The following is a 144,179-nucleotide window of genomic DNA, read 5'->3' as shown; positions in this document are numbered from 1 at the left end:
AGTTCTAATTAGCTTGGATCAAGATACTTTATTGGTTGTATATAGTTTTAGGTACTTTTCTTTCAATTTTATTTTATTTCTCTCTAGTAAGGGTATATCCAAAGTCACTGTGGAGTTTCCTTAGGGGATTCTACCATCCAATGAAATTCGGTTGTCACACTCAGGCGCCAGTCACGAGTGATCAATGGCCGCTAATTAGTGTGTCCTCTCTTTTGGAAACTTTACACATGCTCGGCACTCTGGACACTGGGCAGTTCCTAAGGGGTTTTCAGTTACAAGTGCTGATTACGGGCTCTTCGCTTTCCCTTCCCTTGTTTTTGTTTTTTTTTTATTTTCTCTTTTTTTTTGTTTTGGGATTCCCGCTGCGGCCGCAGGTCATTTATTATGTTTGCTGTTGTTGGGCGAGACTTGAATTTCAATCATGAGCGGCCTTCGATTAGAAATTGCGATAATGCCCAATGGCGACAAAGTTTCCGAGGCGCCCAAGGGGTGCCCCTACTCATCCCGATCTTGGTCACAATCCCTCCATATCCTCATCCATGGGCGCCTGTCTGCAGTTTGTCAGTGCGACGGCAGCCACAGGGCTTATCTGCACTCGGCTGCCACTAAATTATGTTTTATCTGCATCTGTGGGTCATCGTGTTACTCCCTGCCACAAATGTGCATATCGTACACATGGCGGGGTATATGCATATCCCACTGTTGCGGTCACTTTGATGGATGGTCTCGGAGCGCTAATGAGCAGCAATTAATAAAGCCATGGACTTTGTTGACCGCAACAATATTCCGGCACAAGAGCGTGGGCTCCTTCGCAAGAGAATAGAGACATTCGGGGGTCGGTGTCCAGCTGATTAATGCCCCGATGCCACGATAATGAGATTTTGACTTAGGTTCGTTGGGCCTTGGTACCGGAATATGTTTTAATGCCCAAATGATTGATGCCAACTGGCGGGGACAAAACCGCTTAAGGCACTGCCAAAAAATGTACATTTTGGGAGAAACATAAATGACAGCTTTATGAAGGCTTAACTCTGGGTAACTAAAAAAGGCTTGCTTAATTAATTTGGTATTTATTTTTATTAAAGGCAAGACTAGAATTGTAATTTATTGCTGCTGACAAATAAGTAGAGCTGAGTATTTATTTAATTAAAGGTTTTACATATGTCTCTCAGGGTTAGTAACGATGTACTTGAGAACCTATAGGAGTTAAGCACCAAATGCAGATATATTTAAACATTTTAAATTATTAATCCTCTACTTTAGCTACCCTTATCGATCTTTTAAAATTATTTCTTAATTTAAAACACAACTTTCCTTATCCTTATCCCTTCTTTTCTTTCGCTTTTATTTCCAGAAAAACGCCCTTGGCCAGGACAGCTGCAACGATTACCACGAAAATGAAAAGGGGAAAATAAATATGTCTAAGTTATGTAAATGAAATGCGCTTTTGCAATTGCACAAACCACCCTCTACACTGCGCAAAAATTACGTATACGTACTGTTTGCCGCAGTAGTTTGGAACGCGAGGCGCGTGCAAAAATAATTTATGGCGGCCATCAACAACCCTTAGAGCCGAAATGATAGATGGCGTGCCAGGATGTCTGCCGAAACTGAGCCCAAGTCAGAGTCAGTGCCAAAGTCGAAGGCAAGTTAACCCAAAACCCAGAATATGCTGCGGGAGCCATATTTTTCGCACTCACTGTCACCCAGCCAGCCAGCCAGCGAGTCTTTCGACTGGAGAGTGTCGAGCACTTTTCGAATTGAAATGTCGTTTTGGCTGGCGCTAGAATTTTTCATTGCCAATTGCCGCCAGAGGAGGAGAGGAGCAGAGGGTATGAAGGGAGCTTAGCCAAAGGCGGTCTTGCCAAGAGCTGCCATATTTCTCGAGGGCCCAGCACAAATGTCACATCAATCTTATGTCCAGCGTTGCGTAAGAAGTAGAGAAAATATTCATTTTGTTTTTCCCCCTCGGTTCAGAAAATGAAATCAAGTCTCTGCGTTGGCTCCTTGCAGAAATGATTAATGGCCTGGCGTGTTCTGCGAATTTTAAATGCAAGACAGCATTGGGTATTAAAAGGAGCAAAAGGGGAGGTTTATACTCGAAAGTATTTTCACTGAGAGCCAACTTGGCCAAGGGTCTTCCTTTGAAGTCAATGAATTTTGCCATAAAAACTGTAATTGTGGCTAAATGTTTGATTATAAGGCATAATAAAATACATTCTAAATGTTTAATAAAACATGTTTTAAAATTTCTTTGGAAGTTGTGTTGGTTCTTTTAGTATGTGTCTAATATATGTGTATTAAAATTTTTCATAAAAATATTATCGGAAATGTACAGAATTTAGTTTTCAGTAGTTAGTTTTAGTAAAGGCAGCATTCTTCTTGCTCTTTCTTATCAAAATTATAATAGAAATTAAACAAAGATCTCTTCTTTTTTAATACTTAAACAATGTTAGAATGCAACCAACACAAGAACTACAAGGACACGGATAGAACAAGTTATAAATCTTTGCCATAAGATATAAGATAAAAGACATTCAATATTGGCATAAAATCTGAAAACTTAATAAAACTAAATGTGGAATTATAAGGCATTATAAAATGTATGCTAAGTGCGTAATGAAATGTGTTTTAAATTCATTGGCCGATTCTATTCATTCTCTTAAGTTGGCACTACTATAAAAATCTGTAGAATATTTACAAGTATTTATAAAAATATACTAAGAAATATACAGGAAACATTTTGCATATAGTGAAAGCAGAGAAAACCTCTATCTTTCTTATCCATAATATTATACAAACTAAAACGGCTTTTGCTATTCTTAAATACTTGAATAATATTAAATAAAAATCCAAATTAAACCTACCCAAGGACATGACAGGAACCACTTATAAACCCCTGCCATAAGACAATTAAGTGGAAACCTTCGACATCCTTTGCACCAAACACAAGTTATCAAGTCATCAAGTGAGGTTAACTCCCCCCTCAGAGACCGTGCCACACTTGACTAGACTAGACGCCCCTCCTACACCCCACTCCCCCCCTTGTGAACTCCCTGCCCCAAAACCCCCAACCTTCACCACTAAACATGGCCACGACGTCATTTGCGCTGCTTAAAAGTTGATTCGAAAAGTTTCGCACCGCAAAGGAAGGTTAGAGGGGAAAGGTGAGCCAGAGGAGAAGCAGAAGCAAGTTGCAAGGACCGGAAGTGAGAAACGGGGCTCTGCCACACACACACACACTCTCACACAATTAAGCATAATCACCTACACACACAATTAAGCAGACTCCGCACACATGGACACGCACCCATACCATAACACGGTTGCATCGCCGTCGTCGCCATACAATTTCCGCAAGTCGTAAAAGTCGGTAATTTATACCTTTTGCCCCATATGCTACGGCATGGTAATTTGTTAAGTAGAGTTAAAATAATTGCTCGTATTTATAATTTACACATTTTGCCTTGGAAATTTATCGTCGCGCTGAAAGTGCGCTAGATAGCTCACACACACTCGGCCCCAAAGGAGGACTCTTTGGTTGGAAAACACCAGGGTTTTCCAGGTCGACGGCCGCAGGCCGACTTGCCTCTGCAATTTTTCGGTGTATTTTCCACTTTTGCGCTGCGCACAAATTTATGGCCACAAGTTCCCCAGCTAAACTGAATGAATGAGTAAGTGAGCTCCAGCTTCAGCTCCTGCTCCTTGCTCCTGCTCCTGCTCCTGGCGATGCTGCTGCAGGTCCTCTCCCGGCAAAAGTTGAAAGTTTTAGCCGCTATTAATTTCCCACAGCCACCCCGTTCTTTGGTAGGGTCCACGAAGGGAATATGAATTGCAGCTGAAGAGATTTACGAACGAACTGGGGTCCAGTGCTAAAGCAAAACAATTTGATTCGAATTGATACATGCTTCGCAGGAGCCTTGAGAAGGATATAGGTGAGGCTTTAAGGGCTAAAAATAAAATATATAACAAGAAATATACAGTAAATACTTATTAGAGTTAATAGTAATTACTAAATTGTGTGGAAACCCCTTTCCTGTTGCTTAATTAAATTGTAAACCCAAGAGAAGACTCTAGTAGAAGTCCCTGACTAAGAGCTACTCGATAATTAATATATTTCTCTCAACTCTAGACTTCCTCTTGAAATAACAAACATTTTAATAAGGTTCAAGGTAAAGTATGTCAACTTTAAGATATTTTATTGGAATTATTTTCATCCTTATCCTATCCTTTATTTATTCCTATACTTTATTTTCACATATAAAACTTCTTATTTTATTTCCAAATCCATCTGATTTAAAACCTATTATCCATAGTTTAAAACCCCCAACTAGCTTTAGTTCACTGCCTGTAAAATATTATCCGATAATTTATTAAATACCCGAAAGATCTGGGGAAATATTAAGAGACAAAGTAACATTTTATATGAACCCATGCCTTGGTAACATTCATTTTCCGTCCAAATTACCAAGTAACTCCATTTTGCACCGAAATTTCGAAAACCATAAAACATTGTGAACGATAAATTTCATTTTAATGGCTCGAGAATTGTTGGGGAACGGCGCTCTGCCTGTTACTTTGTGTGCTGGATACATTTTATAAAACATTTATTTGCTTGATTCCTAGCCTCATTTCCGCCAGACATTTCGCACCCGCCTCAGCCCCAACCCGAAATTCAGTAGAAAAGACATATATTTTGTCTGCACTCTCCGCTCTTCCTTTCGGGCCATAATGAGGCCATAAAAAGGGTTAAATAAAATGTGCAGCAATTGCTTTGCTAAAGCCAACGAGGCTTCATTTTCCCTCCCCCCGAACAAGGTTCCGACCACTGACAGCGAAAATTTGCCCGATTTTCGCGCCGTTGCTTAAGAATTATCGACGTCTTTTTTATTTGGTCGAGGAATGTCAGAGGAGGCGTTGGCGTCCGGGTTTCGGGTCGGAAAAGCAGAAATTACAGCTTGTAGCTACAAATTGCTTCCGTTGCAGGCACTTCGGGGCTCTTTTGGATCGTTCGACACAGGGAAAGCCATGGAAAGCGGGGAAAAGCGGGAGTGCAACCAAAAATAGACACATCAATAAAATTTATTAGTTTGCATGTGCAAGTGCAGCTGGCGGTGGTCGGGATTTTCCATTTCCCGCCGGACCAAGGTCTAATTCACCGCCCCACCAACCTCCTCTCAGAATGCATCGAGCCCCATTAGAACGGATGTAAATTGCTGCTAATTTGCTTTGTACACTAAGATTAATGTAATCTGAAATGAGAGTCAGTTCTGGGGGGAAACCCTGAAAAATAAGATGAATGCTTTTCGGGGATTTTTCGAATGTTTAGCAGGGAAAGCGAACTTTAGCTGTTCTTGGGATCAGCTTATGAACTTTAAAAACTAATCAATTGAACTAGGGAAAACTGGAAGAGTATGGAAATATTATAAAATATAGCTGTTGCTGCACTTTTAAACGCTTATTGAAAGACTTCAATTAATATTATATGACATGTAAGGCACAGACATGAAATATCTCTAAATTAATTCCACTAAATCCCCCCCTGCATATTCAAATTGAAATGTAAATCTAACACATTGTTTCCGCTTCCCTCAATTTTGCCGAGTTTCTTTACCGAAAGGTCTTTGATCTTGCCGCTCGCCTTTCACACATTTATGGGTTTATGATGCGCCCCATATGCACGACAAATGCACCGAAATGAAACGCTCGGCCCGGCCTGCATTCCATTTGAATTTTGTGGCCAGAACCACCGCCCCGAAAGCCGCCACCAACCCACCCACCCACACCACTCGTTACCTTCGGCCGTCTCGCTTTTACGATGCCTCAAATAGTGTGATAATTAGGTGAACAGACGTCGGTCGGTGCAACATCAAAGGGAACACCACTGCCACTTGCCACGCCCCTCCTCCTTACCGACTAACAGTGCCACATATGTGGGCGTGTTGCTGTCGGGATGCCGCCCCCAGGAACTGTGCGATGACGAATTTCCCAGAACTGTTTGTTGTGTCAGTTAACAATTGCTGGGCATTCCACGGAACTGGATTTAACATTTTCCAGTCCAGATATTTGACTAGGCGTCGACATTTGGGATGTTTATCTGCCTATATCTTGGTTATTTATTTAAACACTGCCACAAAAATAACTTTGAATCGGAGATTACAATTGCATTTAAGTTTAGGAGGCAGGTAAAAAACCAACAATTTTTTGCTTCTTGAGTATAAGTATTCGTTGTATTACTCTCAGTCTAGCTCAGCCTCATTACCCATAGTTATAGCCGGGGTCAAAGTTTATTGCAATTCCCAAATCACAATCCATAAGAGTAAACAATGTGAGACTTCCCACCTGCAGATGGCAAATAAATAATATCAGTAGGTCCCCTCAACAACTCGTTTGATGCCCCTTGCTGATCTGCGGACAGATGTTGCACCATCTCTGCTTATATAGTATTTTATAGTATAGTGTGCATTTGTGACTCCCCAGCTGGTTGCATGCGGCGGCATGTTGCTGATTAGCATCGCCATCGCCATCGCAAACTCGTGTCAGGTCCACAGATAAAAGATATATTCACTCCATTGAAAACCGGCGTTGGTGCCACAAATCATTGCCAAACATGATTTCTTATTATGGGCGCTAAGGTGTGGCTGGAATTCATGTTTGCCTTCTAGTTAAGAACTGCTATTGCTGAATTTAAATGCATGTAATTTAATTATAATTAATTAGGGACTTATAAATGTGGACAGTTTGATTTATTTCCCGGCCAAAGTTGCAATCTTCCGGGGATATTACTTAAAGTAACTTGTTTAACTAGCTTAAGTTCTTCCCATGAAAAATATTCATTATATTAAAAGATTTGTAAGTATTTTTTCTGTGTTAAATATAAAATATATAGAAATGAGCTTTGTGTGGAAATTATCAAACAATCTGTATACAATTTAAAGGTAATTGGGAAGTTATTGAAGCAATACGGTTGTGAATATATATTTATTTATATATTTTTCCACAACTCTTAAAACTTTTCATATCTCTTTTTCGTGTCTCACTTGTTTCAAGTGGCATCGCTCACATTTTTTCCCCCCAAATCCATTTAGAAAACAGTCTCAATCAATAAATGTTTCGAGCTAATCTGATCCCAGCGATGATGCATATCTCACCGCAAACAGACATATAGACACGCACTTAAGTAAATATATCAATTTTGTTTGATAATCCCAATGTGAAAGCTTCCTGCTGAGATCTCTCCCTCTGCCCCCTCCCTGTATTTATCTCAATCCCTTCCCACACGGAGGGGCGCTCATTAGCTGCTGCATTCGAAGATGCTGAACAAGCCACTTAATTTAAATTTAAATGTTTATTTCTCGCTATGCGTGTGTGTTGTGTGCGGCAAAGTATTTTGTCTTCGTTGCATTTTGTGTTTACACCCCTCTCCTCGACCCCGTATCACTCTTTTAGTACACTGAGAAATAGTTTTGTGTGCTTTGTTTAATTATAAGCAGGAGTTAAAGAGATGGAAAAATGTATTAAATACTTTTTTCACATCTTTTATACTTCTGTATGTCTTGAATCTATTGAGGAATAGCTAGGAAAGGAGTAGAATTAACTAACAACAGATAATATTGATATTTCTATATGGTATTGGTATTCTAATGCTGCAATATACATAGAATAATTCTATATTTTATGTATTATTTTGGAATATAATTGAAAAACGATATGTCAGAATATAATTGGAAAAAGATACAAATAATTTAATTTCCATTTTCGGATATATAACGTACGAACGTCAAATGGGATGTATTTTTCATAGTTAAGAATACGATATATCAAGCTTGATTGATTATATTGAAAGGGATATCCTATTTGCCTCTGTATTATGTCGAACTCCATTCAAACCCCTTAATGGACATCCCTTATTATACCCTATAAATATTTCCTGCATGGATATCTCCTCATTCAATATTAAATAATATATATTATATCAAAGAGATGTAGAAAATCGAATTCATTTTGATATAATTTCATGTTGCATGACTTTGATTATAGATCTAAATACTAACAACTAAATTATAATGTTCCTCAGGTATCAATTTTCTTTTTCAGTGCACTTGCTCTCTGTCTGTGTGTCGCATCTTGGCAAGATTTATTTTCGGTATTCCATGGGCGACTAAAATGCGCTGTCAGCGCAGCAGTTGCTGCCATACGTCGCCTTCCCCATATCCCACCATCGTGGCGGTGGCTACGGCTACATTAACCGATGGTGGTCCGGAATGGTGGTGGTGGTGGTGGCTCCTCCACCGAGGAGGGGACCCACAGAGCGATCTCTCGTTCCCCCCCATTGCACTTGACACCCGAAATTGATGCGCAACTGCACCCAAGCCGGGCCACATTAATTAGGCAAAATATTGACACGCTGATGGCTGGTGTTGCCCATTGATTTATGCGGGTTTTTTGGTGTGTGCGGGTTTTATTGGGATATTTTTAGGGGTATTAGTTTGGTGTATGGAATGGGATTAGGTCTGCATTTCTACTTGTGCATTTTGTGTGATTGGGTTCTGGAGCAGGCTGCGCATTCTGGTCTTTCCAGGCTTTTTGGTAGGCACTCTGACAGTTAAGGTGGAAGAGCATTTCTTGGTCGGCTTCTTCGAGGATTTAATGCCACAATGCAGTGGTAGTAGTCGGAATATGAGCCGCAGGAAGGGTCCCATACGAGGATGGCCTAGAATTCAGGAAGTTCTTCGGTTGAGGCTACATGAAACTGTTCAGTGTGCTATCCCCATAGAGTAATAAGCTACCAGAGATTGTGTCCCTACGAGCTTTTTACTCTATGCCATTACCACGGGAGCTTACCACGGTTCTTGGAGCTATTCTTGACACCCTTTTTGGCCTCATAGAGCTCCCAATCTTTGTCCAAGAGCTCTGGACCGTGGCCACCGTTTGGATTCTGTGACATACGACCCTCCACTGGCGACATGATCACCTGCATACTACCCCTTGGTGCCACATCGGAAACCTCTGGGATTCTCAATTTGGTCTTGGTTGGATTACTTGGTTTGGCTTGGTCTTCGAAAAACACACCATTGTTGGCAAAACGCACACAAGTCTCAGTGGAATTCTTGAGCAGGAGCCACGACTGCTGAATGATGTTGCCTTCCTCGATCAGCTTTTCGTAGCCTTGAAGGATGCGACGCACATCCACGTTGATGAGCTCTTCGGGAACATCTGGCAAATCGGTAAATTTCTGAGAAAATATCAATATGTAGACAATTTTTGTGTAACACTGAATTAGCTTAATCAATTCTCATGATAAGAGCGAAGAATTTACAATTTTAGCAGTATTATGTTCAGTCTATGCATCAATCAAGATATGTTCCTTCTGTAGTTACCTGCGAGCTCTGGCGTAGATCCTCGAATCTCTGGATTAGCTGTTTGATATTGGGATTGCTCTGGGAACTCCTGGCTTCACCCTCGTTCACTTCCGTCAATGGTGAGGTTCCATCAGCCGTCGGCTCATGACCCACCATGTTGACGGAGCTGATTCCGGTTAGCATTTTGGCCGTTTGTTCCATAAAGATCGCCTGTCGCTCTCGCATTAAGAGCAGGTGTGTTTTGAGCTCATCCAGGTATGCCAGCTGGCGGTGAGTGGGCGTTATATGTGAAGTTCGCTTCTTGGTGCTCTCCATTGCACTTGATTTGCCACCTTCCAGGGCCTTTGACATGATGCCGCCTTTGATGGTAAATTTTGTGGTCCCAGCTTCAGAGGGTTTTTTGGGCTATGGGTTTAACTTGTGTGTGTACAAAATGAGCTTGATATAGAAGCTTGAATGGAGTTTGACTACCTAATCAATGTCTACTACTCCTATTTTGCATAAGTTGGTAATAATAAATATAAGGTATAACAAAGTATATAGGTAAGTAAATCCTTTAAACCCTATTTCATCGACTGTCATAGAAGAGTGGAGCTATATGTCTGTGTCCTTAACATCGTTACTGGCTTTAGGCCATAGACTTGCCTTGCCTTTCTTTTTGGCCACCGCTTAGACATGGCCTATTACTCGTTATTTTTATGAGCCCCAAATTGAGATATCGCCTGCAATTCTGGCCCAAACTAACTAAGTTGTAAGTGCCCCAGCTGCCCCCGTGCTCTGCAAAACCGATCCCTCTCGCGGACTTTAATCTGTCTGCGGTCGAACAATGGCCACTGGGGCAAGGATTGTGCCCCGATACGCCTATATACCTATCTTCGGTTTAGCCTCTTACTCGACTCCGATACCTGGGATGCTGCAGGTGGTGGTGCTAGTGGTGGGTGGGGAGCAGGGTGGCACTGGGGTGGGCCTTGGAATTTCACAGGGGGGTTGGGGGGAAAACGTGCCGCTGCCAACGGCTGACGCCTACAATGAAGAAAAGGGGGCGTGACAGCCACTCTGTGAGACTCCCAGGCCGCTGTTGATTTCACCTGGAGGTGAGTTGCAGCGCCTCCCCAGCCTGCAATTGTTGTTTTTCATATTTTAATGCCTTTTTGAGTTGGTGGGCGTGGCACGACACGATTCTTCTGGCCGATAAGCTGTTATTTTTATGGTCTCCCGCCGAATCAGATCGACTTGAAGTTGAAGTTGAAGCTGGAGTTGAAGTTGGAGTGGTGCAGAATGTGCGGTGTGGGCTGGCTGCCGACTTAAAGAAGTTAAAATTATTACACCGCAATTGTCTTGATCGTTGATTTATGTGCGCTTTTGTTGTCGGCTCTTTTGCTTGTTTTTTCCCCCCTCTTGTATAGTTTTTTCTGTTTCGAAGTCTTCGAAGTTGGCCAACAGGCAAATTTGTGTGGCTTTTGATATTTATTAGCCATGGCCCGGGCATTGGCATCAATTGTGTATGCAATATGGGAAGTTGATTATGCCTTTCATTAGCCACCGTATTTTTCCCTATTCTGCACGGAGTGGCGACAATTGCCGTGGAATCAAGTTTCTTCTTTGGATCAGTGGAATGGGAATGGAATCTGCTAAGATTCGAAAATTAATGTTCAGAAACCGCTGAGGATTGAAAATCGAGAAGTATGCAACATTAGGATTTTTGGGTCTCAATTAAATTCCTTTTTTAAGTATTCTTGCAAACTAAAAACCATTTTGTAGCTTACTTTAAGTTATCATAATGAAATATATACACAAATAAAAGGAAGTCCTGTTATCGGACTTTGTGTATTTAAATACTTATAAGAACTACCTAAATCTATCAAATGATAAGTAATGCCAATTGTATTGTTGCAGGGTATTATAATTTTAGTCAGAACCTTGTAACAATGTGAAGGAGTCATTTCCGACCCTATAAATCATATATTCTTGATCAGCATCATTAGCCGAGTTGAGCCATCTCAGACAAAAAACATTTTTCAAAATTTTGGAAAATTTTATAAAGGGTTAAATCGTTAAAATTTTCAAAAAATGACAAAAATTGCAATATTTTAATTTTTAAATTGGGTAAAGAGATTTTTTAACATAATAAAAACAAACATAGGAAAGCTTTCCGAATCGAAATTAATGCATTTTTGGCTAAGTTATGACTTTTTTAAAATTTGATTTATTGATAAAATTGTCATATAAAATATAGATAAATATCAACTCAAAGAATGGTATTATAACTTTAGTCAGAAGATTGTAGAACTGCGAAGGACTCATTTCCGAGTAAATTGAGTGTGCAGTTTTACTGTCCTACTAAAACTAGCATAGGACAGGTTTCCGAATTAAAATTAAAAATAGATTTTTCGTAAAAAAATTTAATGAGTTATGTTTATAATTGATTTAAGGAAATAATTACTCAGACTTTTTTCAAGGGTAACCTACATGTTACATACATATTTTCACTCTTGATAAACCTGTACAGACTACCAAAACTTTTTATGTGATTGCTTTGATTGGTAGTCTACTTTATGCATATTTTATTGTAATTAAAAATTCCTTTTCCTTGTCATTACTTCCCACTAGCCTTTTGTAATTGAGTTCTTATTTGGATTGCCTTGCATCCTGTTTATGGTCTTGCTGGTGTCATAACCGCCCTGGCAATCCCATCGTCTCCTTCCGACCAGGCCAATCCCAATAGCCCGCCAACTTCCATTGTATGGCTCTCTGACACGATTAAAGCCAACCGCAGCCGGAGCCGCCTCCAATTGCCTGCAAACTTAATGATTTCATCTTTCATTGAATTCAAATTTGTTTTCCCCAACGACCCCCGCGATGTCCAAGTGCGATTTGCAGCTGTGCAGAGTGCACGACGATCGGTGTCCGGAGTTCGTGGTCCGTGGTCCGGACTGCTGACTGTGGGCGTGCCCCCATCATACGCCCCTGGAGTTACTGTCGTGGTCGTCGCTGGCCGAGCCTCGAAAAATAACGAATTTATTATTTATTTCACCTGACAGCACGAGCAACAGACTCTATAAATTTCCCTAGCCACTCCACTGCTCTCCGACTCATATTTATGGCCCCATCTGTATCTTTCTGGCGATGCGCATATGAAAACGAAATTATTGATAAGGCAGTCGCATGAGTATATACATATGTATGTATACTCATACTCAAACTCATGCTCATACTCATATTCAGACTCATACTCATACTCATACTCCCATATGGCATGGTATTCCCTTATTTTCAGCTCTGATTGAAATACCGCTTTCGTCTGGAGTGCAACAGCTTCATTTCGACAGGTAAGGAAAACGGGGAAAAACAAAAAGGTAAGTGGAAATAAGCTGCGGCAGCAACAAAGTTTATTGGCAACACACACACACACATACACACAAGGAGGTAGGAAGAAATAAAACCTTAACCCAATATCCTGCTTATGGTCATAATTTTTATGCTGCTTCCAGCGAGTGGAATCCGAAGCCCGGCGACCGCCTGGGCTCAGCTTATTGCAGTTGCTTCAGGTCCGGGCCTGGACCTGAGACCTCAACCTGGGACCTGGACCTGGACTTGGGCTTCTCCTCCAGTCCGCCACTTGCAGCGTATTTCATTATGAATTGCTCTTAACGATGTTCCATTTTTCATGTGCGCATTCATAAACCTTTTTCTTATTTTCGACTTGAAGCGGATTGTTGTTTGCATCTTGCCGTTGCCGCTTTGGCCGCGGCTGCTGTGCGGCGGCCAGGAGAAGAGCAGATCCTGTCTGGCGGTTTGGTAACAGCCCAGCTCTTCCCCCCTCCCCTCCCCTCTCTCCGTACGTGGTTCCCCGGAAAGCGAGTTAATGAATAATTGCACCGAGGTGTTGTAAGGAGAACGTTGGGTCTGCACAGTGGTGCACAATAATGGAGAATGATTTCGAAAAGTCAACATCGGAACTAGATTTGATTATATATGGAAACTTGGTATCGAACATAATATATTTTATACAGCGTTGGCGTTTATTGAAAATAATGAGAACTTTAATGTAGTTTCTTCTCATATTTCATATAACAAAAGAGCATTTTATTAAATTTCTTGAAGACACACTTAATTTTTCCACCTTTAGCCTTGAATTTAAATCAAACTGAACGTTTTATTTACTTAAGATTCAATTTTTTAGCTAAAACTGAATTTTAATTAGGTTTTTTCTATTTATTTATGTAACTTTGATCAATTCTTCACCATTGGAACGTATGAAGTTACAGTATTCGGAAAATGATCACCAATTCGAAAGAATTTTAAAATAGAACTCACTCAGTCTTCCGTTTCACATTTTTTGTTTTGAAAATTAAGTTTCTTCTTAAAATTTGCTATTTGGTGTCCAAGGGTTTCAGGCTTTGAACACCTAAAAAAATCCTTAAACTTTATATTCAGAAAATAATTGAATACAAATTCGTCATCCTAATTATTAGATTGATTGTAGGGAGGTCCTATTTATCATTTATCCTAAGAAATGTATTAAAAAAATTAATTATTATTGATCATAAAAATGATCTAGATTTTATATTCCAAGAATTTTTGTTTTCAAAGCTTTGTTTTCTATCAAATATTTTGTTGTTTCGAAATAGATTTCAAATTTTAAAATCGATCTTCCACAAGTAAAACCCTTTTCGATGCAATATTAGGGTCTCGTGGGATCGGTGCGGACTGCTGTCAAAGGCACAGCGGGCAGTCGTAAAATCGCGGCAGATACAATTGAAAAACGAGCAAAAAAGGGAGTCGAAGGGGTTTGGGGAAAGGATTCGTGAGTAAAGGAGTGCGGCGGCAAACACTCCACACTTGTCAGCGGCGGACTTAGCCACGGCTGTGCCCGAACCCCCTTCGCCTCGGCAGCGCTACGCCCCTGCCTAGCGCTTATGCTCACAAATCATAAATTGCCGCCTTAAAATTTATCTTCAATTTTCGAGACCCCATGTGGTGCTTAGCGAATGGTGTTTTGAAATTTATTGCTGCATTTGCAATAAATATTGTCAGTTGAGTTGGGCTCACAAGCGAGAGAGCGGGATGGCCGTAATGGCGGCGTTTGCTTGCTTTTTGCATGATTGCCGCTGTAACGCCTCTGCCCACACCGGGGGCCCCCCCTTTTGCAACTCCGTCCCTGGAAGCCTTCGTCCTTCCTGCCGCTCCTGCCCCCTTTGGATTGTTTATTGTTTTCGTGCATATTAATGTACGTTGATTGCGGGCCCTGGTTAGCTGAGGCATCAAGACCGCGGGGAGGAGTCCCCCCTTTGGCAGTTAGCAGCTGCCGTGCTGGGTCCTTCCTTCTACCGACCCCCCTTTCAGACGCCGCCACTGGAGCCCCAGCACGATTGTTAATTTACAGCGCGAGAAATTGATTGCCATTTTGTTAAGATAGTGTGTGCGAAGAGGGAAAGTGTCCGTCCTGCGAGGGGTGTGGAGGGGTGCTTCGTGGCATTTGCTGGTTAATTGTGGTGGTTCCCTGTGATCTAACCAATTATTTATGGCCTCGATACTCGTGATGGGGCTAATTGGGCGGGACCTTTAATGAAATCATCAGCATTGAAAAGATTTGGTAACACGGATAGCAGATGTCCTTATGTCCTGGTGACTAATAAGATGGCAAGCTGTCGTTATTATTAAAGTTTCTAGGGAAAGTAAGATTGGTTTCCTTAAAAATAATATATAATATATATGTTACTAGTATTTTGTATTAAAAAATTACTTTCTATGTCATATTTGCGGGTCAAAATGAAGTTGTATTGCATATCTTCTTTGCTCTTCAATCCTGAGTTATTAAGCTGCATAGTTATGTCTGTTATGACTTGTAAAATTTAATAAATATAGTAAAATTAATTATTCTCCTAGATAAATCGTATCTTTGCTCTTTTGTACTGCTCTTTCATTTAGCTACCAGTAAATAGAAGTAAGCCCGGAAAAGCCCAAAACGACTCGTTGGACGTCAGACGGCATTGACAGAGCCATCAATCAATTCACACACAGCCCAGCCAGACACGGACACTCGAAATGTAAACCTCGTAACTCTGGGGCTGCCTATCGAATCCGAAAAGAATGGAATAACTTTCACCCTGCCGCCCCGAACTTCCTGTCGCCACAATTTGTTTGGACTGCTGTCAGGCGACGATGACTCTTCCGATTTGCCCCGCAGTTGCACTTATCTCCTATCTCCTATTTTGCCTTGTAAAAGGCGACACGGGACAATACAGACACTGGAAGAAATTAATCTAAAACTATCGGAAAATTAGAAAATTAATTCGTAAGCAATTTACAGAAAATGGTTTTAAAATGAATTCATTTTGATGTGATTTTTTGATCTGTACTTTTGTTTAACATTTGTTAAAGAACTTTTGAGCTTGTTTAAAAAGTTCTTAAATTGGAATAGAATGATATTCAATGAAATCATTACCATGATCATATATAAAGGATGCAATATAAGTTTGACAAGCATTTTCGTTATGTTTCTTTTAATTGAAAAAAATCATTTTTAAAAGATCTCCAAAGAGTGTTTCCATTGTTTAAAATCCTGTTTCTTCGTAGGTAATTCCCAGTAAAGTTCTGATGGTATATACAAACATTTTAAGCATAACCCATTATCCTTTCTTCTTAAGCTAAAAATGCAAAATTCATATCTTTTCTTTGTATCTTTAGAGACGAATGGTCTGCAAATTTCTTCCAGCGCACCTACAGACAGCTCCGTACATAAAAACCCATCGATTCGAGCATGTGACAGGCATCGGGCAGAGCTCATCAATCTCCTGTCGGACCAAACAAAATATGCAATATATTCACATTGCGGTAGGGAGCAACTCGGCACGAAAGGCGAGCATCGATAACAGGGTCCGTGGGCAGGAGTGAGATATACACACAAAAATTAGAGCCCCATCGGAACCCTTCTTGTGTTTTGCGGCCTAACCGCATTCAGTAAATATTGTACGGGGCAAAACAAAACCGAAAACAAAAAATTAGAGAATATGTGTTGACAGCAGTCATCAATCAAGTGACACAACTTTTGACATGTCAAATGAACGAGCGAGCGCATAAATTACGACGACGGGCGGCAACATTAAGCGACCAACTCTGAGATATATCACAGTTAGTGTTGGGAAACCTCCGGTAGCAGGCCAAAAAATTGGAAAATCAATTTCCCAAGGAGAGCCGGGGGAGGTGCGGCATGTTGAGTGTCATTACACTTATCGATAAGATTGATAAGAGTAAACGCTTTTGCGTGTTTCGCTGCCTTTTCTGAGTCATGCGCTGCACAGAAGCGCCTCACCGCGCCACACTTAATCACTCTGCAACTGACTCTGGGATATTCGAGTACTCAGATACAGATACTCTATGGATACACACTCACACCTCTCCATCCGCGGGCCATCAGTCTCGGCTCAGACAATCTGTCAAACAGTCACGCTGACAGGCATTTCCACTTAAAACAATGCCAAACAGCAACAGCTGCGGAAAAACTCCTCATTTCACTCTCCGCATGGTGCTGTAATTTATCCCAATTCGGCCTTTTTTTCGGATGTGGGAAAGTTGTTGAGCCGGCAAAATACTATAGTCAAGATTTCGCCTATCAGTCGAAAGAGTGCTTAACTTGCTTTCAAGCTTGACTTTATTTATTTACTTGAATGCCCGGCAATAATTTAATTCAAATTGATTTAAGCTCACATATGTTTTAGTCTGAATTCAGTTGGAAATACTACTCAAGGACCTAGTATAATTATTATAAGAACTATAACGGAAAATAAATTGTATTCTATAAAAGATTATTCAAGAATTCCATTATCCAAATTCGTGGAGAATCGGTGGGATGACTGTTGATGTTGATTAAGATATTGCAAATCTTTTCTGAATGAAATTTTTTATTTTCCTATATAGCATTTAGATAAATACAATGCAAATTGTGTTGCACCAATTATCTCAATCAAAAACCCATTCACTGCGGTCCATTTTGTACCCAAAAACAATCATCAGACCCAGCAGCTATAGGAAAACAAAAACGAAAAAACCGCCCGCAATAAAATCGAAACTTGGCAACAGTTTGGAGTTTGTTTTTCACTTTTCGCATTGTTTCCGACGTGACAGATTTTACTTTTTGGCAGAGCGTTAATGTCACTGGGTGTGTGCACCGCTGGCAGTGACAAATCCTTTACCGTTATTTGCGCATGTAGACACTTTGACAGGCGCCGACACATGCGAATACGAGTCTCTCCACGTACGCAGTCGGGCAAAGCCCCTATCATATTTCTTTCGGTCTCAGTGGATTCTCTTTGTTGATGTCGCTTCCTGTCTCTGCCCAGCTTGCGGCAAAGTTTTTAATAAATTTGCGTCGCCGTCTCTCGCGTATTTTGTTTTTGCACGGCTCAGTTTGGTTTCGGTTTTGGTAGGGGTTTTGTTTTGCGGGTGAGCGAAATCCACCGAAAACATTTATTTCAATTTTCCCCTCATGTCGGACAGGCAGCAGCGCAACATGAGAAAGGAAAATTGCTGCTGCCAGAGTACTTTACAAATTTGTTTCCGTCTCAAGCGAGGCGACAGGCGAGGAGCGTTGACAGCTGTCAGTGGAGCTGGCTCTTGAGCCGGAGCCAAAAAAATTATTGACAGTTATCGTATGTCACATGCAAATCAAGTCGGATGTAGTGCAGCCATATTTACATTCGGTTTTTGCTTCATTTTAAAATGCGAAGTCACTTTCAGGTTCATTTAGCACCTTAAAGTGTTGATTTGCACCTATTTTGAATCTTTTAAAACAAATCATTTGTACAAAATCATTAAAATTGCAAAATTAATGTAGGTAGTTTCAACATTTTTTAAGTTAACAAGCTTTTTTAGTTCCTAAGATGTCTGGTTTTATTTAATATCCTTATTGTTGTTGCGGGTTTAATAATATAATTTATATTACAATTCAGACCTTATATTGTAGAGGAGCCTTACATAAGAAATTAGAAGTGCAACATAGGCAAGAGCTTAGAAACATTACTTAAATTTAGCTTAATTTCATATTACTGAAATATAAACTCAGGGATCTATTTGTATTTATTGGAATAGCAAAAGCTTTTAAGAGCTATTTATGTTAATGAAAAAAATAGTTAAAATTTAGAATATCAAGAACCCCTTTCCTCCTGTTATTTTATGATTAAATTCATTACAATCTAAAATGAATTATTAAGAAAAGATCCCAAAGAACATTAATAATGTTCTAGATTTACAAAAGTCAAGAGCATAAACAGCCCCATAAATTTAAATAAAATGACAAAACGTTCGAAAGACAAAAGAGTGTTTGCCAAAAATAAAAAAAGCACAAGCGAAAGGAACTCACAAAAAATCCTTGGCAATTAAGAACTGTCAGCGGTCTTTTGTACACACAACATTCTTCGAATTGCTTGCAAATTCCCCAGCACTCATTTGATTTACGATTTACTGCACCGTGTTGAAAGTAATTTGGCGCTCGATTTTCCTCAACACTTTCCCCGACCGCTTTTCCGCTCTCTCTCTCTCTCTTAGTTGCTGAGCGTTTTGCTACCGAATTTCCCTGCCGTTCGTCACAGTCTTTTGGCCCCGACTGTTCGTTCGCCGGCCGTTTGTTGCCTGTCTGTGGCCTGACATGTTGGCATCTCTTTGTAATTGATTAGCCAGCGGGGTTATTCACTGACACTGCATGTCGAATTCAATGAGAACGGCTCCTCCACCCCTCTCCTCTCGAGGGGAGATCAGGCGGTTTCACGAGTGTTTTCGGGGCGTGTGTCCGCCGGTGATTGATGGCACTGATCTCCCCAAATCAATTGATCAAGCAACACCTTCTATGAACTCGATGAGGTCACGACCGATGTGAAGTGAAGGAGTGAAGGAGGAGGTTTATAGGAAATCTTTTGAAGTTAAAGCAGGACTTGCAAAGAGGTGATTAGTGTTTAAATCATACGAAGAAGGGATCAAATCTTCATACTATCAATGAAGTTAACAATGATTTTATAACATTGTCAAGATCTTTCCTCACCATTAGTAGTATTACTTTGTTGCTTAGTTTTCTAAAGCAAATTTATTCTGATTAACTTGGTACACTATTTCTGTACCCCATGAATATTTACCTTCCGATCTTAACTTGATCAAATAATTGAATAATTTCATAGTTTTTATTGGATTTATGTGCAAGTTCGCCCCCATCCGTTGGCCTTATCTCTGCCAATGTTGATGTTAGATTGCCGTATTCCGCTCACAAAGTGATCGATGAGGGGCCATAAAGCTGTCACAGTGTAATTCCAGTAGGCGCCAATGTGGAGAATGGGCGATTGCACTTAGCTAAAGGGGCAGTATTCTATAAATCCTATTTTATTATGCTTATCTTGTGGATATATTGTGATAGGTAAGCGGCGAGTAAGCAGCCTGGTGATTTACTATGCCTGCTGCCCCTGCCATCAATCAAGACCGGAAACGTCAGATCGTCGCCTTAAATTATGATCTCTCGCAGCCCCTCTTGTGTGCCTTCTGTGCCCCCAGGAACGATCAATAATTCGCCGCTTATCGAGATTGCAATTTATAATACAAAATGGCAGACGAAAGCCGGTCGAGAAAAAAGGGTTCATAATTAATATTTAAAAGCCGCTCCGCTCCAGAGCCCGGCCCCGGGTCCATCTGGCGAACTCTCCTCCTGTTGCTTCGTCGGCGATTCGAATCAGAAAACATTAGCACGTCACATCACACAGCGTGCAAAAATTATTATTCATTGAATTTGTGATAAATGTGACAGGCCCAACAGCACTCCGAGGGGTCTCAACAATGCCGACCCGCCTGCATTTCCAGGCCAAGACCAGGCCAGGCCAGGACCAGGACCCGGACCAGGACCGGACCGAACCAGGCCGCATCGAAGCTGTCAAAAATTTGTTGCAAAAAGATATTATCTGATATGGATGGTCAGGACCAGCAATGTCTCCCCTATGCATGCTGCTGTGTAGGTATCAGAGATGATGGTTTGGCCTTTTATAGAAAAAAATGAAAGGAAAATGAAGCATTTTATTTATACAATTTTATATGGATAAAAAACTCTATACAACATAAATATCAGGCCAATTTTTTTCTTGATTTCACCCGACTAAATGCAATGAATTTAAAATATATGGTTTAAAAATATATTTAAGTAAAATAAATTTCAGAAATACACTCTATAAGCCCAGAAAAAGAAACAAATTTTAGAGGAAACATTATTCTTTTAAATTAATGATACCAATCCCCAATTATCTATACTCTATTTAATACAGTAATGTCTGTAGCTCTTTAACTAATATCACATATAATTTCTTTTACAGTTCTTTAGTTAAATATTTTCGTGTGAGTTAAATAATATCATCATCACTGGCCAGAGTGTGTGTCTGGGCTCATCAATAATGAGCAGACAAGGATGTGGCTCCACTCAACGGCATCGCTGCTGATGATGGTGCTGACCATGATCGATGATTGACCTGTTTTTGTTTTGCCCATCTTTAGAGTGACGATTGCCAGCAAGTCTCTCTGCCTCTGACCACACCCATTGACAGGCTTGTGCAATGTGCAATTATTTGCGGAGAATGGCCACAGCAGCAGCAACAAGGGCAGTACTCAAATGGAATTGCCCCAGTGATTGATGTGCTCAATAAATTGCACGATGAGCATCAACTGTTGCATCAATCTGGCGCACTGGGCATATGGCATGTGATGGAGCCAATGAAGGTGACAAGAAATGGGATATGGTTTAGAGTATGCATTTTCGAATTTCAAAGAATTTTACTTGATGGAATATAAAAGAAATATAAGAGGGAATATAATATAGAAGAGGTAATAAATTAAATATATATAAATCTAAATGTTTGCATAACAATTAAAGCTTTTCTTAGTGTCTTTTCGATTCACAATTGCTTATTTAAAATTTTACAAATTTGTTAAATATAATACCTAGCCATGCAACAAGTTTCTTCGTAAATCAAAGGACCAAAACAATATACATACATTTTAATATACATACATATGTTGATACCATTATTATTTTCTTCAACTTGTCAATGTTTCAGTTAACGTTCTTTTCCAATATTTAAGCAGTGTTCTTTAAGTCAAATAAATTATCCCATAGTCTATAAAAGAGTAATTACAGAATAATCTCGTTTCAGTTAAATGCAATGTATATAGTGCATTAAGTATTTTGTTATGTTATAAATACAATTTATTTTCCAGTATAATTTACTCATTTTGTGGGTGTATTTCTTCAACTTATATATTCAATACAGATCTCAATGATTTCTTAAATTATTCACTTATTCATGTGCATCGCATATACTGTGTGGATATCTTAATCACCAAACGGAATGTCTTTCAGCGAGTGAATCATTGGCGTTGGCCCACACAGAAGACTCATTCACCCTGCTCGCCGGCGATCTTTTGGGTAACGTTTTAATTATGGTTTTTAATTTCACGGCCCATATGGCGGGCCGTCAGGTGATTTCCCCTGAAATACGCGCAGAGCCCACATCTATCAAAGAGCACTGAGCGGTGAAATATATTTCACTCTATTCCTGTGCTTTTCGTCTTTCAGAACGAAATTAAGTGTTAATCTCATTTGATTTGTCATTTTCACATGACGTGATTTGGCGGCCTTCGCGTTCCTGCGCAGTTGAAACGGATCGCTCTGGGCCGTGATGTATGGGAAACAAATGTTTCTCTGACACATTTATTTGTTTAATGAGACGTTGAATAATTAGTTGGCTATGCGCAAGAAATGGCGAAGCTTGAAATTTATACCCCTCTCAGAGGCGGACACACCCCCGCATCTATGGGCGAATGGTCGAGGCAATTTATAAATTATGATTGACGACTCTGTGTGCGTATTTGTGTGACCCATCGCAGTTAGCCTCTTCCTGCCCCGACCACGACCACGATCCCGATACCCCATAACCCTCTCTCCTCCTGGCTCATATTGCGAGGCTATTCTGACATTTTTCTATATGGTTTTTCTGCCCTGGCCTCGGTCATTATGGCTGACAGCGCGCCTTCAAAATGATGAGTTTAGATTGATGGCCGCCCATCACTCAGCGAGATGGCAGCCACATCGAGCGAAGGCGAAAAGTTGGGGGGACAGTGCGAATTTGGGATACTCTCACTCAAGGATTCGGGGAACTAAGAAAGGAAATAAATCTTGTACCTTTAGCGGGAAAATATTAAGAACAATTAGGTCTATGGAATAAGAAGAAATTCATAATACATACAAGCCTAAGGATTTCATATCAATTAAATAGTTTTTAGATGCTTAAATCTTTTGTAGTATATACAATATCCAATTATTTACATTAGCTAAGCCTGAAACAACATTTTTGAGGCTCAAATTCCCATTAAGTTTTACCTTTGTACATATCTTCTTACTACTCAAATGGAAACATTGAGTTTTTGTACTTAATTATATGACAGAAAGTTACTGCAAACTATAATATATACATAAATGCTTTTAAGATATATCCAAATATCAACATGTCTACTTAATTTAATCCTTAGTTTCCCTAAATCTAGGGTAAAAGACTATCCAAAATCAGAAAGATTCTCCCTGTGGAAGTGCTTCCCTTCCTCGCCTGTTGACATGTCACTAATTTCGAAATCGCTAAGCTGGTTTTTGTGGAAACTTGATTTTCGCTGTGTGCTCCCCATTTCCAAGCCCCACAGATGATTGATGTGTTTGGCATATGAAAAACCGAGCAGAGAAACAAAAAACCCTTATGCGAAACATATTCTGTGTCAGTTTGTGTGCCAGAGAGGCAAATGTATTAATCATCCATGGCGAGTCGAGGTGATAAATTAGGTTTAAAGACGATTGGAAGATGTCTGCCGAGTAATTAGTGAACTGAGCCGGGGTCTCAGCGGGTCTCTTCCGATCCAAAAGATGCCTAGGAGGCGGAGGCCTAAGAGAGCAATAATGATGTGCATGACAGAAGAAATGCAAGAGACCGAAATTAAATATGATAAAAGACCCACACAGTCTGCTGCCATAATTAAGTATGACATGCAAAAGTATGAATTATCACTGAAATGTCAAAATGTCACAGCTGCCATCAGGCAGGAGGCCCCGGGAGATGGAGATGGCGATGGCGATGGCGATGGCGATGGAGAATCTGGCGGAAGGCATAAATAAGAGCCAGAGAGGGGAACAAGGGGCTGACAGCAAACGCCGCGTGTGGGATTAACCGACTTGAAAATTTATGATATGAAAAATTACTTTAGCTCAACGCACTCTCTCACAGGCACACTCAAGTTGCCAGAGATGCAGGGATATATGTATAAATACAAATACACAAAGCGAGAGAGAGATGTTTAATGTTTATTTTGTATTTTATTCGTCGTCTCCCATTGAGCACCGAGAAATTTGTGGCCCGAACAAATTTCCCAAAGTCTGTGTTGAAAAATTAACGTGCACAACTGTCATTGCAGTGACAGAGATGCGAAGTGAATGGGTTCATATTCGGATGCGGATGCCCGGACCGGGATCCGGGCCAGGCGTGAGGGTTGCTGTTGTGAAAGCTCTTGATAAATGATTTTGAAATGTGACAAAATGCTTACGAGCGGGATTAACGGAGACGAGACGAGGCGACGATGGCCCCAAGGATTGTTTGCCATGGCTGCAGGAAAGAGTTATTTGCCCAACGGACCAGCAGAGTTTGCTTTGTGCCATCGAAATCAGAAGGGATTATAGAGATTTGCTCAAATGAAGTTGTTACAATGCTGAATGCTGGCCACAAGTGGAGAGAGCAGGGCACTAAGGACCACAAGAAATCAACATCAAATAAGATTAGACTTGTTTTGCTAGAGTTTTGTGGCTATATAATATTTTACTAGAGTTTTTCTAAGGAGATTTTATTGGAATAGGGGTAATTGTTTACTTGATTATTATTTTCCACTAGCACTCTGTTGATGGGTGATCTCCTATCCATCCATCTTGTGGCTTTCTGACAGCGGCGGCGACACAAACCTCAGAGTGAAATGCAAAGCAAGAGACCCTCCAAAGATCCCCCTCGAGATCGATCGAGGTGATCGCATCGGGGCCAAGACACCATCACACAAGCACCATCATCACTCAAGTGGCGCGACAGCGTCCATGGCCGGGTCAATTCGCTGTGACAGCTCTCTTGATTTATGCGCCAGACACTTGAGTATCCCTTCAGATAGTCGTCGAATTCCCCGCCGTGGCGCACACTATTTATCATATAATTAACCGAATCGATAATGTTATTACACTGTCTATAAATCGGACACTGGCAGAGATCGGGGCTCCGTTGATAAATTGTTTAGAGTGTGTGGCAGGTGTATCGACATTGGCTCCAAGGAAGTGGCAAGTACTTGAGGAGCAGTCGATAAAACATAACATTCTAGGGTAGCAGATCAGATGAGGGGAAAGGTCTTAACAATAGAAACAGTGGAATAAATTAACATGTTTTTAATGAGTAATAAGTAAAAGGTTCTAGGCTATACATTCTATTAACTTATAATCTTTTGGATATCTTCTAATTTTCTGTATTTAATTTAAAGAGAGAAACTGTATCACTTGACACCTAGTTTAGACTTCAACCTGCTTCTTCTGGCATTTCTCTACTTCGGTACTGGGTATCCCTCTGTCGGTATTATCGTTTCGATCCTGCTTTCTTTGTTTTGGGGGCGATTAAGCGAAAGCGCCACTCCCTAACCTCCCTGCACTGTCCACCTTCCGTTCCGGGCACCCCATATAAATCAATTAATTTAAACTGTCAGGCAGCTGTCAAATTGTGTTGCTACCGGGAGCGTTTTTCGTTTCGCTTTCGACTCGCTTGGCATCGCTCCGGCTTTGGTTTCGCCAGGGGTCTGGGCTTGTTTTGTTTCGCCTGGGCTCAGGTTCGGTCTCGGACTTGGGGTTCTCGAGGTGCGGGAGGAGCCAGCGAGTGGAGTGGAGAGCGAGACTTTGGGTACGGCGACATGTCGAGATTTACTGAGTGATTGACGACTTCATGTGTCATTAAATACCGTTAGCAGACGCTTGTGCATGGCGCACACTGGACCCGAGTTTTATAATATATTTTATTTTACTTTTTGCCACATCACTTTGCTCGTGTTTAGTGAAAGTCGCTGCAGTGCCTTACACACTCGCCATTGTCTCTGTCAGCGAGTGTTTACTGTGTGTGATTAGCCGCAATTAGACATCCCGCCAAGGGGGTGTAAGCAATTACGAATTAGTTAGAGGCTTGGCTCTCAGTTTAGATGAAAGGAAATCAAGCTGGGAAGTTATGTCCCTAATTGATTTGGAACCTAGCCCTGACTAAGACTGATTTTATAGATAAATATATGCATAAGTATATTTATACACTCTTTAGAAAAACTATCCATTTGATGCAACTTTGACAAAAAAACTAAAATCGGTTGGTACATCCATAAAATATATAGAAAACATGAGTTACTTAAATACTTGAATAGTTTTCTCATGCCAAAAGTTCGAATTTTTGCTATAGGTCTTTTACTTCGATCACTTGCCCTATTTCTTTTGAAAATATATATAAGTTGGGAGTTATATACTACTTTTTATAAAAAACAATATTTCAACAATATATATTTCGACAATATTTAATACCATATTTTTATAACATTAAATTATAACATGAAATTATAATTTCAGTCAGAAGCTTTCAGAGCAGTGAAGGAGTCATTTCCGACCCTATAAATCATATATATTCTTGATCAGCAACAACAGCTGAATCAATCTAGGCATGTCTGGCAAAAATTAATTTCTTTCAAAATTTTGCAAATTGTGTAAGGGGTTACATCGTTAAAATTGTCAAAATTTGATAAAAATTTTAATATTTAAAATGTTCACACTCAATATGCAGATATGTTAACAATATAAAAACTAGCACAGAAAAGCTATCTGATTTGAAATTACTGCAGTTTTGGCGTAGTTATGATATTTGAACAACTTTGATTTACCCAAAAAATGAGCATATAAAAATATCGATTTAGTATACCTAGAATATACATATTTTAGGATTTCTTTCAGGAATACAGAAGCAAAAGGCAAATGTTAGCTAAATGTCATTCGATTGCGAATCAAAATTTATAAAAAAACAATACAAATTTGACTGAATATTTTTCCTACGTTTTCAAAATGTTCAAATACTAGTATCTCAAATGGAAAGATTTCCAAATTGGGATAATGCATTTTTGATTGCATATTAAATCTCACGATCTTATGGCTAAGTGCAAGAGTATTCACACTTCTGCTTCTCGAATGCAGCTTCTTTTCTGATAAATACATTTATTTTATGTTAACTATTAATTTTAAATTTAATTCTTTCAATCTTGAAAATTTCATTAAAATCTCTCTTAAACATATTTAATACCCTAACCATTTGAGTAATATTAGCGACTTTTTTTAAAACCAAATTATTTAGACAGCAACTCATCGTATAAGCTTAGCTGAAATCATCACAAAAATAGCGAATCAAATGTTCAATTCAGATATGTCTGCACTTATACTTGAACTCGTCCCTGCCCCCACACTCCTATCCGGCAATCCTGCAGTCCTTTGGCAATCCCCGACGAAACTGGCAATGTTAACTGGCACTCAACTAGCAGCTTATTAGCAAACTTTCCCATTGGATTATATAGTTGAATATTATAATAATCGAGTTAGGTCCCGTGTAAGTGGGTGCTCCGTGCTCCGTGCCCCATGCCCCGCGCAGCCTTTGGGGGCATGGCTGGCAGTCAGCTTTCATGCACAATTTCCGTTTTCATGGCTCCGGGCATGAAAATAAGCCCACAGTTTACGAGACGGCGGGCACGAGGATGGCAACAAAAAGTGGGCAACTTTTTAGAGCGACGAGGAAATACTTTGCTAAATTGCCAGGGCAGAAGCAGCCCCTCCGATGGCCTCCTCCGGTGGCCTTCGTGAAGCCTGCCCGTGTGGAATGGCTACAAAAACCAATAACAGGACGTAATACACTCATGTGTGTGCTGTAAAGTGGGGGCTTGGCGGTGGCGAGGAGGGATCTCCAACTTTTACAAATCGTTAGCATTTCGCACGTTTATTGAGTTGTTTTTGTATGTAAATTGGTTGCATAACTTTTGCTATGGAAAGTGTCGAGTGGCCGGAATGGCAACACAAACGCAAACCTAACCCTTTTTGTGTTCCCGCACTATTCTACACTGGATTATTGTCTGTAGATTTTCCTGATACCCGAATGAACATTCCCATTCCCATTCCCAGGCCAGCCTGAATGTCCTCGTGTGCATAAACTTTGATTCCACTTTGAGAGTGCGCCCGAGCATTCTAAGCACGTTAAAATGTTTCAGTAGGGTATTTCTATGGGAAAATACCCTATAACTATATATACTTTATGATATTAAGTATATGCTTATAGAGTAGATCCTCTGGAAATTGCCATATTTACAGGATTTGATCAAGCAACTAAAGTTTAATAAGAAAGGAGGCTAACTTGGGGAAGCTAAAGCTTATATATTCTTGCAATTTTCAATTGGATCTTGGCAACGTATTTGATCGTTATAGATCATAGCCAATTATGCCAATACTGCATTATTTTCAATTCGGAAAACTTAAAATTTAATCTTATATTCTGGAAATAAGGAAAATATATGGAGAAGAAAAGTATGCTATCATATGATATGTGGAGAAAAATTTGGCTAAATATCATATAGAAAAATAATATAATAATATAAATATCATATAGAAAATATCGTTGTTGTTTTACACCGGAATTAGTTATATTAAAATGTAGGGAAAATATTGTCTATCATACATATAATGTATTTTGTTTTAAATAGTCTCTTTATACAACATTTTGCATAATTCCATAACATCTATCTGAATATAGATTATAGATTAGATCGCTGAAGTATCAATCTATCCATTACGAATCAATGCAGTATCAATAGACCGATACTGTCTAGAGTCCCCGTTTGATATCTAAAGTATAAACCTCAAAGAGTTATTACAATATCACAATCTAACACTATTTAATTCATTAAAAATCCGATTTTTCTCAAATTTTCTCAAGACAATATACCCTAAATAATCTGAAACTACTGAGCATGCAAAGTTTAAACTATTTGCGTATCTCAAGCGGAAGCTTTTCCCAGCTAAAAGATGAAGCGGGGCGAGGTCGCTTTGTCTGTGGTCGGCGGGTTGTTTTTGGCTCTATTTGGTTGCTGGTCTTAGTCTGGTCTGGTGGTGCATATTTGTAGTTTGCGGTTTTTAGCTGCAAATATTATAGCAAATTGAACTGTAAATAGTTTTTATTGCCCTTTAGCGGCATAGCAGGAGTCGCATAGAGTCGAGAGTCTGGCCGAGAATATGCCGGGACGAAGTGATGGCATAACTCTGCTTTTGTTTCTCAACTATTTCTGCAGAAATGCCATCCAAGAGAAAGAGATTCCCGAAATGAAGTCATTGGTATGCACAGAGATTAACTTAAGGAATGAGACAAAAGCCAACGGACCTAATAAGTGACCTTGTAAATACGGGAAATATTATTGAATGATTTCAATCAGGTCTTTTTTTAGCTTATTTAAATCGGATATTGTGCTTCAAATAGTATTAAATTGAACGAACTTGTAAAAGTGTCTCTCAATTCCAGCTAATTCGAATTTTAGAACAATTCCTGATTAATATTAAATTAATTTCAACATATTTCTTGGATATTTCTGAATTACCCAGCAAGAACAGATAATTCTAGACTCAATGTTATACTCATATATTAATTGAAATATCAAGAATTACAAGAGCTAAAGATGCTCCTTTGTGTACCAACGATTTTTTCCTAATTTTTATAACCTTATCCCCAAAATTCTATATTATTCATATGCCCATCATCACTCTGTAAGCAGTAGTTTTTCCCAAAAAATATATACAAAAAATATACATATATATGTATGTTTTTGTAACAAATCACCGCCATTGTTTCAATTATGGAAATTAGGCAGCGTGAATTCACTTAAGTCGAGGCACACCCCACCGCCGAATAGCCACCTTTGACACTGCCCCAAAGAATCAAACAACAACTGACGACGACGACGCCCCTTCATCGGATGATTAATGGTTGGCAAATTAATATGAAATTCCGCAGCTCGACTCTATAGAGACGACGTCGTCATCCTCGCGGAACACGAAACTAATAATTTGTGTGCCGTAATTTGCATAGATATATCATTATTATTATATTTCTTTCCTTTATTTCGAACACGCCTCGCATTTTCATCAATCAATCGCCATGGCGGCGTGCAGGACAGGCCGGGGCGGGGCGGGGGAAATGACATGACATGAAAAATATGGTTGCCAGTCGATGGAAAAATTATAATTTATAAAAATTTTAAGAGCACTGCAACGTGCGCCACACGCCATCAATCAAAAAAATCTCGGTGGACATTGCAGACGAACGGAGGGCGGAGTATATTTGGCATCCATTTCTTGCCATTTTACTATGGGATAAATAATAAATTTTTTGGAAATATATACATTGTTTTAAAATATTTAAATAGATAAAAATATATTATAAAATTCAAATGATTCAGGAAGATGATTAGGTACTTTTTTGTACCATTAGATTAATTTTTGAACCTTCATTTAAGCATAATATTTCAAAATAAGTCAAACAAAATATTCCTTTGAGCCTTTCTAATTAAATCTATGATTTTTTCTACCCTTCTTTAAAGGATAATAAATAAAATACTAGCAAATGTTTTATTAGAACCTTTATATATTTATAGTTCTGAAGTGAGAAGAGTAACAAACTTCTTAAGTAAGAAAAGTAATAAACCTCGAAAAAGGTTTTGTAAATTATATAAAGCTTAAAAGAATATATTAAGCATCTTAGTCATCGATTCATATCCCCAAAAATAAACCAAATTGTGAATTTTGGTATCATAAGCTACTTCTGTCCAACAGTTATAAATGGTTCGAATTATGGAGCCGACAATGAGATGAAGACCATGACTAGGCTGCATCGACTTTTGACGGCAAATGGTGTTTGCCACGCCATATTGGGCCATTGTCGGGTCTGTCTGGGCGGATGTTGAAAAATGTGAAAATTGTGAAAAATACTATAACAATTCATAATAACGAATAGCTCTGGCGGAAATGAGGGGAATAAAGTGTATTAGATTTGTTACAGTCTTAGACGGTCAGCGGACTCCCAGCGGCATCAATTTGTTCGCTCTGAAGCTGAGATTAATGATGTTGTCCTAGCCGAGATGGGTCGCATTAAATGCCACCTAATTAATGATCAAACTGTTGCCAGATATGACACGCCCCCCTCAGAAGTTGTGTGTGTGCCCACATTTCGCACGACTTGAGACAGGGAATGAGTGACATAGTCACTCCATACGAATGATGATTGCCCCGCTCGGTTCCACTTTCCTTCCTTCCGGATTCTGTGTATGTGTCTCATGATTAATGAGCTTATTATGTACTTTGCCGCTGGCCCAATCTCTCTACTCTATTCTCAGGTCTCAGTTGCTGCGTCAAGTCAGAATTTCTTTTCTTCTTGGCACAGGCCTCATTATTCTTCATTGTTCATTTGCTGTAGTGTGCCAGTAAGATTTATTACAAAAAACCCACTGGGCAGAGGGTGAAGTTCTTAGAAAGAGTATTTGAGAAATGCTGAGATAAGCCTGTAGAACTCTATTTACATTGTATATTTTAATATTTGGAATCTATTTGGCTTAGCAATTGAAAACTGCAAGGAAACACAAGCTTAACTCTTCCGAAGGTATTAAATACTTTCTTTCCACCAATTTGTACTTGCTTACATCAAAATCTTTAATACTATTTTTAATCAATTTCAAAATGTATGTATTTCAATCTCTTGGGATATTGATTAAGGCGTTTATCTGCCACATTTTGCAGTGCCACAAGCAGAGGCAACATCTACAGTAACAGCAGCATCAGCGAATGCCGCGTTGACAGCTGTCAACGTGTCGTATGATTAATGCTGGCCAAATGCGGCTGCATTTTTGTATGCGATTCGCTCTGCAAATGAAATGATAAATTAGGTGTGTAAAAATTGCACTCTGCTCGTTACCTCGGCAGCTGAAACGATTTTCAACTTAATAACGAAATGAAAACAGACCAGAGCCAGAGACGGGCCAGAAGTGCCGCAATTAAATTGCCTTTCACCGGCAGAATGCCATTCAGGAAACTTTGCCACATATCCGTTGCTTCACTCTGCACTTGGAGTTGCACAAAAGGCAGGCAGGCACTCGCAGTCGCAGTCGGAGTTGTGGCAGTGGCAGTGGCGCGCCTTTGTTGACACCTTTTGCCAACACAACCTCCGGCGCTGTCGTGGCGTGTGTGAAGTGGCATGTCCACATCCGTTTCACCTCGCATTTGATTGATTGAAACTGCAGTTGCAAGGTGCTGGCACCGAAGGCGTCGACAGCCCGCCTCTGGCACTGAGAGAGGGGGTGGTGGTGCAAGTGCAGTTGGAGCTGGGTGCATGGGGAGTCGAGGGGGTCGAGCACTGTGTAAAGTGCTCAAATCAACGCTAATAAGGGGTGACCTTTGCCCTGCTGTCACTCCAAGTGCAACTCGATGGAATTCGCGGGAAGTTGAAATACCCAGAAATGGGTGAAGTGGGAATCGTTTAGGGGGAATAGATTATTATATTGCAGGAAATTGAAGGTGTTTTAATACATTTTTAAAAGCACTGGCACCAAGTAATAAAACAAAAACGATATGCTTAAAATATTCCTTGAAAAAAGGACTCTTTACATAGAGTATTACTTGCTTTGGTAAAATAATTGTTTATTAAGTAATTGGGCATTTTCCAAGTTGAACTACTAAACAAAAGACATACGAGATGATGCAGAAGTCAATAGACTTTTAAAAACCCTGAAGAGCTTTTGGGAATTAGGTTACAAAATATTCGCTCACTGAATTTGGTATCTCAAAAATAGTATAGCTTACTTATAGAACATTCTTAAGGGTTTCAAGAGCCCCGGTGTTTTCTGGATCGCCAAAGTTAAAGCAGTTTAAGTTTATATTTATTATTGCTCTTCAAATCTAAAATTTAACATTGTTGATAGTTATATCTGCTATACAAAGTACAAAGTACAAAGATTTTATTTTTTAGTGTCAACTTAGTATATGATGCAACCTTGATGTTCCAAAGAAAAATTGTAACATTTACAAACATTTAAAAGGGTTTTCGAAATAATTTAAGTCCAAACTTATTTACTGGCTCCCAGTTATTCACATATTTTAAGCTTACAAATATCATTCCTAGCTTTTTGAGTGACTCCATGTGGAGGGGAACTAAAATCACAGCTAAATTTGCAATAAGCTAAGAACCACAACCAATCCTTAATCAAACATTTCTGCATTGTCACTTGCAGGCCATTTCTCTCTTCTGCCTGATTGGGCACAGATTTGACATTTTGAGGTCTGCATTGCTAATGCGTACAAATTGCCCATTTACATCTTGGATGAGATGCGAAATCCACCCCATCGTAGTTCCGTTTTGGCACCAAATGTTCCTCAGTTCAAGTCAATTTCCTGCTGCGACTTGAAATGCCAAACTAATAACATGTCGAGCCGGGGCTTGACTTTCCGAGCAAACATTATAAATGCAACCATAAATGCGTCAGAAGGCCCGGGAATCGGATCGGAGAAGGGATTGCCGGCACAGAGTCGCGAAATATGGCCAAAGGCTGCTAGCGGCAACAACATAATAAATTAATTATATGCAACATCAGCAACAGTGTGTGTGCCTACCCGTTTCCTTGACTGATGTGTGGCATAAAGTCGTGAGCGTGAGCGTCTATTAGCAGTCAACGTTGACGACGTACAACAGAACCGGCAACGGCAACGATCTCCAGATTCTGCCCCTTCTGATGCCTTCCACCTCTGCCACCTCTGCCACTTGACAAGGCGCACACGAGCGCGAACAAACAAGGGGCGTGGCACATTGAGGGGGCAATGGCAGTGCAGATAGTTTAGCATGTGTGGCATCGCGGAAAGGCGAGCCACGTCAAGACAAGTTGAGAGTGAAGTAGAGTCGAGTCGAGTCGAGTTGAGCTCTGAGGAGGGGGCCAGGGGCCAAATGCCAGGAGGGAGCTCGGCAGATAGGGACCGGAGCCAGTCAAACGGGCAATCCATCCATCAGCCGCTGGCAGACAGCAATTGCAAGCTACAAGTTGTGCGGCTATGAGGCACGTTTGATGTTGCTACACTAACCACAGATGGGAAGTTGTGACTGCAAGATGCAGCTGAGAGGATACTCGAGTCCATCTGGGATGTGTAAAACGAAGCATTTAGAGGTTTAAACTTTAAATATAATTACAACTTATTGTCTGTCTAAGATACTTTCTATAAGGTTTACAAATTGCCATATTTCTCCATAACTTACAGACCTCCAAAAATCCTTGACAAGTCTATGGTCTTCTTTTGCAACTTAACTAATCTTTAATCTCTAGTTGTAGAGCATCCCATGATCAGTTTTCTTGTACTAAACCCACCATAATAATTCCTGCATTGTTGCTGCAAAGACGTTGCCACAAATGTTGCTGACGTTGCTGACTGGCCAAGTTGAGAAGGCGCTTGCACCGGAGGGGGAGGGCTGGTAAAAATCGGGGGATGAGGAGGAGGAGCGGCGAAGAGAGTTCTGATTGGAAAATCAAGTGTGTGCATCGCTGGCCGGGCATGTTTGCCTGCTTTTAATGGCCCCCACTGACAGGGACGGCAGCTCCGCTAATTGCGAATGCTTGACGCATGTTGCAGCCACTCGTGGCCAGACATGGGCGGTAGCAGCGGCAGCGGCGGTGGCAGGAGTCAGGCCTTCACTTGGACAGCTCCACTTCGCTGCGCTCCTCACTCTGGACCGTGCTGCGTGATTTTTAATTAGTTTTCTTAGAAATTAAATTGTTAATTTGATCGACGCACTTTCTGCGCGGGGCAAGTATCTCCTTCGCTGAGCTGCTAAGTGGCCTGTTGCTTTGACTTCATTATGATTGTTGCTGTGTGTTTGCAGCTCGTGTGTTTTTAGCCCAGCTCTTTTGTCTGCTCATTAATGCCAATTCTGGCGCGCCAGAGTTGACGCCTGCCAGTGGATACTCGCCCTCGCCCTCGGAGGAGGTACTGGGGGTATTCCCCCCTCAGGTCGGTCCATCTGCCGCGTTTTGGTCACGGCCATCAGCCAAGACAAGTTGCACTCGTGACTGAGTGCGCGAGTGTCGGTTGTTTATGGGTCTTGCCGGGAATGAGCTGTCCGGCATTTGGCAGGCGAACATACTCTGCAGTTGCGGGAATTCTGGCAGGAACGTAAGAAATTGCTCGTTGACATGCAACTAGTAAGAAATCAGCCAAGAGCGTATTGATGGATGAATCATTAGGTTCCATCAGGAATGATGGATGCCCAACTGCACGGCATAAAAAAAAAGCTAATATGCAACGAGATTGAAAGAACTACTTTGAAGACTCGCAGCCTAATGGGTTGGATTTAGCTTAACTAAATCGAAATCTTGGAATACACTTGACAGAAAAAATAACTAATATGCGCCTAACATTGTTGTTATAAAACATGTATTAGAACTATTAATATATGCAAGTTTTTTAAATATATTATTTAAGTTTTATTTTAAACCGAATTTGAAACTTACAGCACTTAACATTTTCTTAATTTAAAGCATTATGGTTTAATTTTAAAATGTGGAAAATGATGACTATCAATCAAAATTCAATATAAGGTCGGATGCGTTTTATGTCTGTTTAATAGACTAATCCAACCAGTTTTGCAACGATTAAACAAATTTCCTTTTCTTTTCCGATAGTATTATTCATTTTATGGAATATATGGTTACGAAGTATAAGTTCACGAAAAAATTTAACAAAAATAAATTCCAATATATGTACTTATTTCATTACAAAAACTTTATTATTCAATATTTTAAAGTACTCTTTTTTTTATCAAAGTTCCAGCACAATTTTGTATGCATACAAACTCTTGCCCATACCAAGTCATAATTAACAATTGTTTTAGTAATTAAAAATAACTCCTTATGTTTGAAAAATAGTTTTGACTTATCTTTCTTCAATTATTAAGACTTCAAATAATTTGTATATGATTAAAAACTAGTCTTTCACTGCATATTTTCCCATTAAACTCGATAGCTTTTTTTGTAGAGAGCTGAACATCATGTTAATTCATGAGTATCTTATAATGCAACTTATATGTATTTCAGCTCTAATCACTTGGTATAGCATAGAGTAGTTTTGATAATGACCTTTTTCTCATTTCACATATTCAAGTTTTCACGAAATCCCTTATCATATAAACCTAGTATCCCTTAGTCTAGACCAAGTTAGTTGTCTCGTAACCTTTTTTCTGCAAACCACGCTCCCAATCAACCCTTCCATCCTGAAGCCTGCCAAGTGAGTGTTGCCCACAACCACACAACTTTCGCCTGCAATCAGTCAATCAATCAATCAATCAGCTCTCAACTGACAATTGCAAAGCTCTCCTGCCGCGGCAACGGCTGCACTGTCGTTGTCGTGTCACGCCCTTTCGGTGGTGCAACGCGGTTGCATGTGCATGTGCATGTGCCTGCGCCACTCAGCGGCAATTAAGGCCGAAATAAAATAATACACCGAAAATGCCAATTAACCTTTGAATGCCATGCATGACCACGTAGCCTGTGCCCGTCAGCAAGGAGTCCATGGAGGGCTCTCAAGGGGGGCACTCTGTGTGTGTTCGGGAGGGGGATTCCAAGGGGGGGCGCGCCAAAAGATAAAATAATTACCCAGACGCATAACTCGAAAGTAAAATATAAAATTTAATTTATGCATGCACACAGCGGCAAAGTAAAAGGAGCGAGCACTCGGCCCCAGAACCACATCCAGAGCCAGTGCTGTTTATCTCACGCGGATCGCAGTTTGCAGATACATCCATCTCCATCTCTCCCCCCAAGTCCCTGGGTGCACCCCGTGCACTTCGATGGCGGAGCCCTAAATATGAAATAATTTATGATGCGACATTTTCATCAGCAATTCGTTAAAATTCATGCATGCATGCATTTTTTAGCAGCTCACCCCTTTCGGTGCCGTATTTATAAATTTATTAAGCCGCCCATTTGCAACTCGCTCCGCTCCGCTCCTTGGCCCTGAAGGTTGGTCCGCAGACAAAGCCGGGCGACGACAACACGAATCGCATGTAAAATTCTTATTTTAATCGATGCAAATATGCAACAGCAACAGCAGCGGCAGCGGATGGAGATGGCGATGGTGGTGCATGCTACATGGCAGGACCGCTGCTGGGGGGTGGCATGTGTGGTGCGTTGGGAGCTGGCACCGAAAAGGGAGAAGAAACGCGGCCATCGCGATAATAAATCAATTTTCACAATAAACAGTTGTGTGCCCTGGCGGCAATGCGATGACTGACGGTACAGTGGAACCAGGGAAAGAGAAACTCTAAAAAATAATCAAGGTCTTTATGGAGTTATACTTCAGATGTAGTATTTTTTGAGCTGACTATTATGTAATAATACATATGTAGTACAAACTAAATTTCATAGAAAAATGGTAAAATTATATTCTTGGAAAATCCTTGACTCATATAAGAAATGTGACACTTTCTTATAAAAACAAAAAAGCTTGGAATTAACTATGCAACCAATGTAAATATCTTTTAATCTTTTTATTCTGCACTATTCCATTATTTTATAGTAAAATATTTTATAGTGGAATATTCTTAAAATGTACCAGACAAGTAAAAGTTATATAATAAAAATCCACAATATCCTCAAGGTCCTAAAATGTTTTCAAGAATCTGACTAAATTGTTATAATATGTAACAGAATGTACATTTAATACAAGAATGAGTAAATTATATATTTTAAAATTCCTTTACCCATTTAAGAAATTAAACATTTTCTCTTAGAAACAAATAAGTTTGGAATTAACTATGCAACCTATATAAATATATTTTAATAAATATTCTGCACTATGCCACTATTTTTTTGATATTCTTAAAATGTACCAGACAAGTAAAAGTTCTATAAAAAAAAAGTCCACAATATTCTCAAGGTTCTAAAATATTTTCAAGAACTAAAAATCTTGGAATTAAATTTTGAAAATTGTATTGGCTTTTAAAATATATTCAGCACTATGCACAAATTATTCTGAGGTTAAATAAAAAATGTTCAGCATTGAATTATGCATTAAAAAACTCATAATATAATAGATTTACTTGCAAAAATGTTCCACTAATATTTCCATATTAAAATTTAATAATGATGGTTTTAAACAAGTATTAAACCACTGTGCCAACGCAACTTGTTTGGTGCGAGGGGCTTTTCGCACCACTTCATGTCTTGGCAGCGACATAATAAATTAACTGCACTGCAATTATTTTCACATTTTCGCAAAGTGAATAAAAATTATAAAATTATGTGGAAGGCGATGAGTGAGTGATACGAGGGGCAAGTGTGTCGGATTCGTTGGTTGCGAAAGTGAGAGCTTATGCAAGGGATTAGCCATGGGGGCCGAACAGCTGACGTCTGTGGCCCGACCTCTCACCTCTCTCCGAACCCCACCCTGATTCCCTGATTCCCCTGATTCCCTTATTCCCAGCACCTCGAACGTGAGCTTTCCCCCGTCGCAGAAAACCAGTCTGGCCTGCAGTTAATCAAAATATCAAATTAACTGTCGTGTCTGTGGCAAATAAATCAAAATAAAAGCTGGGGCCCCAGCTCTCAAGCCCGAATGAGCTGAATAGGGCTGGGCAAAGCCCACTTCCTCCTCCTCCTCGATCAAGTCACTGATGACGCTCCCCATGAAAATTTCATATGCAGAGACTGCCTGATGAGTGAGCTGAATTTATTATAGGCCCGATGTACGGGCGATGTACGCGATTTTATGAATGGCCGGAGAGTGGGGTCCCCGGAGGAGGAGAGGGCGGGAGGGCGAGAGGGCGAGTGTGTGTCGTCAACGCCTTTGGCGGCGATTATTCAATGTCAAAACTTAATGTCCCCAAATTGCAGTTGTTGTCAGCGGTCAGCCGTGAAATTGAATGCATGTCGCCGGGCTCTGTGTGAGGGGGGATGTGAAGGGGTGGCATCTGCGGCAGCTGTTGCATAGTTTTAGGCGTGACACATATCAGCTCCTCCTCGACACAAGTCGCCCAATCCTGCGCTTATCCCCAAAATGCAGCCGCCATCTCGGCCAAGGAGAAAAAATTATACACACGGAATTAAGCTGGTCGAATTTGATATACTCTAACAGGTGATGCTTACTACTTTGTAAATTAAAATATTAAACATTCAAATTAAATTGTATCATTCGCTTTAGTGGGTTTACTTGAGGGACCAAACATACGATATTGATTTTATTATATATATCCTAATAATATTTTCGAACCCAATTTATTCAACTATCTCTTAAGACAGCTTTTAAAATCTGTTTGTCCTTTCTTATTTGTTTTTTTCTTTTTAATCCTCTAGAAATGGTGCCCCACAAAAACGGTCTTTAAAAACGTATCACCTCTTATCAGAACATTTTATATTATTATTAACTAATCCATCTTTAAAACCTTTTTTCAAACCGTTCTAAAAAAGCCAGAAATATATGGATTAAATAACTTAGTTGTTCTGTTAGAGCTCATATTTGTATTCAATATCATATTCATGTATTAAATATATCTACAAAATATTATATTATTTTACGGATTATAAAGTAGCTTTTTGATGGCATTTTAATTGGCTTTAAAGGTAAATTCATTTCCGGATTCAATTTTGTAAAACTTTTTAGCAATACCAAAAACCCTTAAAAGCGTTAATAAAAAAGAAACACTAACGTGAATACAGCACATTTTACCAAGTCCTTAAATTTTACTTATAAATAAATACCTTTTAAATATTCATCGAACCATATTTTTGACTTTAAAACATATATTTTTATTCCAAGATCTATGTTTGTCTCAAAAAGTGGTAACCAAGGTTTATTCCTGTAGATTGGACTCACATCTAACACCATATTTAAGGTTTAAAACCACATCAAATAACCTATCCAGACCTCATACCATATTCACTATGCTTTATTTGCCATTGCAGGGTATCGCTTTAAGCCCCAATCGGACCGAATTCGAAACCAACTTAACTCCTTTGCCAGCAGCTGCCATGGGCCATGTCCAGTTGACCAGTAAGTAGGAGCAGGAGGAGAAGGGGAAAGTCGGAGAGAAGCTTGTTACCATAAAATTGGTGTAAACGAATTGCAGTCATCGTCATCGTCGTCGTCGTCGCTCTGTCGGCATTGCAAAAGTCCAATCGTTTGGGCCAACTCGAGGCGAGGGGTGCGTCATTGTGAAATGTCTGTAATTTGGACAATTTGATGAATGGTTATTTGCCACGAGATGGCAAAGTGGTCATTATTCTTTATCTCCTCTCCACTCGTTCCTCGAGCTCTCCTCTCTGCCGCATATTTCGGGTTCATTTCTTTTTTTTTGGTGCAACGTTTTACTTACTTTTTCATTGCACATTTTGGTGCAGCATTTTATCCGCAGTGGATTTCAGCGGATTGTTTATATGAAGAGTTTGGTAAGTTATCATTCGGTCACTTTGGACTTGGCCTTGTCTGATTTTTTTATTACACTCTTGCACACTTCTTAAAGAAATGTTTTAAATGAAGTCATTTTACTATCCTTATGGAAGTACTATTAATTTTGATGCTTTAGTTATGCTTTAATAAGAAACTATCTCAAATACATATTTAAAACCCCATATTTCTTGTTTAAGATCTTAAGTATCTTATATTAAATGCTGACTTTTTACTGGGTATTCCAAGCAGCGACCACCTCCTCACTTGTACAATTTAATGACTCTCTTTATGGTCGAATAAATAGCAATTGCTCAGCCCGCTGTTTGTTACCAAATTCAATAAATTCCAAAGGCGTTCACCTGGCGGTCAGTGATCGTTAATATTATCATTAGCCCCCTCTCAACCCATATAATAAGACAGAGGCAGAGATGATCCCGAGAGGAAGTGGTACTCATGACCCGTTATCATTTTGGGGCAAAAGCAAATTGCAGTCCACAGAAAGCATCTCCGCTGGCCAGTTGGATGAGTAAGTGTGTGTGTGTGTGTGGTCTTGGTCAGCTGGAAGCCATCTGTTACCCAACCCCCTTTTGGACCACAAGACTACAGACCGATGCGGCACCCTCGACGGCCCGAGAACGCCCCTGGGCTGGCCAGAGAATGCGTTCCACATGGCGGCAGGCCTAATTACATTTCTCGGCAAATGGCAAATGGAGAATGGCGTGATTGCACACGCAAATGCGCACCGTTGTTTATATGCGTAGCAAATAGATTTATGCGCTCGTATTTTACACGCTTAATTCCTTAAAGCAAAACCCCCATAGCAGCCAAGGCAGGAAACGCAGCTGAAGCACTTGCTATCCTACACAGAACGAAATTAAAATGATTTAAGGGGATTTATAGGGATTTATTAATTGGTTGTTGATTGCATCAGTGAAGAGTAATTTAATAAGATCTGTACAAGCTACACTTCAGGGTACTTATTGTAATGCAACAACATCGGGGAAAGGAAGTTATATATGCACATCATATATCTCAAAGTGCAACCCAACTTATTGCAATTCTTATAAAATGGTACATTTGTATAGTTATTTCTGTATGATATTTACTTCAAAAATATATTATATAGCTTTGAAGGAACAAACTAATGACCCTATTTTAAAGGAAATAAATGAAAATTGTCTAGAGACGAAAAGATTTCACAGTATAATAACAGTATAATCAAAATATTGTATATATTTATTTATCTTTATATACCTTAAAAAATATCAGCAGATACTTGATTTGTGTTTAATCATGTATTAATATATTATCATAATTTCTTATATTTAAATTATTTTCAGTGTTCAGACCCCCTTGCTTTTGAGGATAATAATTCTCTTCTCTTTAGCCTTTCTGCTGTTGCTTATCCTCGAGCTCCAGGCCCTTCCTGTGTGAGTCTGCCCAGGGTTTCCGTTCCCCCTTCTTTGCTAAGGGTCTACGTGAGAGCCGCGACCAACGACCAACTCGTGCAAGATCTTAAATTACCAAATGAGTTATGCACTCGCAAATATTTAGCAAATGTCGAAGGAAATACAGAAGGCGAGACCGAACAGACTTTTTCTTCAGAAAATTAAAAAAAAAATGTATTCTTATCATTAAGAAGTTCAACATAATTCGTTTCCCGAGTTCTTCCTTTAAAACTGATTTAGTTGAGAGCGAAATCCAATAAAAAAAAGATATCTGATGAGTGTAAATTTCCACCTGTTACGGCAGTTCATTTTCACGAAAACTTTCTTGCAATTACTGACACGAAGGCATCTTAATCCACCTCAACCGTCATCCCTTAGCTAAAAACTCCCCTATATAGTATGTAGAGTGTCCTCGACATTTGCTTTCCTGTTTAATTTTACAGTCCTCTCATTAATCAAAAGTTGCCTTCTTTGCATGGGCTCCGCTTCATCCACTCAGCCCCCTTAACTTTCCCGGGTGGAAAATTCCCGGCCGTTATAAATGGGCTACGAAATGGCCTAGGCATACCGCTCCTCTTCGCCCAGGCCGCGTAATTTATTTGTAAATATTAACACATAAATCGCTTCCGGCGAACGTTTCGCCGATGTTGTTCTGGGGATTGTGTGGAGCTCTCGGGCATTTATCAATATTTTATTGGCCCCATAAGCTTATTAATTGTCCGGGTTACCTTTCTGTGGGGGATTTAATTAGCCGGCAGTGGCATTGTAATTGCATTACCAGTACTCTGTCCACCGGCGATTCATCCAATTCATCTCCGGGACAACACTGGTGGGCGAGACATATCGCACCATATGCGAGATTGAGTGCTTCATGAGTGAGCCTGGTAACACTGGCCGCAAGACAAATGGAATGACAACGCGATGCCGGGGAACGCAGTGGAATGAAACGGAAGGACCAGAGGGAATTGAATGCACTGACGGCTGCTCTTGACAAGTGCACACGAATGAGTTTCAAGAACTGGAGTCATCCGGACAGATTCCGGGAATCCAGGGATAAGGAAGTTTTAACAGAAAAGAAGTGAATTATGGATACTCTAATTATAGATATAGATTATAATAGTTCTTAAAGGATATGTCAAACAACAAATACATTTTTTTGTAGCTTTCTTAGTCTGTTACTTTTATATTTTAATCTAATATTTGTACCTTTAAAGATCAAATTAATTCCCATTTTAGCTAACCATCAACGCAATGATACACCCACATTTGACTTGGTTACTAGTTCAACTAGGAGATAGTTACCCTCGAAGAAGTAAGGGTAATGTTAGGGTATCCATGACATCCTTCTTCCGGACCAACTGAGTGACAGCTGCTTGCCAGTTGGACATTATGTGTGGCTGCAGCCCGGCCCTCTAGGCCACCCTGCCACCTCCGTTTGTCCCCCGGACACATGAAGATGACACGAGTCGCCCCGCCCCCCGGGTCCAAACTCCAAAACTCTGATGATGGCCCGGCCCGCAAGCAACTCATGCTGAAAAATCCTGTTGACGAGGATAAAATGCAAAAACAGTCCCGGGCAGGATGAGACTGGCATCGGAGTTAAGCGAAGTGTAGACACACTGTCGGGCTTTGCATCCAAGGACAGGACTTGGCCCGGGATAAGTTTATTGTTGTATGTGCCACACGAATTGTTTTCTGGTCAAATCTGTCACTCGGCCTGTCCAACTGTCACTGGCCGAAAAGGAGGCAGGAAGCCGACATGGGGGCTGGGGGAAAGGACATGACATCGTTGCAAATGCCAGGACCAGTTGAACTTTAATCCCCCGTCTCAGAATTCTGAAGTAGATTGATCATTGTGTCGTGCTGATTGTGCAGAATGTGTCATAAACTAAGAGTGCCAGGGTTTAAAATTTGGGGGCTAGACCCCAGCTCACCTGACTTACGACTAACTGGGGTCACCGTTTGCTAGCAAATAAATCTAATTTTCTCCCTGCTCGTTTACGAGGGAAACTCCACTCCACTCCAAGATTGGGCTGAGAAAATAGACCCCCGCGGATTGTGCTTATGGCCGATTACACACAAAGACATTTCGCCGACAGCTCGCTGGACTAGCTGCTGCCTGTGGGGCCTCATGCTGATTTCAATTTCTCGCAACGCAACATGAAACGCTACAAAATAATAACGATGCCGATTGGCCGGGCATTTGCTTTCAGGCCTTGCGCATTTCTTGACTTCTCAATGATAGAGCATACAGCATTTGTCGGCTTCCCTTTCTTCAGGGGATTTCTTTATTATTGTGCGTCGATCCGGCGATTCGTGGCTCTCAGGCACTCCACTCGGCGATCCATCGAGGCGACCGCATGTGGTCACAACTCGAAGTCCAAAAAATAAGAAAGAAATAATCGAAACGGGCCTGGGCCTGGGAGAGGTTTCTCTCGATCCGTCGATCCGTTCGATATTCATTCATGAAAAGCCTCGACTAATTCAAGATGAAATGTGTGAACAACAACGTAGGAAGGCAGCCCGGGCTACCCGGAGCCCGCCTAATGATTAATGTATGAACGGTCTTTGGGAGTCGAGGAATCGAGCCTCTTCACGGCGGAAATTCAGTAGCCTCGCCGCACCGTCGATCGCACTGAGTGTCATTAAGGTTGACTGGAGCTCAGCTGGAAGCAAGTCCCTGCTCCGGACTCCTAACTAGTCGAAACCGACGACTGTGGGGAAAATGTCAATTCGCTTTTGGCGCAAAATGCGATTTGGAGTAACTCAATACCGGCCCAGTTTGCCAGCCAGCAGTAATTGCCATCCAAGTGAGTTCATTTGAGCGTTCATGCATCATGCATGGGTACTGAATACACTGGGTACTCGATACTCGATACTCGAATACTCGTGGATCATGAGTCGTACCTCTAAATAAACCCAATTTGTTGCGCGCGTGAGCGTTTGACGGCCTGCGATCGGTCGTTGTGCCTCTTCCATCGCAGTTTTTTCTGTGATTTCATATTGTCTTGGCTTTCCGGTCGCCCCAACATGTCAATCATGCTCTGTGGCATATCAAACGCATTTTCCATTGTCTGCCCTGGATATTCTCTGTCTGTCTTCGTTTTTTATTCGCGATAATTTATTGTGATCGCTTTGCTCTGCAGCTTTGGCTGATGGTTTTATAATGGGATTTCGTCTCCAGCCTCTGGCTGGAGTCTTTGAGATGATTAAGTTGATGACGAGGCAAGGTGCTGGACTGGGAAGGCCGTAAAGTGTGACGAAATGGTCATGATTAGGAGTGATTATAATTATGTATTTAGTTTCTAAAGAGATGAAATTCTTGTGAGCTAAATTTAGTAGTTATTTTCTCTATTTTGGGTATTTATATGTGTACAAGTTTGATATCTATTAAGGGAGATATGAAAGGTTCCCTATATGCTACCAAGAAAGGAAGAAATATATACGATAAATATTAATCTAGTTTACAAAGAGTGCTGCAACAGCAACTTAGTTTCACTCTAATCAATTTCTGTTTAGACAATAAAAAATTGAAAGAGGGAAAAAGCTCCTAAAGGGAAGGTGGATTGGAAAATGTCCTCGCATAATGCCACAGCTTCGTTAAACGATTGTCGGGTTCCGAAACGAATAACCCCAATGAGAAGGTCCACAGGCACTTGTTTTATAGCTGGCTATATTTTTGCATGTTGTGGGTGGGGAAGGGGTGGAATGGTTGTGCCGCCTGAGAGCGACAAAAAGACGTTAATCACGGTGAGTTATGTGACATTCTTATATCTCTGCGCCACCAAAGTGTCACGTACGCATTTGTTCCAGGCCAACCACTTTGCTGGTGTGTATGTGTGTGTGTGTGTGTAGTGTGGTGTGGTGTGGTGTGGGTGGGTGGCATATCCCCACACGGTTCGAAATGGGTGGTGATCGGGGGGCAGGAACTGTTGCTGTCAGTTTGCCATTGTTATTGCTGCTGTTGCTGCTGCTGCTGCTGATATTTGCTGCAATTTTGCAGTTTTCTTTTCCCAAACCTTCTGCCTGTTGTCTTTTCAGTCAGTCTGCTTGGGTTTTTATCGCCGGGATACCACCGAACAGGAACCGAACTGAACTTCACTTCTGTCAGATTCTCCAGCTGCACCATATGCAGCACTTTTCACCTAAAGGGGTTTTTATACCCCTTGAAAAGATATAAAACAAGGGTGGATTGGTTTGGACCTGAGAAGGTTTCCTGACTTTGGGGAACTTTTAAACAAACAAGACTCCCACAAAACCACCTAAAAGTGAGAGCACTTCCTTAAAAGTATAAGGTATCAGCTTAGTCGTTTCCTCGCATTTACTCAGCTTTTCCTTGATTTTTTTTCTCACTCATTCTACAAAAGAGAAAACCCTAGACAAAAGGGATTTTTCTTATTTAGCTCTTACCATGTGTGTGTATGTCCATGTCTGTTGTTTTTGTTTGTCATTTCTTTTGTTCTTTCCCTACTCTCTGGCATTGTCAACACTCACTCACTCTCTCCTCCTTGTTTGCGGCTGTTTTGGGTGCAAATTGCACTTTTGTTGGAACAAATGCGATGGAAACAATGCCGCCGCCAGCAGCAACACGGTAGCGGGTTCTGAAAGATAGACATTGGCAGTGGTTATGGGGGGGGGGGAGGAAAACCTTCCTTTTCATTTCGCTTAACTTTTCACTTTTTCAACTCATCTCGGGCCATGGAAGTTTTCCCGTTCTGTGGAACGGTCTGGGTTGTTGTCTGATTGTCTGCCTGCCGCTGACAGTTTGACTTATGCGACTTATGCAATCTTGGAATTACTCCTTTAGCAGATATGCTGCAAATGCAATGGGTAAATTTTCATTCTCTTCCACCGATGAGAATGTCGGATGGAAAGTGATCGGAAATGAATGGTATTTAAGATTGGGAAAATAATATAAACATATGGAAGTCAAGGTTTTAAAAGGGTTTAAGATAGTTGGTACTGTTTACGCGAATTGGTAATATAAGAAAGCATTCAAGGAACTTCAGAAAGAAGAATAGTATAAACCGTTAATAGGGGAAAACTACACACATTTGTACAAAAAGAAGACCCCTTTGATTTCTCCAATATGCCGCACTTTTCATATTTTGAGTAATTTTGACAAATTGTGGCTCATCAGCCGCAGAAAGCAAATTGTCCCAAATGGCTTGGATACATTCCAGGGGCGCCAGGGGAAAAACAGAAAGCCAGTGAAAAGTGAATTAATTACGCGTTTCAATCATTTTGAAATGTATCTTTCCCTGGCCCAAATCGTTCTCGGTCGGATCATTTGTCAAAAGGCAACAGCTCAGCAGCAGTTCCAGGTCCAGAAGTTGGCCAAGAGGTCGAAGAGGCGTCGGGGGAAGGGATGTGAGGAAGGGCAAATCGAAACCCATCAATTCGAAGGCGGCGGCAGGAGCAATAATCAAAAGTTGTAATTATGTATTATTTATTTTTTATTTATTGTGCATTATTCACAGCGAGAGCGGCCCAAACTGATTTATTGTTGATAAATTTATGAAAATATTTCCTTGCCGGCCGGCAGGCCCTTTCCAGGCAGTCAGAACTTGGCGGTGCCCGGCCTGAATGGCTGGAACTCATCAATATCATTAATCATAAAATTAAGTATCATTTATATTAATTTATTATTGTGCCACAGAAATTTCAGCAGAGCATTCGTTGCTCTCCCTCTCTCGCTTCCCCTTTCACCGCTTCTGGCCCCAAAACTGATTTATCATATAATGCTTATCATCATCATTATATTTATCATGATGATGTTGTGCTCATTTTCGTCAGTCTCACGTCGCTGCACCCCCCTGCCAGTTTGGCTCACTCCGTCTCTGTCTCATTCACAGCCCATCATTAATCAGCCGCTACTCCCCTGGAATCGTTTCTCATCGTTACTCGCTGGCTCCTCTTCCTCTTCCACTCGTCCTCGCCGCTCGCCGCTCGTCGTCCGTCATTAGCAGCTCTCGCTGTCCCTGTCTCGCCCCTTTCGTGCCCAGCTCGGAGCGGTGTAATTAATTATGGTCTTTTGTATTCCACCGACAATTTTCAGTGCTTTATGGCTCTCGCTATCCTCTCTTTGTGCTTATGAAATATCGTGTATAAATTGGAAGCACTTAATCATTTCGATTTACATTTTAATTAAAATATTATATATCAAAATGAGTCCCCCGATGATGATGATGGGGTCCCCGGGTAGGGGGCAGCGCTTAACCCGAAACATGTGTCGATGGTTGAGGTGAGCCACAACTGGTATATGTACATACATATATGGGTCTGGGGCAATTAAATGGTTAAGGCTTAAGCAACATCAACTTGCACAATCCCAAAAAGCAGTCAATTAAGGATTCTGAACCCTCTACTCGCTCCCTTTCTATGGGCATCCTGGCAGGGCGACATTTTAATCTACAGCATTGGGTGTCAAAGGGTATTTCAATGAAAAATAATAATGGAATCCTTTGACCCGCTCAACCAGAAAAGGACTTGGCAGCATGTAACAGCCGGGCCAGAAGTCAGCCAGGAGTCATTACCGAACAAACAACGAATGGAGTGGAAGCAGAATCAGAACAGGACCCAATCTCACAAACGGATGAAACGAAGAAAAAAATTAAAACCCAATGCAATGCTGAAGCCAAAACAAATCGAAGAGACGCAGGCAGATCCTTGGCCAATTCACAATTTAACAGACTAATAAATATTTTGCTTTCGCCTTCCGGTGCAGCGAGCTCTGCGCCATGCTCCTGCTGCTAAAGGACACGAATGGGCGCTGCCTGGGAAAATAGAGCAATTCCTTTTGGCATCAGAAAAGTGCAAGGGAAGAGGCAACACCAGAGAAGTGGAGCCGAGCGTCGTGGGGAAATATATAAATCAAAGGTTGCACTAAACTTTAGCCTGCTCGATGTCGTTGCCAGGATAACAACAAGAACGATGACTATTGCAGCATATATACAGCTATAGGTTTTTAGAGATGACAACGTGAGTTTGGTAGATATTTTAAAGGGAAGTTAGTTGAAGAAAATATGTTAAAGCTGCGGAATTTTGAATTGTTTAGTATCCTTGCTTTACAAACTATCATTTTTACGTTACAAATACTGCTGTAATAAGGTTTGGAACAGTAACAAAAATACTAATGGTATTATCTGCTTAGGAGACACAACATTTTCCCCCAGTGCACGACTGAGGAATGAAAGTTGTCTGGACTCGTGACACGCTGACATCGCCAGTGGGATCAGCAGTGGGAAGAAGTCCTTCTGACTCCCCCTTTGCCCGCTTGATAACTTGATAGGTGCAGGCTTGCATTGTTGTTCCTGCTGCTGCTGCTCCTGTTGTTGTGCTGCTGCCAACAAGGACACTTCGGTGTTGGCCTCAAGCAGCCGAGGCTAAAAGGAGCCAGGGGGATGGTGGAAGGTGGAGCGGACCCGATACCGACCGGGACTTCGGGATCCGCACATGGCTTGCAACTGCCGGGCTGTCGGATATGCACTGACATAAATTGCTTCAGCTGACAACGCCAGAGGACGAGGAGGGGCGGCAGGATGGATACTGCAATGCCCAGGACCTTGCCCCATGATTACTGCCTCTGTCTCTGTCTCTGTCGCTGCCTGGGTCCCAGCGCTGGCAATAACTTTTCTGTGTCCGGGGTCCCGTCTGCTGCTTTGGGGTAAAATTAATATTAAAATGGAAGCTTCGCCTTCGCCCAATGTCCGACGCATTGCAATGCTAGCAAAGGACCTTTGCCTCGTTCTCCCTTTAACAAGTTTACACTTGAAGATTTTCTTGTAATAGATATTAGGAAATTTCCACAAACTTTCTATTAATGCGAGAGAGTAGTGGGTTTTGTTGTAGGTAAATAAGTAAGTTACTAACAATAATAGTTTATTTATAATGGAGATAATTTTATATACTTGGTATCCTTTTTCAAAGTGCACTCCTCCTGCATCACTCTCTCTCCTGTGTTCCCCCAACTCTCTTAGCTGCTGATGGGGGCACTGCCAGGGCAAAGGACATTTCCAATTTATTTACGCTCAGAGGCACTTTGTCTGCTCCGCTCTGCCTTGGCCAAGCTCAACGAGACTGCTCCTTGTCCTGGCAGCTCCTCCCCGTTCGCTCCCTATCCTTTCCCCCACTGCATATGACAGTATTTGTGTATCCTGTCAGGGGGAAAGGGAAAGGGGATGGGGATGGGGTGGGGTACAAGGACAGGAACTAGCCGAGAGTGAGAGTGAGACGGACAGCAGCATCAGAGGTCGAATCCTTTGCCCCTTTGCCAATCTGCTTTTTATTTTTGACAGCAAAATGTTCCTTCTGGTCGTGTTAGCGTGAAAAGTGTTGAAAGGTGTGAAAATGAAAATTTACTACTTGGCCGCCAAGATTTATGCTGGCCAATGTTTTTCGCAGAGATAGAGAGAGACTAGGAGTCACGGAAGGACTCTCCCCGACTGGGATGACAGCAAGGACTGATCTAATAAAGTGGAACTGTTGCAGAGTTAAAAGTGTCCTAGACTTGTGTATAAATCGTATTCATTTACTCCCAAATAAATCCTTTTCAATTCCTTCACACATTTCATCATGAATACTGTGATCTAAGTGTAAGCTATACTTTTCCTTCAAAGCGTTGCAATGCTCTAATATCAATTTCCGCCTTTTGCATTTGAATCCATGCAAATGTCCTGCCTTATCGATTGCCAACAAACCTGATCAAATACTTTACGTTCATCTGTCTGTCTCTCTGTCCGTCGATTGGCATTTGGCATCCCGTCATGACACATCCCAACAGTGGCAGCAACAAATCTTGTGTCAAGCATCCCGACACGCACTTGATAAATTATTATCTGCAGTCCGGGTGATGAAAGGCAATGAAGCCGAGGAGAACTCACATCGGTGCACTTTGTGCCCTGCACTTTGCACTTCGGCACAATTTATATTTAAAAGGCAGGGGGTAAAGGATGTTGCACTGACAGAAACAAGAGCTCGACAAATTGGATATAAAATTTAAGAATTAGTTGAAAATGCTAGCTTTAAAACAGACAGTAAGACATGAAGGGCTAAGGCTAAAGAGGAACTTATTAAATGTTTCAAATAAATACTTTTTCATCTTCTAAATATAATTATTATTATCAATATATATAGATCCTATCATATAAATTCTTTCAGTGCCTTGGCCAATCTCGTTGAAGCGCCGGAAAACTGTCCGGCAGTTCTTGAGACTCGACGCGTAAGTGGAGCGGTAAACAAGTGACCCGGCCACGCCCACCATCCGCCCATATGGATGGATGCCCCAAGGGCGGTGGGGGGAAGAAGAGAGAGAGAGAGAGAGGAGTGGAGGAACCGGAAACCAGTAGAAGTCGAAGGCCAGGAAAGGAGCTGCTGGCTGCAGTCGCTCAGCGGGCGGGCGCCATTTACCAAGTGTCAAAAGCAAAGCCAAAGCTATTGTCGACATGACTTTGGACAACAACAACAACAGCAACAGCAACAGGAATGCTGGCCAACCGAAAAAGTGAAATGCTTTGTTGGCAATTGCCGAGGAGTTTCCCCCAGAAGTCGGATAACTTGCAGCTCTGCCAGTTCCATGGAGTAGGAGAGCAGCATGTGTCAACTTCTTTTCAGATGGCAAAGGGATTTTCCTCTCCACTCCCGGGCAAGACGACGAAGGCGAAAGGCAGAAGGCGGTGGAAAAGTGGGTGACAAGTAACCGGAAAATGTATTTTATTGTTTGCATCCGGACATTTCGTTTTTCCGACCTCTGCCCTCTGCCGAGCTTCTTCCCTGACCGGTCACTCGGACCCGTTGCTTCTTCTGGCACTAAATTTGTCGAGTAATTGATGATATTGCACTTTTCCCCCAAACACAGACCCGAAGTGGGCGGGGCATACAACTGCAGATGCTCTAAGAGTTGTGGGCGTTATTGTGGTAATGTCCTGGCGGCAGAGAGTGGCAGTGTAATGGATGGAGATATATATATATATACATATATATATTCCCAGGACTAGAGAATGAGAAAAACTGTCATTGACAACGAGGGAAGAGGCGAAATAGAACCAAGTGTTATGTTTCCGGATACCACAATGAGCTGGAGTTGGATTTACTTGGATGGTTTCAAAGAGTATCTAACAAATTCTTATAAAGTTATGGAAAGAGATGAGATCGAAGAATAATCCAGGTTAGGTGTAAGTTAACAAAGAACCCTTTTAATTTATTGAAGATCATCCCAATTCCAATTTATTCGTGATAGACAGTTCCTATACATACTTTTCATTGATATTATTGTTTCATATTAATATTCCCCAGAGAATTGAAGCCACAATTGTACTTTGAGCAATAAACCTGCATATATTTCTATATAAATTCATTATCATTATGATAAACTGAATCCCAAAAACAATCACAATCATTTCCCTGGTATCAATATCATTATTCAAGCATCTTTCAATACTTAAACTATGTTTTCCAGTTCGACTTGAACTTAAAATAAGATCCTGTTAAGGATTAGCGGAAGTCTCCGTTTCAGAATGGATCAGCTCTATAACCTGTCCTCCTTCCCTAACCACCTTGCCACCCATCTGGGCCGAGTTGATAGATTGTCTAAATGTGCTGCGTATGAATGAATGAATGAATGAATAAGCGAGTGCGAGTGCGAGTGCGCCCCGGACCGCCAGCTGATGGCCCCCTCGAAAAACGCCCGTTGGGTCCGGGTCCGGGTCCGGGTCCGCCTGATGCTTCCCGAGATTGATGGCCAAAATGGCTGTTGAAACAACGACGAGTCGAGATGAGACGAGATGTGGCAGGAGGAGGCAGGAGGGCAGCAGCGACTGCCGCTCAATGAAGAAAAATAATCACCAACATCATTTATTTTCCGTTTTGCCTGCCGACGTCGTACAGCACACATCAATCTTTCGCAACAGCAACAGCCAACTATCGACCATGACCAGGCCTGGACTCTGGCTGAAGCTGAAGCTGGAGCTGACACGGGAATGGGACTTGGGAATGGGAATGGGTGACTTTGCCGTGATGTATACTTTTGTGAGCCTGACAGCTTCTGACGTGGATGTGGACGTGGACGAGAAGCCAACGCTTCAGCTTGATGGCTGATGTTTGATGCTAGGAGCTCAGAGCTGAAGCTTGGAGCTTGGGGCGGCTTTTGACGTTTGCCTGCAATTAACGATGCCATCCCACTCGGTCGCAGTGTTGAAAAATGACTGCAGCTGCAGGTGAAAATGGCACGGCCGAGTGTTGGTTAATGACATGACAACGGCTCCAAGTCAGCCACCGCCTCCCCGCATTTAAATCATTAATTCCAATGACGAGAACGAGGACCCCACACACACACGCATCGCCCATCACTCAGGCTCGGCGAGATGTCAAGGATAGACGGGCAGCCGGAGGATGTCTCTGCATGGAAGTGCCCTAGGGCAGAGAGTAGTCATCATCAGAGTGGCTGTGGGAGACTAGGAGTTGGAGTTGGAGTTGGAGTCCGTAGTCTTGTCCTCGTTTGCTGAGACTAATTTGTGGCATTCTAGCAAGACGCCTACTATATGAGCTTGAACACTGAGAGAAGTATGGATATAGGTTTCATATATATAATAGGAGAAATAGTTGATAAGTTTATAATAAATATAAAATGTATAGAAATTCCTACTGAATATCTTTTAATATTTCTTTGTGGCATAAATGTAATAATTTTCCCTCACTGCAGACTTTTTGTATCCTTGCTGTTGCCTCGTTATGTGACTGGTGACTTGGTTTTGTTGCAAGTCACTTGAAAAGTCATTAATCATTTTGGGGATTTCGCTTTTTGCACCATTTGGGGCGTAGTTGTGCGCCGAGCTGTCGGAGTCGCTAGATTTCGACTCGGAGTGCTGCAGAGATCCATCAAGCGCCAAAATGCCAGCCATTGCCACCCAGCAAACAGGCAGGCCAGGCCAGGCCAGGAAAGGCGGCCAACAACCAACAGGCAACAGCTAACAGCCAACATCAATGTCAACGTCAGGCGGAGCAGGACGCGGATGTGAGCGCGGACAAGGCGACGGCAGCGACGTCTGACAGGCGGAAGAAAAGAGCCACCTCAACCCAACCCAACCCCAACCCACACCACCCCCTTTCAAGGATAGTGGGCACGGAGCAGCAGTCAGTCAGTGAACGAAAGTGCTTTGTGATTAGGAGCCCGAGCATATGCTTTTTAATTTGCATGTCAGCCAGCGGTTGCCACTTGCCATTTGCCCCCCTTTGACGTTCCCACGAGTTTTGCTTAGATAAGTCTAGTGTGCCTTGAGCAGAGATGCGGCTAAAAACTGAATAGTGCAGGATAATGAACTGAAAACGTAACTCAATAAGTGAGATTTCAACAGCTGACATTTTTCGGAGGATAAGTAATTCCCATCACAATTATTAGAGGGAAGAAAATATAAATTATAATTGTATTGTAGTTAAAAAATAAAAGATCGAATCAAATCATAACTACGCTTAAATTATTTGAATTCCTTGAATCAATGTTAATTTATTTTTAAGAAGTAAGAAAACTAAAGTGTCCGAAGTTGCTGGCAATATATTCCAAGGAACATGTTGAGCAACATGTTGCTAAGGTTCTGAATAAGCAACGAATTATTTGGAATTTATATAAAACAATAATATATTTAATATATATACAAAAAATATAAATAATAATATATTAAAATAATATATATAAAAATAATTTAAATAATGTAAAGTCTGGAGAGTTCCAAAATATTAATGTAATATAAATATAAATATACTAGCAAAATAAATAAGATTGGGAAGATGTGCATAAAAATAATATTAAAAAGTAAAATATTAAAGGGTTTTCATATGTTTCAATTTAAATTTATTTAATAAATAATAATAAAAATAAAGAAAATAAATTTCACCCACTAGGACTTTCAGTTGACAAATGTGGAACGTAAGCCGGGATCACCTTTTCTTTTGCTTAGATCTAATTTGCAGTCCACACATGTGGATCGTATTACATTGCGCTTTCAAATACAAATAGCGGAGACTCAAACCATAATAGCGAATCGCAACAAATATAAAGGAGGTGTGGCAGAAGAAAAGCCAAGAAAATGCTCTTCACTTAATAATACTACACAACAATAAAATGAAGAGAGAAATGAAAGAGATCGTCACTCACCCAGTTTTTTTTTTGGTGGAAGTTGATATTTTAAAAAGGCATATCCTCTGTCTTGCTGAAACTCTCGATTTACAATAATTTTCACACAAGTATTCACAAGAAAACAATTGCAAAAAACAATCACAAATAAATTCACAAAAAAAAAAAACACAGAAAGAAAAATAAAAAAAGGACTTTTTCCTCACTCACTCTTTTTATCCCCCGCGAGTATTTTTCCGGCTTGCGATTTTCCCGATTTACATCGGTTTCGATGTTTTTCACGGCGAATATCGCTCACGATCTCGATATTCCTGTCTTTTCCCCTTTTTCCGCACTGCTTTGTTCTTTTTCGTTCTTCGTTCTCACCCGCGCGTCCCGCGGCTGAAAATTGCGAATTGGAGTCTTGTCTCTTCTTTTTTTGCCCGCTGCAGCCGCTGCAATTGCTGGCGATCGTTGGCGTTGTGCATGTTTTCAAGGATATTACTATAAGCACTAATTAATCACTTGTGCCACACTATAAGTCGCAGACTTGCTAATATTGTTTAATTGTTGTTGTACTTCTTTTATGTACGAATGGTGTGTTTCATTTATGCACCTGCGACCTCGCCAACTCCTTTGATCCTAGTTGCACAATAAGATTTTCTTGATGCGCAGCTTTTGTGTTGTCCAATTGGGAAATTGGGGTGTTCTTGTTGTTTCACACACTTTTAACTCACAATTGGGATCAGTTTTCACCGACAAATTGGATTTTTCACCGGCAAATTAGATTTCTTTCCTGCAATTTTTTTCTCCGAACATTTTTGGTGGGATTGTGATGGCCAAAAACACGATAGTAGTGTCGATATATCGATGATCGTGTTTTCGGCTTGCGTATCGTTTAAATGTTTTCAGTATCGATATATCGTTGTCAAAATTGACAAAATATGAATTTTAATTCATATTTTTTGAGGGGATTGATAAATATGCATTTGTGGCGTTGGTGGCCTTACTTTAAATATGGACAAATGCTTTAAATGTTTCATTTTACTCTTGTAATCTCACAAACATTAAAAAATAACAATAACATTTATATGAAATTTTATTTTTATTATTTAATTTTTAAATATTGTTTTAGGCATAATAAACTGCCCATAGGCTTATTTACTTATTTTAGTACCGTTTAAAAATAACTATACATCGTGATACAACGATGTTTTTTATTTTCTTTTTTTTCAGCTGAACGTAACCAACGTCATATCGCGATTTATCGTTATTTTTATAAGAAAAAAATAGTCGTCCGATTATCATAAAATTAAATCCGAAATTCTGAAATATTAAAACAAGGCTTCAGCTGTAAGTAGGTAAAAAAAAACATATTTACATATATATATAAATATGTGGCTAAACTTGCGTATCTATATATATGTATGCTATATTAAGAAAATCTTGATTCATTATTTATTTTGAAGCGCTTTATTAATATATAAATCATCTTAAAAGGTAAAAATTGCTTCTAAATTGTCATAAACAAATTTTTTGCTCTTGTATTTTAAAGTCGATCGAAATATTTTGAAAATTGAAAATTTGTAAATTTAATATAATGATAAATAAATATTGAAGTACTTATTACGATTACAGCGCCATCTAACGGAAAATTTTGAAAACTTTGCTTAACGAAACCAGCATCTGTATTGAACTGCTTTAACAACATGCACTGCTTTGAACTGCTTGCTGGAAGTTGTACTGCTTAGTGGAAAAAGATTCTGCATTACCGACATTTGTTTTTTGGCGGTTTTGGCGAGTTTTGGATGGTCACATTTTAGTGCAAAAGTTCGAATTTTTAAATTTTTTGGCGGGTAAACTGATGTTTTCTGATTGGGAAACGCGAGAATTAAAATCTTTTAATTGTTATTCTAGGAGTTGGTTTTTGACTTTTTTATTGACAAGATGTTGCTATTTAATTTATATTGTAATATAAATCAATTATTAGATTTTATATCTACAATATTTTATTTTAACTAAAACTAATTTAAAATTATACGTAAGCTGTGCTTATAGTATAATATAATATTTTATAAATACGAGAAAAAGTAAGTGTATTAAGCTATTAAAATATAATTGTATACCATTGCAGGGTATTTTAATTTCAGTCTGAAGCTTGTAACGCTGTGAAGGAGACATTTCCGAGTCTTTCTAACCATGCTCGAGCAGAAAAAAAATTTGACCAAATTTTGAAATTTTTAGAATTGTCGAAAATTGGCAAAATGTTTAATTTTTTTTATAATTTAAACGCAGTACTTTGATTTGTAGAAGAAAATTGTCTTATAAAATAGAGATAAATATTGACTCAAAGAATGGTATTATAAGTTTGGTCAGAAACTTCTAGAGCTGTGAAGGACTCAGTTCCGAGTAAATTTAGTATGCAGTTTTATTACCCTTATAAAAACTAGCATAGGACGGGTTTCCGATTTGAAATTAAAGCATTTTTGGCTTTGTTATGCGATTTATTGACAAAATTTTCATATATGTTAAAATATAGATAAATATCATGCTACAAGAATGTTGTTGTAGTTTCAGTCAGAAGCTTAATGCTAAGTGAAGGAGTCATTTCCGACCCTATAAGTCATATATATTCTTAATCAGCATGAAAAGCCGAGTCGATCTCGCCATCTCAGACAGTAAAGTGAAATTTTTGAATTTTCAAATTCTTTATAAGGGGTTACATCGTTAAAATTGTCAAAATTTGACAATAATTGTAGTTTTTTAAATTTAAAAACGCAGTATACAAAATTGTTAGCCTTATAAAAACTAGCACAGAAAAACAATTTAAATTAAAATTGATTAATTTCTGGCTTTTTATGACATTTGAAAAACTATGATTTACCCAAAAAATTAAAATAAAATTCACAGATTTTAGAGTTTTTTGGTGGTAAAAAAAAACCAAAAAGCAAATGATTGCCTAAAGTTATATATATATATTCAATTTGCAATTCAAATTTTAATAAATAAAAAATGTTTGTAGGGGGGTAGTATAAAATTCGGTTTCTCGAAGTATCTTCATTTCTGTTTGATCTTGATAAATCTCTAAATAGATTTAAATGATGTGCCTTATACGGGGCTTTAATCATTGTTATTATATGCTACTTTATTGGACAAATCAATGCTTTTAAATTATGATATCTAGTTCAATACATTTCAATTCGGAAATATGTATGTTAAAATGTATGAATAGAAATTTTTAATGAATCCCATTCACATTCCTTGCATATAGTTCTTAAAATAGACTTATTATTTTATTATTATATTATAATATATATCCGGAAATTTTAATGTAAAATAAAATTCCAGTCCCGCTTTCGGAATCTGTCACCTGCTGCTTGTACATTACAGTCCTCCACTAAACACCGGCTAATTAATAAGCAGACACTTGATGCAGGCTACTAGCAGGAGGCGAGTTGGCTAATTAAAACAGCAGTTAAATTAGCCAAGTAAAGCGGGGCGAGCATTTGACAAATTGTCAGGCAGTCAAGTGCAAGGCAAAGCATCGATCAGCGGCGACAGAAAACACTTTGCCTTGCCTTGGTTTGGGCCATCTGGCGGAGTTGGCCAGTTCGGCGATCTGAGCCGTAAAATGCCGTTAAATGGACATGCAGCGCGAGCCAGAGTTAGAGTTAGAGCCAGGTCCAGAGCCAGAGCCAGAGCCAGAGCCACAGTCGCAGTCGCAGTCCAACGAGTTCTCCGCCAGAGATGCTTCCTGTTTGATAAATTTGAAAATCAATTGGAAATGGCCGAAAGACCGACGCATCTTGGCCAAAGACAGACGCACAACGCGAGAGATTCGCGGAAAGCAGCTGGAAGCTGTTCCGAGTGCCAGAGATGCCGCCCCAGGAAGCTGGAAAGCAGTGACTGCTGGAAAATCCAGTTTATAAGGTATATTCGAGGAGCAAATAGAAGTCAAAAATTTAGAATTTGTACAAGAACAAGCTCTCTAATTATTTAGATAATTTAGTTTATATTAGATCTTCTTGTAAAGGGAAGTTAGGAGTTCCAAAAAGTTTTCAAATGGAGTGCACTTTTACACCTTCCACTTCTTTGTACTTTTTGACTAATGTTAATAATATTCAAATGATAAACAAAATTCAAACTTTAAATGTATTTTATAATAATTAAACTAATAGAGTGACTTCTGGGCATCTCTTACTCTGCTCATAACCCAGAATATTTAAGTTTTTTATTGATATTTTCTAACCATCTACTTTGCGGCTGGCTGGGATCATCTGCCGATCTCCGCGCCCCCCTCGAATCGATGCAAATAAATCACTATGGAAAATGCAGTCGTTGAAAAAAAGCGACGCGTAAGTGCCGCCAAATAAATTTCGCAATTTATTTATTGCAGATTCAGCGCTGGCTGCCGATCCAAGGCGATTCCAGCTCCAGCTCCAACTCCAACTCCATCTCCATCTCCGACTCCGACTCCCCTTGGTTTTCTGGTCAGGTTTTTGGCTATCGGGCGAGTTACGGAAAAGAAGTATTTTATTTCATTGCCAGCAAATTGGCAATAAGTGAAATTTGTTGGCCCCGCTCGGCAGGTGTGTGTGTGCTTGGCCATTTTATCGATTCGATTCGATTCGAATACCCTTGCCTGGTCCGGGTGTAAAAGTGGGTTAGCAATGCCATCGCTCGGGGCGGGTCCTTGCCTTTTGGCAGCTCCTAAAGACTTATTTAATACATCATGTCGATGATTTTTAATTTGCTGATAAGGCACCTGACCTGACCCACTTCCCCTCCTCCTCCTCCGTTTGCTAACATTCACTTTTGGGCAACCCGAAACTTATGAGATGGGTGCAAAGTGCAAATGAATTAGCATTTGTATGCATTCACATCATTCCTCCCGTACGCATCATTAGCCTAAAAGGCGGCATCAAGTGTAATTTAACCGTTAACAAAGGCCCATTGTGGGTTAACAACCTATTGTGAGTGGAAAGCCTTTTGCCAGCAGAGCAGCCCGCGGAGTGAAAAGAATCCACGCAAATCCACGAGTCCGCTGCGCATGCGCAAATTGATTGAACGCAGCGGCGGCTGCGGCGCAGGAGTCTCTGGAGAACCTGGCTAATGACCGCAAATTAACAGTGGCCAAGGAGCCGCAAGACGAGTGTCATTAACAAAAGTGTGTTTGGCCGGCCAAACTGGAGGCAACTCCAGGGAACGGGATGCTCGAGTGGCAGCCACTCACTTTGGCTCGGGCTTTTAGCATATCTTCTAATAGATCGCCAACTTGGCATACTTAGTGAGTGAGTGTTTTCCTTAACATTTACTCCCCGGCTGACTGTGCTGGCTGTGCTAAGTTGGGCCATAAATCGGCACTCAAATGCCATCAGATCTTTGGCTACCGTAGTACCGCCCCGGGTACTCATAACTTAAAGATATAGCTCTCAAGACGGTTGAAGTGCCTGGTCAATATGGGACAATAGGAAATGGAACTTTAATCAGAAAGAAATGTATTTAAGGAACTCTGAGTAAAGTCCAATCGTATCTAGGTTTAATTCCATCTATAATCGTAGCAAGTCTAACATTATCATATACGAATTTAATACCCAAGCTATGCTCTCAATTTGCAAGGTGAAAACTCTGCGAAAAATACACAATTTTGTTGCAAATTGCCCGTGTGTAGGCTTTGGCAGACTTCTTTCTTTTTCGTTGGAATCTTTCTCTATTCCTATAATTACGCCAGGAATCGCATAACAAGCTGCTGCTGCCCCCAAACGGGGGCGGATGGGGAGTAACTGGGTCAGCTTTGTGGCATTATTGGTTTAGTGGATCAAACCGACAACGACTACGCAAAAGGCAATTTGAGTTGGAGAAGAAAAAACGACGAAATAAAACCCAGAGCCTGGGTCCTCCACTCTGGCAGCATTTATTAGATCAATGTCTCGCCAGCATCGAGAGCAAGTTCGGTTTGCGGAAAATCTACCCACCAGACTTCTGGCCAAATTGCAGAGGCTGCACACTGCGGCCTACTCCAAGAGCTCCAGAGAAGACAAAAAGCCAGCAAGAAAATACAAAAAACAACACAGGATCGGACGACGAATGACTAGCATGAGGCCAATATATAATAATGGTTAAAACGCCCAGGCAGTGGCCATGTTTTGCAGCAAAGTCTAATAACTGCAGCAGCAGCAGCAGCAAAACATCCCATTAAACGGAGCTGCGATTTGGCATAGGAAAAGCCATTTAAATGGGATTTTCACCATCGATGAGGAAATCGAATTTAATTTGCTGCTGATGTACATATGTTCATGTTGTTGCTGCTGTTTACTGATCATGTTCAATTTGGTAGCAACACCCAAGCGAAGAATTTCTCAAATGGGGGGAAGCACTCAAGTAATCGTTGATCAAATATTTGAGAGAGTTTTCCAATCTGCGAGTATAGTAAATAAACCAAAAGATATTTGTCAATGCAAATGGTTTTCTTTATTTGGATCGAAAGGTATATAAAGGTAATTGGAATTAAATATGGGTATCATAAACCTACAATACTTCCAATAACAAACTCTATCTCAATTTTATTTTTTCCCTTCCCTGCTAGGGTATTTCGAAGATTCAAAAAAAGGATCCCTGTGGAAAGCGCACTCATGTCGCATAGATTTATATGCATACCTTTTTGGTATTAGAAATTGTCTGAGCAAATGTGTTTTTTTTTGGGCAAACATGTTGCACATGTTGCTCTGGGAAGGAGCAAGTATCGATCCTGCTGCAAAGATCAATAAAGCCTGGCCGGCTACCGGCCTTGCCCTGGTCGGTTCCGCCTATTGCTGTTTGTTACCTGCCTGCATATTAATTTATGTTTCGACTTTTGCCTTGGCCCGAAGAATTTCCAAGACACACCCAGCCACAAATTGTGGCTTTTGCTCTGCCTGACTGCCTGCTTTTTTTGGCCAGTTTCCGCCTGACAGGCCTAAAATTCAATTAAAAATATTAAGGCTGAGCCTGGGCTACTGCTTATTAGACTTTTGGGACGTACTTTTCTCCATTGGTGGGGGTTTTCTCCCTGTCCAGCCCTGCCCTGGCCTCTGGCCAGGAGAACATTTTTGATTAGAGATCCGAGATTGACCTCTGGGTCTTACCAACCAATGGTTTTTGGCCCAAATGCTTTGGCTACCGCGAGTTCCGGCTGTGTGTTTAGGCGGAACTCTGAATTAGAACCGATCGTAAAGAACAACAGTTATGGATCGTGAATTGATAGCTATTGGGTCAAGAAATTGTAACTCTAAAGCTGTAAAGAAATAGATAGGCACTTGCCATAGAATACCTTGTTGTTGCTATATTATAAATAATTTAATAGTAGATCCAGTAGCCCAACCTATTAAGTTTGAACAAACAACTCGTGGTAGCCCTAGGAATACAGACTTTATAGGTTTATAAATGTCAGATCGGTTGTCTATATCATAAAGCTGCTGTAGGAACAATCAGGAAAAGGGTATTATAATTTTAGTCAAAAGCTCTAAACACATCGAAAAAGTCATTTGCGACCCCATAAATCATATATATTATTGATCAGCATCGTCAGCTGAATCGATCTAGCCATGTTTGGTCAAAAAATAAAGTATCAAAATTTTTTGGAAAATTTGAATATTTTATAAGGGGTTACATCATTAAAAATGTCAAAAATTGGCAAAAAATTGCATTTTTTAAATTGTAAAACTAAATACACAGATTTGTTAACGCTATAAAAACTAACACAAAAAAATTTCCGAATGAAAATTAAAGCATTTTTGGCTTAGTAATGAGATTTTTAATCTCTGATTTATCGAAAAATTGCCATATAAAAATATGAATAATTAATGATACAAAGAGTGCGAATATTTTAGCCATACTCATGACTCATTTTTGGTACAATCCTATAATATGATTGCAAAATGCAGAGATGTATCAGTTTTGACTTGCAGAAGTTAGTTACAGTTGTTTTTAACATCCATGTTTGATCATTAAAAAAACATTGAAAACATTTGTGAACATCTGATGCTCCTTCAAACATTTGAACTTGGTATTATTTAACGATATGTAAGTAACTAAAAATATATATATGAAACATTTTCCATATGTTTCTTGCCTATTTATTTAATTATAATGCTCCTTCTAAAACCTATTACTCAGTCTTATAAGGGAAATTCGGAAAATAATTGTATTGAACTTTTCCCCTTACTTACCTTTGAACCCTTCTGTTCCTATTCTCCCTTTGGCAACACCGACAGCGACAGAGATTCCCGAGGATCTTGGCCACGTTAATACCCTTGGGGGCATGCTCTGCTGCTTTATGTGGAACCTGGCCAAAAATACACACGCACCGTGCACTCTCCGTTAGCCGGCAGGAACGTGAAATGGTCGACAAATTTATGACTTCACAGTTGCCAACGTCCCCGGAGAAGGGGATTCCCCCGCCCGAAAAGGGGGTCCTTGGATTGGGGCCCAACTACCGCACAATTTACGATCGGTTCATTTAGGCCCATTGTCCGATGTACCGATGTTTATGCAATGTTTTGTGATTGCATATCAGGCCAGCTGGGAATTTGTAGCGGCAACGCCTTCGCCTTCGCCTTCGCCTTCGCCTTGGCCATCTCCAGTGCCTTTCATTGTGGGCGTCTTTTCCTCCTCCTGCCCCCAGCCACAGGCCTCGGAGTGCATCTCCATTTGCTCTCTCTTCGGGCCATCTTCTGGGATAAGCGCATCCTAGCCAAATATGTGCGAGCCAAAAACGTGAGCCGAACAAATTGTTACTGCCTTAAATAGTAAACAGATTTTTTCGTTCATTTTCTGGCAGCGCCAAAAACGGGGCTTGCGTATTACGGCAGCCACAAGTATATAGGATTCTGTTGGGTTCGATTCTCCTTAGCCGATTCCCAGAGGGTTGAGCTGGGTCAATCCTCGGCAGAGGTCCCCAGGAGCATTTAAAAATCAATTTGGGCGCATTTATGTTTCACACGATGGCCCAGAGACCAGAGACCAGGAGGAGCATTAGAGCCAGAGTCAGAGCCAAAGTCAGAGTCTCAGCCAGAAGAAGTCTCGTTTGATGATTATCTTGGTTTGTGTGACTTTCGGTTTTCAAGCTCGTGTACAATGCATGTTGGTGGTGTCTGCCTGTGACTGTGCCTGTGCCTGGATAATGGATGGAAATGTGTGTCACCAGGTCTTTGGGCCTCTTAGCAGTCCTCCTTTGCCATTTTCATTTCCATTTCCAGTTCGAAACAATTACCAATTGTTTATTCGTTCTTACAACTTGTTGTCGACTTCCTCAGTGGCCCCTTTGCCTCTACGAATCCATCAATAGCCACACTATCTTGATCCAGACCTGACGAATCGAAAACTTTCCTCGTCATCTTTGACAGGCGGCACTCTATCTTTTGCAGGCATTTCATTTCACTAATGACAATCTGATGGTCGTACACGTTTATGAAAATGGAAAATCTAATGAAGTGAGTTTTTACAGAAGAGACTAGCATCGAATGGGTCAAGGATCTTAGCTCTTCTCGTTTAGTTGGATGACCTACCAAACCTTAAGGGGATTTCCTGAAGTCTTAGTCATTCACAAGCTAATCATTAGTTTTCTACAACAAACAATAAAAATTTCATGAGATCTATTAATAGAAATAATTGTTACTATCCTGGTATATATTTTATGATTGAAAAAGAAATTGTTTCAGGCCTTTGGCTGGATTCCAATTAGCACAGCTCTTGAATAAAATGTGGCACTGGCACACACACATTCGGTGAGTGTCCGCGGAGGCATTTCAGGATCGCGGCCCTCGTAAATCGCCGAGGCCTGGAAACATTTGGAGAGACCAGCCCACAAAGCCATCGCCATGGCATCCCATCCCGATGCCTGGAAAAAGTATGCCAGCAACGATTGCCAGTAGTTATTGCTGCTGCTGCTGCTGCTGCACAGAAGTTGTCATCGTCAATTAGTTTAAAGGCAGTATAAATTTATGTTAACAGCCAGCAAACATAATATCCCCAGAGAGCCAGAAAGCTGGAAGCAGGGCGAAAACGAAACGAAGCTATTTTCCCTTTCCAGCCTCAACGCCAGCTACCGTTTCTGCAACTGTTGCAAGTTGCTGCTGTTGCTGCTGCTGCTAATGTTGCTGCTGCTGCTGTGGCATTGTTTCGAGCCGCGCGATTTCGTGGCCGTTATAACAGGCCCAAAGAATCCGCATCCGAATCCGAATCCCAGTCCGAGGCGAACGTTATGCTTCAATGAAGTTGGAGCCCGGGGATCTGGGATGGGATCTGGGGTGCCCCGGAGAAGAAGGCCAATTGGGTCGAGGCTGGGCCTTTGATGTTGTCGCAGTTAGAATCTGCAGCAGCAGCAGGAGCAGCAGCAGCAGCAACAGCCACACCAAGACAGCCTCTGCAATATTTAATGTAATCGATCGTGATGGGTTTGTTCTAATTTGCGGTGATTTTCTTTTTGGCGCTTGTTAAGAGCCACAGCGCAAGATCCCCGCTAGGTCCTTTGAAGTCTCTAAACGATTTAGTGTCGTATCTTTTATGGTATATCATAACAATTTATGAGCGTGTTTAATTAGTTGGTAACACAGGGATAAGAGTGGTCATAAAATGCCAGATAAAATGTAAGTTTGGTAAGTGGTTTGGTTTATTTTCGAAAGAAATTATAAAGAGGAGCTGGGATAAGTCTTTAGATTTTAAATTCTAAATAAAATAACATCACTTAACGGCACGAACTTTTTATTGATGATTTGACTATGATTTTAAAATGTTCTAATTACTAAATACTCTAAATACTTTTCTTAATTTGCTAGTTAATAACACAGCTGCATAGTTTGTTAATCTTGATAGTTAACTATCAAATGAACCATATTATTACAACATTTTTGTAAATCCACTTTGAACAGCTTGCTGGGAATTTATTTCTTCAACCCATAAACCAATTTATTATCTAATAATTTACTTTATTAAGTACTTAACTTGAGTATGTTTAATTATTGATCCTATCAACATTTTACGCATGACATTCCAATTGGTAGAACCATATCCTCTTGTTACTCATTCCTCTTTTCCTTTCGTATCATGGACTAATCAGACCTCATATTTCCCGCTCATACTTCGGAGCTGGAAAATTGTATAGAGAACTAGATGGTAATTGCAGGTGTGCAACATGGTAATGATGTCTTTCGCCAGCTGGTTGAAGTTGAGGGAAATGGATGCCCCACTTGGGGGATTGACTTCCATCCGATCATGCTCATTATTGGTGGACTTGTATTGGTTCTCGATGACCACCTCTATACTCCGGAATCATTGACTATGACCCATATTCTAAGTGCACTATTCTAAGTATTAAATCTTAAATTTAAATTAGACAAATAAGAAGCTCTTTAAAGTTGTCAAACTTAACTTTCAAACATCAAGAGATTCCATTAATAAGAGGTTTTGGTAAAGATGAAATTTGATCAATCGCAGTTTTTGTATATTATATACATAGTTACGTCTATAGATCAATTTATCATTATCCCATCAATCAGCATTTTCATCTTAAACTTAGATTGCTTGTTCAGATCACCTGTTCGGTCGGCGGTTAAGTTAACCCCATTTGATCCGACGCCACTAAAGTCGGCTGACAACAATCGTCTGAATTAAGTAATTTCGATTCCGTCACGTCAGTCGACGGCAAACTGAGTAGATAATCAAATAAAAAGGTTGTAAGCCGGGCCGAAAGGAAAGAAAATCGCCACCGGGATTGGAATTGGGATTGGGATTGGGACTCTTTTGTGGTCGCTGTCGCTGTCATTGTCCCTACAGGGGTCAGGGACAGGCAGCGAAAGGAAAAGCCAAGGCAAGAGCAACGGAAAAGCGGGGGAAATGCAAACAAATTGTATCGATGGTTTGCCAATGAAGTGAAAATCGTGATTCAAGAGTCAAACAGAGGCCTGTAATTTTCGCTAATTTCCACAACGTTTGCTTTTCCACAGCCTCCACCTCCTCCTCCTCCATTTCCCCCTTGCCTTCGTCAACATTTTGTCGAATTGCTTCCCAAGTAGCAAAGCAATTATGCGAATTAACTGGCGAGGGGAAAATCGAATCGCGCAATTCCTATTGGGGAAAAGTTCAAATCCATTGCGACTCATTTAAAGTGACGTCACAATCGTTGCAATCTCAAAGGCACCAGAAACCACAAAAGGCAAGAGGTCTAGAAGGAAAAAACGCATTACAGATCCCACAATTCCCGGGAAAAACTCCATAACACAGCTATAGCTGAGATGAGGCGACGCATTCTGCATTTTAAGATCGATCCAAAGGGTTTCTGTTCTTGTTGCACGTCCCCAAGGGAACGTTAGTTGGCATATAAGGACGCGGACTGCATCTTGTGCCAGCTGCAGCAAACAGTTCATTCTCCTCTTGCCTTTTTTGTGGCTGCCATTCGGATGCGCCAGACTGCATGGAACCGAGATGTAATGAGATGTCGAGAATCTGTATCTCGCGGATGCGCCTTTGGCGTTCTGCTCGCGTCTTTGATTTTCCAGGAAAACTTCATGCCTGCAAAGGGAAAAAGCTTTATTTGCACTTGCGCATGGAATGGCTGCCATAACAAAATGGATTTTAATCGCGCTCTGTCCAACTGGCTCGTTGGTCTAGGGGTATGATTTCCGCTTAGGGTGCGGGAGGTCCCGGGTTCAAATCCCGGACGAGCCCAAGAGAAATTAACTTTTTTGTATTGTTATTTCTTATATTTATTTTTAATTTTTAAATTAAATTTAGATATATTTTCATGAAAATTTAAAACAAAACCATTTAATTGAAGAGCTGAGGATTGTACTGAAGAATAAATAATAAATTCACTTTAAATATAAAAAGTTTTTAAACATCATAAAAAATACAAAATAGTACCTAACTTGGGCTCGTCCGGGATTTGAACCCGGGACCTCCCGCACCCTAAGCGGAAATCATACCCCTAGACCAACGAGCCGATTGATCGAGCCAGAAAAATAGTCGCTGATGTGAAACTGCAGTAACATGTTATCCAAAATATCCTACAATGCCTTATGCTTGCAATGCAAATCGTTGATAAAAAATAAAAATAACTGGTTTGTGGCTATTTTTAAAGCAAGAGCCTTCTCTTGTTGCAACACCAGAAACATGGCTGGTAGCTCATGTAGACACTTGGACGGCCAGCTCGCAACTGGCTCGTTGGTCTAGGGGTATGATTTCCGCTTAGGGTGCGGGAGGTCCCGGGTTCAAATCCCGGACGAGCCCAAGTGAAATAACTTTTTTCTCCTTTTTTTTTTCAAATTATAAACATTGCTTACATCATTTTTTATTTTTTTGTTGCACAAATAACGACTTACGAGTAAATAATATTAACATTTCTTGTTTTGCCCCACTTATAAGGTAAGATTAAAATTGCATAAGATATTTGATTAATACCAATGTTTAACAAAACAAAAATATAATTGTATGATTTGTTGTTTCTCAATTGTATTTTCTTTATGTGTAATGCATTTACAAGTATGTAAGCAGAAAACAATTTCGATACAAGTTATACAAGCGAAAATAAAAACTGAAACAAATAAAAAAAAGTTGCATTTGCAACTTAGACTTAATTTGCTTGCTTCAAAGAAGTCCGAACTAACAACTACGTAAACATAAATAAATGACACATTTTGTGGACATAGAGAATTAGGTAAACGTACAATAGAATAACATACGATACAATGATAGAATAGATGATAAATACATAAATTTGGCCCAAAATTCTTGCTTTGTTGCGCTACAGCTGCTAATGTTGCTGCTGTTGCTGTTCCTGCTGTGCTGCTGTTGCTGCTGCTGCTGCTGCTGCTGTTGCTGCTGCTGCTGTTGCTGCTGCTGCTGTTGCTGCTGCTGCTGCTGCTGCTGCTGCTGCTGCTGCTGCTGTTGCTGCTGCTGCTGTTGCTGCTGCTGCTGCTGAAGCTGCTGCTGCTGCTGCTGTTGCTGCTGCTGCTGTTGCTGTTCTATCTTTTGTGGCTGCTGTTGCTGTGTGTGTGTGTTGGGGTTAGTTTTTCATTGCTCGACGTCCCTTCCAGTTTAACCCTGGAGGGGGGTGAACAGTCGTTGTTAGCTTAACTCCTTCTCCACCCCAATTTCCTCGTGTGAAGCTCATAAGTCTTGCTCATCATCATTTACATCACCAACATCATCATCATCTTTAGATTAGGTTAGAGAATTGCTGTTATTTGCTGGATTTTGGTTGATTGGTTAATTAATATATTTTTAAATATTTATAATTATTTATTTTATTATTATTAGCACTAATTATTCTTTGGTTGTTCCACTGGTTTTGTTTGTTTGTTTGCTTGCTCTTGGTTATTGCATTTTATTAGCTTTTCATTTTTCCATGTTTCGATTTCATTTTTCGATTTTGTTCATTGTGCTTTTTCATTTGGGATTTGTTGTTGTTGTTGTTGCTGAATGTTAATAACGGCAGCCGTTTTAAACAATTCCTTGTGACTGGGCTTATTTGGATAGGTTATTGGCGGCGCTGTTGTGGTTACTTCTGATGATGCTGGTGATGCCTGGTGAGCAGTGGATTTTCGCAAACTCTTGCCAAAGGTGGAGCTGCCTCTCAGACCTGCATGCAACGTGTTCCCAAAAGCAAAGAAAAAGAAAGGAGAAAACAATCAGAAATTAGTTTGTCACGCATTTATCGCACTGAAAGCCAAACAAATGTTGGTTAAAGGCCAAAAACAGACATGTGTGTGTGTTTAACTTCGAGATGAGAATAAACCACCAGAAGGTGGTATGTACAGGAAAAGACAGAAACTCAGAGACAGTCGTGATGATGTGTAGAACATTTAAGTATATATAGGAAGAGAGAGTGTGCGCTGCCCCAGGAGGAAGAAAGAGTGGTTTGTGGATCGAAAATTGCTTTGCGTTTACCTTGGAAGCTCAAACGATTCTGATAGATGGCGAATATATCGAAGGGCCTGTAGCATGGCTCATAGCCAGCCTCGGGCCCATCGAGATCTTGGCCGGAACACCGATCAGAAGCGTTTGCGGCAGACACGGGGGAACAGTTTAGCATATGGGAGGGTATCACGAGGAGGCTTTGCTGCATTTTCACGGGTGGCGCTCGCGATGCGTCGATGGCGGGCACTGTATCTGTATCTGTATCTGTATCAATCGGGATCAGGATCGGGATTGGACTCTGTGTCGCTTGAGGGCGCCGATGCTGAGGCTGCTACGGTTGTGGTTCTTGTTGCTGTTTTACCCATTATTTGAGGTGCAGGCTTGGGTGGTTGTTTTGTAGTTTTGTAGTGTGTTGTGATTGTTTTTTGTTTGTTTTTGTTTTTCGTTTTTAGATAGTGTGGAAGATGGTAACAAAGTGGATTAGTTTGTTGTCTGCTGCTTTGTAGTGATTAGTGTTAGTCACAATTTGTACAAATTCTTGGGTCTAGTGTTAAGAGAGGGATTTGCAGTGGTTTTATTGGTAGATTCTTACCTCACTATCCTCACAATTATTGGCACCCTCTCGGGAGTCGGTAGTCAGTCCCTGGACAAAGTGGACATCACTCGCCGGGTCATCGGAGGAGGCCAAGTGAGCACGAAATTGCTGATTTCTTCAAGTAATATATAGAAGAAGTATGTAAAGAAATACTAAAGTATGTTATTATGATGCCCTACCTTAGTTCCAGTTGCTGCATTTGCTGAAAGTGTCTCAGTTTGCTGTTTGCCAGATGTAATTTCTCTTCCAGGGCGGCATTCTCCACACACTTAATGGAATACTTTTCAGAAAATGATAAAATTTCCAGTCGTAGCTCTTCGAGATCCTCCCTGAAAATGTTAGATAGAATTATATGTTAAATTAATTAAGTAAATTGAACTATTTGTTGTCAAATGTTTGGTTTGTATATTATCCTATGTTTAAAGGTATTTACTACAACTTACTCCTTCAACTTGGCTCCATCACCCCTCATGTGCTCTCCCCTCTGAACCTGGCGAAGGAACTCCTGTTTGAAACGTGCCACCTCCCGTTGCACCTCACTCTGGTGTGCCTTACGCATGGCATCTAGAGCGGCCAAAGTGGCCTGTAAGTTTATAAAAACGGAAGTTAGCAATTTTTTATAAGTTGAACTGGATGTTAAGACTCTTACCTGAGTTTCCTCGGCCAAGGCGGTTTCCTTCTCGGCCAGCAAACGCTCAATTTCCAGCTTGTGTTTCTGCTCCAGGTCACAGGTGAGCCGCCGATGCGATGTCTCCATGGCACTCAAGCCCTTCTCGCAGAGGGTCTATAAAAAAGGGAAGAAGTTTAAGTTGTAATTATGATTCATAGACTAAATATTTATTAAATGTTGTCTTGAAAGATATTACGACTTTAATTTAAATGCAATTAATTAGTAAATACATACCCTTAGCTGCTCGATTTCGGTCTGGTACCGCTTCCGGAAGCTCTGCTCATCAGCTACATTGGTGTGCTCATTGTGGTAGACTTCTCTCAGGCACTCCAGTTGCTTTCCATGCTCCCGCTCCAGCAGCTCCAGACGTTTCTCCAGGCGTCGACAGCGTTCCTGTTGCCTGCCCAGCTCCTCGCTGAGCTCCTGGCGCTGTTGCAGGAGCAGCTCCTGCTCATGCTCCTGACTGGCACACTTCTCTAGAGCCTGGGCCAGGTCACTCTCCCGTTGCTCCAGCAGCTGCTCGCTCCTCTGCAGATCCGTCTCGGTTTGCTGCTGCAGGGCGGAGAGCTTCTCCACCCGCTGCCGCAGATCGCAGCACTTGTGGCACGCATCCTGAAGGCAGGTGAGCTCCATTTGCTCACTGACCATCACGCAGGTCTCTGCCAGAGCTCGTTCCAGTTGTCTGAGGCCGTCCTTGCGGTCATTGATGGGGGAGACAGAGCGACGTGACCTTTGGCCCGCCCGAATCTGTTGCAATTGGGAGAGACTCTGCTCCAGTCGCTCTTTGCTGCCCAGGAGTACGTGCTCCAGGCTATGCAAACGCTGCAGGAGGTGAGCATTCAACGGTGACTGGCTGCTGGACTCGCTGCTGGAGGATTCGGGAGGTGTGCCCTCCTTCCTGTCCACCGTCTCCTTCTGCAGTTCGCTCAGCTTGAGTTCCAGCTGCTCCTTTCCCTTCAGCGAGAGCGAGCGACGTCGCTCTGATTTGGCCAACTTTTGTTTGAGACCTCGCACCTGACGCTCGGAGCTGCTGTACTTTAGGGTCAGATCCTGGATCCTGGCAGCCATCAATTGCAGCTGGGCTCCATCCTCGTGCTGTCGCCGCTCCAGCTTTTGTTGCAAAGCGGCCTGGGCCAGCTCCAGAGCATCGTATTGGTTTTGGGACTGCTTCAGCTCTCGTTTCATGGCTCTGATCTCATTGACCGCCTTCTCGAAGCGAGATCTTAGCTCATTGTACTCCTCGGCAAGTGAGTCTCGTTGGAGGCAGTAGGGATCAATGTCGCTGATGGTGGTCAGGTCACTGAGGGAGTCCATTCGCTTAATTTTGTGACGTTGCAGGTTGCTCAGACCACCGCCGCTGTTGTCCTGAGCCTTGAGCTCCCTCAGACGCTTGTACAGGCCTTCGTTCTCCTCGATGCCCTGGGCCAGGCGATCCTCCAACTGCTTGATCTGGCACTGGCTCTCTGTCAGCTGCAGTCCCAGGTTGTGCATCAAATCCGAGGCACTCTGCTTCGCCAAACTCAGTTCGCTGTTCAGCTGCTGTTGCTGCTCCTGCAAGCGGGCGGTCAGCTGCTGCTCGGTTCTTTGGAGGGTGGCCAGGAGCTCTGACATGCGGGCCTCCCGCAGAGAGGCTTCTGCCCGAAGGGTCTCGCACTGCTGTTTCAGCTCCCGACTCTCGGATGGCTGCAGTTCCTCTGGAACCACGAGCAGGGGCAGCTCATCACTGGCAACACTGTCTACCGTACTGCGCCGAGAGCTAGGCGGTGAGCTGCGACTCCTCTTGTGCAAGCTGGCCAGGCTGCGATTGCGTAGACAACTCCTTAGTACGGGAGGCGATGGTGACAATGGCGATCCCCAGTCCAAGCTGTCTCTTCGGCCACCCTCCGAGGCTGTTCTGTACTCTTCATCCGAAGAAAAGTGCGGACCAATTGGGGTTCCAGGAGTGACGGGACTGGAGGTTGGTTGCTGCAACTGAGCCTTGATAAAGTCCTGCTCAATGTCCGTTGGCTGGGGCGGAGATTCCAGGAGAGGCAATCCGGCAGCACTTCTTAGAACCGCCAGCCAACTGTTCCTAGAGCTTGGTGATAGACTGGCCAAGAGCAAGCGCTGTTTGTCCCAGGTTGTCAGCTGGAAGGCATGTTGCTTACTCGCTGATGGTTCAGCCACAACGCTGGTCAAACTATTCACATCCAGGACACCATCGAGAACTCCTCGCTCTTCGCACAAGGGATCTCGGTAGTAGAAGAGAGCTGCTCCGCTGAGGGTGAACCAGTGCTTGGACCACTCACCCGTGCGATTATCCTGCTTCATCAGCCAACCCTTTTTGGCATTCAGGGACTCCTCGGCGGTGGCCTTGACAGGAGGTTTGCCCTGACCCGAGGAGACCTTACCACCTGCCTTGCCCACCGATCGCAGCTCATCTGTTTTGGCCATGTAGTTGACGCACAGCTCGTCCAGATTGCATCCACCATCGGGATCACCCCTCTCGTGCTGATAATGTTTCGGTGACTTTAGGTGCAATTGCAGCCTTCCAGTGGGCTTCACCTTATCCCCCTGTTCCATAACTGTGGGAATCTTCTTGACTATGGCCGAAACAATCGCTGGCGTGGAATTGGCTGCCAGGGGCAGGGACTTTGGTCTTTCACTGGCCGTGCTTGGGGTCTTGTTGTTGACTTTGTTGGAGGACACCTGGAAGTCGGTCTCATCCCGTGAAGATTGATACTGGCTATGGTGGTTGAAGTGGTGCTGATGCTGATTGTTCAGTGCATTGTTAACCGCCGTGGACCATCGTTTGTTCTGCTGCTGGCTCAAGTTTGTGATTGTGTTGGCAATATCCTTGATTGTCTTCTCATCCCGACGAATGTCCTCGATCAGGAGGCAGGTGGTGGGCTGGGAAACTGAAAAGATAATACAAAGTAATACAAATTGTCATTAGTAAACTTCTCTAACCTCTTTAAGCGTTTTCCCCAATCAAATATTAATATGACTATTATAATTTAGAACCTAAAACTACAAAGAGATCTTTTGGATAGATATTTATACAATCTACGCATTCCCATTCTCATACAAGGCCCAACCTCTCTATTAAATATTGTGATATATGAGCAAGTTGGCAATTTCATTTGGTCAGTTGGCTGGAGAACTTCTACCTAAGCAAACCATATCAATGGCATTGACTGAAAATTAACTTAGACAGGGGATCGTGGAGGCTGTCGGAAGGAGAGAGAGCTCTGCCCCCAGCCCCTAACAATATTTATGCCCAGAAAGGGCCATAAAGCGCTGCAAGAGAGCCAAGTTATGTGCGCGCAAATATAATAAAATTATTAAAACACACGGTAAGGGGATCCGAGGGATCGCGATAAGGCCCGTCCTGTTCGGTCAAAAGCGATCCTGAGAGCTCGCCGAAGTGCCATAATTTTATTAACACCCGAACAAGTCGAGGACAAACCATCGGAGACGAGAGGCAGCTTCCTTCGAGTTGTCCCATAAAATATGTGATTACAAAATATATATTTAGACGGGAGTGAGTCCCGCGACCTGTTCCAGACTGCCGCCACCTTTGTGTTTATTATGATTATGATACAAATTTCCGACTGGTCATAAAATCGAGCGAGCGGACCGGGACTGGGACGCAGACTGGAATTCAGGCTGCGATGGGATGGGATGGGATGGGATACCAAATCCCAGCCAGAGACTGGTGGAGGAGAGTGCACATCAATTCGTTCAGTTGAACAGGTTGGTCGCTTTTCGGCTGCTCAGCGGCGTTTATCTTGATTATTGAGCTGTTGCAAAAAGCGAAAGGAGGTGGTGCACCAGCAGCCTCTGAACTTCGCCTGGGCGAGCATCAGTAATAGCTTCAGTTTTAGCTTCAGCCTCATCTGCAGAGATCCGGCCCCTCTCTGACTCTGTCAGAAACAGGGTCGGGGGGACTGACTGACTAACTGACTCACCGAGCAGGTTCAAGGTTACTGTGCTAACTGCGGAAGGGGAGGAGGAGGTTACTGGGCCTCGGATAGAGGAGGGAGAGATGACTTTAATTGGTCGACTTGTCGGTCCATCGGACAAAGAGTTAAAGCGACCAAAGTGGCCCCGGCAACGATTCCTCGATTATTATGGTTCAGGGGCTGGGACTATGTCAGCAATGGAATTTATAATGCTTATGATATTGCGCAAAAGCCGACTCAGAGACAGGGACACGCAGGACATTAAGTTTGCTTAGCTGTCTAGGGTTTTACGAGCTCAATGCTACAGTTTAATGTTACCAAAAGAAATGATGAAATAAATAAAATCCTTTGTAGATTTACCTTTACTTTTAATTCTTTTGATTTTGCTGAGTTTACAGGTCATCACTTATTCGATGCTTTTGTCCTCCCAATAAACCTTTTCCCACTTGCTGCTTTATTATCTTGGGCTCTTTGTCTCGTTTTATATATATATATATATTTATTCCTTTTTTTTGTGGCCTGCCCTTGATGTGTTTTGCACCATTTAATATTTATTGTGGCTTTTACTACGAACTTTCAAGTTCAAGATCAAATCAAGCAGGCAGGCAGGGAGTCCGAGCAGGACGCGCAAGGTGCTAAGTGTAATTAAGTTGATAAAAACTGTGTTCGCAGATACATGGGGCTGGCAAGTGGCAAGTTGATGCCGCAGCTGATGCACAGAGCTCTACAATTATGGTTTCCTTGGCTGAGAAACCCCAAGGAAAACACAGACAATGTATGGGACGGGATATGGAACGAAAGGATCTTTTCAGAATTGTCTCCTTTTTTCCATTCTTTAATTAACAGCATTTGATTAATTACGACCACAATTAACCGCTCTTAGAACAACCCACTCAATCACCAGATGCCTCTCCTCCCCGAACGTAATAAATAATCAAATTGCCAGTTGATTTACCTGCCCTGGGCTGCCTTTTGGGCGAACGAAAGCGAAAATTGCCTTTGGATTGGAATCGCTTCGTTTCTCCTGCCCTTGCCCTGGGGTACCCTCACACGATGACTTTGAAAAATTTCTAACTTGCCGTGCACAGACCCCACGATATACCCCCCTGATCCCTGATTATATAAAGGAAAGAAGAAAAATCCTGCCAGACCAGACCCATGTATGTTGCATAAATTTCGCTCACAAGTCGTTACACTTATGAATATTGATTGGTTATTGGCGGAGGCTGTATCCGCGGCTCCTCTAGCTCCTACTGCCAGTGGTGCTGGTGGTGCCAGTGGTGCCAGTGGTGGTGGTGCTCTCGAGCCTCGTAAATCGCACAACCTGCATCGTTAGCTGCTGGGACGCCTTCTTCTCTTATATATATATTTTTTTGTATTTTTTTGCCTGTCCTATGCTGTCATTTTGCATTTGCACAGAAGTTGTCCGGCCTCAATGAAGCTGGATCCACCGGGTACCGCCTCTGGACACGTTTGTTAAAATGGCCACAGAGGCCATGTGAGGCTCATAATGAGGTTCCTCAATAGAAAGATAATGAATTCAAAGGGAGAACTAATGAAACTCCCTATACAATTGGCAAGGGATGTAATAAGCGAGTGATATAGTGTAAAGGTTATGTACTAATAAAAGATTAAGATTGGTAGAGTCATGAAAATAGATCTCTAAATAAGATCATTATTATTTACAGATCTCATAGAAAGTCAAAGCCAGGTAAGTTTTTCTTAAGGCTTCTTTTATTAACGTCTTCAATTAAGCAACTTGAGCTATTAAACATCTAACCAGATTTTATGTAAAACTATAAACCTTATATTTAATCGAAATAAAGTTAAATCTTCTGTAAACTCCTAGACTTAATTTCCAGTGCAATTGATTCACAGATAGAGCAACTACTTTGTTGCAATCATAAGTAGTTACTTCTGCTCTTCTTCTGGGCAACTGCAATTTGTCAATGTAATACAATCTTGCATTTAATTCTTGGGCAACTTTTAGCAACTGGTTGGTTTGTAATGGGCCCTGTCTTGATGCTCTTATTGTTGGATGGGGACTTTTTCGGGCGTTTAATAGCCGGTTACTGTGCTACCTGAAAAGGGAGCTGCATTTCGTCACCTCTTCCGAGGGGCTTTTGCAATTTCTAAGCCTATCCACAGATCGGGGCCTTTCCGCGCTCCACTCTATGAGATTTATTTGCACTGTAATTATTCACTTTGCCGTAAAACTTAACCCATTACATGGAGCTATGTAGGTACCAGGCAGCCCATGCATGAGGGACTCCGCCTGTAACTCCACTGGGACTCATCTCCAGAGGGGCTTATCTTGTAGCACTGACTTGGTAAATATTTCAACTGGCCCCTGCCTGACATTGGACAGCCGTCGGCTATTAGGTGTAGACAGTTTATAATCTTTGTCGTTGTGCATTTTAAGTCTTTCGCTCCATCGCTCCATTCGTGGCCTAACGCCCATTCTGAAAGTGCCCGCTCCCTGCGCCCCGACCAATGAATTGCCTCATTTGCCGCACAATTTTCCTTATTGATGGAATATAATTAGTCTGTGTCAGCACTAGAAATGCCCTAGAGTCCTGGTAACTGATCTCACTGGACTCTCTAGGCCCATTACACGGAAACTGTGCAATGCTAATCGAAAAAGGTGTCAAGTGTGAGTATGGACACTAGAGGCGAAATATTTCCAGGGAAATCTATACTTAAGAACTGTGTGTTTTCATTACATTCTATTTAAATCAGTAGATATTCTATAGGTTTCTTTAAGTCTCTGAAGGTGCGTAGTTAATGCTGGCTTTCAGTTTTGTGGCCCCAACAATTTGAACTGGCTCACGTACTTATTTAACTGGCGATTTATCAACTGAATAATGCCATTTGATGTGGATGCTGAGTCTTGAATTTGTAACTATAAGCGGAGAAGAGCTCTCCAGTTCGTTGCTATGCTATATACCCCTTTGGATACATCGTTGATGGGCACAGCAACGGATCTGAGGGCAGCAGACACACTATAATTTAAGCGTGAATATCATTTTTCCATGAACAAGTATCCTGCAGCAATGTATGTGAGAACATTCACAGTAACTGCAATTACCGACCCACCAACCAAACCAGCGCAGCGGACCAGACCCACTTGGGTCTGCTTGGGATCTGAAGGAAATTTATGAGGCCTACCATTATACGATCTTAAGTAGTGGAGGGGATTCTTCTCCCTACAAGCCCCACTGTTGCTGCTGCTTTTGCTGCACGTTGTGTTTGTGTGAATTCAAGGTTAATTTCGTGGCTGTGGCTTTAACTAGCTACACGCACTGCGACGATCCCCCATCTCCCAGCTCTCCTCAGCCCTGAATATCCCTGTAATCCTTCAGTCTGCCCCTGTCTCTGTCTGTCCGAGGGTTGAGGTTGATAATTTTGATTGCTGCAAGCCATAAATGATCATAAAAATTATAGCAGCCGATACTAGCTTGGAGCTGAGCAGAGTCCAACACAATGGAAAAGGATGAAATGCACTGAATTCGATGAAAAATAATGCAAGGCTAAGGAATGGGTTTTGCAAGGTACATATATTTATCAAAAAGTAAAAGTCTGCTATCAGCTTTAACTAACATTCATTCAGAATCTATTATTGTTGATATTGATAAAGAACAAAATTGTAGATATTAAATTTATAAGCATGATATATTAGGATTTCCATGTACTTATAATTATTAAAGCTTAGGAACTCCTTTTAATTTTATTAAAAAATTAATATAGTAATAATTTCGGAAATATTATTTATTAGAAACATCAATTCAAGCAGTTGTCGTAGAATCAATTACTCAATGTAAGGTTACCCTTTGTCTTTCAGATTTTCTTGGGTTTCGAATTTATATATTCTCTAAATATCATGGCATTAAGAATATATCTTCAAGATATTTTAAACCCATATTTTTTACAAGGTCATTGGCTCCACTTGTTTGAAATATTTTAAGAATTAATTTAGTGTAATTTGAGTTTTCTTAATTAATTAAATCCAGAACTATTCCCACTCACCTCGATTTGTGATCTCATTGCCCGCATTTCGATTGTTTTCGTCCTGTCCGCTTATGCAGCCAGTTGTGCTGGCGGTACTCGATTTCCTGGGCAAGTCCTCCTCATCCTCCTCATCATCCTCGACATCCTCGCCCGTCTCTACACCGTCGTCCTCTTCGTCATCATTGAGAGCAGTCTGCGTGGTGGCCAAAGCCGCAGAGCACGTCTTCGTGGAACTGGGTCCCAGATCCAAAGTGCTGAGCAGGTTACCCGCCGACTGCGAGGACGTGAGCGTATCCTTGTGATAGGAGCTGTGTCGATTGCCCAACTTCGTGGCGAGTGTCATGTCACTGTTGCCCCCCTGACGAAGGCTGCCCACAACCTGGCCACCTGGGAGGGTAGCACTGCGCTTGTGGCGTCCCTTTGACTTCGGAAAGGCCGCTAGGATATTGAGCCACCACTGCGACTCCTCCGAACTGGTGCCCTTCACAAAGGTCACGCGTTCCGGAGCAGCTATGGCTATTGAGTTGGGATGACCCGTCACCTCCACGGCACTGCTCACTTCCAGCACTTTGGTCATATCGATGCAGGCCTGCGGTATGGTTTCGGGCTGTTAAAAAAGGATGAAGAAATTAATAAAAAATTTAAAAAATATATTAAATTCAGGTTTCATAAGAGTTTAAAATTAGATAATAAGAAATTTCCCAAAAACAATCTAACACCTTGTAAGAAATATGTCATTAGTACTATTTGCATTACTACATTACTAATTTCTGCAAGGAAATTTCTTGTTATATTTTCTTTGTTACATCATTTTTGATCATCATGTTGATATTCTCTCTTCAAACTCTTAACAAATATATAAATTCTCTGAGCAAGAGTATACAGATTTGAATCATCTTCCCTACAATCAAGAACAGAGCTTTCTTTAATTTAGTTTCGAACCTCGTAAAAGTACAAAAAACTTAAGTACACTTTGGCCAATAGATTAACTCATATTTTCCGCCTACCGATAAGAGGTAATCAACTATATATTCATATATTTATGTATATAGTGAATAGTTTCAAGAGCAAGGTCATACTCGAGGCCTGTGTTTATTTTGAAGGCTGTTATCTTGACTATTTACTAATACTATTCCTATTTCTAATGACCTTTTTATTATTATTTATATTATATTGTTTGTTTACAAGACAGAACCCCCCAAACGTAAAACTGTATAAATAAAATTTGAATACTATGAACACAACAGTAACAAATTTATATATTTTTACTATATTATAATTACTATTAAACAGAATACTTACATAGTCATCAACCGAATACGTCAGCTCGCCATCGTCATAGAGAACAAACCATCGTCTTTGCCAGCGCTGAAAATGAAATAAAAACAATGTATAAATTAAAAATTCGTTATTAAATGTCAAGAATAAATAGTTAGTTTTTTGTTTGCTTCAAAATCATTTCTTTAAGCAACAAATTTTAATTAATCATATGCATATATCGCCTGATCTCTATATTGTAAATTTTTATTGTCATCTGCAATTTGAAGTGGGAAAGGTGGGGCCCCGAAACTCAAAAGGGAGTATAGAGATTGGGGTAAATAATGTTCAACGCCCCCAACAGAAATCATAATTCCATTATAATTCGTTCTTTCATAAATATTTTCTGCTGTTGTCATTCCCATGAAAGGTAACCAAGCTCCAAGCTCCAACTCTGAAAACGACGCCTTCGCATCGTCACTGATTCGGTGTGGATCTGGATGTGGATCTGAATCTGAATCTGGATCTGATTCTGATTGTTATTGTTAGTTTGCCAGAGTCATAACATAACGTGGCATGGCTAGAGCCGTGTAGGACTCAACGTGTGCCTGATATTTATGCAAATTACTAAAAGTCAAAGCAAATTAAGCTCAACCTTCACCGAAGATGACGTTGAAATCTGTGGGGCAGGCAGACGTGGCAACTGGCTAGTTGCTCGCACCTTCTCAAAGGTAAGGTTCCAATAATGGGACAATCGGGGGCGGGAGGTGGGACTGGTGAGGTGTGTCGAGTGTGTTATTTATAAGGCCTAGAAGAAGCCAACTAGCACACGAATAATCAAGACTCAGCACCATTTTCCGATCTGCGCTCCAGTTCTTGACTTATTTTTTCTTTTTTGCATTCCTCTTCTCACTGCGGTTTTTAACGATTGAATTCATAAATATTGAAGTGAGAGATCCCTATATACTTCAAGTGGGAAATAATGAAAGGTGCAATAAAGTGAAAGATACAACATATTTCTTCAACTGAGAAAAGCTTAGTTCTTGTCATAGTTTAAAGTAACATAATTAAACATAACAAAAGAGTGTTTATCCCTCAATTAATATTATGCAAAGTCTCTGATTTCTCATTTATTTATACCAATTCTTATAACAATCTAATCTAGTAAACTTTTCTGCGGTTTGTTAGAAGAGACCCCAAAGCAAAGTCAAGCGTAAAGCGAAATCTGATCTTTGGAAAGATTTTCTGATTTGAATTACGTCAGCGACTGTTCATTTTCACAATTTTCCCTGTGTGCTTGGATCGACATGAGTCAAATGGGTCAAACTGTGGAATAGTTGAGTAAATTAGATTACTTCTGCATCTAGTTGCAATGGAAACCATGCCCCAAATATGCACATAGAACGTGTCTATAGGGTTCCGTGCCCCAAACACTCCCCTGGAATTCCCATTTCTCACATTCGCCCCAGTACAGCCGAGGTAAGCAGCTTATACTACGTCGGCGTTTAGAAGCCCCAGTTTCATTTTAATAGACAAAGGCAGACACTCGCAGCGGAAAGACAATGGCAAAGGCTTAATTAGTCGGAGGAACGACATCTCAATGTTCTCTAGCGTCTACTTATGGGCCTCACTGTGTCTGTGTCTACAAGAGCTGGTGCAAATCGGTTTTGACAAGTACTCGTACGTCATTACCTCAGGAGAGGTTGAATGTCACCGGCAGCATGCCGTGGGGGCCAAGCCGATAAGGGTCTCTCCCTGGGCACCTTATAGAGTACATTGTAAGAAAAACATTGCAATTTCTACATTAAATTGGGAAAAATGCCTAGATAGTAGTGTCATAAAAATATCGATAGTTGATATTGATATTAGGTTTATTTGATTCATTTCAGAAAAATTGACAAAGAACTAGTTATAATTTAGTTAAAATATAATATTAACACGTAGGAGAGCTAAAATCAAATATGCTCGACAAATGTGATACCCTTGAATGCTCCGAATTTTTTTATGTACATAAATAATACTTAAATAACGTTACATTTGAATCAATTGGAAGTAAAACTAATTGGCTAAAAATTAGAGAAAAATCAGACATAAAAGTAGCTCTCCTTAAGAAATGTTAATAAACTCCAACAAGAACAGAAGCTAGTTTTGGGAACCCGAAAATCCCATACCCTTGCAGTGAAAATCGATCATAACTAAGGCAAAAAGTCAGTAATTTTTAATCAAAAAACTGTTCTAAGCTAGTTTTTATTAGGTTAACAAATCTGCATACTAAAATAAAAATTTTTAATTTTTCTTGACATTTGTAAAATTTTAACGATGTAACCCCTTATGAAATTTAAAAAAAAAAAAATTGGTAAAAATTTGTTTTCGAACGGACAAAGCTAAATCGGCTCGGCAGTTGATTCGGATCAAGAATATATATGATTTATGGGGTCAGAAATAACTTCTTCACTGCGTTTCTGGCTTTCACTAAAATTATAATACCCTGGAAGGCTAAATTAAGCCAGAAAACTTCAATTTGACTACATTGGTTGTAATGTTATGTTTATTTCAATCTTCGCTTATTTTGGCAGCCAATAAGCTTTTTAAACTCTCTTAGCTGCAATATCATTTTAAACTGAAATAAATGTCTAAATAAAAGTTACCATAATAATAAGAAAACTTCTATTAATAGCAAACAATCTTCAATGATAAGCGTAATACCCTGGCTACTTTTATATTCCCCAGTGCTCGTAGTTCGTAGTGATTTTGATGGAAAATTTCATTCTTTGAGTGTATCATGCCCTGCCTCCAAATAATTGAAAGACGTTGTCCGTCTGCTGATAAGGAATATATGTATGTACATATGTAGTAGCTCAGACCACCCCAGGTCAGACCATATCAAATGAATGTCTGGAGGCGTGAATAGTCATACGATGTTGTTGTTATTGCCTCCCTCAGCCGTTGCCGGGGCAGCAGAGCAACCCGTTTTGATTAGTGGGTCACTTGGAAAATTAGCTATCGATTTGCAGGGGAAAATTTTCATTAAAAGATGCTATCAGCAACTGAATTTTCCATAGCATGCATTCTGCGTGTGGTCGAAGCAGGTTGCGAGATAATGCATAATGTGATTATGAAGTAATTATGTCTATACATAATAAAAATAGATTTATTAAAGTCAAAAAATAGCAAAGTGAGGAATATGCGTATGCGTGTGTATGTTTTTGATATTAGGAATCTCAGTTCTAGTCACAGAAAGTCGCTATGATTTATAAATACATATATTTTTGTATGTCTATTAATATTTATATATATATGTATGTAGATCTATCCCACATCTAGGCAAAACTTGAGGTGTGTGTGTGTTTCATTCTACTATATTAAATGGGTTAAAGAATTTTTTATGCAAATTAAATGCTTAATTCTTCCGCATACTTATCTCTTTCGCACTCATCACACGTAGCATCGTTTTGCGGGATCAACAAATTTAACCCACTTAAGACAATACAAATCAATTATATTATACTATATATTATATCTCATGAGAACAAATAAAAACTATACAAATAAAACAACAATTTAAGATAAGAGAAAATTATTTATCAGTTTTCATGATGCCTTTTATAATGATATAATGATATCTGTGATCTTTCAAATGTTATTGAATAAATTGTTTAAAATTGAGAGTATTCAAAATAATCAGAGATATAGAAGACGGAAACATGGGTCTATAGTTTAAAGATAAGATTTAGCCCACAACTAAATTATACAAAGTATGTTCTTACTATTTAAACATGGGTTAAGCTCTTTTAGTTGCACTTGCGGAGTCCATTTTATGGTCACTGGAAACCGCTATTCCAGATTCCAGAGTGGGGCTTGGTCGCAGCGCGTACCTGTGGACAAGCGGTCATGCTAATGAGCTGTTTTTGGGGGCGTGTTGTTCTTCTGGCTTTCCAGCTTTTCCAGATTGATTCTACGCCGCCTTCGACAAACGCCGCGCCCCATGAGGCACTCGATTCCGAGAGGTACACGTATGCAAATTAAGCTGAAGTCAATTTGCGACAAAAGCAACAATACAGGCTACGGTTCTGCTGCCTGGCTTGACATTCACCCAAGGTTAAAGCTCTTACTATCCTCTCTGAGTGGGGTTTTGCACTGAGGAAAAAAATTACCAAGAAGTCACTTTGGGGGACTATAACATTTAGGTGCTAGAGTTAACTCTGACCCCATAAAGTTGAGTACAATTATTGAAAGCACCGCAAACGAGTCGATCTAGACATGTCTGGTCCTATGGTAAATCTAAAGAAGATATAGCTAGATAAATTAGTAAGTTTTCTGGTATTAATAGAATATAAAGTGTACTAAAAATTTTACCATTTACACTACCTTTTACATTTAAATCTAAATAATGGTCTATATATTTATAGATACATTTTTGGATGCATGTATAGATACATTTATAAGTATATTTATAGATACATTTATAAATACGTTTTGGGACACATTTATGACCACATTAAATGCTCTTCTGATCACTTTATTTATTCTTTCAGTGTACTTTATTATGCTCTTTTTTTCTACTGGCGCTCGCCTTTTTATTTGAAGATCATTTGTTTACTTATTTCTATTGCATTTTTACATATTACAAATTATGGCAGCGCTGCTGCAGTTGGCGTCAGCGTAGCCGTCGACGTCGACTGCCACCCACAGACGGAAGAGTATTTAAGGCCAAGCTGCAGGCAAAGTCGGCGATTATTGTCTCAGTGCAGTGGTCAATTGCAGTTGTACAGACCGGCTAACGGAGAAGTGCATTTCTTGAAATTTACTCAATTAATCAAGTAAGTAAATCGAATGCAAAGTGTATTATTTGAGAAAAGGAAAGCAGTTTATTTCTTTTTAGGCATTAGTGTCCTTACAGTAATACAATTAAATAGGCAGTTCGATAGTTTTAGGCTAAAACTTGAGGGTTTTTATAGGGTAGATCCATTTTCAGTGCGTAATGTCTATAATTAGACTCTTTAACATAGACGGTTAACTTGCTTTGACGGACTTGGACTATCTCGATAGCACAGCGCGTGTAGACTAGCAGTAATTTTCCAAACTTTTCATAATTTATACATATATACAAGCGGAATGCTAATCTCTCGAAAGAGCTTGGCCGGCATACGATGCCAAACAAAAACAAACCGAAGTGTGCCGAAACCTAATCAAGAAATAAATAAATAAACCGAGAACCGGCGACGGCGGCAGTTCACGTAGCCCGATCACGTAATGCTAGATAATACGAAAGCTTAACGTTAGCAAAGCTTAGAGAAGGGGACTTGTCTTCCTATAAATACGGGAGGGAGCTCTGCTGGAAACCAAACAAGTAATCAAACCTTCTTTCCATCCAAAACAGATCGAAAGAGCGAGCCAAAGGAGTTCACCATGTCGACGACACTCACCAACAAGAACGTCATTTTCGTGGCCGGTCTGGGCGGCATTGGCCTGGACACCAGCAAGGAGCTGGTCAAGAGGGACCTGAAGGTAGGTACTAACCAAAAATTGATAGGGAAGAGAGCTACAGTAGTGTCCTGTCTTCCTTCCAGAACCTTGTGATCCTGGATCGCATTGATAACCCGGCAGCCATTGCCGAACTGAAGGCAATCAATCCGAAGGTGACCATCACCTTCTACCCATACGATGTGACTGTGCCCATTGCCGAGACCACCAAGCTGCTGAAGACCATCTTTGCCAAGCTCAAGACTGTGGACATTTTGATCAATGGAGCTGGCATCCTGGATGATCATCAGATTGAGCGCACCATTGCCGTTAACTACACGGGTTTGGTCAACACCACGACGGCCATTCTGGACTTTTGGGATAAGCGTAAGGGTGGACCGGGTGGCATTATCTGCAACATTGGATCGGTGACGGGATTCAATGCCATCTACCAGGTGCCTGTGTACTCTGGAACCAAGGCTGCTGTGGTCAACTTTACCAGCTCCCTGGCGGTAAGTACTTCACCCGAGTCCAAGTCTTGGGTTGAGTATTGAACTTATGTCATGATTTATTTACAGAAACTGGCACCCATCACTGGTGTCACCGCTTACACTGTTAACCCAGGCATTACACGCACCACTCTGGTGCACAAGTTCAACTCCTGGCTGGATGTGGAGCCCCAGGTGGCCGAGAAGCTGCTGGCCCATCCCACCCAACCCTCTCAGGCCTGTGCCGAGAACTTTGTCAAGGCCATTGAGCTGAACAAGAATGGTGCCATCTGGAAGCTGGATTTGGGCACTCTGGAGCCCATCCAATGGACCAAGCACTGGGACTCTGGCATCTAATCCCCACACCAAGTAACACTCTAGTTCATAAGGTTCCAGTGAACCACACGATATTCATGAATAGCAAAAAAGGCTGATCCGATGCACACTCACATCTAAACCCCTCAAAAGAATACGATAATAAAACTCATGAAAAGAAGAAAATTGAGAAATCCAAAACAAATGATAAGACTTGAAAATTAATTAAAAATAGATAAAAGGGTAGAGCGGTTTGCTCAGGAATGGTCACCACTTAGTCGTAAAACAACAGTCGAGGAAAGCGGAAAAGAATGTTCGATTTGACGGGGAAGCATGTCTGTTATGTCGCGGACTGTGGCGGCATTGCACTGGAGACCAGCAAGGTTCTCATGACCAAGAACATAGCGGTGAGTGAGCGGGAAGCTGGGCTGGTTTTCCGCCCAGATTTAAGCTCGAAACTAGCTCTGTCGAAACTAATTAAGTTAATGAGTTTTTCATGTTTGTTTCTTGAGCTAGTTTTTAGTTTTTTTTCTTTCTCTTTTTCGGTGTTGTAATTAGGTTTATGTTTCAGCCTGAATTAGATTTAGTTGAAGGATTAAGAACTTTCGCTTAAACGTTGTTTTTCCCCCACCAGAAACTGGCCATATTGCAGAGCACTGAGAATCCCCAGGCCATTGCCCAGCTTCAGGCCATCAAACCGAGTACTCAGATATTTTTCTGGACCTACGATGTGACCATGGCCAGGGAGGAAATGAAAAAGTATTTCGATGAGGTGATGGTGCAAATGGATTACATCGATGTCTTGATCAACGGAGCCACTTTGTGCGATGAGAATGATATTGATGCCACCATTCATACGAATTTAACGGGAATGATGAACACAGTGGCCACTGTTTTGCCCTATATGGATAGAAAAATGGGTGGATCTGGTGGTTTGATAGTGAATGTTACATCAGTTATTGGCCTGGATCCATCTCCAGTATTTTGTGCCTACAGTGCCTCAAAATTCGGTGTCATTGGTTTCACCAGAAGTCTGGCGGTAAGAGGAATCGCCTAATTCATATATATATTATTTAGAGTGTCCTTATTATTCCCTGCAGGACCCTTTGTACTATTCCCAAAATGGTGTCGCTGTAATGGCTGTTTGCTGTGGCCCCACCAGAGTTTTTGTGGACCGCGAACTGAAGGCCTTCCTGGAATATGGCCAATCCTTTGCCGATCGCCTGCGCCACGCCCCCTGCCAGTCGACTGCCATTTGTGGCCAAAACATTGTCAATGCCATCGAGAGATCCAAGAATGGTCGAATATGGATTGCCGATAAGGGCGGATTGGAGTTGGTCAAGTTGCATTGGTACTGGCATATGGCCGATCAATTTGTTAACTATATGCAGAGCAATGACGATGAAGAACACGATTAATTGCGAGTAAAATAAAGCAACAAGTGTCACCAAAAGTAGACTTTTTTATTTTCTGTACGAATATAGATTTGGATCCGTATTCATATGGGGGAGGTGTGAATGAATAATGACTAATATATGTGTGCCTAAAAGTATGCCTTAAGCTGGTGACATAATTAGATTAGAAATTTGTCGTTGGGAAACTTTTTAAATATTTTTTATGGGTATGTGTTCATGGATAGTTAATTTGACAAAGTAAACAAAGAGAAAAGCAACAAATATTACATTTTAGACACCTCAAAATGCTTGAAACTACAACTTAATAAATCAAAGGGATCATAGAAACTGGTTTATTAATATTTATTTTAGTTCTAAGTGGTTAAATATTTCCGAAGTTATTTAAGTTATCGAAAGTATTTTAGAGGCATATTTCTTTATATTAATTATTCAAGCGTTCTACTTATTTTTTTAAGTTTTTTATCTTGATCTCAAATGGAAAGTCAAGGGCTATGCATGCCACAGATTTCAAATTTTGTGCACAATCATAGTACTTCCTCTTAAGGCAACAGAATTAGGGATGCAAATATCTTTCAATAGGAAAAAACTGATATCTTGCTCAATATCATATCAAATCTATATATTTGTTCTTATATATCAAATATTGCTAAGTTGTAGATGTCATCGGAAATTAAAGTAAGACGAATTAAATTACATTTAGTTGTAGTTTTCCTATCCTATTGGTATTTTGTAACAATCCTTTTATAGATTTATCACACAGAGTGTATATCGAAACGTTAAGGTATCGGTTTTCGCATCAAATATCGAATCTAGTATCGATATATCGAATTTTTCTATCATCTCTAACCCAAACTATGCGAAATGCAGTGCGAAATTTTACCAGAGCAATGCCGTGCATTGAACTTTGGCACATTTCCAAACACCGATGGAAACCCAATCGAGCGACCGAGAATTGAATGTGAAAACAAACAAATCTGCCGACACGTTGGACGGGAATGGATATATATATACATATATACCTAGGTTGGGGGAGTGGAGAGATGGCCTGGTAGGGTGAACTGTGTGGCACACACCGCCTTGGCATACTTCCAATCTGAGTGCGTTGTCGCTGTCTTCCTTCTCGGTCGGGGCCACCACTTGGCTCGTAAAAATCAATAGCTAACAGACCAAAAAAGAGCCACAATAGCAAACGGACATTGAGGACCCGACGCAACGGCATTGCAAACGTTGTTGGTTGGCTTCGACTAGGCCATATCAAAGCATTTTCTTTTTTCCAGAAACCACTGCTGCTGTCCACTTCCGTTTGCACAGTTTGCTTTCCTTTCTGCAGCAGCGCAACTTAATTCCCAAAATCGATTAGTCACTGTAAGCGAACCATGCAATTGTCCAGCATTTTTCATTTATAACTCCTTTTTGTTCGTTAAATTTTTCTGGTTTCTTCCTATATATTTTTTATTCGATTTTTTTTGGCGTACGCTTGATTAATTTGGCCTGGTTGCCGGGAGCCAAGAAGGAGAGAGAGAGAAGAAGGGGGGTACATCTAAAAATGCAGGAAGTAATCGATTGGTTAGGGCGCAATGGCCATAATGGGAGGGCACATGAGGCTCAAAAATCGGGAATAGGTGAAAAGTGAGCTCTTTTGTTTATGATAAAGGTGGATAAATCATAATAGGTTCAAGAATATATGTCTTAGCTTAGTTCTAATGGATTTTAACTTGAAGAAACCTCATTACTTAAACCTATCTATCCATATTTACAAGAGTATTAAAGCTTCGACTAGTTTGCAATATTTTTTTACTATGCTATGTATTGGGCAAAAAACATGCAACCGACCGACCGGTTGCCGGCAGTAGGTGGAGATTAATCAAAATAACAAAAAAAAAACTGTACTGAATAATGGGTGGAAAAAACTGATGCTTTTTAAATGGCAATACGTGCCTGGTCACCAGGTATTTTACTAATTAACCTGACGGATGCACGCCACAGCCAAGAAGATGATGATTGTGATTATGCAACTACATGAAGCGGCACTTTTAGTTTAAGCGATAAGATGTACAGTAAATCACATCCAAAAGACTTAATAAGAGTAATATTTAGCAGTAAGAAGCAGAACGTTCTTCCTCAATAGATAAAGATGTGATAGATCATTGCATATTTCTCTCTTGAGACTCCAACTTTCACCATATTTGAGTCACATTTGTTCTTTTTATGTTAATTCCTACAACACTCCATTGATTTCTGTATAGATCCCCAGGCAAAAGTTCACCGATCTCGCGATACATTTCATAAGATACATTTTCGTGTGGCAACGTTACCGAAAATAAACATGGGAACACATGTTTGGATACGAGAGCAAATACCCGCAGAATCGACTGGCTTCAATACCCATTTGCTGGGGAATAAGACTCCGGCCTGAGGGGAGTACCAAAAGCCACCTTTGTGGAGTTCGCAGGGGAAGGAACATGGAGATTATCTATGGCTCGCACATGGCACCGGGCGGTCGGTCAGACAAGATTATATGCGAAATGCGAAGCCAAATAACAAGTGTTACTCAAGGCAGCAAATTAATAGCCAACATTTTTCCAAACTAATCACGACAAGTGCTCCGGGTTTGGGACTGACACAGAAACTTGAGCGGAAAACTGGCCAACTCGTTGGCTTAGAACTGGCAAGACAGATAGATCAGAGCGGAGCTTAAATGCCAGAAAATGCAGTAAGCGAAAAATAAACATGAAACATTGAAGAAAAATGAGGGGCAAAAACGTTTCTTGCCCTCCGGGTGTTGCCGCTTCGAATCGCCAAGCCAGACCCCTCCAAGACCCTCCATTCAGCTGGCGACCGTGGACAATTCCACACTCGGTGGGAGTGGAGCAAGAGCAGGAGCAAAAGTTGAGCTCCAGATCCCAGATTCCGACACGTGCCCGGCGACAATGGGGCCCGACAAAATGCCCATGACAATTGTTGGTATATAAATAGAAAACATTTCGCAAATTTGCGTCCATTGACACTTTTGAATGATACAGATCTCCGCTGGTCCCGTTCCGGTGACGAAGTCATCTCATTTAGCTTGGGGGGTCTCATGTTGGCCCACGCAAGAGCTGACAAAACCCGACGACCCTTTTCCCCTTTTCCGCAAAGTGAACCCCCGTTCTGCAGATACCAATTTCAGCCTTGAGGCAGCAAACCACTTTGTAGGTACAAGAGACGAATGTGAAAAGATGTCAATGCACTGAGAGAAAGCGGTTGGAGAGTAAAGCTTTTCGAGAATTTAAAATTTTTTTTACTTAAGTAATAATAATAATAAAATTAATAAAAATGTAATTGATTCTCAAATCTACAATATCTAAACCGATAAATATCCTTACCAAATAATGTTTAAGGATTGTTTTTTCGGGTTATATCCCACATCACACTAGTATATTGATTGATTTAACTATATGATATTTATATTTTTTGTACATATATTCTTTATATTTGATATTTATTCCTTCCAGGATATAAAAAGACTGCAGTCAGTGAATGGCTTATTTCCGACCCTATAATTTAAAAATTTAATTCAATTTAAAAACTGAATACATAAGAGCTTTTCAAATTAAGATTGATGCATATCTTTAGGTTCAATTATTTCTGCTGTCTGTTGATCTTCCACCAAAAAGTATAATTTTTAAATATTTACATCTACATTCAAACCTATATTTAACACTTAAACCCTTATTAAATTAAGGATATATAAAAGAAACTATTATATATAAAAACATGTAAAAATTTCCAGAAACTTAATTCTTAACGGAATATCATAAATACTGAACTCTGATTTTCCTCAACTTTACAATTTTTATTTTCACTGTTAAAATAAGCAATATTCTCAAAAGTGGAAGGGCGGTAAAAGGGGCACTTGGACCGGTCCTGGGTGCATGTAACACAATCAGGAAGTAATTTTTATGCTATGTACCCATAGCATGTGTCGCCGTCATCGTCGACGTAGCTGTTCTTGCTGCCATGGCCAAGATGTGTGTGTGCTTGGTGTGTGTGGTGTGCTGCTGCTCCACCGAGGAGTGATCTGGCCAGTCAGTTGGGACAGTCGCTCAGGCAGGAGAAGAGGAGGAGTGGGATTCATTGGAGTTGAGGAGTTGCTCCGACAGATCTTGAAGACCTGGCTGTTTTCTTGCGTGCTGACGGGAGAGAATCGCATTGGTGGTTCCATTCCCTTCTCCCTTTTGGCATTCGAGGGGGAGGAGAGGCACTGGAACCTGGCATTGCATTGATTGCCAAGATGATGATGAAGACGATGACGTGAGGCAATCGTTTGATCAATCTTGGCCAGTAGTTCAACGTTTACTGTTATTACTTGCTAGAGCATTTTGATCGTTCCGCATAGGATTTTCTTTTTTTTTTATATTTAAAAAGATTCTGACAGCAAGAAAATGGTTGTTTACGGGTGGTTTAGGAGTTCATTTTTTAATTCTGGTTAAACACAATAAAAAAAATGCATCACAAAAGCTTTATAAAAGGTTATTCTGATATATATATTATTCTGATGATATTCTCTTGAACAAATACTATGATATTTATTGCACGAATTTATGATAAACAAATTTCTTGATATCTTTTGGAAACTTGTCTTAATTTTTCCTATTCCTCCTTCATATATTTTTCATTTCATGCAATTATAATTACAACCCTTTTAATAAGAAGAAAATGGGTGTTAATGGTGTTTTGGAAGTTTAAATCTTAAGATGTATACTGGTATATATTTTATATGCCTTCAATCCAGTAAAACTCAATATAAAATTGTATCATAAAGACTTTAAACCATTTAAATGATATTCTCTTGAATAAATAATATTAGATTTCTTTAACAAATCAATGTTGATTAAATTAAATCAAATTTCCAGACATCCTAGACGACACTTTTCTTGATTTTTTCCTATTCTACATTGATTTTTTTTAATCATGGGAAATTAGAAGAAAATGGGTTGTTATGGGTGTTTTGAAAGTTTCTTGAGATACATATTGGTATATATATTGTTTGATTCTTCAAATCCTGTTAAATATAATCAAATTTGTATCACACAGTCCTTAAACCTTTTAAATGATATTCTCTTGAATAAAAAGTATGATATTTTTTAAGCAAATCGATGCTAAATTAATACAAATTACTTTCTGACAAACTTATGGAAACTTTTCTTGATTTTCCCTAATCTCCCATGATCTTTTCCTCAATCTGGGGCAATTACAACCCTTTTAATAAGCAAAAAATGGAATCGGAACTGTTACAAAAAAATCCACCTCCAATCAACAACTCAATCCCAATAATAACAAGTATCTCAATTGCAATTTGAGCTGCCTCACGAAAGACCTGCGAAATGGGATACTAACGGAAAACCAACGAATTGTGAAATAATTTGGTAATTTCAAATTTTGATGGAAACCAAATTGCGGCAATAGAAATCGATTAGCGCCACGCTTCAACTGACCAGTTCGAAAAAGTACAACAAAAAAAATTAAAAAAAGCTACTGAGTCGAAAAAAATAAAGTAAGTTATCGAAAAATAGCTCTAGAAAACTGATCGCTAAACTAAAGCTCGTGCGGAATGCGTTGGCTCCTATCCTATATATATATATATATATATATCTCCACTCCCCTTTCCACTCTTCGGGAAAACTCATTCAGCCATTAAATGCCGTTATCTGCTGATTACACAATAAAAGCACCAACCACAAAGCTGCTGCAACAAAGGCTACTGCAGCAGCGCCCAGAGCCAAGAGACCCAATTCGAGGCGCATCTGTGAAAGAGCCTCCGGAGGTGGTGGCAACCGGGGAACCACCGACGGTGGCAGCAACATGCAATAATATAACGTAACATTTAGAACGTCTTTGTGGCTGCTGCTGCTGCTGCTGCAACTCTTACCCACCAGAAGAGAAGTTGCCGCTGAAATTTCTCGCAACATTTTGCTGTCTTGCATCATTAGGAAATGCACAGAGCAAAAAAAAAACAATGACTTTTAATGGGTTTAGTAATTGTGATGGAGAGTATAAGCAATTGAAGCACTTGAGTCTATGTGGATTTTGTTAAAATCAATTACAGAAATAGTTTCATATATTTTTAATTTACTAATTTTGATTTTAAAATATTACAATTCAACAAGTTTTTATAGTATTAACTATATAAAACAAACACAATCGAAGAAATCAAGAAAAGAAGTGAACTTGGGGTAGCTAATCCAGCTCTTTAAATATTTATGCTATTTGAGAACTATTTGTTCCTTTGAAAAATAAATGATATTGAGAAAAAACAAAACTATTTTTATAATATAATTATATAGAAAAGCAATGGATATGATGATTGCAATAATACTTGCGAATTATATTATTTGTTCGTCACTAAAAGTATATGATTTTAATAAAATTAAAACCTTTGTTTTGAAACAGTGAATATAAGAAATTGTTTGAAGATGATGCAAATATGATTATGCGTTTTATTATTATTAATATAATTATTGATTATATTATTTTGTTCATATTTCTTTTACGAATATTCTATGGCAATTTGCCATAAAAGTCATCTAGTATAATTTCAATTTGCTCTTATAGAAATCTAAACGCATATTTATATTTTCTAGTCAACAAAATGAAATTATTTTAAAGATATCTAAATAATTTTACGTCGGAATTCAAAACTATTATTAACTTTTGGTACATTGTTACGGAAAAATGTTTTAAATTTCAAACGTAAAATAGGGAAGATATCGTACTTATTTAAATACACATAGATCAACACAAATTACTTGAGCACATCAAAATCCTATAAATTCGGAAAAAGTGTGAATTGCGCTTAAAGCATTCTTGAAAAGCCTTCTTAACAAAAAGAAGAGATTTAGTGAATGCTAATTGATACCATTCACAGTTGTTTTTATACTTTACAAACAAATACATGAATGTCTGAATAAAATTTGTACGTAATTTTATGAATTAACTTTGTTAATGAAGAATGAATGAAACCCCTTTTTAAGGTAAGCAGTATAGGGTAGACAATTAATAGGAAAACATTAAAATATGATATAAATATTATTCGGCCACATTTAAAATGAATACAAATAAATAAAGACTCTGCTCTAAATTATTTTAAATAAATTTGTTCGTTTAATATACAAAAGTAAACAAGTTTTGGGCTAAAAGACAATTCGCATCAATATTAATATATATTTTTGTGTGCAAGTTTTTGCTGTTTGTTGTTTGAACAACAGGTAAGGGTACTTGGGATGTTGGTTCCATCGCAGTCGACTTTCTTTTCTCATTTTTGAGCTTGGGAAGTGCTGTTGGCGATTGCCTGGGCGACTGCCTACCTGGCTGCCAGCTTGCTTACCTGAGCTGCCTTGTATCTAGGTGCAAGAAATCGAGTCTCAAATTGCGCCAAAGCCGGCAAGTGGCCAGCTCGGCTCTTGGCCATTAGTTATTAGAGCTTGGTCAACGTGTGTGCTGTGGCAGGTCTCTTGGTATTGGTGTCTTGGAATTTGCAACAAGTTTTGCTAAAATATGATATTACCCAAGCAGGTTGCAGGCAACAACAAAAAAATATGTATAAAAAACTTCAGCGGCAACAACGAGCGCAGCAGAAATATTTGTTGGATATTTGGAAATGGTCTCCCCATTCCCATTCCAAGTGGTCGTCGGGTGAACAAACTCCAAAAGTCACTTCGGTTTGCAAAGACTTGAGAAAATGCATATCAAAAATCTTAAGAGGGGAGACCAGGGAGTTGTGAGCATCGTAAGTTATTCCCCATTGATTGACGTTGATTGCTGGTCTGGCCTGTCTTGTTTGTCGCGCGTTTATTGAACTAATTCACGGATTCAGCGATGCATACCCATAGTTACGGTTGTATATAGAGAGGAGAAAAACCTATACATCGAATTTTTAAATAACGAAAAGTATTGCACTTAACATTAAAATATAGATATTCTCAAATAAAGTATATTTTATGTATAAATGTTTGCCTGTTTTTCAATACATTGGTCCTTTGAGCCGGATAGTGGCAAAACTAGCTTTTGACTTCTTCTATGGTAGGAAATATTGTAAACTATGGAGTATAGAATTATTAAAAATGTGAAATATTAGGATTTAAAAACAAAATATTATACTAATTCCGATATTATTAGGTTGCTTTCAATTTATCTTACAAGAGACCTTCTATAAGCATACTACATATGATTCTCACAATCTTAAACCATTTGTTCATTTCTGAGCTAAATTTATTCCACGTCAAGTCAAACATTTTTTCAAAAAGCTTGCTAAATTATATCCCACAGTTCAAAGAGTATTGTGCCATAATAAATTGATGCAAATGAACTTTTTACCAATGAAGGTCAATTGCCTTTTGTCAGTGTTTCTGTTGTATTTTGTTTGTTATGCCATGTTGTCATAGTCACGAGACAGAGACAGATGAATGGAATGGATGATGAGTCTCCTCAAAGCATGGGCTAATTATGAGCTGCAGACCGTCCCCCTGGCATACAAACACAAACTAATTGAATCGAGAGAAAAAAACATATACCCCAAAACTGAAAACGAAACAGAAATAGCAAAAAATCGAAGAAAAATGCCATAATGGGTTCACTAATTGCTTCAATTAGACATCGACCGAGACTCTCGAAGGCAGCAAAAGCAACAGGTGTGCGAAACGACCGACAAAGTTGTGCAATATAGTATCTTTGAGTATATCTAGGGGGTCTCAATTGCGGTCCCTCGGCACTCGGCACTTGGATCTCTCTATTGTTTTCGAAAGCTTACGATATTTTTTGTTTTTTCTGTTGTTGTTTCGCTTTTGCGGTCACACCTTTGAGGATTTTTCAATTAAACGAAACGCTGACCTTGATACCTGGGCTCCGCCATCAAGTTTCTAAAGTGCACAGATCAATCGCTGCAGCTCTCAAAGTCTGCTTCATTTCGTCTTCACTCACCTGAAAGAAGGGAAAAAAGATTTAAAAAGATTCATTAGTGTGTTATTAGATGCAAGAACACGGTCATAAGGCGAACAAGCACATTTCCTTATGGCCTACGGAGAGATCCCTAATCTGGGCAGCCATTAAAATCCAAGAAAATCTCACATACACTGAGATATATTTATGGTTTATAAGGGATTCTTAAAAATAATGATTCTGTAATGACTAGTTCGTAGATTAGACTTAAGCTATAATATCATTACATTTCACTTTATATATTTAATTAGAAAAATTCTATCAACATTTTGCACAGTGCCATTAACTCCTTTATGCTAAAGTGATCGCTGGCAAAGAGCTCGCTGGCATAATGAATTGTCAATCATTATGCAATCTTCGAGTGAAAAATGATGCAGCAGGTTTCCCGTGCTCTTTTAGCCGGAGAATGCGTGGGCCGCCAACATTTAGACAGACTCCGAGACAGTCAGATAGTCAGACAATGTTGTGATGTGCAACGGGGTCTTAGATCTTTTGCCGTGGCATGTGGCGCTAGAGTAAAAGGCTCCAAGAGGCTGGAGAAAGAGAGATCCAAACTCCAACTCGAATCTCCACTTGGAGTCGGGGCCCATCATTTATAACTCGGACAGCTCCACCATTCCTTTCCCTCGTCTGTTAGCTTTTGGCGTTGATTATGTGGCGTTTTCGTTTGCATACAGAAAAACATATTATACAGCGTTTATAATCGGCCCTTTTAGAAAAAAAAAACAGAAAGACAACATGAACGATGATGGATGCCACGAGTTTGGTTCATAAATTGAGCTTGTTCCTATCTTGGACGAAAAGATGGACAGATTTGCGGAGGCGTTATTGGTTAGCCTTGTCAACACGCCCAGCCCAAATGGTTATTGGGAAATGATTTTGTCATCTGAGATCAATGGGGAATGAATGAAAAATTGCTTAAAATTGATTTGGGAATCAATGAATAAACAAGACTTGAAGATTAGATTAAAGAAATGAGTACTGAATTAGAAGAATGAACTGGAAGTTACCTTCTAGTTCAGTGCTAACAGCAACCATTGGTTAATTACCAACTTCCCTCCAACTTTTAAACATTTGCCATTTAAAATGTCTTAATATTAAATCAAAAGCTGTTCTCAACAAAAAATATCATTACCTACCCAAAAGGCAAAGACAAATTGACAAACAGAAATCTAATGAAGGCCTTAATGACCAACTATGATTGCCAAAGCACCGCAGGAAGTGAGTTATTGATTTAGTCATTACCCCGAGCTCTAATTTTCAATATTCGTAAATTGGTTATTTCACAGCAGTTGTAGTTGTAACCAAGCTAACATTGTTGCTAGTCTCCAGTGAATGGAACTTCCTTTGGGGCGACAAAAGCGCACTTGTTGTGGTCATAAAAAGTTAATAGAGTTAACTATTAACTTGTCAGTCAGCCCCAAAGAACTCAGTCATTTTACCAGAGGCGCCAATTGTGAAATAAAGAGGCAAAACACACAGAAAAAAATATGATTGAATGTTCTTTGTGGGACATAGAATGGGAAGTGTTAAATACACTGTAATAATATATAAGAAGTGGTCATGTTTGCTTATTATATATTATGTTTGGAATATGTTGTTCTACATTTGATATTAGTTAGTTACTAAAAACATTAATACATTAATGCAGAAAGTTCTTGAAGAAGTCACCTTATTGGTATGAACAGAAAACGAACAGAATGCTGAATGCACATATAAAATCTTAAGTCATTATATTTAATCAAAGATTTCTCTATTGTTTTATATAAATTCTGAGCAAAAGAGTCACAATAAAATCCGACTGTACTTGGTAGTAGCCTGAGTGTAGTAGTTTTAACTAGCTCACTGGTAGAATCGAGACATCGCAACTTGGCCTGTTGTCGTCTCACACAAGTCGTCAATCATTTTCATTTCTTTAAACGTGTCAAATGACGGTCGCGAGCGGAAATCGTTCACTAGTGGCTACTATTTTTTTATGGGGGTACTTGGGGTGCGGTAACCATCGGCGTCTGGGAGAGCGGCAATTGCTTTTTTAAATGCACCTTAATGCGATACGTGTTACACCGAGGGGAGTGAATGAAAAACAATGAAAAACAATTGCAACATTGCTGCCACGCCTACAAACTGCAGCAGCTGCAGCAGGAGGCGAACTCTTTTTACGTTGTTTTTTATTTGTAATTACTGCGAATGAGACACTGTTGAAACGAGCTGGAAAAACTATACCCATGGCTTGGTAACACAGAAAGGAAATTACGCGGAAATCAAACATCAAATGTCTCCCAGGTGATTTTGCAAGGAGCCATTATCATTATGATGGAAACGTTAGAGCGACCATTTCCACCTATTTTTCTTTATTTTTTTGCTCTTCTCCTCGACTGCACAGTATTGCATATGAGCACAATGCGCCAAACCAGATGACAAAAAAACAAAAGCTGCTGCAGCAGATGAAAAATAAAACAAGTACCCACAAAAAATAAAAAAAACAATACACGAACTTGCACAAAACTGCAGCCGGCAAATGAAAAAGTTGAGTAATATCTTGGATGGGCCAGGCTGGGCTCAAAAAGATGGGTAGAGGTTCCATTAAAGGAGAGAGTATCGAATAGGGGAATTCCCTGGAGAAGATTGATCAAAATAAAAATATATACACACAAATTATTAAACAAATCTTTAGTAATTTTGGAATTTGGTAATTCGGTAATCCCATGCTTAGGGGATGGCCCTAAAAGTGCGACAAAAAATGTCATAACTAACAAATGTCAGTCTAAAGTATGATCATTCTTATCATGTACAATTTTGTAGTATATTCATAGGCACCTTTTAAACCTTTCCTTCGTTCTTCAATTAAAAATATAAAATATAAGCTATTACAATTTTTAAAAACTAACTTGTCGAACACTCCCCATATTTACCTCGCTGACTAAAGGGTATCTTTGGAGTGAACATTTTATTAAGCCTGCCCCATGGGCTTGATGAGCACAATAAAACCACAGCTCAGTTTAGATATGTAGCCTCCGACTGGGTCGTTCTGTCTCTTTTTGCCGCCTGTCAGTTCGTCAATGCAACCACCAGCCTGCACCACCACCCTCCCTCTCCACCCTCCGCCTGCACCACCACCCCACAAGAGGCCCCAATGCTCATCACTCATAGCGGCTTCGTTCGGCGACAGTGACGGCTTTGAAATCCAATACGCGATCTTTCGCAGTCATCGTCATCTCCGTTAGACGCTCCGTCACGTAAGTCCCGCCTTGTCTTAGCTCGCAGTTTTATGTAATTACAAGAAGCAACAAAAAAATAGCAACAACAAAAAAATAGAAGAAAAAACAGCGAGGCAAAAACTAGAAGGAACGGTTTAAGTAGACTTTGAAATACTCTGATATAAGTTGTAGTAATAATGATATAAATTATTATGTCATATAGCTCTAGACTTTAAGTTAGATCTTAGTTAACAACTAATTGTTAGGTTTACCTGAATAAGTATATATATATTATATCGTTATTGGTAATAATATATATTACTATAACAATATATTATATCATTATTAGTAACATTATATTATTATATTTCATTATTTTAGTATTCATTCCACAAAAAAGGTATATTTTCATAACTTATTTTAGATTATCGGTGGGTACTCAAGGATTCCTTTACCTCCGTCAAAATGGCGACGTACTATCAAGCTTCCAACAACATATGATGTGTGTTGGCCGAAGAATATAAAAGTTAAATATTCTTAATTAAAAATATACAAATTATATGCCTTATATAATTATTTCATTTAATAGGATATATTTCAGTTCAAAATCGAATTCTAGTTCTTAACAAATTTCTCAAATTACACTTCGAAAGAAAGGGTATCGAAAAGAGTATGTGTTGTCTGTTTTGTTGTCAGTTTGAAATATGACTATAAACAATGTGCAGAGAGAATTCTATTGTGGACTACTTTTTTTGTAACTTGCTGAAAGGACTTGAAAGCTTAGATTATTCTTTGCTTTTGCTTATGTGAGTTTCGTTTCTGTAGCTTTCTTCACCTCTTTTTTGTGTTGCCTTTGAATTTGAATTGTTTGGTGGCATTGGTGGTCTTTGCAAGCATTTCCCGTTAGCATATGGTGGCCCAGGAGAGGTGAGCAATCAATTAGCTCAACTTCAGGTGGGTGGAAAATAGGGAGGAGTTGGAAATGGCCCACGCAGAGAACTCCATCCACTCCGCGCTCTCCAAACGCTGACAGTTACAAATGCATCACTCGCTTACGAGTCGTGGGCTAATTTGCGGTTTCAGCTTGCAGCCAAACTAATTAACATATAAATTTAGAGGTGTTGCACTTTGTATTTATTTATGAATGAAACTGACAGAGACAAAGAGATGCCTGATGGCTGGTCGTGGAGGTGGAAGAGGAGGATGGGAAGTGACAGAGCACTGAGAGAAATTGGTTAGCTAAAAATACTGCTCTACATTTCTATAAGAAACACTTGTTTTAAATTTAAACATATAAATTTATCTGTATTCGATTTGAGTTTAACAATATGTGATACTTTAATAAAGTACAAGTAAACAAAGGTTAAACTATTGTTTATATATTAATGTAAACATACAAATTTATTTGTATTTCATTTCAAGCTTAAGCTTAGAATATTTCAATCATTATGATCGCAAGCCATTAGTTCTACAATCCTCTAAAAAACATCCTATAAATGTTATGATACTTTTAACTCTTCATTTCTTGTTTAACGATAAAAAAAAAAGAAAGAACACTTGACTAAAAAATTGTCAATATAGTTAGCCGAATGGTTTCAATGTTTTCTATAAGATATCTTAAAATTTGTAACACATTTCTATACCTTCTAGGATCTAGAATTTCCCTTTTTTGTCAGTGCTTCAATCTGCAATTTGCATTTCGTTCTCATATGCCAACCAAGGTCGCCCTCAGTTCCGTTCAGGCTAAAGGCAGCAGCATCGACAACAGTCGATTGCAGTTTATGGCCAAGAGTTTAGCTAGCCAAGATTTATTGGCATGTTAATCTAATTGCTATTTATTAGCGGTGGGAGACACCGTTCGCAGAACTGCAGTGCTGCAGTTTCCCTCAGTCATTCAGTTAGTCATTCCAATCATTCGCTCATTCATTCATTCAGCCATTCAGTCATTGCGAAGCTGTCAGGCTGTCAAGTGTGCAAATTAGTTTGTTTGGTTTGGTTTTTATGCATGTGCTTAACCCACTTGTCTGATGCTTATTTCAAATTGCTCACCCAAAGCCCACAAAAAAACAATTACAATATGTATAAATATTTGTACAAATATTTTATGTTTGGGAGGTGCTTGACATCATACCGAAACTCCTTAAAATTTCACAACATTTCATAGTAATTATTAACTTCTCTCTTACAAATAGTAAACAAATTAGTGTCCATCAATACCAAACAATTAGCAAGCACATAAATATCAACTAATTTTATGCAATCTTCGCTCTGTGTATCCACACTTCGATAATTGTAACCTGTTGCGATCGCAATCGATAGTTTCCATTTCGATCTTCCGTTAATTGCGATTAATGAATTCTGCATCGTGTAGACGATTTTTCAGTTAATATTCTAATTTGTGTTTCCAACCTCGGCATTTGTAATTAGTTTTGAGAGGAAATTACCAACGACTACGCACACTGTGGGCGTTGAAAGGAAAATGAAACCAAATAAAACTCATCCATATCGGTATGCCGCCGTTCTAGAAAGCTAGAAAGAGAACGGTCCACCGTAAAATGTTGGATGCTCATTTTAATAGCGGATTCTCTTGGCCATCAAAAGCCCATAAACCAAGTCTGGGACCGGGCTCGAACCGCAAATCGCAGCTATTACCGCTAGAGATACAAAAAAATAAATAAAAATAAATATGCAGCATTTCGTGTAAATCGCCCACCAAGCCAAAACACTTCCTTTATAAAGCCCAGGGAGACCGGCCGAGTGAGAGGCCAGCTAATGCGTGCATAATTTTTAATAAATATTTTTCAAGATCTTCCAGCTGCTGCTGCAGTCTGCTGCTGGGACTGCCCGTGGAGGCCGTCCCAAAACGCTTCCTGGTTTAATTAATAAGCTCCAGTCCGGGCAGCAGCTCCAACTGGTGGCCGGTGGCCAGGCCAAACTTGTCAATCAGCAGCATTTCTGAAATGGTGACCAGCCTGAGCATGATGATGATTGGGATTATCAATTTCATTATCAAGTCCAGTTTCAGATCAGAGAAGAGCCCAAGTGAGGTGGAAGTTGGGAAGAAATGAACGATAGTCTTTACCATAAAATTGGATACCAAAAATATGGATGGTAGACCACGATATTTCGATATGAAAATCGGAGTGATACTTAATATACAGATAAATAATATGTCGAGTACTGAAATTTACAAAATTCTTTGCTTTCTGTGTAGGAGAAAGTAAAAGGTACTTATAGTATTTATTTTCTCAATAATGCTATTTAATTTTTTTAATATTCTATGTATCTATAAATACTAAGGATGTATATCAAGGGGATAAGTTCGATATTTATATATGAATAAAAATAACGCTCTTAATTCCATATCAAAAGTATCCTAGGCTTTGATATATCAAATTTTAAAGTAATCATATCGATATTATGAACAAACTGTTAAACAATTTGTGTAAATTTTCAGAAAACACGGCTATCCATCAGAATATCGATTTATCGCAAATATATATGGCAAGGTTTAAGCCAAAATAGCTTGGGCTTTTACCTAAAATATAGATAGAGTCACTAAATATTTATAGTTTCTTTCATTAATAATAAATATATATCTTAACCCATATTTAAGGCAAGACTTTACCCATTTTTAGGGGACAAAATAATCAATTTTCGACTAATAATCGATAGGTTTAATATTGCTTTCGATTTTTCGGCCAACACTGATTCACTTCCGCTTGCCGGCTCCATTCGGGAGCAGGTACTAGTACGTTGAACTCCCCTTCTCTCCACAGCATCGCTCAAGGCTTCCACCCAATGCCTCCTCACGCAAAAGTCGTCATTATGAAAATATTCCCCATTTCCCCCGATCATTTCCCCCCCTCCCGTGGAAGCCCGGCAAAAAAGCTTATCGGCTGCTGCTCAGCCAGCGCTTATGTTGCCCACGTGTCCATTCGTCCGACCGTCCAACTTTCCGTCTGTCGTCGCTCGAGCAGGTTTTCCTTTCTGGAAATTATGCACTTTGTATGCAGAAAAGTTGGCGTGGCGATAAAAATCTGCATAATTTCAAGACGTAAGTTTATTGCCGTTTCCTAGCGCTCGTCGGGCGAAAGGAGGATGCGAGTGTGTCTTTGCATTCTCCCTCCCTGGGTTGCCCTGAGTTGGCCCTTTTTATAATCGTAATCAATATTAAGTTATATGATAAATTATCGGATACCAAATTGCAGCATTTAACTTGTCAAGGGAAATTACGGGAAATTATGCTGAAACAAAAGTTTCGGGGACAGCAGTGAAGGGATTACTTGTGTAGCTCCAGTTAACTTTTGATATTTAATAAGAGTATTTGTTATGAGCCAGTATATTTTGTCTGTTTAAGATCAGAAAATATTAATTACTTGTAAATATGTCATAAAATTATGTTAAATTGACGTATTTCCTACAGAAAATAAGGTAAATGTAAATTTAAATGCAAAATCAGGTCAAATTCTATTTAATTTTCAATTTTAATTTAATTTTGAAGCTACATTTGGTAGATCTAGCTCCTAGAAGAATTTTACAGAGTCTGAGATACGTCCATTTGCCTCTCACATATTCCTTAGCGCACTTTGTAATAAATTATAATAATACAACATTTTTCTCTTTCTCAACTATTAATAACCACAAAAAAAGAGTAATAATAAATAAAATCTCTAGTGTATAATTGCCTAAATGTACTTTCTTTCCGTTACCGCTAACAGCACCACAATCTGGCCCGCCCTTAATTCACGGAACTATACTTGTATGAAGTGTATGTTTCGGCCTCTCCTTCCGACTTTCTTGGATCTGCGAAAACTGGAAAAGCAGTCAGCACAAACATCCGGTTAGTGGCTGCGACTACTGCTTCTGCACAAATGTTAATTAAATACCTGTCCGTCTATTAAAAAACATACGTAAATTTATGTTGTTAACAAGGAAGTGCGCTCTGCGCATGCGCACACTTTTATTATTATCATCAGCATCGCCGTCGTTGCCAAAGCTGACCGGGCCTCAAGCACACATCAGTGGCCGTGTGCCTTGGCCACCATTTGGCCATTTGGCCATTTCTACCTGTCCGCCCGTACCGCCGCCTCCTGCCCCCTGCCACCTGCCGCCACCTGGCCCCAAAGTGCTCATGGACACCATCACTGTCCAGATGCTGCTCTCTATTGCGGCAAGGCCTGTAACTGTTTGCAGCCATTTGCATATGTCGCCGAACGTTTGCGTTGTGGCTTTAACGAAGCGCTGCTGTCGCCACGTCGCTACGTTATTCGCTAATTGGTCAAGATAAAAATCGCTGGCAGGGAAGTGAAGTGACGACGTCGACCAGCCGGTATCCTCCATCCAGCATCCAGCATCCAGCATCCTCTATCATCCATTTCCCCCAGGTTATAAGAATGAGCAAGATGATGTGGGAGAGGCGTGGCTTTGGCACTGGTCATCAGCTGATACAACTACGAATGCACTATCACAAAAGTTTGCTAGAAAAGGGATTAATCATTTCTAAGCATATATTTTGTATCTAAGGATTTCATGTCCCTGCTAACTTGACATGTTATACTCAAAATTAAAATATATAACATTAAATGAACTCAATGATATTTAAAAACGGTTTTCTTAAATTTATGCACTGGCAGTGTATTATAATTTTAGTTAGAAGCTTGAAACACAATGATGGAGTCATATATGTATATCATATATATTCTTGACCAGCATCAACAGCAACAATCCATCTAAATATGTCCGGTTAAAATTTATTTTGTACACAATTTTCAAAATTTAATAAGGGGTTACATCGTTAAAATTTTCAAAAATTGAACAATTTTACTTTTTAACAATTTTAAATTGCGTATGCAGATTTGTTAACCCAATAAAAACTAACATAGGAATGCTATTTGAATTAAAACTAATGATTTTTTGTCTTAGCTATGAGTTCTTAAAATCTTTAATTTTCCAAAAAATTGTCATATAAAAATATCAATTCGAAGAAAGCGAATATTTTAATGATCGATTACCGATCGGTCCTGTATACAAAAGAATCTGCAGCTTAGTTAGTTAGTTCCCTTTCTTGTTATATGTTATTTGTATATTATTTAATATAATATTTAATTTTTAAAATTATCTTTAAGTGCACCGTGAAACAAACTGTCATCATTCTCTTAACCCGTTCCCTGTCCCCTTACCCGTTTTCCCGGCTCCCCAACCAGTGGCACTTTCTTTGCGAACCGAAAAAAAACCAACAAATCGGTGGCTGTGAGTCTCTGTTGCCTCTTTTCCGCCAGTTTGCTGTCAAATATTTGCTCAAGTGTTTCTGCTTTTCGCACCAACCCCGCCAACGCCTCTGAGTCGCCACCCATGTCAACCCTACCGCACCCCCTTTTGGGGTGGACAAGGCTGGCAATTTGCTTTATGGGATTTACTTGTAGTGGGGATAGGCGGTTTTGGCATTTTTGGGAAAGTGGACATCGGAAATTTGGTTAGCCTTAATGCATTCGAAGTGTGAGTCGTTTTTTTCTACATCTTTTTTTTAAGCTTCAAAACGAGCTGGTTTTCTGAGCGAAGATCTCTTGAGAAAAGCATACGAGTATCTCTTAAAATAAACATCTTATTTCTTGAAGCCTCACCTTAAGATTTAGCATAATTATGTATCTTGTATTTAAATCTTAGAGATAAAATTCTAGAATTTGAATGTTTTGAATAAAAATAAAAACTCACCTTTGTTCTGTACAATGGATTGCTGAAATCCCAATCTGGCGCCACAAATAAATATCCGCATTTAGAGACCTTTCGCGATGCCTACAGAAATGTTGAAAGAGAGAAAATAATATTATGTGTTAATAAAATTGATAATCATGGCTGTTGTATAAGACTCGTAAAAAAAAAACATTTCAATGCTAATTGATTTATGAAATTTAAATGACATAATTTTGACATAAACTACAGCAAATTATGCAAATATTTTTCAGAGGTTTGATAACAAACAGGCAAGTATTATAAAACCGAAAATTTATAATTCTCAATTTGCAAAATACATCAATTTAAAATCTACGTTGGCGAAAAGAAAAAACCGAAAAGGAAACAAATTTGGTTATCATATCTCGCTTATCACCACCACAAAATAAAATAAAAACAAAAGGTAAATGTGTTTTTAATTAAAAAATGCCAATCTTTTTCTTAGCCAGCCTTTTGTGTTTTTTGGTTTTTATCTTTGCCTGCTTATCGCAGCTTTTTCGTTATATATGTGGCGCACGTGTTAACTTTACCGCAACCAGGTGTACATAATGACATAGTATATATACATATATACGTCTTAGCCATGACTAATGTTAATGACGTACGAGAATTTTACTATTCCGGTCTTAGCAATCGAAAATGAGTTAATAACTGCCGCATTCTTAGTGTTTCTTTGTATTTATATATGGAAATTTTAAAGATAAGAGAACGTAATATTACGAATTTATATGAAAAAGATTAAAAGCTGTTACTCAAAACTAAAATCAAGTAATAATAAGAAGATAAAATGTTAAATAGAATGAAAATCTCTATAAATTTTTATTTTTAAAACTAGGTATTGACTTTTTTTAACATTTCTCAAACTATACTTTCAATCGTAAATGAGTTTCTAAATAGTATTAAGTAAATACAAGTATATGAAGCATATAACTCACAGCTACGAAAACCACAAGTTAATATTAAACATCGTAGTCTTATGTTTACTTACAATGTTAAATCAAGAAAATATATTAATATTTAAAACAAGATACATACAAAAATAGATAACAAGGTATACTTTCAATAAGAACAATTTTCGTAACAACAAATTCCACATACTACTGTTTATTTTGGTAATCTTATGTTTAATTAATATATAAGATCAATTTGCTTGTGATCAATTTAATCTATAAGATATTGTATCTTGTTTGGTATAATAATTAAAATAAAATATGCATAAATAATTAAATTAAAGATGATTTCCCCGCAATGCTTACAATTGCATCCCAACCAATTAAGCCACCTTGTGTCAGCGACCTTACCACCCTCTTGGAATTACCTCTAGGATGCCGTCCAATTTCATGATCCCGAACGACCCCCGATCATGTCTTGTAAACTGACACCACAAAAAAAAAATGTATACAAAACAATAAAATCACAAAAAGCTAAGGCTAGAAATGTGTAATTCGGTAGTTCCCGGCCACTCACTCGACTCGGTTTTGCCAGACTATCCAGCAACAGTTAACAAAGTTGGCCAAAAGAAACACTTCTCCCGCTTCCCTTCCACACTTTAGGAGGTCTGATCCGAGCCACTCTACTCTATATATATTACATTTTATTTTTTTCTTCTTTTTGGGGTCTCTGGCTGTCTGGTTTGCAATTACGCTGGCTAATTTTATTTATCTGGTTTGTGTATTTTCCCTAGCTTTTTTTTATTTTTTGCTGCATTTTATGATATTCTCTGCGATTTCAGTGGCTGTTGCTGTTCGGCGGTGGGTCGTTTAAATGCGCCATTAACATTGATTTATGTGAAAAGTCGCACGTTTGTATTCAAATACTAGCACTGGGGCAGAGAGAATGAGTGAGAGACTTGCAAAGTTGCAACAGTAGCAGCCTTCGTTGCAGTTGCAGTTGCAGTTGCAGTTTTGCCGTCTGCAGTCTGCAGTGTGGCAGCGGCAGCTGTCAGGCTTTCATCAGGTTAAGTCAGTCGACACGTTTTCCACATAAATTTCAATGGGTCCGAGGAGTTAAGTGACAGAAATGGGCTCAGCCTTAGTGGGTAGCACCTTCTAACGACCCGTTGGCGATCTGGCGGCTCACACGATCACCGAATTGCGATCTACTTTTGTCACATTACAAAACACCATTTGGTGGCCAAAAGCCGATCTCCAGAGTCCCGTTTGGGGCTACTCGTAGTACCCCAAACCAACCACGTAGTCTTACGCCCCACTCTTGGGGACAGGCAACACATTCGTACATTCAAACATAAATTATCAATGCCAGAGTCTGGTTCTTGTTTTTCTTGGTTTTGTTTTTGCACAAATGAAAAAACAATTGTAAAAAATCGTGACTAAATGAGTCACAATTGTCTTCCAAATTGTGCGAATTGTTATATTCGTTTTGTTGTTCTATTGATTCAACACAAGAAACAATATGCTAATGTGGCAAGGGCTTGAACCGGGCTTAAACTACTCTGATTTCAGATTAAATTTTAAGATCACAACACATGCCTTTCTCAGCTTAATTGTTCCAGAAGCCCAACCCAACTTCTGCTCTTGGGTTTACTTTTTTTTTCAGAACGAATCCAAACGACATTCTGGAAATGTATGCATCGCGCATGACGCTGCTGACACACAAAACGGGGAGACTTTCAGCTTTTCGAGGTGCGCGTGCAGAATTTTGAGTGAGCGGTTGAAAGGGGGAGCAAGGGCGTGGTTACGCCCCCAGGCGGTGGCTAATGAAGCCAAGCGCGGCTTGGCAAATGTGGGCCGGACCCCAAACAAAAGCCCCACTGATTGATCGCACCAGATCCCCAAGCGAGTGAGTAACTTGAGCACAAGTACGAATGCTAATGACAAATCAAAAGATTTTGTGGACAGGCAGAGACTTTGTTTCAACAGTGATTTGAATGGAGAATTATTTAAACATACGATAATATCAAAGTAGCAATTCAAATGTCGTAATTTTTAAATATACATATTTGAAAATAACATAAAATGTATGTAATACACGTATTTTGTAGTGAAACCAAAATTTAACCAGTGTAAGTGTCTGTTTTTGGTCCTTCGAGCCGGACAATTAAATGCTCCTTTTGAAAAAGTAGATAATGTAAAGCAAAGTTGTAATGATGAACTCTAGGCAAGCTCGAAACTAATGATTACATCTTATATTCTTCCAACTTGTAAGATTTAAGTACAGTAACTACTCGATAATATAAAGTCATGCAAACGAAATTACACACAAGAGACACAAGTAAAGATGTTACTCTTAGGCTCAGTTCCAGCCTCATACTTACTGGTTCCGTTCGCTGTTGCGCAAGCGTGCAAGATACGAATAGAGAATGCATTCGGTTAGTTATAGAATTAAATAGTATTGGAGGGGAAAAGTCTGGGATGGAGTGACTGGAGGGAAGAGACAGTCCAAATGACTCAATTAACGGCGGTGAAGATGACTGCAATGATGCTGATGCATTTTGACATTTAGCCACATTCAAGATGACATTCAAGTGGCTCGATGAAGATGAAGGCGAGTCAGTTCGAAGCTTCAGCCAAACTCCGGCTGCAGAGCCAAATGAATTTAAATTGCATGAGAGAGACCGGGTTGTTTTCGATTTAATTTGATAACAAAACCAGAGGCGAGACGACGGGTCGTCGCATACTTATGACTGTGAAATGTCAAATCAAAAGTCACGTTTTTCACTCACCGCGCGCTGATTTATTGGCAGCGGCTGGGCCATTAACTGAATTGTACCGCTGGCCATAAATTGGCTCTGAGACCCCCCTCGCTCGCTCCCTGCCTAGTTGGAGCTGTGGAAAATTTCACTTTTGCTGCAAGCCGCTGCTGTGGCTGTGGCTAATAAGCCAAAAACCGATTGACAAATAAACAATTTGTGGCAGCCCCTCCACATATCACGTATGTGCGCACACACATCTGTATTTATCCGAATACTTATACCAAAATACTGTGTTTAGCTAGTAGACTCACGCACACGTGGATCATGTCCAAGTCAAAGTCAAGCCAAGTCGAGTCACAAACCCGCTTTGGCTTTAACTTCGACTTGGACTTGGAGTTGTAAGTTGGAGTGGAAAGTTGTTTGCAGCCTCGGCCTCTTGAATCTCGTTGAATCTCTTGGGCTTTTGACTCAATTTCAGCCTCAGTCCCAGTCCCAGTCCCAGCCCCAGCCCCACTGCTGTTTGCTTATTTATTTTTTGTTTATTTATACATGTGTATTTTCAATCTGGACGCTGCAGTTGTTGTTTCGCTTTGAGTTTCTAAGTTGCGGCTTAATAGGCAAGCGGCAATAACCGGCGGACAGCCAGCATCCTCAGCCTCAGTCGCAGAGATAACAACAACAACAGACTAAATCATCATTAGCCACCACCATCCAAATGGCAACAGGTTTTCCGGGGTTGCGATCAATAATTTCTGCATTTGGTGATCTCTGATCAGTAATGTCAGTCAAAACCAACAAATGATATTTCTTTCAATTTTAACTATATAATTTAATAAGGGAATCTAGTTAAAAATTCATACCTAGAGCTCGTTTTTAGCCTGTCAAAGTGCTCTGATAACTATTTGTCCCTCAAAAGATTTTCACCGGATTAACTTATTGTAAATGAAATGCATATCCTACCCTTCTGAAATTTTTTTCAATAACTAGGGCTATTAACTGAACCGATTAACTGCCGATTAGTGCCGAAAAAAGCACATAATTGGCCTACAAGGTGCAACCTCATAATTACTTTGGTTATTGCAACCACTTGAATCACCTGTAAGTCTTATCGTATTCTTCAATTGGCCAGGGAAAATTCCCTTTTTCAAGCCGAAAAAGATGTGACAGGGACTCTGGGTCCCTGTCAAAGTTACGTATCACTTTGACACAATAGACACCCAAAATTTCGTAGCTGGGACTTTATTTGGCAGTTTAATTGTATATTGATCTTAAGCAAAAACTTGTAAGATTTAAAGCATTATGCAATTTAGGTCTATATTCTATTCAAATATCTATTTCTAAATCGACTAAATCGAAAATAACTTTTTTATTTTTATTCATTTAACATTTACATAACCTAGTTTTATAGGGACATGGAATTGTAATTGACACATTTCATTGAACACTAATACTAATAAGTAAAATACCTCCAGCAACTGAGGCTTATCTCGAGAAAAATGTTGTGAGCGAATTGGAATAATCTTTCCTTATAAGCAATGACTAAAAACAAATTATTTTTCGTATCAATTTTGTCGATTGGTTTGTTTCCAAAAAACACAATTAAATTGTGAGAAAAGCTTTCTTTGCCGACCATGAATCGAATCTCTTTCGACTCTGAATAAAAACGAAAGTGACTGCCCAAAAAGGGCCGCTGCTGATTTTAGCCCACGATTAAGCCAATGACGGCTAATCTCTGGTCATTCATATGTATAAGTATACGCTGTCGTACCTTAACCACGGCCACGCATGGCAGCAACTCTGACATGAAATATGATTAATAAGTTTCGCACGCTTATTAAGTCTCCCACTCCTGATCTCAGGGGAAAAAGACAGAGACCAGAGATGGCAGATGAAAGTGGTTTGCGATCAGTTAAGACACTGGTTGATTGACTCGGCTCATAAGGGCTTTTGGATGGTATAATGCAATAGTATAAAACAGGAGGGGTTTTAAAGGTTGTCTTGAAGTAGCCTTGGAAAATTTGGTGTCTTCTTTCTTAAATAATAAAAATAATTGGATTAAATCTTGAAGGGGGTAAACTAAGATTTTAAACAACCAAAAACAAATCTGTTTTCAGAAGGACATCTTCACATAGATATAATTTCTATATAAATATGATTAGTTTTGAATGAAAACTTTTCAGAACTTACGATCTTACTATACATTCTACTTATCATCTTTGATGATATTTAGTAACTTGATTTATAGAAATCGAAAATACCTCTGAAGACGTATTCAAGGGTATCGAAAATCGAAAGCAAGAAAGAAATCGAAAGCGAAAATGCACAACGCAAGCGAACCTGAAACAAGAGAGACGAACATCAAGTGCAACACACTGATGAACCGTCGCGTCGTCGAGCGGCGGCCAAAAGGAGCAGTGGCGCAGTGCAAAAGGGTGCCGAAAAGGGGGGCTGCGCCGCCGCAAAGAGTGGCAAGTGTATGGCACGGCATGAAAAATACGGTGTGCGGCATGGCATTGGGTAGCAAGTGTGACTGACCAGCAGCTGAGAGGCAACTGCAGTTGGAAATGAAAGCGAATGCCGAATGGCTCGGGTCTGTCTGTTGTTGTTGGTGTGCTTGCTTGGTGTTATTGTTGGTATCGTTGTTGTATCATTCAATGGTTCAGTGCACGGAGAGAAATAACCCAATACTTCTGGTGAAAATTTTAAACAAATAAATACGAATTTATAGAGACTAGTTAGGATTTGAAGGAAGACTTTAAAGAAAGTGGTGAATTTCTTTATTAACCTGTCTGATAAAGTATGAAATAGGTACAAAAACAATTTTAAAAAACTATACAATGTACAGTAAAATCTACTATTTTTTGAGTAATTTATCCGATTTAAGAGAATTCTTTATAATGATATTTAATAGAAAGATCAGATAAAAATAGTATTTCCAATATTTAATATAATAACATCAACTTCCTCTCGTTGTAGAGCCTCTAAAACCTTTCAATAAACTCAGAATTTGGTACAAAAACAATTAAAGAAACTAGATAATGTAAAACAAATTACGATATTTGTTTATAATGATTTTTTTAAGTATAAGATATCAGTTTTTGTAAGCTTTAATATCATAGCGAACCGCATAGAATGCAATCTTTTATTCTTTTGCAACCTTTTAAGCCTCTATAAAGTGTGTTAGATCAATAAGCAACTTAAGTAATTTAGAAAAGCCACAAATATGCATACACTTTCCCTAAACACCATATAAAAAATTTGTACTAAATAATTTAAAACAATGCGTTATCAGTTCTACTAAAAATATTCCCTGTGTGGCGATCGCCTGCGGTGCTTGGTCGCGCTTCAAGCTCCATTTACGAAGCTCAGAAAATTTATAAAAAAACAAAGCGGATCGAAGCGAGGGCCAAAACAGATAAGTCCCAGGGAAGGGAGGTGAAAAACCCGAAGGGGGCAGACAGCATGTCTGTCTTCTGGCCCGATCCGGAACCACTGCCAGAGATCGAATCCGATTCGGGGCGATGCAATGCATCCCCACATCCGACCAGTTCTGCCAGCAATGCCAAGAATTTCGCCTGTCCCTTGCCCTCCGCCCAGCTAGAGCGGGAAAGTTTCTTCTTTTTTGGCCTTACTTTGTTGCTCATTCCATGAGTGCCCCGGGAAGTTATTAACATAACATAATATTGACTTGGACGGGCCCCGTGACCATTGTGTAATATTTAAGAAAACATAAAGTATTGGAAATTTCGTTTTCTGGTTTTCGCTCTTTCTCTTTGCCACGATCACCGTCGAGCAGTTTCACTTTCGTTGGAAGCTGTGGGAAACTGCATGTGCCTCATGCTGGGCCAATGCACCGGATCGCATCTGTTTCGATGAGATCACCTGCATGGTTGACATCGTTTAGGCCAGGTAATTAGTCATCATTATGGAGTGGAGAAAGGGCAATGGGATGAGATAAATAAATATAAATAATATGGGTGCTTCCGTTGAGACCAATATGGTTTCGAAAGGGAAATCGATCCTCAACTAAGGTTTGATATAAAGTCTAACAATAATTATGTGCATTAAAATGTAGATATAAATAAATCAAATCTACAGAGCTATTTTTGTTAATTTCCTCATTATTTTTATAACAAAACCAAAACAAAAATCTAACCGCAAAATCAAATTATAAACCCAAAATTACAACCCCAAATGATAACAATTAAATCCACCTTGATGAGGGCTCAAAAAGAAACCTCAGCCCCAAAAAATGGCTAATTAAAATCTCAAATAAAACTCATAAAACGCAAACAAAACAAGTAATAAAGTTATAAATAATAGAAATGAAATAAAAATCTAGTCATTCCGATAGCCATTCCTTTGCTGTTATATAGGGGAAATTACAATAGAAAAACTGTTTGAAATTGATTTTCTTGGAGGGGGAAAAACAACGCACTGGCAGCCATAAAAAATTACAAAACAATTGTTTAAAGACAACATTTCACTTTCAATGAACGGGGGCAGAGGTGAGGAAAGGGTGTGCTGGACACTGGCTTTTATTGGTGGCTTCATCATCTTTCGCATCCAAGAGTGGATGCTGCGTGGATGAGATGTGGATGCTGGTCGTTGCCTCTTCATTTGAAAGCGCGAGGCATTTGAAATCGACGTTCGATGGTGGAAAATCGTGCAAACGGATTCAGGTAAGTAAAAGTAAAAATCACCTTCAACGTTTCTTTAGCTTCTTGTGCGCCGTATATGTTTGCATTTGATTGTTTCTTTTTTGTTTAGTGTTTTTTTTTTTTTTGTTATACGAGTACGGGTACGGTTTTTTGCCTTTTTATTTTTATTGCCGCACATGAGTTTGCAAGTTGCCGCGATCCAAAAGCAAGACTCCCCATTCGACTCCGCTCCAAGTTTTTGGGGCGATAGACATCGCACATACACCAGCTCGCACAGGTCGTGTCTGGCGACTTCGACTTCGACTTGGACTCCATGATGCCAATCCGACAAAGACGCAGACGGTATTACAATTCATTTAGAAATGCATTTAAAAATACATAAAATACTCCTGGCTGCCGATTGTGGCAGCCAGAGGGGAGTGGTAAGTGCAACCATTGAAATTGAAAGGGAAAAGAATGCAAAAATGAAATGGAAAGTTTCGCCAAGTGTTCACAGTGCGATCATAGCCATATATTATATGTATATGCATCCTATGTGCAGGAAAAACTGGTTTCATCGTAGGCCAAAAACATATGCCACATTTAAAGGATTTCAAGTAAAGTGTTAATGTAATGCACATTTACTGTTGATCAATAAATAAACCGAAAGCAATTGTTTAACAATTCAAGCAGTCGAAAAACAGAATTTTGATTAAATTCAACAAAAAACAAGAACGGAAGCTAACTTCGGCACGCCGAAGTTTATATACCCTTGCAGATAGAACTTCTATGAATAGGAATCCATACAATATAAATTATATATATTTGTGTTAAAAAACAATGAAGTAATACCTGCTTTCATTTCATTCACCTATACATATCATATTTGCAGTTTTACATTCACAGATTTGCATTTTTCCTCTACATCAAACGATCGTTTGTATGGCACCTATATGATAAAGTCGTCCCATTTTTATGAAATTTGCCACAAAATTTTAGACTTATATAAAATGGCTATACCTCAAATTTGATGAAAATCAGCTGAAAACTAAAAAAGTTATAAATTTAATTGTATTAATTTCTCGATCGTTCCTATGGGAGCTATATGATATAGTCGTCCAATTTTCATAAAATTTTACACAAAATTTTAGAATAATATGAAATGGCTATATTTCAAATTTGATTAAATTCTGTTGAAAACTAAAAATGTTATCGCCACCGCGATTGTCAGTCTTCCGACAACAGCCACCGCCATTCTCATTCCTCTCAAATTTCTCGATCGTTCCTATGGTAGCTATATGATATATTAGTCCGATTTTCATAAAATTTTACACAAAATTGTAGAATAATATGAAACGGCTATATCTCAAATTTGATGAAAATCTGTTGAAAACTGAAAATGTTATACCTTTTAATTGAATTAATTTCTCGATCGTTCCTATGGGAGCTATATGATATATTAGTCCGATTTTCATAAAATTTTACACAAAATTGTAGAATAATATGAAATGGCTATATCTCAAATTTGATCAAATTCTGTTGAAAACTAAAAATTTTATAATTTTTTTTGTAAAACTTTTCCGATCATTCCTATGACAGCTATATGATATAGTCGTCCGATCCGGCCTGTTCCGACATATATACAAGTGAGAGTATATAGAAGACTAACTGCAAAGTTTCATTCAGATAGCTTCAAAACTGAGAGACTAGTTTGCGTAGAAACGGACAGACGGACAGACGGACATGGTTAGATCGACTCGGCTGTTGATCCTGATCAAGAATATATATACTTTATATAGTCGGAGGTGCCTCCTTCACTGCGTTGCAAACTTCTGACTGAAATTATAATACCCTGCAAGGGTATAATAAATACAATATAAGATTTTTGGTACTATAAAATTTATCTTAGAGAAGCTTTATTTAAACAAAATATTTTTGAAATTTTTTTTAAGAAACCTGTCAGAATTGTACCTTCGAAATTTGCAGAGAGACCCTTTACAGATAAATTTTCAATTTTATAACTTAAATGTTGGTAATCCTCTTAAAATTTTGATAATTAATTCATATACTTAATTTGTTTCGCTGCTTAAGAACTATATAGTTTATGTGTTATTTATCGTTGACTTTGTTGATCAACATACTTTGCTAACTTCCAACTGACTTAAGTTCTTTGGAGTTCTCTTCAGACTTTCTTATATCCAATGATTTGATCTTTAAATATTACCATTTTTCAATATCTGTCTTTCCCTATAGGCACTCGCAATATGACCAGCATTATCATCCACAGGACAATCGAAACTTGCCACATCACTTGCGGCTAGTTATGTTACCAAACCTCCAGCAATCATCATTATTTATGATATTGCACAACGATAATCTGTAAACATAAAAGGGAAAAACTGAAAAACCCACAACAAGAGGGGACCTGGGACCACCTGGATTGATTGTTTTTTGGGTACATAACTATATATATATGCATACCAAATTAATCATCTGTTCGACTTGAGAGTGAGAAAGGGCTAAAAGGAGATGGTTGACAGATGACCAACAACAAACGATTCGATGTCGTGCCCTTGTGTGTCAAATTCATCATTAAATGTCAACGCTTCGGGGGACCTTATGCGAAACTTTGCAAAATAAAAAACCAAAAACCGATACAATCCAAGATCGAATGCCGCGGCGTTGGGGAAAATCGGAGAAGGTGCAGCCAAAAAGGTTAACAACTCGATGCCAATTGAGTAACTTAACAAGGGGGAGCCACAGGGCGCGTATACGGAGCAAGACCGAGAGGAAAACGATGCTGAATGGGAAAATAAAATAAGGGAAAACGACTTGTAGATGCCCTACTAAGTTTGGAAATATTATTAATATTTATACTTTCTATTACTAGCATTCATGGGATTAACTATATTCCAGCTTATTCTATATTAAAACCAGAGAACCATACGAAATTCGATTGAAAGCTTGCCATACAATTCAAATGATTAGGAATAAAATACCATATTACCTTTGCCATATCAAACACTTCACTATTTCCCTTAAATACCTATAAAATTTATAGCCAAAAACTAAATATAAATAAATATATAAAACATACTCGTAATAATGGGCCACAACCAGGCGCCTTGGATCGCGAGAAAACTAGCAAGACTGGTAAAAAAAAAAATAATTGCGCGACTGCATATATTTTCGCAAGCACAAAAAAAGTCGACGAGACAAACCAACTCACAGCTACTTTCGTTTTTAATTTAAAAAATAAAAAAAAAAACGAAACGAAATTATGCACTGAAGGAGGAAAAGCGCCTTGTGGTTGTGTGTGTGTGTGTGGTTCGCCAGAGATCGTTGATCGTCGATCGCCGCCAAATGGCAACGAACCTTCGACAGACCGCAGTCAAGTTTTGCCTTTGAACATAAATTTTAAGCTAGGCCTTCGCGTCGAAGGAAAAGCCAGGGGAAAAGCGAAAGGGGGAAAAGCCAGGGGGGGGGAGGGATGACTTAGTATCCCCTAGTACTCGATCCCGAGTTCGAGCCCGATGAAGATCGATGATTGTCATCGTCAGCGGCTGCTTTTGCCCCGCTTGCTGCCTGTTGACACTAAGTGAAAGTGAACTTGATGGGGCCACGTCATGATCGCCGTCATTCATGATCGACTTCGTTTGATCTTGGCTTTTCGTTTTCCATTGGGTCTGCAGCGCTTTTGCTACTGCATTTTCCCTCTTTTGATTGTCCCGAGTTCAATAAGAAATATTTTACGCTTCACACTTTTCCGGGATACGCAAAATGTGGCACTAACAATGATAATGGAAAAGCGGGTGCCATGAAAGCTACGATTTTTGTAGCAAGTTTTTCTTTTGAGTTTGGGAAATTATATATTATAAACTTTATTATATAAAGAGTTGCTTTCTATATATATTAGTACGAACTTTTCTGGTTTTAAATAGAGAATACAATGAAGAAGATACATAACGCCACTTAATATTTTCAGAGCGGGATAGCTTTAAAAATACTTTCCTTTGAAAAACAGCATTAGCGTTATGCATCTTAAACATTTTTTATTTTTGATTAAACTACCTATAATTCAAATTTCTATAGGGAAATTAGATAGAAGAACGTCTGTTTAGAGGTTATAAAAATAATGATTAGTTAAACCTTGTAGACTTTTGATTATTTTAGTGGATAATAAGGTGCAAACATTATATTGCAATTTATAACCAATTGAGAAAATTGCACTTAATTATATTTATAGATTTTTTATAGAATTTTTCAATTCTTATTTTTCAAAAGCAATCCTGTATTTAAGTAATCAAGTAACCATATTTACTATTAATGAATAAACACTAGAAAATGTAATTGGTTGCACCCAAGGAATGACCTCTAACTTGATTTTTAGTGACTTTCACAACATTTTTTTGTAAACCCCTTACCAAATACCACACTTTATCTGAGACTTTTAATTATCTAGAAGCTTACGTGTGTTTAACTTTTCTGTTTTTTTTTATATTTTTTTGACCGACATAGATTAGCATTGTGAATGGCATTATCGTTAATGTAGTTGTTGCTGCGATGTGTGCGCTTACCTGCAATGAGATAAAGAAATTTGTAGAAAAAAAACGTTAGTTCGTTTATGATAAATGGTACATTTTTCTGCTGGGCCACAGCCAACATTCATTGAGTGGTGCATTGAGAGAAAAAACTGGCACAAATGACTTTATTTGAGACCAGTGTGTGTGTGTGTGTGTGTGTGAGTGTGCACAACCAAAAAGGCGGGCTTAACTTATATGGTTTTGGGGCCGATCCGGACGCGTCGGTTGGTTGTAATTACAAAATTGGTTCGGAAAACGTTGTGGAGAGAGAGAGAGAGAGTCAATGCAATGATTTTTATGAATGAAAACACACAGAGGCCAAAAACGGTTCAACGTCTGACTGTTTATGGCCCGAGCAATGTACTGCTCTAGGCGGTATATGCAGTCTTTTGGCCGGTTTCACATTTCATTCACTAGAAAAATCAGTGGCTCAATTAGCGAGAATTGAAAAAGTGGGACACAGGCCGGCGTCGGCGATGCAGCTTCCTTAACGCCCCCTTTCACTCCACTCCTCCTCCAATAACGTGTGTTATGTGACCAAAGGCAGAGAAACCTCAACAAACAAACAAACAAATAAACAAAGAAACAAATAAACGAATGAACGAACAAGTCACCGAGCCGAATTCAGCAGAAGTCTCTTTAAGTGCCGGCGTAAAAAAAACGTTAAAATGGCATTGCGCATACGCCATGTTGGCCAAGGGAGAAGAGGTCGCCGTCGTCGTCGCTGTGCTATTTAACATAATTTGGTCATGCCAAAGCAAATGTTATTACTCTAATGGCCAAGACTATATTACTTGGCACAAGCTCAAGTCCTATGAGTCTTGGAATCATAATATTACATTAGGAATAACTTAAATTTCTTTATCATAACTTTGTTTACATTGAAAATTAATATATATTAAGTAGGAAGTGATAACTGACTCCATTAGATGATTACATTTATTCTTAAGCACCATCACCAGGCGACTTAATTTAGACCCCTTAAGATTGCATCAAAAAATATTACTATTATGTATTCAACTCTTGCATTTTTCTCTCCTACAAAGGCATTCCCCAATTCTGTGTCTTGGAATTTTTCAAAAAATGTTTTTCCACCGCATTTCGAGAGTCGTATTTTTCTTTATGGCACTTCAAGCCTCAATTCATTTACGTACATAGATGGGTAGGAGTTGGTTTGCTTCTACGAATGCCAGTGTGTCAGTGGAACACAATGTGTAATGAAACGAAACTGCTGCTGCCGAGGTTTCCCTACTTTTATGGGGGTTTTTCTGGGCTTAGGCCAAAATGCAATAAAGCCCCCAACCAAAGACATTCGGTTACATAAAGACCAAGCTTATTTTTCCTCTTTTTTTTGGGTGTTAAATGTGCATCGGTTTTCAAGACGTGGGCCGAATCGGACCTATACTTTCGCTGTTATTTACGACCACATACTAATTTTGGAATCTCCGAGGCCATAAAGATTAGATTAGATTAAAGCCTGGCGGAGAGTTTCAGCTGGAGCCAAGAAATACCGCTAGAACGAGGCTTTCGGCCAGACCAAGAAACTGCAGAAAGGAGCCAACAAATTCTCGCAAGACTTCCGTCATTGGCATACAACATGACAGTTGATTTCTGTATTTGATATCCCAGTGAATTTACCTCTGTTCTTGGTCTGCTTCTGCTTCAGCAAGATCTTCCAGAAAAATAAAATAAAAGCAAAAAATATAAAGAAAAGCAAATAGTCTCTGGAGGAAAAATGTGTGATGAGTGTCGTACTTGGGATTCGGAGTCATCTTCTGTCTCTGGAAGGCAGGAAGAACGTTTCTACATCTTGGGAACCGTTAAATGTTACAATATTGAAATTTATTTTTATGCTAATGATGATGATGATGATGATCGTTGCCCGAACCGGCTTTTAGCCAATGCCAATGCCAAGATGCCGGGAACCTGGCTTGCCATGTCCCAATGTCAATTGGCCAAATGTCAAAGCAACCTAAATTCATCATCAAGCCCAGTGACAGCTTAGATGGAAAAGCAGGAAAAGTCCCCCAATGAACTTAAAGTGAGAAGGAAACAGGAATATTGTGGAATATACTTAGGGGAGAGTTCTCAAAGTTTTGTTCCTTTAAATTCCATTAGTCTAAGCTATTTTAAGACACAGTCTTGCCAATCGTGGTAGCTGCTGCTGGCGTGCTACTTATCGCAGTAGAAAAAGAAAATTTCAAGTATAAATTACCAAACTCAGCTAAGAACCTGCTGCCAAGACTTATGACCGTATTTGATATTGCCTAATGGTCTGGCTGTTGTTGTTCGCCCGACGGTCTCTGGTTTTTTTTCCTTCTATTTAATGTTTTTCCTCGACTGCAGCTTGGCTACTTTTCAACTGGAAGTAGGAGTTGTTGACTGGAATTGCTCAATTTGTGTGTGCAGTAGCAGAAGCGGCAGCACCAGCAGCAACATTGGTAAGACAAACAAAGGCAACGATGGTAGGCAGAGGCAGCGACTAAATAACAAGCCAACTCTGATGACGATGCTGCGACGCTGACGTACTTTCAGAGGAGCCCTCCCCTTCCTCCCCCTACCCTACCGTACCGCCACGTCTTACCAATCGATGTCTCTTGGCCCGATGGTGACGGCATTTCCAGTCAGGCAGCCAACATTGTTGTTGGCCCCAGCGGCAGTAACACCAACGTAGCGCGTACAGCAACCGACCACAACATTGCAATTGCAAGTTGTATAATTTATTTTATTTTTTTCTATTTGTCTTGCATAGTATACTCTTGTTAGAAAAGTGATTATAGCCAACTGGAGATGAAGTTTGTGGTATTGAAATATGGGAAACCTCCTTGAGAATTCTTAGAAATTTAACCTAACAAGTTCTTGTAAAAACTATTTAAAATAGAAGAATACTTCTCAAAAATGAATACCTTTTCAAAATACATATAGCTTTAAATATTCAAACTTTATTTATACAATAAAATTGAAGGATTTTTTTCCCATAAGCGTATAAATTTCCTATCTACAATCTTACTATTTTTTAGATTCGACATTTTTAATTTCAAATTGTATTAAAAAATAGAAAAATACACTTAAACCGAGTGCTGTAGTGACTGTTGCTGCTGTAGATCGATTCAATGAATTTAAAATGCATTTAACTTGAAATTTAGGTCAAAAGTTGTTGCTGCTATTGCTGTGTGCCGTTGCTGTGAATGTTGCTGCTGTTGTTGCTGCTGTTGTTGCTGCTGCTGCAACCAGTATCGCGTAGTATACGTTGCACGTTCATCAAGTCTGAAATATTCTCTGCGTGGCATTTGGAAAACCACTTGCAAGTTAGAACTGAGTTTCGCAGCTGACTGGTTTTTTTCTTTTATATATTTTTCGAGTTGTCGATAAAGTGCGGGAATGCCCTATGCCACATTTGCCGCAATCTCGCCTGCAATTCTAATTGCACTCTTAGCCAAGTCCAAGTCCGACTCTTACCCCTTTCTTCCCATCGAAAAAACTGTGGTGGAATTACTTCAAAACTAGTTTGCACTTGGCCACTTGTTGTGATTGCGATTTGCTGTTCGTAAATATTTATGAGCAACGATTTCGAGATTTCCAACTAAGCCAAAGCTGTGCCATGAAAAACAAAACCTAAATCAAACTAATAATTCGCTGATTTTTCCAGCTGGAAATCACCTAATTAGATGAATTTCAAGTTCCATTTGTCGTGGCCAGGCTGGAATCTAATATATCAAAGCTAATTAGTCGACATCTGGCTTCTGGCTGCCGGCTGCTGCATCGACTGAGCCTTCTGGCAACTTTCACACTTTCCATTTTCACACTCGGATATTAATCAAAAGAAAAATTAAGCACAGGCGACTCTTTTATCAGCTCTTTTTTTACCCCTCCCCCTCTCTATTTCCTTTTCTGTTTCGCTTTTTTGGTTTGTTTTGTTTCTAATTCGTTGGAATGCCTTCAATGCATTTGAAAATATAACAAATATTTTTATTGTAAATTGTTTGGGCCCCCAAAATGGGGCAACAACACAATGGGCATTGTGGCCAAGTGGAAAATAAAACAAAAGCCATTGAAAATAATAATAATAATACAAAAAGGGAGGCAGTTGACCTCGGCAAGCCGAAATTGTCTATACCCTTTTGTAGCTAAGAATGAGAAGGGGGTTTGTAAATTATTTATAGCTGGAACATAAGAACAAAGTGACACAGAATATAGAAAGACAAATAATTTAATATTTCCATGGAAAGTATTTTGTATAGTGATCGAATTTGGGAGTATATTTGTAATAATTATTTAATTAAATTTATTTCACTTGAAAATACTAATATCAACTTGCCCGAAAAAGCTGAACAAGATGGGCATTTAAGCAAAAATACTAATTCAATAGAATTTTTTCATATTTGAAGTCTACATTATTTAATACACTAAGGTACTTGTAACAAATTAACTAGAAACATAATTTTTCTAATAAAGTTTCAAATAATACCTTAGTCTTAGAATTAATACATTCCTTTTCTTTAGTCTTATTACTCAAATTCACAAATGATTAATTAACAATTTGTATCGCGAATCTCTTTATACAGTTTCGTACATATTTTCAACTTTTATTTCCTTTGTAAGTCTTACCTTGAATACATTTCATAAATATATTAAATAAACCTTATTTGAAACCCTTCAATGCAACTGACCAGTTTTGTTTGCAACATAGATTTGTTTGCCTCACGTGGCATGAACCTTTAACTCATTTTTGTCCCACTCTCACCAGAATTCTTTGTTCAATGGAAAACAATGCTTTCCACTGTGTTGCCGTGTCAAAGGAAAAGAAAATAACATATATATAAAAAAAGAAAACACTCGTAAATGGGTTGAGCGCAATCGAAGGCGTTGTCGTGTGGACAAATGCGTTTTCTGTCGAAACCCAAAAAAATTCAACTGGGTCAGAGACTCCGTTCGATGCCAAAAGAACCAAACTAAATTCAAATAAGAAAAACAGTACGCCAGAAAATCTTAGGAAAAACAAAAAGAACTTTCTACGAAGCTGCCTTCTGCGAGGAATTCTTCTTTCCTCGAGGAATTCTTCTCTGTCGTTCGAGCAGGAAGTAAATGCAGGAGGAATCAAACGGAGACAAGATCACTTTTGTGGACTTGCATTATCAAAATAGAAAAACAAAAGACCGGGGAGAAGTGCAATGGCACTGCACCGACTTGTCAATCAAACGATTGACTTTTCCACAAAATCCGCAGACAATCTCTATGCCGGCCGGAGGACGAAGACCCATGTCGATGGCCACAACGAAGACGACGATGATGATGATGATGATGATATCTAAGCCGGGCTCAACTCCAGTATAGCATCCAGTATCCAATGTCCAATATCCACCCAACTAACAGTCTTTGGTCTGAGCGTAGTTGTGGCATTTCAGCTTGGCCTTAAGCGAAAAAAATTATTCCTTTGCCTAATTTGGTTTAAATGGAAATTCCGCACACCATATTGTACCATGGACTTTAAATGACTGGGAGACGATCGAGTACCTCGACAACGATCCAACGACGAACCAAATGGGATCCAAAGACTTTTGGTTTCGTGTCTTGGCTCTAAGTGAACTATTTTTGGTATTTTTCCCTTTACAATTGCGGAACGTTAGCGATTTGGCCATGGGTCCCTAGACCAGCAGGGATGCGTTACTGCGAAATGATTTACGATCACGATAAAGAGATTAAGTAAAGGAAACTTTAGCAATCAATTCAAATCAAGAGAACAAGAATGAATCCAGGTAATGAAGGTAACCCAAGCCAATTGAATAATTTAATACGATTTGAATTCAAAAGCAAAATAGAGTCATTTGTATGATAGAGACACATTTCATCTTAATGAAATGGGCGTCATTATAAACTAGTTGTGATTGGTTTTAATTAAAACGAACTAACTTTTAATAAATTAAGTCAATCATTGCATCTAAAGTTCTGCATAAAGTGCATGATTAAGAGATTTAAAGCTCAAGTATCGTGACTCAATCTCATTTATTTACGTAACTTGGCTGTATTCAGTTTTTAATCCTTTCTCCTCTGGCACATCCTCCGAGTCTTACGATAAATTCGCTGCTATAGGCTGGATTAAATATTGCCAAGAGAGTCAAAGACCAAAAAAATGCATTTAATCCCACCCAACCATATAATTTATAAGAGGAAAGAAAAAGGAGACAAACAAAAGTAAAAGTACAGAGTGGAGAGCCTATAAATACCACACATGGAAACCCCAAAAAGACAGATTGAGATACCTTCGTACATATAAAGTCGTATATATTTTTAGGGACCCTGACTGCAGGCAGCAACGCATGTGGCCTGGCCACATTTGAACTTTAACACACGACCGCGAGAGGCACAATAAAAATTTCAAGTTTGTCCAAAAGATATATATATATATATAGTATATATGTGTATATCTGCTGCCACCACGGGCAAAGATCCGCTGATCCGCGGGGTCAACGTTATAAAATCGCAAGCAGCACCACCACCAACCACCAACCACCAGCAGCCACAAAAAAAGGCAGCAACAAGCAAATAATTTATGGCCAACTTGATGCATGGTGGCCATTTACGTTATGGACTTATCCAAGGGAGCTGGCGGGGTGTGAACTGCGCGATCAGCAAAACTGCAATTGAAGTGTATAGCTGAGAGCACACAGAAAGAAATTTAATGTACAATTTGATTTCGAATTGAAATATATTTTAATTTAAGTCTGATCTTAGCTTAAGGCTGTTTTGATTTTCACATAAATCGGACAAATAGATATTTATTTATACTTATTTTTAGAAAGTAATGGAATATCTATATGGCTTTCAAATTGAAATATATTCAATATTAGTCTGGTCTTGGCTTAAGGTTGTTCTGATTCTGTACATAAATAAACAAATATATATTTATTAAAACTTATTTTTAGAAAATAGTAGAATATCTATATGAGTTGAAATTTAAAGATATTAAATTATAGTTCAGTATTCGCTTAAGGCTCTTTGGATTCTTTACATTAATGAAACAAATATATATTTATTTATAATTAATTAAAGAAAGAAGTGGAATAGCTTTCAATTTGAATTATATTACATTTAAGCTAGTCTAGTATTAGCTTCAGGCTGATCTGATTCTTTACATAAAAGGCACAAATAGATATTTCTTTATTTTATTTATTTATTTATTTTATTTTTACTGACTAATTCTTTAAAAATCAAGGTTCCTTTTTGCATTCTGTCTGCATATATATGTGCAAAAAGTTTAAAAGTAGAAAAAACCGATGACGCATCGTCTGCGTCTGCAATGAATGCACTTTTTCCTTTTTGCAATTTGACTTTTGTCTAGAATAAAAACCAAAGCCAAAGCAGACGAACTGTCTTGTTGGCTGATCTTGAAAGAAATGTGGATCGGGGCTGTCTGTTTTTTGCCTTTTAGTTAGTTGTCAATAGACAATGAGTCCAAGAAAAAGAGGAAGTCAGAAGTAAACATACTCCAAAGCAGATGTATATAAACTAAAACAGCTATATGTATGTAAACTGAAGGAAATCTTTGTAAGATTGTTACCAGACAAGTTTTCCCATTCATCTTGCTTAAACTAAAAATAATAATTAATTAATCAATGTCCAAGGGATTTTGCTAAATGACTTCTCATCTGCTCTTTTATCCTCTTATTTTTTGGTTCTTAATTTTGGGTTAATTAGCATAAACGCACAACTGCATTTCACCAACTGAAAAGAACAGAAATCTGTGTCATCCGGATGATGATGATGATGATGATGGGGACGCAGACTTTTGCCATCAGAATGAATCGTGCACCAGCCAAAATGTTCAACCAATAAAAATAAACATTTCGAAATACTGAGAAAGAAACGCACATTGATGTTAATTATTTTGCCAGTTGGCTGCAGCAGCCAGCAGCAAAAAATCCCCAAAAAAAAATATGTTTATTTTTGCAAAGTCTCCTTCAATTGTGAAATGAGCGCAAAGTGCATATTAAAATGTCAGCAGTTGGACAAAAAGATGGCCAAGACAGGCGGCTGGCAAAGTCAGGTTAACGAAACAAAAATAAAAAATATATATCTTTTCCAAAAAATGTGCAAAATTACAGTGCCAAAAACGACCAAATTTGGCAAAAGCAACCAAAAAAGAACAGCAGAAAATTATGCGACACAAAAATCGGAGAGCAAATAAATAAACAAATACTGTTGGAAAACCACAAACTCAGCAGAAAAAATAAATATATAAAAGCCAAACAGAAACTGTTTTTGATGCAAGATATCAGGTTGTGTGTCTCGAATTAAACTCTTCTCCTTTGGCCAAGCAATGTCTGGAGTTGGGATCCGGCCCAAGTAGACCCATTGTCGACATTCATCTGTCCGCTGTTTTTTTTTTATTGAAACCAACAGAGGCCTTCAAGTTGGCCAATTAACCCTTGGGCGGACGTGGTCCTTTACAATGAATTGATTTTTTTTAATCAAGTTTTGTAAGTTATTAAATGGAGGGGAAAAGTAAGAATAAACGTTTAGTTAAAATACTTAAAAAATCATTACACTTATATATCACACTTATAAAGCTTTATTTCTTAAGACATCGACTAGCAGGGCAGCTAATTTCCTGTCCATCCTCTGGTCACACTGGTAATGTACTTCTTATCCCTTAAGTTTTAGGTAGTGTGACCCTTTGTGTGCCATGAACTTTGTTTTGTATCAAATTTTTTCTTTATTATTTTCATAAATACTTTTTGTACAAAAATTTAACCATTATTAAGTACTTCTTTTATTGATTGCAGTACAAATAAGAACCCCACGCCCGCTTCTAGGTTAATACATTCCTTTTGCCTAGTCAAAAGACAATCCGACAATGTCGTAACTTGGCGCTAAGTTAAGCGGCTATGAAAGCCAGTTACTCCACCTCCTGATCATGTCTCAGTTGTTGTTGTTGTTGCTGCTATTGCTTTTATGGCCGCTTGGCCCGTTGGCAGTTCCAGTTTTAGCCTTTTGTTTTTGTTTTTTGTATTTTTTTGCTAAGATACTACTGCCAACGGTGGACTAGGCTCATCAATTGACAGGTAACCGCTACACTTTGGACATTGATATGATTAGCGACTTTTAATTTAACGCTTCTCTGATGCGCGTTAGAGCTGAATCCCAGGACCATGCCTTGGACTCCTCTGGGGCAGATCAGATCTGTCCGAGTTTGACTTTTGAGTCTGGCGTTTGCATTTCCGCAATGAAATAGAGGGAAAAAAGAATGATTTCAATGCCACGACGATGGAATACCCGGCAGTCATGGGTGAAAAATGTTTAGAAAAGTCGGAAAGTAAGCTTATTACTTAAATAAAATAGAAATAGAAAAGATTATTTAAAATATCTAAACAAACTCCAAGACAATCTCTAAGAAAAATCTCATAAATAGAGATATATTAGGTTCCTATTAAAACCGATCATTTTGGATTAAGGAATGAAATATCCCTTTTCTTGTTATCATCTTAAATATACTTCTTTTAAATGCATAAACAAGCACGAATTTAACATACCCCTTACTCTTCGATTACCAGGTATATATATATATATAAAATTACGAGTATATGATCCGCGTAACCGAAAACCCCGGCTCGTCCGAGACCTGAGTCGTAATTTGTCAGCTTTTAGTAATAACTTTGGACATTTACCGCAAGCGACAGCGATCGCGATAAGTTTTTCAACCTGTTGTTGTTGTCTTGCAACAGCAGCAGCAGCAGCAGCGGAGCTCTCTGCGGAGCAGATAAAAGAGCAGATAGCCACGATCCGCGATCCACCAGATACTTTTCGAAGCCACGGACTGCGCCTAATTGATTTTCGCATGCGACTTGACGGCCAGTTGTTGCTTTGGGTTTACCACTATCTCTGCCCAGAGATTTTTTTTTATTTGGTGGCATAATTATTGTCACTCATAAATTGTGAGCTCGTTATTTACAAAGTGAATTTTTGCAAATGATTTGCCAACTGCGATTTATTCGCCAACGGTTCTTCCTGGGTCTGGCTTTACTCACAACTTATGGTTTCCATAAAAATGTTGACTCCTCCTTAAAAAAAGACCCAATGACAAGAATTTCTGAAGTTGCTGAAGGGACAAAAGCTACGCCCATTGATCTAATTGATAATATAACAAGAAAGGAAGCTAACTTCGGCACGCCGAAGTTTATATACCCTTGCAGATAGAACTTCTTTGAATAGGAATCCATACAATATAAATTATATATATTTGTGTTAAAAAACAATGAAGTAATACCAGCTTTCATTTCATTCACCTATACATATTATATTTGCAGTTTTATGAATGGTCTAGACTCTAGAGAAAAAAGTTTGGGAATTCGTGCCACAGAAACTTGCCAAGCCGCTGGGCGTATGTCTTGGCCTAAAGCTAAGCCATTTTATTGATATATCTGGCAATCATATTTTATACTTTGTATATAAATGGTAATTTTTAATGTACAACAATTTATTAAAGAACCATTTGGTATTGGAAACCTTGATATCCTTTTAAAACCCTAAAATCCCATTTCCATTACATAATTTCCAGCAAGAACTAAAAAAACACTCAAAACTTGGAGGTCGAACATTATGTAAATATTTTGCTGCTTGTTTGACTTTCTTATTTATTGACTGTGCCGTTTTTTCACCCAGTCTCTACGTTGTTGCACTTTTTGTAGCCACTGTATTTCGGTTTGCAAAAATCTTGTACATTTCGATGTGAAAAAGAAGTCAAGTAAGGTCGAATCTGGGTATGAACATTTAGTCGTTGGGGCTAATAACGACAACCTCCAAAGAGTCTGGGACCCATTCAGGTGGGTGAGATGTTTTGCTTTTTGCTTCTCGTTATTACATGCTTTTTTTTTTGCTTCGTGTCTGCATCGTTTTAAACGGTTTTCGCCTTGTTTTTTTGCGGCTACTTGCCATTAAACAATTTGCAAAAAAAAGTAGCAAAAAATGCCAACGATTATGTAATCTGCAAGGTAACAATAAAATGTATAAACATTGGCTGCAAATAATTTTTTATGTGTCACTTCTCAGTGCTTAGTTGACATTTCACTTGTGCAGTTAAAGTACCTGAATCTGAGAGTAATTTAAACTATATTTTATATATATTTTCAAGGGAAAATATTTTAAATATTTGCAAAGCATTAAAAGAAAATGCCATGCCCTTTTTGAAACATTTCTTGGATATATAGATTGGAACATCATATCTTTTAATGCCGTGGCCTTTGTTTTCTTGTTTCTGATCCTCCGATTTATTGATATTTCCATGAAGATAATGTGTGATTTTTCTCATAGACTTGCAATTGCAGCTTTTCCTAATGCTGCTGCTTTTGTTATTGTTTTTTAATGTGAGAAACTTGTGTGTGTCAAGAGAGCTTTACCTATTGTTGCATAATCTCGACTCATGCCAAGCGAACCGAGCCAACCTACAAAGACGTCAGCGCAACGTGATCTTATATCTTATATGAACTCCAATAGGCGGTTTCGGCATGCTTTAACAAAACACAAAAACCAAAACAAAACAAAAAAAAAGGAATGGAAAGATATAATACAATTGGGCTAATATGACAACATTTTTAGACAGCTTGTCTGCCAAGTTAAAAAGGTGGAATCCCTGCAATAGCGAAGGTAAAATGAGTTAAGGATCTCTCACTTTCTAGGGATTAACTTGACACTTTTCAATAGAGTTTCATTGCAATTCAATTTGAAGCTTAAAGTGTGTAAATGGTTTAAAAGAAATTGAAGAAAATTTCAGGAAACTCCATAAAAAATTTCAATGAATTTAAATTTAACCTTTTTTTTGGCATTCACCTGCAAGAAAGAAAACAAGCCGACAGTCGGCTAACCGAAAAAATAAAGGTCCAAGACTATGCCTATGCATTTGTAATTAATTAAATCGCTTTGAGGTTGAATTTTTACGATTTTCGATTTCAAATTAGAGGAGTGGCATTTAAAAAGGGGGACTGAGGGAGAAGACTTTTCTTTTTGTCAATTATTTGAAGGGGGGACGTGCTGCGGCAATGAAGTGAAAGTTGTTTCGATATCAAATCAAGCTGTCTTCGCTCGAAACTGAACAAATTAAGTAATTTTTCTGTTTAAAAATAGAAAGAAAAATGTAACGCACACAAAAGTAAAAAGCATTGCCTTTACGTTTCTCTCTGTACATCTGAAAACTTGTTACATTTTGGTTATAGAAAATAATAATGAAGGCCTACAATGAAAACTAATAACAAAGAGATGAAGACCGATCATTATCACTTCACCTGTTTTTTTCACTCTCTTCTCTCTCTCTTCACCCATTTTCATTTTCTTATTTGTTCAATGCTATAATTTCGATTTTTTTTAAAGCAGATCCCATTGATAATGATCTTGCGCCAGTCACTCATCCAAACTTGAGTCGTCGTCAGCCGCATTTTTGTGTGATCGCTCAACTTTGTTCCACCGTCCGTCAGTCGGTCATTCCGTCAGTTTGTCAGTCAGTCAGGTGTTTCAAAGCATTCGAAAATTGTATCAAATTATATACCAGATAGTAGTAGATATGTGGAGCACAATTTATAAAGCAAATATGATATCGAATTTTAAATGTTCAAAAATGAATTGATTATTGACTCTTGATGATTACCTAAACCAACTTCTCTTACCATTCAAAACTGTTTTCAAGAGCCCTGGCAAGAAGTAAAGGTTTAGGTCCAACTCTTAGATAGTATTTATATTGTAGAAGGAAATACTGTAAACACACTTACTTAATTACTTGTATTACTACAAAAACAACATTATAATTTATAAAAAAACTACACTAAATTAATCAATAGAGAAAGAGTATATTTTAGTATATTTATAGTACTAAAGTATTTCACTATTGATAGCATATTTCACTATTCTTTTAGGTAAGGACAATCCAACTGCTTATCTATCTGAATTTACTGTAAGACAGTTAAGTCTCTTTAATTAGAAGATGCCATACCATACATTTCAACAGCTTAAAAATTCAACTAAAAACCCTATGAAACAGTCCAAGAAAATCGTGTGGCGTTACTCATCTTGTTATTATATTGGTACTTACAGTAAAATCTACTAAAGATTGTGGGTTGAGACAATTTAACAGCTGAATTTATTTACTCTGTTCTCAAAATATTTTCTGTTTAATTATTAAGTTTTTTAAGCTTCGGAAATGTAGTTAAACCTTAACTTTTTTGGATGTAATGTATAAAATTAAAATTAAGTAGTAATTTTTAGTAGATACCTTGTATTATATGCTCCTTAAACATTTATTAAATCCCAGCTTATTAAGCTTTAATCTCAGTTATCTCACTGAACTCATTTTTGCCAAAAACTAACCTAGAAAGGGTACTTGAACCTTCGTAACATTGCAAATCTAGTCGTAATTAATTAGTTGCAATGCAATGCAATCAAAAAAACCCTCCAAACCTCAATATCTAACTACATTTATAAGGCATTTCTCTCTGGTGGATCGGCAATTACGGACACATGACAGATGCTAAAGATCGAGAGAGGGGAATCGGGCGTAACCCTGATTTTAATTACATCTGGTGGATAATGGGCAGATATATGCACATACAGATGTGCGGCTACGGACGTATAATTTAATAGAATTGTTGTAAAAAAAATGTTTACCGAGTGCGGTTTGAGGTTTCATTAATTCCATTTGCCTGGGCCGAGAGAGTCGGCTTTCAGGTTTTATGATGTCTAATGATAATGCTAAGAGAGGCAGCAAAAAGCCATCTACGCATTCGCTGAACACAGTCCTACATGATTTGCATGTCTAACGGTTTTGGGGTCCAAGCCAATCCGAATATGGCTAAAATGTAGCTGCCAACAATGGTGAATGTTGTTTTACATCCAAACGATTATTTATTATGGCCACTTGAGACAATAAACTCAATAATTCAATTGCACACACGTGAAAGTGCAGGAGCAGCCAAAACGATTCCAGCGAAAGGCTCGGCCCCGAAAATCTAATTAGTAATGCATTAGTTTTGTGCCCCCAAATATGGTGTTTCGGGAAATGGGAAATGTTAACTGTTGTTATTGTTCACTACCTTTTGCAGGTAGTTTTTCAGTTTTTCCTGAAACCAAAAGTAAAAGCTTTAAGACCCACCAGTAACCAGTAACCAGTAACCAGTAACCAAAACTTCAAAAGCTTGAGAGCCGCTCTTTAAAAGAGACCATGGATCAGTGGGTGTTCCTCTATAAATGGGTCACGGCTAGATCCACATCTATATCTCCGCGGATAAACAATAATTGGACAGTTGGGGGCTCCTCATTACACCCGCCATGACACACTTTCGATCGTACTAAGAGATCGTGAAATGAGAGCACAGCTTTTGTTTGATAAAGCTGGGATTGAAAACGAAATTGAATTGATTGATTGATCGATGGTAATTGAAAAGAGAGTATAAAAAGATCATTGATAGCGGAAAAATGTAAGCAATAGAAGAGAGGTAATGAGATCTAATGGATTTCGGATATAAAGGTTCTAAAAAAAGGAAAGGAAAGTTAAAAATATTGAAACTAGTCGTGTTTTTCTACTGTTTTTATCAGTACTTAAATTCCCTTTAACTATACACTAAACTTTACTGAATTTGTAACGTCATCCTATATAACTTTTATAAACAAACCTAGGCTTTGAAGAATCACCATCCTCATCAACACTCTAAGGCAGGGCATTCGTAAGTGCACAATTGCCTTTGATTGAATAATGAAGCCCAAGTAATGGCAAAGCCAAACAAAATCGACAGTCAGCACACAAAGACCAAGCTCGAGCGCGAGTCCAAGGCAAAACGCATTCGTAAGCAAAAGTCGAACGATAAACAAATGCAGATATAAAGAAAAATAGGTGGAAAAAAGAAAGAAAACATTCGAATACAAAGTAAAGTAGTTACAGTTTCGAGGAAATTACATAACATTAGGCGTTGAGCCCGAGAGAGTTGGCCAAGGCAAAGTCAGTCATAGTGCGAATTAATGAAGTGGAAAAATAAACGTAATAATATAATTTACAAGGCGGGGAAACTGAAGCCAACGGGGCCTAACCTTTTACTAGCCGGAAAATGAAATTAGCATTGAGACAAAAGATGTTGACAATTTTCCAGAGTTACATAATCATCATTTTCATGGGGGTTTTTTCGGTAGATCAAAGACGGTGGTAGAAGAAGCTTGGGCCGTGACAAAGTTCGTTGGATTGTTCTGCCAAATTACCTAACAAATTGCCAATGTCACACTTGTTAACTCGTTTCGATTTGCTGGGCAAGAAAGCAAGTCCCCTGCAACAATAAAACAATGACTTTTGGGGAACTTTTTTTTTAAGCTTTAAACAATGGCAAAATTTTGCCCGAAAAAATGGTGTGAAATTAACATTGGAAATTTGAGTAAGTGAAGTGCGTTTTCTGTGAGGGAAAAGGTCATTAAACCTATGAAAGGAAGTCTATTTTATTATTTCTATATTTAGAAAGAAAAATATTAAAAATGGATTATAAAAACTTAGAACTAGTCAATAGTATATATTAAATTGAAGTAAATATTTCATAATTTATAATTGAAAGTCATTACTAAGTTGTAATAAATTCTTCTCAAGTTCTTTTATGATTATTTCTCTTTACAAGACTTAAAAAAATTACTACCAGTGGGTTTTTAATCATAAAAAGTTTATGGTTGAAATATTTAATGTTTAGTTAAGGAATGCAATTTAATTAATGGATTGATTTCAAGTTTCCCCCTTGGTGACCAGACAGTTTCTCAGTTTGGCTAAAGAATACTATCCATAAAAGTGGTAGAAGCGTAGACCCTCTTCACTTTTTAGCTTTCTTCCGACGCTTATTATTGCTTAACACTTAATGCCACAAAGAAGCCTAACTGTCAAAGACAGTCTGAAGCGGAAATAGACAGGTAAGAGGCAAGAGTTGGAGGTAACTCCACAAAAGTATGAAATGGGGGACGAGCTCTACGCGTTCTCAATGAGCTTTACAGTTAAATGTGTTTATTCCATTGTATTTTTACCATTATCATACATTGAGTCTATGAAATGGGAATGGGTCAAAACTACCGCTCCCGCTCCCGTTCCATTTTGGCCACGTGTGTAGCCCAAACCCCTTCGATATTGCCACTTGCTTGGCCCTTCCTTTCGACACGTTTTACCGATCGTGCCAATAAATCATTACTTTTGACTCCATCTCTTTTTTTATGCACAGCTAGCTGTATTTTTTATTTTGTGCCAGACAAAGCCAATAAATCAAATTGCAACCGTCAATTGCTGTTAATTTCTTTGGCGTTGCAAAAATATTTTGTATTCCTTTTTTTTGTTACGGTATTTATTTGTTTTTTATCTTTTCGGTTTGGAAAATGTATCTACGAATATATATATATATATATATATATATTCTTTTTGTATGTGGGTAAAATTCATAAATTATTTATTGCTAAAAAGCAAAATGTCATAAGTGTCTGTCCGTCTCTCTCTCTCTCTCTCTATCTCTCTCTCTCTTTCTGTGGCATGTGGACACTGTGGGAACCTTTTGGCTGCCATTCTGCTGCCTGAGTTGGATATTTCTCCGTTTTGTTGTGTCAATTGGCACTGGAACTGAGACTGGAAGTGAGACTGGAACGGAGACTGGACACTGGAAAGCCAGCGAGACCAGCTGGTCAACTTTTGTTAGTCATGAGCTCCAGGTTCCACTCCAGACACTCAACCATCGTATATTTTGATGTAATGATTAGGGTGGGTTCAATAAACCTTCAATGATCGTGGGGCAAGTGGCATGAATTGAAATAAGTGACCCAATAAAGTGAACTTACAAGGCGGTTAAGGGATTTGTCTTAATACAACTAAGCATTGTAGTAAAAGGAATTAACACTACAGGCAAACGAACCATTTTATTACTTAACAAGAAAGGAAGCTAACTTCAGCACGCCGAAGTTTATATACCCTTGCAGATAGAACTTCTATGAATAGGAATCCATACAATATAAATTATATATATTTGTGTTAAAAAACAATGAAGTAATACCTGCTTTCATTTCATTCACCTATACATATTATATTTGCAGTTTTACATTCACTGATTTGCATTTTTCCTCCACATCAAACGATCGTTTGTATTGCACCTATATGATATAGTCGTCCGATTTTTATGAAATTTGCCACAAAATTTAAGACTTATATAAAATGGCTATACCTCAAATTTGATGAAAATCAGCTGAAAACTAAAAAAGTTATAAATTTAATTGTATTAATTTCTCGATCGTTCCTATGGGAGCTATATGATATAGCCGTCCGATTTTCATAAAATTTTCAACAAAATTGTAGAATAATATGAAATGTCTATATCCCAAATTTGATCAAATTCTGTTGAAAACTAAAAATTTTATAATATTTTTTGTAAAACTTTTCCGATCATTCCTATGACAGCTATATGATATAGTCGTCCGATCCGGCCCGTTCCGACATATATACGAGTGAGAGTATATAGAAGGCTAACTACAAAGTTTCGTTCAGATAGCTTCAAAACTGAGAGACTAGTTTGCGTAGAAACGGACAGACGGACAGACGGACAGACGGACATGGCTAGATCGACTCGGCTGTTGATCCTGATCAAGAATATATATACTTTATATAGTCGGAGGTGCCTCCTTCACTGCGTTGCAAACTTCTGACTGAAATTATAATACCCTGCAAGGGTATAAAAACAGTGGGTACAACTAAAAAACAATATATTTAATTCACTGAAATATGGAATCATATTATACTATGGAAAATTAACTATGTATCCAACTATTTTTTTAAGAAAATGAACTATGAACCCATATTTTATTTAGGAAAAGGTACTTTAATAAAAGTGGTTTCGTGGTCTTCTGTTTCTTAAGTGTATAAACTTTGGCAATGTGGAATTAAGATCCATAGCTTTTCAATAGAAAGCAAACTATTATTCCGAAACAAGTGAATAAAAAATAATTTCATGGTCTTGTCCCCTCAACACTTTTGTTCACGAGCCGAGCACAGTGGGATAAAAGAGGTCAAAAGTGTGATCCAAGTCAACAATGGGCAATAAAAAAACGAAGAAATATAGTAATAAATAAAAAAAAATATATCTTTTAATCAGTTCCAGATATAATTATAATTTAACCCGAAATAAGTACATAGATTCTTGATCTGAACATCAACAGTCGACTTGATCTAGCTATTTCTTACTGTTAGATTCTTTTCCGAATACTTTTAAAATATATAACACAACTCTTACATATAAAAATTGTATTTATCAAGGAGAGAGTCTATCCTTTTTAATTATATTTCTTTTTTTGTATAAACAAGGATAGAACTTATCCCTTGTTAAATAAAATTTTATGTGTAATCAAACATTAATGATTTTTTTGAAAATTGAAAATCATTATAGAGAGGTTCCACCTTTTCACATGATAGTGCGGCTTTTCTAAAATAAGAAAGCCTATCTCCAAGGTTCTATTCTAACAAAAAAACATATTGAAATTAATTGCTTTACATGTACGGGAACAAAACCTGTTAGCGCCGTTCTGGGCGGCTTTTTGAGCCCTGGAGCTTGGAGCCCGGCAAACCAAAAAGGTCAGCGTTTTTATTGACCCAAAAAAGGCAACAAATAAAAAGCAAAACAAAAGCCAAAACATAAATAACTTTAACGCCAACGCCAGGCAAAGTCTGGCAACAAAACTTGAAGAATTCACGAGACTGTTGATATTTCTGAATTGTCTGAGCTGGGGAGAGGTCATTCAATAGTCGGGGATCAGCTGATAAGGCTCCAGGGAACGGTTCCCTCATCTATCTGAATCGTTGCTGTCAATTTGAATTAAATTAAATTAATTTGGATTTAATGGCTTATGTTAATATGTATTTTAGGGCTCTAATTGAAGAGCCACAAAACGATAAGGCCGGTCAAATGTTGTGGGAAAATAAATATAAAAGATAAGCAATTGAATATGTAAATTAGAGAAATAGAACAAAGAAAACGTTGTTCTTTCTTCTAGTAAAATAATCAATATATTTAGAAATCGAAGTTGTCGTTTTGTAAACATTTTCTGAAAGTAATACAATTTGCTGAAATCAATATACATCAATCTACTATATAACAATTATCAGAAATCATAACAGCTATGGAAGCAGCTCTTAAAAATGCAAAATATAATCAACTTTTCGTGTTCTTAGGTGCAATTTTAAAAATTATGTTACATGTTATGTTTTTGTAAAGAAAAATCGATATTGGTATATAGGAACCATCCGAAGAAGATGCTTGGAATATCATCACAAGAAGTAATCATAAAAAATTTGCATAAGAAAAACAAAAGCTGCGTGTAATAACAGTAAAAATGCCTTAAAATAAGAACAACAGAGGAAAAAAGCATCTCGGGATGTAAAAACAGTGCCCAGAGGAGAGTCGAGTACATAATAATAATATAATTTTCTATAATAGAACTCAATGTGCTGAGTGAGAGAGATGGAAGTCGAGAAAGACGAGTGCGGCAGCAAACTGATTGAGGGAACACAACAAAAACAACAAAATAATAATAACAACAACACCAGAGACAGAAGCAGAACACACAAACACACACACACGAACAAGTTCAACAACCTTCTTCTCAAAGAAGAAGAAAAAGAGCAATAACAAAAGTGGAAGTACACAGAAAATAATATAAAGAGTGATCGAAAGAGAGATTCTATAGAATATTTCGACAAAAATATACAATATATTTCAAAAATTTAAGTATTGAAAAATTTAAATACCGAAAAATATTTATCATAGCATTAAATCATCAGAATTGAAATTGAAAAAGCATTCGAATATGTTATTTAAATCATTTTATAATTTTAATTTAAAATATTTTTATAACTTCATTGATTAATAAGGTAATTTTATTTGTGTCCTACAATAATAAATTCAATTCTCTTTATTATCAAATAAAATATCAGTAAAAGCCTTTAAAAATCGATTTTATTGATAATATCGAAAATCCAAAAATAAGATTTCAATCATTTGGTTATTTTTACCATCTGTATTTAAATAACATAATAAATGTCAATCGAAATTTTATCTACCAAAAAAACATGCCTTATATGGTTACAAAATCAATGGTAACTATAATTTCGAGTATCGGAAAATTGTATTTAATTTATATATATTCATATATATATTTATTTATTCGGTCCACATTTAAAATATTTGTAATAACTACTTTGGTTTATAGGTTGATTTCATATCCTACAATAATATAAATTAAGGGGATCTTCTTTAACGTGGTTTGATAAAAAAACATACATAATATCGATTTATTGGGTTTATCAAATACCGATTTACTATAGATACATATATCAATATTTTCTTTCTACTTTAGTGTGATTATTATTCGTATTAAATAAATCCTGACATATTATTATAAATGAATAGCTTTATCAAATATATATATTTTTTTCTCTCTGTGTAGGGTCTGGGGTAGAGAAAGAGAGCGAGAAAGACAGAGAGGTCAGATGGGTGGGGGGGATCTTGAAACGGGAGTGGGAAGGACAGAGAACCCAACGGGCCGATTACTTCACTCACACCACACACGTTCGAAGCATCCACATCCACATCCACATCCACCATCGACATCCACCATCGACATCGATGTCGATGATGATCGCCGCGAAGAAGACGAGGAAACTCAAGAAGTGCAGGAAGATGAAGGGAAGATGGGAACTGCGGACTTGGGCTAAAATTGCCAAGAAAAAAAGGGCGCCAACAACGAGAACGGTACCTGGCTTTATGGCCAGAAGGAACTTGAAGGGAATCTTGAAAATTTCACAAATCAAATCAAAATAATTTACGCAAACGTTGAGCAAATTGTTTTTCTTACACACTTCCCCCAGATGCTTATTGATATATGAAGAGAAGGAGGATCTCATAATTGACACAACAAAAATAATAAAAGAAAAATAAAATTTCCAAAAGGAAGTTGATAGTTTCTTCTTCACCGATTTGATTGGAAAATCATTCTGTGAACTGCGAAACTCGTGCATTGGAGTATCTTGTATCCGATGGATACACTCACATGGATTTGGGCCATTCTATTACCTTGCCCCTGGATTGTCAGTCATTTGAATTTTGCCGAAGATTGCGCCATGAACCGTGTTACGAGCACTCATTCACACTCATTCACACTCATTCGCATTTACTTGACTCACATTTCCAATGACTTTTTTGTTCCGCCAAACGGCGCGTGCAAGAAATCGAAAATGACTGACAAAATGTACACACGCATTTCGAATTCATATTCAAATCAATTGTCCAACTTATCGATCTCAATGGACAGCCGGGCTGCACCTAGACCTTGTCAACGGATCCGATACCAAAGCGTAAATTCAAAAGTTCAACTTTACCAATGAGCAAATGAATGCGAATAAAACAAAGAGATTTGAATATTTTTCCAAAGATTTGGTAAAGTAAAAAATCTATAAAAAATTGCTTAAATTACACATGTACATAGCAAACCCCATTTAGTATCAATTTATGGGAATGAAACATGTATTGAATAACTTGAAATGTTGAAAGAAACAGAGATTCAAAAGGAGTTTTGAGTGCGAAAAAGAACACCTTTGAAAAAAATGTATTCAATGTATTACTGAAATATTTTTACAAACCTATCTAGTTCGTATTAAATAATTATTTTAAATTTATTATTAGAATAATAAAATTGAAACCAAAATTATCAAGTAAAGAAATAAATGTAAGATGATTTTGAAATAAAATGTAATTATATCCTACTGAAATATCTTAAGAAATCTATATTGTTCATATTAATTAATTACTTTCTTATATATATTTTAAAATAATCCCATTCTTTATTAAAACAAAAACCTAATACAAAAATGATCAAATTATACAATTGATTGATCACTTGTAACCAAAAATCCTTGATAATAACCCCAATAAGTATTTTTAACCCATTTCAACTGTTTCTACAGTTTTCTTTCTTTAAAGAATAAAAACATTGCAAATGTTTTCCATCTCGTTAGTGGACTTTTATGTGATCGTATTGCTTTCCGTTACTTCTCATATTGCCTTAACAAGCCCCCACAGACCATAATAATCTATCTAAGCGAATTGAATGGAAATAAAGTGGGCCACACACACATTTGTCATATGGACACAAGTAGTTGTTACTGCCACATTTGTCAACCCAAATGAAAATGAATGAAACTCAATGAAAAGTATGGAATGTGTGTGAGTATTCGTCGTATGTACAACCATATCAAGTCAAAGGCCAAGCCCACCTAACGCCTCAAAAAAATGTGAGTTGGACTTGGAATTTGGTTGTCAGACTCAACCTCAATTAGGTTTGTCGCCGTCGTCGTTGGGGCCAAGATATAATAATCATGTTAAATGCAAAATAATTTGATTGTTTATACAACAACGAAAAGAAATTACTTAATTTGTGTAAGAGAACTGACTTTCACACGAAATTCAGCTGATGAAGCGACGACATTAGCCCAATTCGCTTTTGATGATTTATTAGACTTTTTCTAGGTTCTGCAAATTATTTTCGAAAGTGGCAAAGAAAATTAATTTCTATTCTTTTCGTTTTGGCGGAAGTAGGTTAATAACTAATAACGTGGCGAAACAAAGAATAAAGACGTTGAAAAACTAAAGTTCTACTTTACAGAAAACGAAAACTATATTTGAGAAGTTCCAATTATTTAGGCAAAATAGGTTATGATTTTCTTTAAAAGTTTAACAAACTGGAAATAAATGAAATAAATTTTTATTCTATTCTATTTCTATCTTCTTTTTTAATTAATTTCCCAATGTTTTTATTGCTGTCTTTTTTATAGCCAATAAAATTCGTTTAATCATTTATTTTTTGTCTTTGCCTGTCCTAAAAAGTTGTTTATCATGGTTTACTGAATTTATATAGAGCTAATGGCTGGACATAAAATATATTTTAATGAAATAAATACATCAACATTAGGGCTCCCGAGTTATTTTAATTAATTATGTCAACATTTAAGCAAGCAATGGAAGGCTTTTAATTATTTACCTAACAATAAGTTTTAATAAATATTTATTTAGCTATACATAGTATAGTTTTTGTATCTAATAATACCTAAAACTCATAATGGTTTCTTCAAATCACAACACATTCTAATCCTGTTAAGACCATCTAACAACAGTTAAATTTGTTAATCATAAAAATTTGTTATGACCAACTTTTAAAGGTTTTTGCTAATTTCCAAACATACCCCTTTCGTGTTTCGTAGCTTTCGCATAAACGTAGAACATTTTATGGATCTTTCATTTTATTTTTTTATACATACCTGAAACGAGAACGGGAAAAGAATCGTAGAAACAAATTAGTAAAGAGATGTGAAAATCGCTGCGTACGTGTTCCAAGCCCCCTCAAGGTAAGAGTGCCAGAAACCTGGCTAATCACCATACAAATGTGTAAGCCAAAACCAAATCATTAGCATCATCAGGTAGCATCATCAACAACTCAACTCGGACCAAAGTTCTTATCTTAAATGATTCATAATTGTGCAAAAAGAAATCGTGTTGTTCTTCCCTTTTGTTTTGCGTTTGTGTTTTTTTTTTGGGTTAAATATTTGCTTTCGAAAAATATTATTATTTAAAATTTCAACAGCGACTAGATGGCTAACGAAATTGCCTATTAGTGGCTGGCATGATAAATGATTTTGGGTGATTTTTCGAGGGGGGGAAAAGACAAATTAGGGCCGCAATTTTCTTGCTGCCTTTTTTGTTGTTGTGCTGTGTTGTGTTGTTGTGGCATGCCACAGCACAAACAATGGCAATCGGTATCCAAACCAAATATGGCCAAACAAGAAATATATCGAAAATATCTTTAATTAAAAGTACAAAACGTACAAATTATGCAAGACGTGCTCAAATATGGCGAACACCTAAATATTTTATGACTTGATAAATTGCACGCATATCGCCAAGCCAAGAAATGCCACAGACTCCAAGATACTTGCCAAACATATATATATATATCTGAATTGGGCATATCTCTGTGGGCCTGTTCTTTCACCCACCACCAGTGTACATGATATCTTGTAGTTGAGCTCGCCCAGTTGCCACTTTTTGTCGCCGGATACCGGAGCTTGAGGCAAGCGGCACAAACTTGACCAATTCACAAACGACCCACGTACTGTGGTAGGCAGAAAACAAATCGAAGACAAAACATAAACATTGCAAATTGTGGGTGACAGAGGTTTGTGGATGAAGCGTTGGGTGGCTCGGTGGCTCGGTGGTTCGGTGGCTGGGTACGTACACCCACCCATTTGACGTCGTCACAGCATGCGGAATCGCAAAGCTCATTAAAAATGCATTTTTCCTAGGTTTTTCTTTTGGTTTGCGAAAATTGGACAAGGGTTTTGACAATTCCTTGAAGCACAAAAGTATAACAGAGTAAATGTTAGATTTATTGCATGAATAGCAAATTAACTTATATATTGTTATAATTTTATTCAAAAATATTGTATTTACCATAACAAAAATTCCCTCACATATATCTTTGACTTTTCCTTATTATTTAGACAAATATTCGCTATTGCTATTACTTGTGAATGGATTATATTCACATTTCCTTTTATAGCTTTCATGTTTATAACCAAAACAAAAATATGTTATAGCCTATTAAAAATTGTTGTACATTTGTTTATTTAAAAAAGGTCTTAAACTGGGTATTTTATAAAACAATTTTGGAGGATTTTGTAAACATTTATTCAACATTAATAGGTTTAGCTTATAGATTTTATAAGCAATATAAAAATATATATTAGAAAAAAA

General features: G+C 38.9%; 4 protein-coding genes, 1 long non-coding RNA gene and 3 other non-coding genes across 10 annotated transcripts; 5 read left to right on the top strand and 3 right to left on the bottom strand.

The window, feature by feature from the left end:
• Positions 1-8,441: 8,441 nt before the first annotated feature.
• LOC110186036 (uncharacterized) lies at positions 8,442-9,844 on the bottom strand. 2 transcript variants are annotated; one of them, XM_020955074.2, is made up of 3 exons: positions 9,381-9,844; positions 8,845-9,235; positions 8,442-8,730 (listed from the first exon to the last, which is right to left on the bottom strand). In XM_020955074.2, exons 1-3 carry the CDS (start codon positions 9,711-9,713, stop codon positions 8,714-8,716), a joined length of 741 nt encoding a protein of 246 aa, XP_020810733.2. In that variant the 5' UTR covers positions 9,714-9,844; the 3' UTR covers positions 8,442-8,713. The 2 variants fall into 2 exon arrangements, with proteins under 2 accessions (XP_020810733.2, XP_020810732.2); XM_020955073.2 differs by having other exon boundaries at positions 8,442-8,713.
• A 57,308-nt stretch (positions 9,845-67,152) lies between these two features.
• On the top strand, positions 67,153-67,224 carry TRNAP-AGG (transfer RNA proline (anticodon AGG)). The gene has a single exon. It is a non-coding gene; the product is annotated as a tRNA-Pro (tRNA).
• Positions 67,225-67,426: 202 nt separating this feature from the next.
• On the bottom strand, positions 67,427-67,498 carry TRNAP-AGG (transfer RNA proline (anticodon AGG)). Its single transcript has one exon. It is a non-coding gene; the product is annotated as a tRNA-Pro (tRNA).
• Positions 67,499-67,713: 215 nt separating this feature from the next.
• Positions 67,714-67,785, top strand: TRNAP-AGG (transfer RNA proline (anticodon AGG)). Its single transcript has one exon. It is a non-coding gene; the product is annotated as a tRNA-Pro (tRNA).
• A 200-nt stretch (positions 67,786-67,985) lies between these two features.
• osp (myosin phosphatase Rho interacting protein outspread) lies at positions 67,986-142,688 on the bottom strand. The gene is given in 12 exon segments (XM_086837534.1): positions 67,986-69,136; positions 69,445-69,688; positions 69,690-69,794; positions 70,007-70,124; positions 70,189-70,338; positions 70,453-70,592; positions 70,659-70,793; positions 70,914-73,576; positions 78,650-79,238; positions 79,934-79,999; positions 106,457-106,537; positions 142,613-142,688. Coding segments are annotated over 12 exon segments (4,524 nt in total). The 5' UTR covers positions 142,640-142,688; the 3' UTR covers positions 67,986-68,930.
• On the top strand, positions 84,621-86,359 carry Adh (Alcohol dehydrogenase). Its single transcript, XM_020955134.2, has 4 exons — positions 84,621-84,708; positions 85,269-85,396; positions 85,459-85,863; positions 85,930-86,359. The coding sequence occupies exons 2-4, from the start codon at positions 85,298-85,300 to the stop codon at positions 86,194-86,196; spliced, it is 771 nt and encodes a 256-aa protein (XP_020810793.1). The 5' UTR covers positions 84,621-84,708; positions 85,269-85,297; the 3' UTR covers positions 86,197-86,359.
• On the top strand, positions 85,954-87,607 carry Adhr (Adh-related). Its single transcript, XM_020955133.2, has 3 exons — positions 85,954-86,561; positions 86,789-87,193; positions 87,255-87,607. Exons 1-3 carry the CDS (start codon positions 86,466-86,468, stop codon positions 87,570-87,572), a joined length of 819 nt encoding a protein of 272 aa, XP_020810792.1. The 5' UTR covers positions 85,954-86,465; the 3' UTR covers positions 87,573-87,607.
• On the top strand, positions 105,349-142,688 carry LOC147642971 (uncharacterized). Of its 2 annotated transcripts, none has more exons than XR_015272730.1 (2): positions 105,349-114,808; positions 139,822-142,688. It is a non-coding gene; the product is annotated as an uncharacterized LOC147642971 (long non-coding RNA). The 2 variants fall into 2 exon arrangements; XR_015272731.1 differs by lacking the exon at positions 139,822-142,688 and adding an exon at positions 117,020-117,776.
• Positions 142,689-144,179: the final 1,491 nt, after the last annotated feature.

The sequence above is a fragment of the Drosophila serrata genome, unplaced genomic scaffold, assembly GCF_035046125.1.
Source record: "Drosophila serrata isolate PLE 108 unplaced genomic scaffold, ASM3504612v1 contig_311, whole genome shotgun sequence".
Lineage (NCBI taxonomy): Eukaryota > Metazoa > Arthropoda > Insecta > Diptera > Drosophilidae > Drosophila > Drosophila serrata.
The sequence above is the reverse complement of the archived record's forward strand: the minus strand, read 5'-3'. Positions and strand labels throughout refer to the sequence as shown.

Excerpts from the sequence above, each read along its gene's own strand:
- LOC110186036 (XM_020955073.2), bottom strand. The coding sequence starts at position 9,713 with ATGTCAAAGGCCCTGGAAGGTGGCAAATCAAGTGCAATGGAGAGCACC. Across the intron at positions 9,236-9,380 it reads ATCTACGCCAGAGCTCGCAG|AAATTTACCGATTTGCCAGA; the intron begins GTAACTACAGAA and ends ATATTTTCTCAG. Across the intron at positions 8,714-8,844 it reads GAATAGCTCCAAGAACCGTG|GCCATCCTCGTATGGGACCC; the intron begins GTAAGCTCCCGT and ends CCTGAATTCTAG.
- Adh (XM_020955134.2), top strand. The coding sequence starts at position 85,298 with ATGTCGACGACACTCACCAACAAGAACGTCATTTTCGTGGCCGGTCTG. Across the intron at positions 85,397-85,458 it reads TGGTCAAGAGGGACCTGAAG|AACCTTGTGATCCTGGATCG; the intron begins GTAGGTACTAAC and ends TCTTCCTTCCAG. Across the intron at positions 85,864-85,929 it reads ACTTTACCAGCTCCCTGGCG|AAACTGGCACCCATCACTGG; the intron begins GTAAGTACTTCA and ends ATTTATTTACAG.
- Adhr (XM_020955133.2), top strand. The coding sequence starts at position 86,466 with ATGTTCGATTTGACGGGGAAGCATGTCTGTTATGTCGCGGACTGTGGC. Across the intron at positions 86,562-86,788 it reads TCATGACCAAGAACATAGCG|AAACTGGCCATATTGCAGAG; the intron begins GTGAGTGAGCGG and ends TTCCCCCACCAG. Across the intron at positions 87,194-87,254 it reads GTTTCACCAGAAGTCTGGCG|GACCCTTTGTACTATTCCCA; the intron begins GTAAGAGGAATC and ends TATTCCCTGCAG.